The sequence below is a fragment of the Cryptomeria japonica genome, chromosome 7 (genome assembly GCF_030272615.1).
Source record: "Cryptomeria japonica chromosome 7, Sugi_1.0, whole genome shotgun sequence".
Lineage (NCBI taxonomy): Eukaryota > Viridiplantae > Streptophyta > Pinopsida > Cupressales > Cupressaceae > Cryptomeria > Cryptomeria japonica.
In genome coordinates, this window is record NC_081411.1 from 639,381,422 (window position 1) to 639,525,600 (window position 144,179).

Consider the following 144,179-nt stretch of genomic DNA (forward strand, 5'->3'; position numbering starts at 1 on the left):
TGAATTAGTTTTCACCAGATTAAACAATTTAAGCACAATCTTAGATCTGATCAATTGCAGCAAAAATAAAGATAAAAATAATAACAGTAACACACATAACACCATGATTTTGACATGGAAAATCCGGTTAAGGGAAAAACCATGAGGGGAATCTACCCATAATAAGATGATACTCTACAATAGTATGTGTAAATATTACAACGGGGAATGCACAAAATTTTAGGCACATTGCCTAGATATCACTGCTCAAAATATGATAACTTGGAAGGCTACAACCCTCAGGGAAGGTTCACCACCTTACAATAGGATTTAGACTACAATCCAGTTAATATGAACTTAAATAATAGCATCTCCTCATGCTTGATGAAAGTTTTTGTTAAGCTCATTTGTCTTCCTTGCAACACTCTCTACTTAATAAACCACACCAAAAGATGAATTCACTTATTCACACATATACCACTCTCTGATGTTGTAGGCACAACCATGATACCTAGATTACATGATTATAACACTTATTAATACAAATCATCAACCTTGACTACAAGGTCAGCTCAACCCTCAAGACCTAATCACAAAATTAATTCAAACGATACATAAATAAAGCACCAGACCAATACAATGCCATAGATGACATGGCATGGACCCAAATAAAATCCTCAAACATGCAAAACCACCAGAAATCTCGCTAAGATCAACCAAAACATGTTACACCATCGAAAATACCACATAACATGAAGAACATCAGTAGACCCATACGATCTTCAATAACATGCACAATGATCAATGTGAACCACCAAAACAAATAGGACACAATTACGAAACACCAACAAGCATCAGAACCATCCACAATAGCTTCACCAACACCACTTAATCAAATCTTCATCTATCAACATGCTAACACTTGAGAACACTCAACAACAATAACTCAGACAAGAAAGATAACTTGTGGAGAACCAAATCACAAACCATCTGAATTGAAGATACACAAGAACATTCAAAACACTCTCCCAAATCCACAACCAAATATATGATCATACCGAAGCTTAACACATCAAATACCAAAACACTGCAACACAACCATTTCAAATCTTTGCAATCATCGGAGAACCAAAACACATGAATATGTTGACATAAATGACAACAACATATCCTTGCAAGAACAATATCCAACAATCTCCCCCTTTGGCATTAATGACAACATATAAATGTGAAAAACAATCAATGCAAAGAAATAAATCAACACCAGCAATATGCCCCTAGGATAATGCGCACAAAGCTAAAAAGATAAGGCAATTTTTCACATGCTTCTCTCCCCCTTTGACAGTAATGCCAAAGACAAAATATAGATCATTATTCTCTCCCTCTAAGAAGGACAATCTCTCCCCCTTAAGATAAACTTCAGAAATCTAAACAATTGACTCACTCACTAACTACTTCGACTGAGTAGCAACACCAACTCATCAATCCAGATAAGAAGATAAGACTCTAAAGTCCACCAGATTGATGCATCTAGTTTTCATCATGAGGGGGTCTTCTATCAAATATACAAATGTATCTGTAGGCAAAGCCTTAGTAAAAATATCTGCAATCTGATCCTTTGTAGATACATACTCCAATTTGACTTATTCATCACTGACTTTCTCTCTCAATAAGTGATACTTGATTCATATATATGCTTTATTTTAGAATGCAATACCAGATTCTTGGAAATGTCAATAGCACTTGAATAATCATAATATATCAGTAGGCTCATCATACACAACTCTAATTTCCTTCAGTATCTGCTTCATCCATACTACTAGAGTACAATTTATAGCAACAAGAATGTATTCAGCTTTTGCAGTAGATAGAGATATAGCATCTTGTTTCTTACTGGACTATGAAACTGACTTCTTCCCTAAAAAGAAATTTCCATGGGTAGTTCTCTTCCAGTCATCAACATCACCAACCCAATGAAAATTAGTATAAGCACATAACATGAAATCATCATTCTTTGGATATCATAAACCATAATCAACTATCCCCTTCAAGAATCTGAAAATTCTCATCATAATAGTAGCATGACTCTCTTAAGGATCAACTTGAAATCTAGCACAAAGACAAGCATCCTGCATAATATTATGTCTATTCTGAGTCAGATATAGCAATCCACCAACCATAGATTTGTACAAAGTCTGATTAGATTTCTAAGATTAATCTTGCGAAGACAACTTTCATCTAGTCACAATAGGAGTTCCAAAAGGTTTAGAATCATCTAACCCAAACTTTTTCAACAATTCCTTCACATATTTAGATTGAGAAATGAAAATTCCTTTGTTAGTATGTGTAATCTACAACTGTAAGAAGAATTTCATCTCACCTATCATAGACATCTCAAACTCTTTTTGTATATCATCAGCAAACTTCATACTCAAACCATCATCTTCTCCAAAAATAATATCATCAACAAACACTTCAAAAATCAAAATGTTATCATTATCAACCTTCAAGTATAAATTACTATCATCAGTACTTTACAGAATCCCAACTTCATCAAACATTGTCTAATCTAGCATACTAGGCTCTAGGGGCTTTCTTCAATCCATACATTGATTTCTTCAATTTTCATACCATATCTCTTTCATCTAATAATGCAAACCCTTTTGGTTTCTCAATGTAGACTTCCTCTTCCAAATCACCATTCAAAAAGACTAAATTAACATCCATCTGATATACCTTGAAATTCTTGTAAGCAGCATATGCAAGAAGTAATCTAACAACTTCAATTCTAGCTACTGGAGAAAAAGTCTCTTCATAATGAATTCCTTCCATCTAAGATCATCCTTTACATACCAATCTTTCTTTGTTTGTTACCACTTCATATGCTTCTTTAAATTTATTCTGAAATATCCATTTAAGGTCAATCACATTCTTGTCTTTAGGTCTCAAAACAAGCTCTTATGTGTTATTCTTCTCAATCTGATTCAACTCTTCTTCTATTGCTCTTATCCAATTCTCATTTTTACATGCTTCAACAACATATTTAGGTTCAATCTTGGAAATCAAAAATATCTCTTCAGCAGCAATCCTTCTCCTAGTCATCACACCTTTATTTTTGTCACCAATAATATGATTTTCTAAATAATTCAATTTCAAATACCTCGGAGTGTTCTAATTGTTTTAATTCTCAAGTTCTTGAACTTACTCACTGGCAACAGTAATATATGGATTAAATACCTCTACCGAAGAATTCTTCTTTAAGATCCCAGTCTGTACAGGCTTTGAAATAACATCTTGATCATCAAATTCATATCCACATTCTCTAATTTGCTTTCCATGACATTCATCAACCTTCACATTTGCACTTTCCACTATCTTCTTCAACCTCTTATTGTAACACTAGTAAACCTTGCTCTTAGTAGAATAAACCAAGAATATTCCTTCATCACATCTTGCATTAAACTTCCTCCAAACCATAGCTCATAAGAAGTCTTACCAGAATCACCTTTTATATGCACCCTGTTGAATGTGTAAACAACAGTGCTAACAACATCTCTCCAAAAGGTTTGTGCAATAATTCCTTCAGTCAGCATAGTCCTAGCCACATCCAAAATAGTTTTGATCTTCCTTTCACCAAATCCATTCCGCTGAGGGGTTCTAGGAGCAGATAACTATATTCTAATTCCATTCCTCCCAAAATGAATCAAACTCGCCAGATGTGAATTCTCCTCCTCTATCAGATCTTAGACACTTCAGCTTCAACCCTGTCTTTGTCTCCACCTTAGCTTTGAATATCTTTTATTTTTTTAGTTCTTCTAATTTCTCCCTTAGAAATGTAACCCACATCATTATAAAGTAATCATCAATCAACAACATGATATATATATATCACCCTGCATGCTTCTCACTCTTGTAGGACCACACAAATCAATATGCACAAGATCCAATAATCCATTAGATGTATACAACTTACTTTTAAAAGAGATTCTTGTTTGTTTTCCCAACTGACATTATTTACATACCGGATTAGAAGGTTTCAAAATTTTAGGCAAATCTCTAACATCTTGAGTATAACTTATCCTTATCATGTAGTCAAAATTAACATGACACATTCTTTTATGCCACAACCAAATTTCATCTATCTGAGAAATCAAGCAACTTTTCTCACTGGCAATCAAGTGAAGGATATTACCTTTAGTGTTTGTTCCTGATGCAATCTCTATATCAGAGGCATTCAGGATCTTTCATTTACCATTCTTGAATTTAAAATCATATCCCTTGTCAACCATCTATCCAACACTCAAAAGATTATGCTTCAGACCTTCAACATATAAGATATCATTAGTATTATGCTTACCATTAAAAGAAATAGAACCTCTACCATGAGTCACACAAGCTTTACCATCTCCAAATCTTACTATACCACCATCATACCTCTCCATATTTATAAATTTTCTTTTATAAATTGTCATATGATGTGAACAACCACTATCAATTACCCATTGATATTTTTCTTCAATCTTAGCAGCTAAAGCTTTCTCCTCAACAATGCAGCTTGTAGAATTCACTGATACCGGATCATCTTCCTAGATAGCAATAAACACAAATTCATCTTATGAATTCCCATTCTTTGGCTCTTCATCTATCACACCTTCATCAGCAACATAATAACATCTCTTATGATATATGTACTTTTAGTTAGGCTTGTAGGGCTTATCATACTTATCATGTCTCTCATATCTATCATTCTTATCAAATTTATCATGCTTATCATATCTTGACATTCTTTCAGGACACCTAGAAGCAAAATGTCCTATCTTATTACAAGAGAAACATTTCAAAAGTAACTTTCCATCATACTTACTAGCTCCCTTAAGAAATCTCTAAGAACTAAGTGCTTCAAGCTCATCCAAATCCCTTTTATGTTCTTCCATCTCTCTCATTTCTCTTTCATATCTAGAAACCCTAGATGAACTCTCTCCTGAATCATACTTCTGCTTCCCGTATTGATCATGGAGTATCCCCAGTTCACAACAATCTTGCATCAACCAAAAACATTTTCTTTTCTGTTTTATTTTTTGTTTGTAGTTTCGGTATTCCTTTTTGTGTCCCGGTTTTGGCTCACCGGATCCTATGGAGTTGGATTCTACTTCAAGACTTGATCATCTTTCTTTCTTTCAAACCACATCTCATTTGGATCACTTTTTGATAAGATATCACTACTAGTTTCCATGACAATTTCTTGTTACCTATTGTTCCTTTGTTATCGGTTGCTTGAGACCTATTCTGGTGATCTACTGGAACCCATTACCAAGCTTACAAAGCCTTGGATTTTGATCTTGATATTTCTTGGTGTGTGACCAACCTTCTGCATTTCACCCTTTGGATTTTCTAGAAGAATCTCTTGCCGGAGGACAACCTTGTTCATTTTTTATGTTAGGTCTTGTTATTAGGGTTTTGATCCCTTTTGGGATGACTAGATCCTTTGGATTGATATATATTTATAATCATGCTTTAGAATGTAATCAATTAGAATGAATTGAAGATCAGTTAGAATCAATCAGAGATAGACTATGCCTAGAAGATAGATCTTTCTATTCAAGGTCTCAGTGTGACTTATTATACCAGGCTTGTGTGCAGGTATGTTGTAACCCGGTTGTTACCGATTGGATGTAATCAAACTTCATGCAATAAAACTACCTGTTTTGCATTGCGTCCATCATGTTTGTGTGTTTTTGTTGTGTTTACTCTTATTGACTAGTTTGGACTGACCTCCATGAGTTCCCTCCTCACTGGTGACTGCTTCAAGTGGTATCAGAGAAAAGTTTCATTCTGAAGGTTGCGTGTCCTGAAATTTGTTGTGGGGTGGTGGATTGCGGATCTAACCTACAATTGCAGAGGACTAGCATGAATCAATGGCATGAAGAGGAACTAGGAATGGTGGAGCATGTGGGAATGCAGACCCTGCTATGATGGAGATATTGTGAGGAAGAGAAGCCTGGTTAGAAGCCATGGAGATATCCTAGAGAAGAGGACGACATATTGAGGATGTGAGAGAAGATGGAGGAGAAGAAGCCTCAGTAGAAAAAGTGAACCTACCAGTAGTTGATCCAGATGAAGAAAGGTTTTTAAGGGTTTTGAGTAGGGTGAACACTAAACCTCATTTTACCCAACCGAAATATGATGGGAAGTTAGATTTGGATGAATTGATGGATTGGATCTCAGAGATGGAGAAGTATTTTGATTTTGGAAACACTGCAGAAGAGAAGAAGGTGAAATATGCCTATACCTAGTTGAAAGGTCATGCATCTCTTTGGTGGGAGCACTTGCAAGTTGATAGGCAAAGAAGAGGTAAAGAAAAGATAAAGACATGGGATAGGATGATTGCTAAGTTAAAATCAAAGTTTGTCCCAATGAATTATCAAGTGGATTTGTTCCAGAAGTTGTAGAATTTGAGATAGAAGGAATCTAGTTTGAAGGAGTACACTGAAGCATTTTACATGTTGAACATCAGCTCCAGACATGTTGATTATGAAGTTGAACAAATTGCAAGATATTTTAACTAATTATGGATGTCTATACAAGATGAAATTAGTATGATCAAACTAGAGAGTGTTAAAGAGGCTTACCAGTATGTACTAAAGGATGAAGAGAAATTGAATAAAAGACATGAGCAGAGACAAAGAGGTAGAGGTGGAAGGTTTACCGGAGGAAGATCTCAAGGAGGAAGAGGATATGCAGGAGGAACAGGAACTAGTACAGATCAGAATAAGGACAAGGAAGTGATAAAGGAAGGTAATTCACACCAGAAGGATAATAGAAATTTCTACCAGAGGAGAGAACTATATGGTTACCGGAATGAGAACTTTGGATGACAAGACAAGAGGGTATTTAGAGGAACCTTCTTTAAGTGTGGAGGACAAGGACCTTGTGCATTTGAATGTAAGAAGATAGAGGCTACCAAAAGAGCAGCAGTGGTGGAAGAAAACCCCACTGGGTCATATAATAAACCAGAAGATGGAGAACTATTGATGATGAGGAGAGCTTTCTAGCATACCAGAGGAGATGAAGAACCCTTGCAGAGGAAGAACCTATTCAAGACCAGATGTAAGGTATCCAGTAAGTGTTATAAAGTTGTTTTTGATAGTGGTAGTTCAGATAATCTTGTTTTAGAAGAGATGGTGAATAAGTTGAGATTGAAAATATTGAAACACCCTAAGCCTTATCAGATAGCATGGATTCAAGATGAACATAAGTTGTTACTAAGTGGACAATTTTTGGTAAAATTGAAAATTAGGAATTATCATGATGAAGTTTTGTGTGATATTATGCCTATGGATATTTGTCATCTTTTGTTGGGAAGACCTTGGCAGTTTGATAGACAGGCAATACATGATGAGAGGAAGAATACATACACTATTGTGGCCAATGGGATGAAGCAAACCTTGTTACCTTTGGAGGAACCTTTGAAGAGTGAAGTCTGTATGAATGCCTGAATCTATTTAGTAGATGGAAGGAAATTCATAGATGGACTAAGACATGAGAATGTGTATTTTTCTTAATTCCTAAGAATATTGAGAGACTGGAACCAAAAGGAGAACACCCGGTAGAGATAAGAGATATGTTGGTAGAATATGAGGATATCATTTCAGATAATGTACCTGATGGATTGCTACCTGTTAGAAGTATTAGTCATTGCATGGACTTGGTTCTTGGAGCTAGTTTGTCTAACAAAGCTACACACAGGTTAACACCGACAGAGAATAAAGAACTAAATAGACAAGTGTAGGAGTTGTTGGAGAAAGGTTTGATCAAGGAAAGTTTGAGCCCTTGTGCAGTGCCAGAAGTATTAGCACATAAGAAGAATGGGGAATGGAGGATGTGTATTGATTCAAGAGAAATAAACAAGATCACAGTGAAATACCAGTTTCCTTTGCCTAGGATGGATGACATAATGGACTATTTGAGTGGAGAAAAATACTTTACAAAAATATATTTGAAGAGTGGATATCATCAGATCAGGATCAGAGAAAGTGATGAGTGGAAGACAACATTGAAGACAAATGAAGAACTATATGAATGGCTGGTGATGCCTTTTGGATTGACTAATGCACCGAGTACTCTCATGAGGCTGATGAATGAGGTATTAAAGAAATTCTTGGGTAAGTTTGTTATTGTGTATTTGGATGACAGTTTGATTTTCAGTAAGACAAAAGAGGAGCATTTTTTGTAGTTAAGACAAGTTTTATAGAGGTTGAGAGAAGAAAATTTGTTGATCAATATCAAGAATTACACTTTCATGAAGGATGAGTTAGTCTATTTGGGCTTTGTGATATCTAAGGATGATTTGAAGATGGACCCTAAGAAAGTGAAAGCCATTGTTGAGTGTCCTACACTGGAAAGCATTGGAGAGGTAATATAATTTCATGGATTGGCTAGCTTTTACTAGAAGTTTATCAAAAAATTTAGTTCAGTTTGTAACCCAATGACTGAGACCATGAGGGGAGATAGAAAGGAATTAAAGTGAACCACTAGAGCAAACAAAAGTTCTGAATTATTGAAACAGAAACTGACTGAGCAGCCTGTGTTGGCTTTACCGAATTTTAATAAAGTATTTCAAGTACATTGTGATGCAAGTGGAACAACAATAGGAGCAATTTTGAGTCAAGAAGGGAGATCAGTAGCATATTTTAGTGAGAAACTGAATGATGCCCGAAAGAGATATTCAATGTATATTCTGGAATTTTATGCCATAGTTCAAGCCCTAAAGAAATGGAGAGATTACTTGTTGCCTAAGGAGTTTGTGTTGTATACAGATCATCAAGCTTTGTAGTATTTGAATAGTCAGAGTAAGTTGAATCAGAGACATATGAGATGGGTAGAATTCTTGCAGAGTTACACCTTTGTGTTGAAGCATAGAAGTGGGAAATCTAACAAAGTTGTTGATGCATTGAGTAGGAGAAGGAATTTGTTGATAGAGATGAGAGTGACAGTATTAGGTTTTGAAGATTTGAAGACCTTGTATGATGAAGACCCGGATTTTGCATTACCTTGGAAAGCATGCAGAGAATCATTTATGGTTGATAGGAGAAAATGGTTGGATTATTTCATTCAGGATGGGATGTTATTCAAGGGAGTTCAGTTATGCATACCTAAGAGTTCCATGAGGGAGAACCTAATCAAAGAAAAACATAGTGGAGGTTTAGTTGGACATTTTGGCATTGATAAAACAATTGCATTGGTGAGTGAGCAATACTTTTGGCCCTAGATTCATAAGGATGTTAAGAGATGTGTGCAAATTTGTAGAGTTTTTCAAGTTGCAAAAGGTAGTAGTCCGAATGTGGGATTGTATTAACATTTGATAGTACCAGTAAGACCTTGGGAGGATATAAGCATGGATTTTGTACTTGGATTGCCTAAGACACCGAGAGGGAATGATTCTATATTTGTGGTAGTGGATAGATTTTCAAAGATGGCTCATTTCATACCTTGTAAGAAAAAATCAAATGCATTGCATGTAGAAGACCTATTTTTCAAGGAAATGGTGAGATTGCATGGATTACCTAAGAGCATAGTTTTAGACAAAGACACTAAGTTTGTGGAGAACACTTTGGAAGAATATGAAGACAAGTTTGAAGTTTAGTTCTACTTTTCATCCACAAACTAATGGATAGGCAAAAGTAGTTAACCAGAGTTTGGGAAACTTGTTGAGATGTTTAGTGGGAGATAAAACTGGAAGTTGGGATTTGATCCTTGCACAAGCAGAGTTTGCCTATAACAATTTAGTGAATAGAAGTACAAGAAAAACACCTTTTAAGATTGCTACTAGAGTGCATCCTAGAGGAATAGCAGAATTGAGAGACATTAGCAATGAAGACTGGAAGAGTTCAGAAGTAGAAGAACTTGCATATCACATGACAACATTGCATATTCAGGTTAAACAACATTTAGAAGACATGAATAGAAAATATAAGAAGAAGACATATGAGAAGAAGAGATAATGAATTTGAAGTTGGTGATGAGGTGATGGTATACTTGAGAAAAGAGAGATTCTTGGTTGGAACTTATAATAAGTTGTAGATGAAGAATTTGGGACCCTATAAGATTTTGAGGAAGTTCAGTTCTGGAAAGGCATATGAAGTGGAGCTACCAAATAATCTAAGTATTTCATCTATATTCAACATTGTAGATCTTCATAAGTACCATGAAATATAATTCATGAGGACATTGTTGTAGACTTCAAGAAACAATTGCCCTAGAAGGAACCAAATTAGATTGAAGAAATTTTGGATAGTAGGATTGGGCATAGTACCCAGAACAGTCAGCAGAAAGAATATCTTGTGAAGTGTAAGAGTAGACTAGTTGAAGATTCATCTTGGATTTCTCAGGTAGAGGTAGACCACCTTGGTTTTCCTCTAACCCCAGAAAAGTGAGAGGCACACCTTTTCATTAACCTTAGATGTCTGATGCAGGAGTATCCCCAGTTCAAAGCAATCTTGCATCAACCAAAAACATTTGGTTTTTTGTTCACAGTTTCAACATTCCTTTCCATGTCCCGATTTTAGCTCACCGGATCATGTGGAGTTGGATTCTACTTGAAGACTTGATCATCTATCCTTCTTTCAAACTGCATCTTATTTGGATCACTTTCTAGCAAGATATCGCTACCGTTTTCCATGACAGTTTCTTGTTAGCGGTTGTTCCTTTGTTACAAGTTGCCTGAGACCTATTCTGGTGATCTACTGGAACCCATTCCAAATCTTGTGGAGCCTTGGATGTTGATATCTATGTTTCTTGGCATGTGGTTGAACTTCTACGTTTCACCCTTTGGATTTTCCAGAGGAATCTCTTGGCGGAGGCCGACCTTGTTCATTTTGCATGTTAGGTCTTGTTCTTTGGGTTTTGATCCCTTTTGGGCCGACTGGATCCTTTGGATTAATATATATATATATATATATATATTTTTAATCATGATTTAGAATGTAATCAATTAAAATGAATTGAAGATTAGTTAGAATCAATCAGAGATAGATTGTGCCTAGAAGATAGATCTTTCGATTCAAGGTCCCGTTGTGACCTATTCTACCAGGCCTGTGTGTCGGTATGTTGTAACCTAGTTGTTAGCGATTGGATGTAATTAAAATTCATGCAGTAAAACTGTCTTTTGCACATTGCCTCCATCATGTCTGTGTGTTTCTGTTGTATTTATTCTTACTGACCGGTTTGTACTAATCTCCTTGAGGTCCCTCCTCACCGGTGACTGCTTCACATATACAAAGGATTTAAATGCAATATCATATTTACCATTTGATTCTTCAAATTTAGTCAAGTCAAATGCAACAATCTTACCAACCAACATGTCTCTCGTTACAGTAGTCACAGTCTGAATTTCATCAATAGTAGCAACTTTAGGTTTATAAGAAGGAGGAAAATATCTCAACACCTTAGCAACAATCTCATCTTCTTCAAGGGTTCCATCGGCACATCTAATTCATAACAAGTTCATTCACTTTAGCAATAATAGATGTTATCTTCTCATCTTCTCCCATCTTCAATGTCTCATACTTTCCTTTCAAGTTCTGCAGCTTAGCAACTTTAACATATTTATCTCCTTCATAAAAGGTCTCTAACTTTTCCTAGATCTCATGTGCAGTCTGCAAACCCATCACATTAGTCAATTTTGAATCAGTGAAGGAACTCAACAATGATTCCTTAGCTCTTATGCTATGTTCAGTATCCTTGATCTTAGGAATGGTAACCAGACCATTCTAGGGAACATTATAGGTATTCTTTATAATCTTCCAATAATCATCTCCAAGGCACTTCAAATGACACTCCATCCGATTCTTCCATATAGTGTAATTGTTTTCATCAAATCTCCAACTCTCTTTCTTGAAAATATAGGTTGCCATCCTAGATCTACTCAAGTGGTGAAGCTTCTTTCAGAGGATCTAGCTCTGATACCAATTATTGGCAACAGCAATGAAGGAAAACTGAGAGGGGGGGTGAATCAGTTTTCACCAAATTAAACAATTTAATTAGCACAATCTTAGATCTAATTAACTAGAGAAAAGTAAAGAGAAACATAATAAGAACAACACACATAACACCAATATTTTGACATGGAAAACCTGGTTAAGGGAAAAACCAGAATGGGAACTTACCCACAATAAGATGATACTCTAGAATAGTATGTGTAAATATTACAATGAGGAATGCACATGCATTCAGGCACACTACCTAGAGCTCACTGCTCAAAATATGATAACCTAGAAGGGTACAACCCTCAGGGAAGGTTCACTACCTTGCAATAAGATTCAGAGTACAATCTCATTAAGATGAACTGAAAGAATAACATTTCCTAATGCCTAATGATAGTTCTGGTTAAGCTCATTTGTCTACCCTGCAACACTCCCCACTTAATACACCAAACCAAAAGGTGAATTCACTTATTCACACATACACAACTCACTGATAATGTAGACACCACCATGATACCCAAATTACATGAATATAACACATATTTATACGAATCATCAACCTTGACTACAAGGTTGACTCAACCCTCAAGACCTAATTATAAAACTATATCACATGATACATAAATCAACCATTAGACCTATACAATATCATAGATGACATAGCATGGACCCGAATCAAATCCTCGAACATGCAACACAACTCAAAATCTTGCCAAGATCAACCACAACATGTTACACCACCAAAAATACTGCATAACATGAAGAATGTCACTGGATCCATAAGATATTCAATAACGCTCATAATGATCAATGTAGACCACCAAAACAAATAGGACACAATTATGAAACACCAAAAATCATGTTAGAACCATCTGCAATAGTTGCAAAAACACCACTTAATCAAATTTTCATTTATCAACATGCTAGCACTCGAGAACACTCGACATCAACAACTTGGACAAGAAAGATAACTTGTGGAGCACCAAATCATGAACCATCTGAATTGAAGATACACAAGAACATCCCAAACACTCTCCCAAATCCACAACCAAAGATATGATCATATTGGAGCTCAATAGATCAAATACCAGAACACTGCAACATAGTTAGCTCAACTCTCTACAATCATCGACGTACCAAAACATGGGAATATGTTGACATCAATGACAACATATCCTAGCAACATCAATATCGAACAAGGCTAAGAGTAAATACTCTTCTTATGAACTTGAAATGTATGCTATGTTTCAATCTTTGAATAAATGGAGACACTATCTTCTAGCTAAATGGTTTGTGGTATACACTAATAACCATGCCCTCCAATTTCTCAATAGCTAAGAAAAACTCAGTCATAGGAATGTCAAGTGGGTGGAGTAATGAAAAAGTTTCACCTTCCTAATGAAACATAAGAAGGTGTAGTCAAATAAAGTGGATAATGCATTAAATAGGAGGTTAGTAATGATCCAAGAAGTTCATTCCAAATTATAGGTATTGAAGCACTAAAAGGTATGTTTGTTGATGATGATGATTTCAAGGAGATTTATGCCTCTTGCAATCAATTTAATGGTGTTTCTCATGATCTTAGTCTTGATTTTTTGATTTAAGAAGATTTATTGTATAAAGAGGGCCAGCTTAGTGTGCCTAAATGTTCAATGACAGATAATTTAATAATGGAGAAGCATAGTGGTAGTCTTGTAGGTCATTTTTGTCTTGATAAGATGTTAGAGTAGTTAAGGAGGCACTATTTTTGGCCTAAAAGGAAAAGTGATGTAAGGAAATTTGTTGAAAGATGCACTATTTGTCAAAAGGCTAAAGGATTTAGAACTAATGCATGATTGTACCAGTCTCTTTCAATTCCAAATAGGCTTCAGAAGTCTATTAGTATGTATTTTGTATTGGGTTTGCCTAAAACACAAAGGGTTTTTGATTCAATGTATGTTATAGAGGACAGGTTCTCAAAGATGCCTTACTTCATCCCATGAAAGAGCACCAAAGTGGCATCCCATATTGTAGTTTTTTTCTTAAAATAGATGGTAAGAATTCATGGCTTTCCTTTAAATATTGCAACAGATAGAGATGGCAAGTTCATTGGTCATTTTTGGAGAACATTGTGGAAGAACCTTGGTACTAACTTGAGTTTTAGTTGTACTTATCATCTTCAAACAAATGGATAGACTAAAGTGGTTAATAAGAGCCTTGGAAAACTCATAATATGCCTAACCAACAAGCATTCTACTCAGTGGGATTTGATCTTTAGTCAAGAAGAGTTTGCCTACACTGATTTGGTGAACAAGAATGTGGGTAAGAGTCCCTTTGAAGTTGTTTATGGTTTTCATCCCAAATGAGTATTTTAATTAAGGTATATTAGTGGAATGGAGAGGATGAGTGCTAAGGGTGAACAATTTGTTGTGGCTATGAAGGAGATTCATCAACATGTCAAGGATCACCTACAAAGGAGTGTTGATACATATAAAACAAAGGGTTGATGCAAAAAGGAGAGAGGTTCATTTCAAGGTTGGAGGCTTGGTCTTAGAACATATCAAGAAGAAGAGATTTCCTAAGGGAAAGCACTCCAAGTTACACATGAAGAAGATAGGATCTTGCAGGGTTGGTCACAAGTTTGGTGCCAATGCATATGAAATTGAATTGCCAAGTGAGATTGGTATCTCATGACCTATATTTAATGTTTTTGACTTGTACCCTTATAAAGTAGATGTTTTTATAGGTAATGATGTAGGTTCAAAATAATTTTAAGATGAGCAATGGATCCAAGACCTACCACCTAGTAGACCTATGGAGTTGGAGTGCATTATTGACAGGAAGAGCTCAAGAAGATAAGAAACAAGAGCTATTTCCAATAATTGGTCAAGTGATAGGGTCTCCCCATGGAAGATGCTTCTTGGATAATTGAAGATGATATTTAAATCATGGATACATAGTTACAAAATTATACTCAAGTGGGACTAATGATCATTTGGACTCATTTGTGAAATTTTGCGATTATTTGGATAAAAGATGTAAAAGTTGCTCAATTATTGTCAAAGTTCTCATGACAACTTTTTGTCTTATAATGTCAACTTTTCAAAAAGTTGTTGAAAGTTAGTTTAGGATTGGTTGGAGGGTGCAACCCACTTGGATGGGCATAAATAGGCCTTTTCAACATGACCCAAGGGTTGAAAACATTGTATTGAAATTTTGGTGCAATTAAATATAAAATTTTGCTGCAAACTCTAAATGTACAGGCCTGCAAAACCTTTTGTTATGGACTATACCTACCATTTGAAGATTTCAAACAAATTGGGCATGAAATTAATATGAAGATAATCCATTTCAGTTCTTTTCCTATTTTATTCATCAAGTATTAAGAAAATCATTGTATTTTTATTCTAGACTGGTATAACCCTAGTTAGAGTAACCAGTGGGCCAAATAAATACCTAGTTAAGTCCTCCATTGGTGGAAACCCCTAGAAATGATTGGAGAGACTTATTATCATACTATGTATAATATGTCAAACTTGCAGGGACTAATCAAAAGGTTTGGACATAAGAAATATCACTAGTAGGTTTGATATTTTTTATGTATCAGACCTAGTCAATAGTAAGGAGGGTTTGAATGATAAGTTTGGGCATGGTTGAAGTGATCCAAAGAATTGTTTCTCTTACTTCTAGCCACACTGAGCTATACATTGAAAATGTCAAACTGAAGAAATAATCAATAGCATGAGAATCTACCAAGATGACAAAGCAATAGTTAGAGGAGATGCAAAAAATGAAGGAAGATTTGCAAAAGGTGAAGGAGGAAGAATAAAATCAGTACTAAGAAATAAGGAAGGCCACAATTTTGCAAATCACTAACAAAATATTGACCAAGTTAGTGTTGGGATCCAAGAACACTGAGAGGGGGGGGTGAATTAGTGTTCTACCAGAATGGATAAATTTAACCTTATTAATACAACAACTCAACAACCAATAAACATAAAAGCATATAACAATAAGCAACAATGCAACCAAAAAGATCAACACCATAACACCACAAATTTATACATGGACAACCTCAAAGAGGAAAAATCACAATGGGATTGGTGACCCACAATATCTTTCCATTGATCAGATGAATAAATATTATAATAAGGGGCCTCCACATGTAGGAAGGCCAATAGCCTAGAGCACAATGTTCATCACAAAAGGACTCGCACTGACTACAGAAAACATCAGACAACAATCCAGAATGAATATTGAACTGCAAGTATAGCATCTCCCATGCCTGAGTATATTTCTAGTTAAGATCAATTCCCAAGGCCTAAAACCTCTTCTACAAACCCAATTCAATCACCTATGATCGACCAAGTCCTTTGCATGAATGATTACAACATTGTTCACATAAAGATAATCCGATAACCCATACCATACATGATCTCATGATATACAAAGAGATCATACATATATATATACAAACCCTAGACCTTAAACAATTACATCGATCACCCAGATAATAAAATCTATTACATAATTACAAAACATGTTAGCTTGAGGATAGACAAATATCATCCAACCCATAAGTCATCTCGGAAACACATTAAGAAGTCCCAACAACATGTTATTTTAAGCCAGTCCATAACCTAGATAGTACCAGACCCAATTTAGGTCCACAAACGTTAAAGCAATGATCCCAATCAGTCAAGGCTTGAACATGATCACCATAAGCATCCTGAATCCCTTCTAGAAGTCATGCCAACACCACTTATGCATAATATCAAAAGATATTCAACAAAAATCTGTCAGTGAACCCCTCACCAGTAACCAAAAGGCTTACTAGAACAAGTGATACCTTTCAGATCATCAAATCCCAAACCAACTAAATGTGATACACATCAGAAACACATGAATAACCAATCCAAACCAATTCCACAAACCAAAGCATACCAGAGCATACCGGATCAACATGATCTTACCAAACAGAAACCAATCATCCTCCCAAAACCAACTAGATACCAGTAAACAACCAAAGCAGCTAGTGTTGACATCAATGACAAACATCATTACAACACATAATCAATTCCCTCAAATTGCCAGCAATCTCACCCTTTGGTATTGATGGCAAGACTAGATGTGAAAAACATCCAAGTGCCAAGAAATGCCAAACAAGTCTCCCCTAGTGGAAGACAACCAACAATGTTCCACAAAATGATATGACAATGAGGTTCTAAACCAAATATCTCTATACCAATTAACCATCCATAGACCTGAACCAAACTCCCCCAATGGGATACAACCAATATGAAATTATGTTTCTACTCCTTGTGCCAATAATCTCCCCCTTAGACTGATATCTTTGTTAAGCTTTGTTTTACACATAAGTATCTCTCCCCCTAATATATATAACTCCTTAAGTTTTTCACATGAATATCTCTCCCCCTTTGACATCAATGCCAGAAATTTGACATAAACATCAAAGAAAAATCATAAATCTTCTGAACCATAAGACTAACTACTCCCCTAGAGTAGTAGCATCACCACATCAATCCAAAATGAATAATAGCTCTGATAATGCATACTAGACTAATGTCGATCAGCATCCCTTAGGTCTCTATTGGAGGGGTAGAAAACCTCAACCTATCTCTCAAATGCTCAAATGATTCCTCAAACCAATCTGACTTCATTTTCTTCCACCTACTCCTTCAGAAAATTATACTTGATAGAAATATTGGATTCTTTGATATGTTAATAGAAGAAGTTATTATAATGAATAACTACCGATACATTACAATCCATCTTTATATCCTTCAACATATTCTTCATCCATAGAACTTGTGTACAGTTAGTAGCAACAACAACATACTCAACTTCAATAGTAGATAAAGAAGTACATGACTTCTCCTTGCTGATCCATGAAACAAGTTTCTTTCCAAGAAAGAAATCTTCACTAGACACTAATACATTTGAACTAGATTTTCGACTAAGGTTTTTGACGAAGAAGGTATATTGTGACCAAATTTGATTTTATTTTGAAAAATGCCCGAATTTGTCATAATTCTGATGGCAATTTGCCATTTGGTTTCGACGAAGAAGGCATTAGCAATGAAAATTTTCTTTTTTTCAAAAAAGTGCTCGAGTTCATTGTAATTTCGATGTCAACAACCATTACTTTAAAAAAAAAAAGAGGGCAATTCATTTGTGCATTGCAATCCCGCATAGGCATCTGTGGTGACTTCAACCCCCAACAACATCAAACCCACGTCGAAGGCATTTGTGCATTGCTTGAAATCCCATGCAGGAGGTAGATTCTTCACCTTAATTTCATGTTGCAAAAAATATACCATTCAAGAGATTCTACAACTTTTTCTTTCTTTTATACATGCTATCTATGCCTGCATTCCTGTGGGATATTGACCGATTGTGGAAGCAACTCTTGGAGTATGAGAGATTCCATTTTTATGCAAAAGATGTTAGGAAATGAGACATGTGGTGGTTAATTGCCCTATTTTTTAATGCAAATTGGTCAATCTCGTATTCATATTGGTTATCCAATCTCTAGCCAGATGGCTCCTAGTCAAAGGTGTGGTTTCCTGAATGCATAATACCCTATAGGAATCCACTCCTTATAAAACCATAGAACTATGATTAAGGAGTGAGCATTCAATTTTGTCACAACAATCCCTTCCTCCTATATACATGTTGATTGATCACTATTGTGCGAGCTAATATATAGGGTGGTGTCTACCTCTGGCTATTGAATCGATGGAGATCAAACCAACACACAAGAAAACAATGGGAATGAATATTATTCAAGTGATTTGCAACCTTCATTCAATTTTGTTTGGGCAAGCCTTTCTTTCTCTTGCCAGCCAGCCTAACACACCCGACCCAGAAGCCCTAGGGAGATACAATTGTGTTCAGTTCAACACAATCCTAACCTAGAAGGGGTGGACTGAAAATCTCCAACCACACAACTTATCACTTTGTAATTAACATACAGTATAAAGCTAGTCTATATGACCCCCGAACCATTTTCTTATTGTCTCCGATTACCCTAGTTTAGGGTATTGACAATTTTTACTAAATCTTCTCTATTTTAGGGTATTGGCAACTATCTCTCCTTTTGCATAGTTTTAGGTGGCATACAAAGTCATTGCCCTCTTTGTCTTCCTTGCGGCCTCAACCTAAATGATCATCTTTTGCAAACTTACTTTCTTCAATACTCTCTTCTTTATCCTTTAAAGTTGAATTGTAGCCAATTAGGAACATCTAGATTCTCATCACTTTTTATGGATGGGTTCATGGTAGTTACAACCTACTTTGGCCTTTGTTCTTCATCATGTTGCTTATGCACCTAAGTTTAAAATTTTGGAGGAGTCATCTTTGGGGTGGGGGCCTAGATAGATCCTCTTTTTCTTGTTCTCCATACTTCTTTGACTCCATATTCTAAGTTCCTTCTGACTTATATTTCTTTTTCATGAGTCAACTTATAGTTCTTAATTCATTTATAGGCTAGTATCTTGTGTGTTGATTGTACCTCTTAGTTTGATAAGGTTTTGGGTGGAATTTAATCTCTAATTTTGAGGAAAACGTTTCCCTATAAATGTAATTTTAAATTTCATTTTGAGGGTCTAATAATTGATTATTTAAGGTCCAAGTTTAGTAACACTCATTAGTGTGTTTTCTTTCAAAAGACATTTAGCAATAGGTTGTAGATTGAATACTTGTTCTTTGCTAGTATATTTTGAAGAATCAATGGAAATGAAGTTCATAGTTTGCAACGGTATTGGCAGTCTTTTTTGATTGCTTGGTATTCTTTTATTTCTTTCATTTTTCTTAGTCCTAAATTAATATTTACATTTATAAAACATATTCTTTGTTATAAACAATTTGTGCATCTTTCATGGTGATTGAGGTTAATAAGGGACATGTGAATGAATAATAGTAGTTGTTCTAGAGCTTTCCTTGGTCTCATTTTCATGTTAGAATTGGCAATTTTGGCATGATAAATTATTTACATACAAGGTTATTTCTAGATTTTGTTGATAATGTGTATTTAGGTAATACTGATGATTCATTTTCTCATAGCCTTGTTCTATCTTTTGCAATTTATTTTAACCTTTTACCTTAGGCAGATTGAGAAATTGACATTTCAACTTGATTAGTGACATTTTCCCCTTGAACAACTTGATTAGGAAATGATAAATTCTAAAGGTAAGATAACTGAATACAAGGGACTGAGATGGTATCCTACCATGAAAGATGATAGTTCTAAGCAAAAGACTACCTAGTGATATGAAAGTTGATGCAAGATAGTAAGGACAACAAGGAAATTTATTTTGAACTTTGACAAGATTGAATCTTTGGGTGGAAGTTTGAATGGATTGATAGTGAAAAGGCATGCTGATGCAAAGAATCCAATAAACTCAACCAACAAGGGAGATATTTCTCCCAACTCACCTATTCAATTAGGTGTCAACCCTTCACTTACTCACATGACCGATCACAACGCCACAAGTTACTTAAAAGGATTCAATACCCCAAAACACACCCATACTCACCAAACCTCACCCAACCATTGAATCACACTCAAATAGGACAAATAAACATGTCTAAGTCACAATCCAACTCTCCAACATTCAATCACCACCAGCACCCTCAACCCTTATTCGCACAAATCCTCCTTCAACTGGGTCTTCTAATTTCCCATGGTACTCAACTCACAAAATGTACTAGATATCCAGAAACCAATGTACTTTTGGATACTCTTACAAGAACCACTAAACATATACCACCATGGTTCTTTACCCTCCCAACCACCCAAAGGTCAAGGGAAGATTCATTGCTGCAAAACTCAGTTTTTGTGACAGTATCAAGCACTTAGGATAGTCACTCCTTTAATGACAGTATCAAGATCAGATCGATACTGGACTGGGTAATAACGGAACCACCAATAATGTATTTCTCATCTCAAATAATAAAGAGAATATAGGGCTGCATCTATGAAGAAAAAAAATGTTGGAAAATACTATTTCCACCTACTTGGCCATCGAAGTGGTTTTTGAGGTGTATTCAAAGCTTTTACTCCTTTTGTTGCATTTTCACTTGAAATATGGTTGAATTGGCTTTGTAAGCTCCTAGATACTTGGTACATTTTCTAATCGAGTTAAAAGAGTCTCAAGACTACCCTATAGTCATGCTCTACCTTATCTAGCTACTCAATTAGCTTCCCAAACTTATAGGACATATGGTTTTATTCCTTACTTTGAGTTGAAATTGTCTTGGGTTAGATATAACTAAAATAAGCCATTCCTTCAACTACTTCAAAAATCGTCAAAAAGACTTCATACTACTATCTGTATGTGTTTCTATCCTTAAGAAGTCTAATTTATGCAAGTGAAAAAACACCTAAGAGGTCATAGCTACTCATTTTGACTTGGTAATACTCATGGTTTTTCTTTGTCTATTTAACTTCATTCCTTTCATCTTACCCACTATCTTGTAGCATACTTTGTTTTTTTTTTAGTGAATTGCATTTAGTGGATTGTTGTGCATCTTTAATATCATTTGACAACTTCAGGAAATGGTTTTCCTTCTTTATTACTTGACTATATCATTTAATATACATGGATGGTATTATCATTTAATTTTCAAGATGGACCTTATATGGATGGTCCTTGCATCTTTTCAAATTGAAATTTTGCAAAAGTCCAAATTTGGAGAGGAAATTCCTACTATATACGAATCCACCATTCATCTTTCAAATTTTAGTTCCAATTTCCATGAATAAGGGTTCCCAAGACCCTATTCCTATAAAAATGAGCCATGAGGAAAATCATGAATAAGGGAATGAACCAAATTTATGGAAACATTGTCAAACCTAAGTACAATTAGGCATAAATAAGGCACAACCACTTAAATTGAGTCCAAATTTAGTGTATATTTTTAAAGAGATACAACTTATGATACAATATTTAGCCCCCTCTTAGCAAGAGTATGAAATTATGCTCATTTACTCTTTGGAAAATATGGAGAAACCAAATATTCTTTCACCAAGATATTGAAGAGTCAAGATGTCTACAAGTTTAGAAAGGTGGTAGCACCCAAGACTTATGATATTGTCAATCTACAATATTGAGATAAAAGGGAAGTACAAAGTGAGTAATATAAGTAACGTTGGTAACACACATGGAGCATGCAAAACACAAAGTTATGACATTTAGAACTAGTAAGATTCATATATTCTCACTCAGAACCATATCAAAAAGATAAGGCATAGATCTAGGACTAGTAAGATCCTGATATAGTTACTAGGAGTCATGTGAGAGACACATAAAAGCATGATACCCAAGTTAGTAAGATCCTCTAATACTTAGTCATAGATCATATTCTAACAACAAATAGAGACCTAATTGTGAAAGTTTGAGGTCCATTGGGAAAAAAGTTGTCATATTGCCATGATAACTTTTGCATTTCTTGTAGAAACTTCTTTAAAATATGGTTGGAAAGTTAGCTTATGGTGGTTTGAGGTTGTAACACACTTGGATGGGAATAAATAGGCCTTTGGCATGCCATCCAAGAGTTTTTCTTAATGAAATCGGGGTTTTATGTGCATTTTTTCATGCTATGTATCATATCATGTTTGATGATAGACCTTTTTTCATGCTATGTATCATATCAGGGAAGAATTTGGTTGATGATAGAGAGAGGGGTGAGGGGACCCTATGCAACCTTTGGAAGGGTTTGTCGATCAAAACCAAATGAAATAGATTAAATTTCTATGACTGTCCTAAGGGTATTGATTGTCACAGTCATAGTTTTACTACTGATATTGTTTTTGTTTTGACAGAGTTGTGTTTGCAAACCCAAGTATGGACATGTAATGGAGTTATGAGACATCTTAAGACTACATCAATAATTAACAACAACATAGTGTGTATGCACCTAAAATATGAAAGGACTACATATTGGAGGGCACATGTGATGATGCCATGAAAGGTCTGATATCCCTATGTATCGGACTGAGAAAACCAGTGAAAGACAAAAAAAATGCATTGAGAAGGAAAAAGGTTGAATTGCCTAATGTTTGTTTTTTAAGTGATGTGTGGGGACCCTGCCAAGTCAAATACCTTATTGTAGTTTCAAAGGGTGGAAAAAGAATAAGCATTTTATTTACCGTCCTAATAGACCATCCATCATAACAATTGTTACCAATATTGATGCGTGCATTGCAAACAAAGTTCTAGAGGAAGGCTCTTTCTATTGTAATACTAAGTGAGTATTCATAGACCTTCTATAGGGTCCTCCTTGCCTAGAGTTAGGAGTTCGAAGCCTACATACATTGATTTGGCCTTGTGGCCATCAATGAGTGCTCACCCAATAAGACAAGTCTTGAGACTGACAATTTTGGAAGTGTGGTATTGTTGAGAGCCAAACCTTATGTGTGAACCCCGTCTTCATGTATTATGATTAGTTGCCATGATAATTGACCCTATCCTCATGGTGTTGGCTCAATTCATATTAGTTTGTTTTGTTGAAGAAACATGATGTGAGAAGTTTGATGCAGAGGCAAGGGTAGAACTCAATATTTCATATTAGGACAACAACCACATTGATTAGGCAAGTCAGATAAGGTCTCTGCAATGTTTAGGATACTGAATTCACATTAGACACTCATGGATTACCCCAATTAGACATCAGTCAACATAATATCTTATACAAGGATTGCATACCACAAAGCCATTAGATATGTTTTAAGATGAAAAAGAAGAGTTAAATGGTTTTGGTTCAATGATGATAATTTCTATTTTCAAGTAATTTAATTCAGTATATTATACTAAAACATGATTTCATAACTAACATTTCAAATTCTATATAACTAGTTCTATAGCCCGATTTTCTTGCCTATGAAGAAAGACCATGTCAGACAATATCAACGAACAACAAAATAAGGAGACAATTGCTGGATTGTGGTCTAACTTGAAAAGAAAAGGTGATGGAAAATGTTATTGTCCCTGCAAAATTTGTAAGGGGTTAAAGACTAGAAGACTTCCAATCAAAACAATGAAGAAACATTGTAGGCTACATGGTCACATTGAAGGTGGACATGATTATCATCCATTGGTAAGTTTTTCATTATATCGTTTTAACAATTTATATACATAATAAATCACGTGATGATGAGATCATGATCATGGTTTATTTATGTTTATCAATTTTATATAGGTCGAGTACCCCGGAGCACATGGTATGGATCAACACAATCAAGAGAATATGGTTTTCAAAGTGGACGAACATGGAGGTGTGAATATCAAAGCTGAAGATAATGATCCCATGGAAGATGACGATCATGAGCCAGAAAACACAATTGAAGATGATGGTACAAATACATTGATCCATGACACATTTAGTACTCGCGCAACTGATCATGATGATGAAGATGACCTTGATGTTGTTCATGATGTCCCTCTACTTGATAAGGCATTTGAGGCCCTTTACGAAGGCTCGCAGACAACTCTTCTCTCTATTGTATTGTTGTTGGTGAACTTGAAGGTTATGAATGGTTTATCCAACATAACAATGTCATGTATGTTAAGGTATGTCATATATGTCATAATAAACTGTGAATCATGTTGTACCATTAATATTCTTTATATTAACAAATTATATTTTTTTTCTATAGATTGATAGGTGAGTTTTTGTTACCACCATCAAATATTCTACCTTGCTCATATCGAGAATTATCTGCCGTTATGAAAGACATTGGAATGGAGTATCAAGCAATAGATGCTTGTCCCAATGATCATATTATATATCACAAACAACATGAATTTCAAACTAAATGCCCTGAATGTCATATCAGTAGATATCGAACATATCAAATAACAAAAAGGGTTCCTCACAAGGTTCTTCGCTATATTCTCATTATTCTACATATGCAACGATTATTCAAGTGCACTAGCTTGGCACAATTTATGGATTACCATGCATGCAATAGAAGTTGAGATGACATTATTCGAATGCCTGAGGATGGTTTAGCATTTATGGACATAGAGGAAAAGTGGCCACATTTTAAAGAAGAACCTCGTAATCTCAGGCTTTCATTGGCAGCAGATGGTGTCAATCCATTTGGAGAGATGAGATATGTTTACTCAATGTGGCTTGTTTCTGTTATCAACAATAACATTCCTCCATGGATGTCAATAAAGAGGGAGCACATAATGTTGGCAATGATTGTTCTGGGTATTTTATCATTTAAATATAGTCATCTAAATTTAATTATAAATATTGCAGTCAAATGGTCATAATAATTATGTAATGTTTTTGTTCATTCAATTAGGTAAGTACCAAGTTAAAGATATGAATGTATATATCAAGCCTCTTATCGATGAGTTGCTAGAGTTATGGAATGGTGTCACTATGTATGATGTCTCTAGACCAATAGGACAAAGACAATTTCAATTCCATGCGATGCTTCTATGGACAATACATGATGCCTCGGGGCTAACACATTTTTGTGGTATGTTATAGTGTTTAAGTTGTGCATGAACATTATAATTCAAAAACTTATCATATTTAATCCAATTATACATTATCTTGTAGGTCTTCAAACAAAGGGAAAATTTGCATGTCCTGTTTGTAGTCCAAAGATGAAATCTTGTCATTCAAAAAGTTTAGGAAAGCAGGTGTTTGATGAGTATAGGCACTTTCTCCACAAAAATAATAAGTATCGAAATAATGAAAAACATCTTTTCAATGGGAAAGAAGAGAATACATCAAAGCCACGAAGAATGACACCTCACCTATGGAAGTTGGAATATAATAGAATTAATTGTCAAGGTAATGCCATTCCATCTATTGGTTTGTCATAAAACATCTTTTCTATTTTGTTTTGTTTACTGATGATGTGATTGATGATCATGAAGCTTGTGAAGGCATAAATGACCACCTTCCTAAGGGACTAAAAATTTATCCCTGACAATTTAGTAGCTTGCCCTACTACGAGCAGTTACAAATTGTTCATTTGTTTGATAGTATGCATATTGGAAAGAATATAACAAAGACAGTATGGAAAATATTTGATGGAAGGCGTGACAAAGAAAAAAATGTCAAAATATGTAGTGACATTCAGAATTCCAATCATGCAATGATAAATGTCATTCAATCAAATAGCCATGGAGACCAAATTAATATAAGTGAGCTTCCTTGGTTATTAACAGACCAGCAAAGCAATGCTATAAAAGAAGTCATACAAAAAATTCGATTTCCCACAGGATTTGCTGCGAACATAAACAATCTCATATCAAAGAAAAGTGAATTTGGGCCAAGGATGAAAATGCATGATTGGTATACCTTCATTAAGGTAATTCATGTTCTTGTGTTTTTAGTATGTATTTAAGTACTGCGTGTACATTTACTTTTCATTGTATTATGTTACAAAAAAATGAAAAGATAATTTTATAATTGTTGCAGTATGTTCTACCTCTATCTCTCCTTGACAATTTCAACAATAATGTCAAGCAAGTCATATATGATCTTGGAAAATACATGAGGTAAGTAGTGATATTTATTTAGTTCATTGTATAGATATTATATTTTCTATTTGTTTTACTTGTTATGTAATATATTTTTTTGCGTCTTGAATATCTTGTAGGTGGTTGTCATGTAAAGAAATCCATAAAGATGATATAAAATATTGGAAGAGAAAAATTCCTCATTTAATGTGTGAAATGCAAAAGTGTCTACCTCCAGCTTTTTTCAATGCACAAGAACACTACCTCATACACCAAGTTGAGGAGATTGAATTATGTGGACCTGTACACACTAGGTCAATGTGGATGGTTGAGAGGCACTTGAAATTTTTGAAGGCTTTGGTTTGAAAAAGAGCACATCCTAAGGGTTCTATGGTGGAGGGATATATGGTATACCAAACTATGGTATACATTTCTAAATATCTTCCTAAGTTTGCAGCAAAGATCCACATAGATCACATTTGGGATCCCAACACCATTAACAAATTCGAAGGGGAGTACTTGATAGGGAAAGGTAGATTGAGGAAAGTGAGAGGTAATTATAAGATGTTATTGTAGTTAATTAATTCTTAATCTTCAAAATAAATCAATTGTAAGACGTCTATTTATTTTTTGTACAATTGGTCGAGAGTGGGATGCACTACATTTGTATATTGCAAACAATATTGATTGGATGATGGTATGGATTGAACGTTGTCAACATTCCGGATGCACGTTAACATGGGAAGGTGTGGCTTCATTGGTTAAAGAAGCTCATCGTAATGGAGATTCCAATGTTATGCAAAGGGAAATTGATTTAGCATATGGTTTAAGAGATAAACAGGTACGTATAAATTTATTAATCACCCATATGTTTATCAACTCACAATGCAATAAATGTTACATGTTTGACATATCACAGGTCAAACACCACAACGCTATGTGCTGCAATGGTCATAAATTTTGCATAAAAAAGTTGGATGACATGAAGAAAACTTGTGATTCTGGCATCACTGCAGTCTTTGAGGTGACAAATGTTTCATTGAGAAATGACATACATCCTCAACAATCTCAAAATCGATACTATGGCATTTTGGATGATATACTTGAGTGTGACTTTAATTCCTTCAAATTAGTTTTTTTCGTCATCAAATGGTACAGGTTATGATTGAATAAAAATGATCCTGATAGAACTATTATTGAACATGATAATGGTTTTATAATGTTAAATACAAGGTCATTTGAACCAGTTGGGGATGAGCCCTATGTTCTTCCAAGCTAATGTGTGCAAGTATTTTACTTAGAGGTTCCACATAAACCAAGTTGGCCATTTGTTGTTTGACATGATCCAAGAGGAAGGCCGATAAAGTATAATGTAATGGAAGAAGAAGATACCGAAGAAGTAGAAGATGAAGTGGATGATGATCATGATTGACAGTTTCTCAATGATGGTGGAGAAGAAGAAGAAGAAGAAGAAGATGAAGAAGGAGAAGGAGAAGGAGAAGGAGAAGGAGACGGAGAAGGAGAAGGAGAAAGAGAAGGAGGAGGAGGAGGAGGAGGAGGAGGAGGAGGAGGAGGAGGAGGAGGAGGAGGAGAAGGAGAAGGAGAAGGAGAAGGAGAAGGAGAAGTGGATCATGATAAATGTATGAGGTATGCGATTAGTATATTATCTATTTAATATTGACTTCTTGATAGAATTTTTTTTTACATAATTAATTCATTATGTTTTGAATTCTAATGCCATAATTAATTCATGATGCACCTTTTAATATGGAGATGGAGATAGGGAGAGTGACTATTTATGTGACATTTTTTAAATTGTGTTTATTTATGGAAATTGGATTGTTTATTAGCTATGTGATGGATGTTGATTTAAAATACATATGTGATGGATCACATGTTTATGATGATGCATGTGACATTTTTTGAACTTTGTGTTTATTTATAGAATGTGGATTGTTTATTACCTATGTGATGGATGGTGATTTATGATACATATGTGATGGATCACATGTTTATGTTGACACATATGTGATGCTAATTGTGATGATCAATTACATATATGATGACACATCATGTGATGCTTATGATGCTTATGATACGTATGTATTTATTGTTTATCAACTTACAAATGTAGTAATGCTTATGATGCTCAATTGATGGTGTTGATTTCAGGTATAGTCCCTGTGTGATTCTATCACCCTTGGTGGGAACAGTTTGTTGACTACAGACATCGTCAACCATTTAGTTGAGGATCTTGCATAGTCTACATAAAGTAAAGGTAAGAAATTAAAAAATTTACAATGATTTTGATGACAACATCCTTTTATTATTTAATACTTTTTTGGTCTACAAAGTTCATGTTGTTCATGTTGTGTACTATGTAATTTTTAGCTAACATAAGATAATTGAATTACATTGTACAGGACCCTGAACCCCTTTGACAAGGATCCTGCACAGTCAATGCACCCTATAAAAATAGTTTATTTTTTTTAAATTACTTGGAAAACAAACTTCCTTAGTTTTTCAAACCTCGACATTAGAAGCAAATCTAATATAGTTATCAACACTTGAGGCCCCAGTTGGAATTATTCCAATTTTAATCTCGAAATCAACTTTAGGGCTGACTTCTTCATCAACATTACCCTCATTTGCAAAATTTCTCTCTCATTACCGTGATCTCTTCGTGACCATTACTTGGCTTAAATGAAGGAAAGGTTGACAAATTTACGGTCATCTCTTCGTGACCACACCACAATTAGGATAATGATCTCAAACACACTTTTTACCCTTCTCTTGGTGATTGTGCCCAATTGTGTATGTCTTCCTTATGTATGAAAATAGAATTTTGCAGCTTTCCACCGACGATGTATTTGAGATGTCTTTCATTTAGATATGGCATGAGATTAGTCCTAGAGTGAGACTAGGGAGTTGGACCATCTCAACCATGGTGCACCTGATCATATTAGATTAAAACCATGCACCTCATATTAGCCTCAAACCTATGCCCCCTACTAGTAGGTGGTGGGGATAGAATATCATTCATTGTACATATCAATGACTGGATAATAATATTTTTTTTTTTAATAGAAATATTATCATCGTCAAAATTACAATGAATACCAAGCTTTCCACCGATGATGAAATCGGTGGACATACAACGTTCTCGTCGGTGAAATGTTCAGGAGTCTTCACAATTTTGACTCAAACCACACAAAAATCCAACGAGGATATTGTACATGTGATGACACTTCGTAGTCGGGCAGTCGTCGATGCCTCTGAATGGACCGATGACACAAGCGTTAGACAAACAACATCACCATTGGTGCGAAGTTCCAAATTGCCATCGGTTTTGTGATGAAATCTACTAAAGCATCAGACAGGGATGCTGCATGTCTGATGACTTTTTTGACCGGAAGAGTGATCATGCCCACCGTCGATAGAGTCAATGGGATTGTCTTATTTCCGATAGTCAGAGCATCATCGAAAAATCTGATGACAATTTTTTGACGGCTACTTTTGTCGGCACTCCGACGAAAATTAGTCGCAATTCTGACAATTGGTCATCGGAAATTAGCTCTTAATGTACTAGTGAGATGAGCCTATCTGGTTACCTATATCTCTAGACTAATCCACATCTGAACATGCTCATATTGTAAAGTCAACATACCAAAAAATCCTTTAAAATATCTGAAAATCCTAGCTACCAAAGCAAGGATTCAACATAATCAATTCCTTCCTTCTAAGAATCCATTGTAAACTAATCAAGCCTAGTTCAAATAACATCCAATTCCATGTGTTGTCCTTTTCTAAATAGATCCATTTTCTCTGCCATAGATTTCATCCAACATTCATCCTTACAAGCTTTGATAACTGATGCTGGTACAAATAAAGAAATTAAGCATACCTCATCAACTGCCAACCTTCATTTTGTCCAATTATATGATCTTCTAAATGATTCAGCCTTACATACCTAGGAATATCTAACTTTATGTTCCTCTTCCTTGATCTTCAGTAACTGTTGAATTTTTTGATACTGCCGGAGTAATTGGTTCTGTATTTTGTTCTGGTGTAGGTGTTACTGGTTCAGTTAAGACCATTTCTATTGCTGATTCTTTCTCATAAATTCTGACTTGACTTCTATTCTTCTCATCCACCTTGACATTAGTGTTCTCCACAATTCTCTGCAATCTCTTATTATAACATCTATATGCTTTGCATTTATTAGAATAACCAAGAAATATCCCTTTATTACATCTAGGATCAATCTTCCAATTACCTTCTGATCTTCATTTGCAATACCAGAGCTTTGACCTTTCCAATAGTTCATTAAGCTATGTTGAACTAACCTTGAATTTAACCTTGTACTCATTTGCAATAGTCAAATCATCTCTTAGGATTATCATCTATCTTTCAAGTTCTTGTTCATTTCTTTGGGATTGTACTAATTCTATTCTCAACACATTATTTTCATGCGCCAACCTAATGCATTCCTCAGATCTGTCTTTCAGAGATATAGCAATATTTTCTTCACTCTTCTTCTGGTCTTCAATCTCCTTGGACATCCTCATAGTTAGGGCTTGCATTTGATTCTTCATGACAATATTATCCTGACTCAGCTTCTGACATTTTTCCTTAAGGGCATCCTTCTCTTCATCATCCTGATTTTATAAAAGTTCCTTCCTTTTATCTTGGATAGATGACAACCTATCTTGTAGATTAAAAATGAATTCCTTCATAGATCTCAAATCATCTTGCATCTTCATGTTCCTCAATCTTTCAACATCATAGTCTTCAAGTGCTACTTGAAGTTCTTTCCTTAAACTTATCTCCATATATTTTGGATACAGGATCTTCCTCAAGCTCTTAGACTTACTCTGAGGCACCAAGCTTTGATACTAATTGTTGGGATCCAAGAACACTGAGAGGGGGGTTTATAAGTGTTCTTCAAGAATGGATAAATTTAACCTTATTAATACAACAACTCAACAAGTCGTAAACATAAAAGCATATAACAATCAAAAACAATGCAACCACAAATATGAACACCATAACACCATAGATCTATACGTGGAAAACCTCAAAGAGGAAAAACCATAGTGGGATTGGTGACCCACAATATCTATCCACTGATCATATAAATATTTATTATAATAAGGGGCTTACACATGCAGGAAGACCAATAATCTAGAGCACACTTCTTATCACAAAAGGAGTCTCACTGACTACAAAAAACATAGAACAACAATCCGAAATGAAGATTGAACTGCAAGTATAGCATCTCCCATGCCTGAGTACAATTTTGTTTAAGATCAATGTCGGAGGCCTAAAACCTCTACCACAAACCCAATTTGATCACCTATGATCAACCAAGTCCTCTACATAAATGATTACAACATTGTTTGCATAGAGATAATCCCATAACCCATACCATAGATGATCTCATGATCTACAAAGAGATCATATACATATATATACAAACCCTAGACCTTAAACAATTAGGTCAACTACCCAGATGATAAAACCTATTACATAATTACAAAACATGTCACCCTGAGGCTAGACAAATATTATCCAACCCATAATTCATCCCGAAAACACATTGAGAAGCTCCAACAACACGTTACATTAAGTCGGTCCACAACCTAGATAGTACCAGACCCAATTTAGGTCCACACACACTAAAGAAATTATCCAAATTAGTCAAGGCTTGAACACGATCACCATCAACATCCTGAATACCTTCTAGAAGCCGCACCAACACCACTTATACATAATATCAACATATCTTCAATAAAGCTCTGCTGGTGAAATCCTCACTGGTAACCAAAAGGCTTACTAGAACAAGTCATAGCTTCTAGATCACCAAATCCCAAACCAACTGAATGTGATACACATCAGGAACACATGAATAACCAATCCAAACCAATTCCATAGACCAAAGCATACCAGAGCATACTGGATCAACATGATCTTACCAACCAAAAACCAATCATCCTACCAGGACCAACCAGATACCAGTAAACAACCAAAGTAGCTAGTGTTGACATCAATGACAAACATCATTGCAACACATAATCATATCCTCCAAATTGCCAGCAATTAGGTGATGTACATGCTTCCTATACTTTTGTGTTCCAGGAACCCTCCCAATTGGGTGACATTCTTGTATTTTTCCAACCATTGAGGACTATGTGGCTCCCTAAGGCTACTTTGTTAAAGGAGATTCTTTTAGCAGTAAAAAATGTACCTGATGCAGCCCAAATTGTGAGGATGACATGGAAAAATTATAACCTCATGATAAAGGAACTCCTACATGTGGAGGAGGAGGACAAGCTATTGAAGGAAAAGTTAGAATCATTTAAAGGTCTTCAGAAGTGGGATACTCCTACAATTTTGAGTGAGGATGGACTGATAAATAAATTGGACAGGTGGAGGCTAGATTTCAGACAATTAATTGGTGCAATTTTGAATTTGTTAGCTAGCAATCCCAATTAGCAAGATACATACCATCTAATTATTGAAAGAATTTTTTATATTTATTTGTATGAAAATTTCATTCTAGAGGCTTTTGTACCGATTAATAAGACAAAGGAGGCCATGAGAAAATTACAAAATTTGAGAACATTTGCTTGGCCCACAAATGAAATTGATAGCTAGCATAAGAACTATTGCTCGCTTGATGAGGAGAAGCTAGAGGAGGAAGACTAGTGAATGCTATGCCTTTTTTGTGTTCCACTTATTCTTTTTGGCAAGTTCCATTTTTAGAAGAAGGCTTAGATCACGTAATCAACATGTACTTTGTCTAACCCAATGCAACCTCTGATGCTAGAGTTTTGACAGTGACAGATGCGCCATCAAGAAGATTCCCCAACATCATTCCTTTCAGTCCTGCTAAACCATTTCCCAAGATTAGTTATTGCAGTTGCCTTCCAGCCCCTCTTCCTAGGGGGATTTTTTGAATTTACCTATGAAAGATGCCTTTTGACATATTCTTTTGTAATAAGCAACCATTTTTTGACATGTGTCTTACTTGTCCTGAAGATTGTTTTGCTCCCCTGGCTTATAAAAGGGAAATCAAAGTCAGTAAGAGGGATTTTGAATTTTGTTTTTTGAAGTAGAATGTATTAGGAGCTTAAAGTAATAGAGAAATTTTATCTCTCTGCAAGTTTGTGTGAACAATTTTTATGTTGTATCCCATCTTTTGGAAAATCAATAGAAGAAATCAATTTTAGATTGCTCCTACCATCTTGTATATGTGTTGTACGAATCTCTATTAATGACATTGTGATTTGTCTTCTCTAAGGGAGAATGTGTGTTCTTAGAAATAGGTCTCTTTCAAGCAAAAGAGTTAAATTCTATTATGGGAATACTACAATACATGTATGGATGAATGTGATGCAATTTGTATTAATTTCATTTTAAACATGGTATGCAAGTCATTAAATGTTTAATGGATGATTGTAATGCTAAGGTGCAACATGGTCATTTATGCTTGATTTGCAGTTGGATTGTGTTCTCCATAAGATAAGTGCCGGTCTTTCTCTTCAAAAATATTTCAAGGTCATTTATTCTCAAATATCATTTCATTTATATTTTAGGAGTAGGTTTAGTGTAGAGAGACCAGTTCCAATGGTTCTATTAATTTTTATAAGTTGAGGTTTTAGCCAAAACCAAGAGTTTATTCATTTTCCTTGGTAAATTTTTATTGGGATAATCTTCTTTAGTTTGAAATGTCTGAGCATAAAGTGTAATAGGTAAATTAGGCATTGCATAGGTACACCTGCCTTGGTCTTGCAGAGCCAAAAGTGTAGGAGATTTCAGTCTTGTGTTAGAATCTCATTTGTTGGCCAAATCTAGCCTTGAACCTATAGATAAGTAAGTGGATAATCCTTTAGGGTTTAGGATTTGTTGATTTGGGAACCAACACATAGATGGCCAATAGAGCTTATGAAACAAATGATAGTTAAGGTCCCAATTGATTATAGATCACTCAGGGAACATGGAGATTTCATGAATGTGTGAGAACATAATGATATGGAAGACACATGCATGTATGTACATGTTTTTGCAAGGGATGCACACTCATGTACAGATGCAACATGCAAAGAAGCACCAATTGCATAAATAGTTATTAATATGAATGATTAACATAAATCATAATGAGAGTAGTAACTCTTGAGTATATCTTTGCATGTATTATGAGTATATTTAAATTAAAACCAAAATTTGACCTGAATACATCTAATTGAGTCTAGAGTAAATTTGTCTAAGAAATTGACATAATGCAATATTATCATGTCAAAGAAGTTACATCCACCTATTCAAGTCAACCCGAACTTGAATGATGATGTAAAAAATCAAGTAGGGTGGTGAACAATGAAAACATGTTTAATGTGCTATGTAACTATACAAAACCTTTGGCCGAAGTGACATAGTATTTGGAATGTATCATCAATTCATTGTAAGGAAGTTAAGTAGTGGAACAACTTCCTACACTAACCTTGAGAGGAGGATAATGCAAAAAGTTTACAAATCATTACAACAGTTGCAAAATTTTAACTGAAATAATCATAAATAACATTCATACCACAACACAGTGATTTGCACGGGGAAAACCCTTTTAGGAGAAAAACCCCTCTCCAAAACCAACTCAATATATTATTCAACAATTAACAGATTACAATATACTTTCAAAGCAAGCACTTCACAAGAGCACCACTAATCAGACATTCAAAGGTAACTCAATAGCCATAAGACTCTTACACACAACCTCTATCTCACACACCTCATATATAGGAGATACACTAAAAGAAACCATCAAATGGTATTACATAACCATGGGCTAAAAACACCCAATAAAGTAGAGTTGACCCTATCTCCATTCTAGATTCCCTATGATGTGTCAAAACATACATCAACACATGTTCACTTTATAGCTCATTTATGTATCTGATACATTTTATATTTCCCATTTCAGGAGTTCAAAATTTTGGAGGCCATAACTGATGAATAATGATGAACAACAGATACCCTAACTGGTACTGAGAGGGGGGGTGTATCACTACAGACAAAAACTTTCTCAACAATTTATCAAGTTAAAACAATACCAACCAGTTGTCTTCATCACTGAACTTAACCATGGCAATATCGGTTAAACACAGTAAGACTTCGAACAACATAAACTGATAAGTTTGATCACTTCAAATACATTCAATACTTGATAACAACTTCACCCATAAACATATGCATGGGGTATACCAGCAATACCATAACCTAATAGCTCTACATGCATAATTACTAAAATACAGAATACTTAATCATCACATAGAAAATGCACAACTCATGACACACAAATTTTTCACGTGGAAACCCAAATGTGAAAAACCATGGTGGGAATGAATACCCACAAGCTTGTTTTGAACTCATTTGAAGCTCACTCTATTAGGACCCTAGTCCGGTTAAAGACTTTACAATAAGGTTCTTCTAGGAACCGATCCTATTAGAGATCACCCGGTTAAGGGATGGCTATATACCCTGTTAAAGGTTGAAACCCTGTTAATGGTTACCTCGCTAGAGGATTTGAAGATCTCAATGATCTTGAGTCACCTGGTTAAAGGATTTACAATAAGCCTGTTAAAGCTACCTAGTAAAGGGATTTTCCAACTATTGAAATGGTTAGAAGACAATAGGTAAAACTCTGATCTGATAACAACACTACATGATAAGACATATCTTTTTCATTTCCTCTCTTCTACAATCAAACTCTGTAGGTTTCCTCTTACTGGTCTGGCAAGTATCTCATCACTTGGATACACACACAACATTTGCCAATGACTTACAACAACAAACATCATTGACCTTATAGACAACTATTAGGTCGATGGCATAAACCCTAAACCCTAAGAATTTAGGTTTACAATACAAGTAGTCCAATCCTGACCATCCAAACACTTTGCATAGAGAAATACAATCTTAAACAAAACACAAGACAATTTGCATTGTCCATTCTTCGCTGCACATGGGAATCAGTAACCCATCACACCTTCTTCTCATGCCACTAAGAAGAATGTTCATTCTCGAGGTAGTCATTTAATGCAATCGATATTTACATGTAAGATCCTCAAGGAAATCCTTCACGTGCACAAAAATTACATGGCACCTTGATCTCATTCTCATCTCTTAGCTAACTCATCATAGAATGTCTTCGGTTGCATTGCACAAGCTGGATTGCCAAACTAGAAACCCTAGAGTTGAGACTACCAACTGGTAGTCACGCTTAGTGAAACCCGACACTGGTTCACTTACAAATCTTCATACCTCTTCATACCGGTTCACCAACTTATTCCAATCTACATACCAATTCACTTGTACTTATTGACATCAATGACAACATACATTATCATCATATCAACATGTCGGTTCATCATATGCCAACAATATCCAACAATAACTTGTGAATCAAGTGTCTGATTGATGACCGTTTGATGCACTAGAAATCTTGCGAAGTGCTCTATCACCTTGTAACCTGCTATGTTGGTTATGCTAACTTTTTAAGGAATTTCAAAGGGTCTAAAGTCCTCAAAATTAAATTTAAACCTTTCATTTCACTCTTCAAAAATGGAAACTTTAATATCTTCAAAACAACTTATGATCTTGTGACAAAAATTTATCGTCATGTTATCTATCCAATCCGAAGCTTTGGGGACAATTTTTCACCATTTCATGCTCAAACAAAAACTTACTATAAATAGTAACCTCATGTAAATACAAGGTTGAGACACCATTTTCCCAACATTCTCCCACTTGTCAAAAACCTTGCAAGAGAAAAGGGAGTATCAACACAATAAAGTAATTGCTAGGGGCCATGGGGCCCATAGGCTCTTAACACCATCTGAACTTCTCTGTGCTCACAACCTTAGTTAAATAATCTACGACATTCATCAAAGTTTCTACCTTAACCAACTTCACCTTTCCATCTTCAACCATATCTCTGACAAAATGATACTAAACATCAATTTGCTTGGTCCAGGCATGAAATGTTAGGCTCATAGATAGGTAGATCACACTCTGATTGTCATAATAAACTATCAATACACCTTATTTTATTCCAATATCTTAACACAGTCTCTTAAGCCAAATGGATTCTTTACAAGCATGAGTAGCTACCATGTACTCTACTTCCATAGTGGAAAAAGAAACCACAACCTATTTCTTACTCATCTAACTAATTGTACCATCAAATAAAGTAAACACATAAGCATTGGTGGATCTTTTTCTATCAATATTACTTGCCCAGTTTGAATCCACATAACAATGAATATCAAGGGAAATCATTTCTCTAACCAAATCACCATGATAAGAAAATGAATACTCTGAGGTACCCTTCAAATATCTTAAGACTCTTTTAACTACATAACAATGAACTTTACCCAGATTAGACATATATGTAGAATGAACTCCCACAACTTGGGCAGTGTCTGGTCAAGTATAGACAATAGCATACATCAAAATTCCAACTACACTTTGGTAAGGAACTCTTCTCATGTCTTTCATTTCTAATGGAGATGTAGCACAATCTAAAATAGATAATTTTGTCCCAACTATAAAGAGAACACACAATGATCTACAATCCTGCATGTTGAACCTTCGTAAAATTGAATTCACATAGTTACTATGGCCTAGCCATAACTTTATGCTCACTCTATCTCTTCTAATTTTCATCCCAAGAATGTGTTTTGTTGCACCAAGATATTTTATTTCAAATTTAGCAGCAAGCCGAGACTTTAGTTTTGAAATCATACCTTTCCCTTTACCAATTAATAACGTACCATCAACATATAATGCAATGTATAGGAAATGAGCACCATCAGATTTATTAGAAACACAGTGATCTGATTTATAAAATTAAAATCCCAAACTCAACACATATATATCAAATTTATTTTACCACATCCTAGGACTCTATTTGAGGCCATTCAAATATTTCTTCAACCAAATTTCTCTTACCTTTTACCACATAGTGCTCTAACTGTGTCATATAAATATCCTCCTCCAAATCACCATGAAGGGAAGTAGTTTTCACATCAATTTTCTCAACCTCTAAATCATTAGAAATAGCGGTAGAAAGCAAAAATCTAATGGATGCCATTTTTGTAACAGGAGAGAATATCTGACCATATTCAATACCCTAAAATTGAGAGTAACCTCTTGCAACCAACCTTGATTTATACTTCTCAATGCCTCCATTTGAGCCAATATTTACACCCATTTACAACCAATGGGTTTTTGTCCTTTAGGCAATAGTACAAGATCCCATGTGTCATTCTTTTTCAAAGCTATCATTTTTTATTCCATACAAATCTTCTAGGATTCTGCATCATTCATACCTAATGTCTCTTCTATAGATCTAGGCTCATCCAAATTAGTATTCAAAGAAAAAATACATCTCCAATAATTAGGTGAATACCTTTTAGGTGGTTGTCTATATCTTGTAGACTTTCAAACAAGATGAGTTCGAGGTTCTTCCTCCTCTTTTAAAGATTTAGAGTTAGATGAGTTGTCCTCAATTTCTTTCCTATCAAGTAGTCTCGATTCGACTCTTTTAGATGTATAGGCGAATTGAATCGTATCATCTTGTTTAGTCTATTTTAGCTGCAATGTAATAGAAAGAGACTTGATTTTTTTAAAAATAACACTTCTACTATGAATTACCTTTTGTGTAAAAGGGTCCCAAATCTTGTATCCTTTCACACCATAATTGTAGCTAATGAAGATACATTTCACAACCTTGCTCTCCAACTTTGTTCACTTCTCCTTTGTCACATGTGCATATGATTCACAACCAAAAACTCTAAGATCTCTTAATGCGGGATTGTGACCTGACCATGCTTTCATAGGTGCTTTATCAAAATGAGCTGATATAGGAGACCTATTAATCAGGTAGCAAGCAGTGGCAATAACATCAACCCAACATTTTTGTTCTAGTAGACCAACACCATCAGCATACTCCTAGCCTTCTCCATCAGTCACCTGTTCATTCTTTTTGCAACTCCATTCTATTGTGGAGAATACAGAGTTATCTTATGTCTATTAATGTCATAGTCTTTACAGAATCTATCAAAATCATTAGAGAAAAATTCACTGCCATTATCAATCCTCAAACATTTAATTTATTTCTGGTATACAACTCAACCATTGTTTTAAATTCTTTAAAATGACTAGAAACTTTAGATTTACTCTTTAGAAAGTATACCCATGTCCTACTAAAATAATCAATAAATGAAACATAATATGCGTATTTTTCCAATGGAATGAACATCTATAAAACCAAACACATCAGAATGAATAAGATCCAAAATACCACAATATTTATGAGAACTCAAGTAAAATTGAATGTGGTTTTATTTTCCATAAATGTGATTCTCACAAAATTCAAAGTCAAGATTACAATCATTCAAACCTTCAAGAAAGTTTTAAATTTTCAACTTCCTTAGACCCTTTTATCTAATGTGGCCAAGTCTATGGTGCCATAACATAGTCTTCTCTATAGGTAACTTTTCTTCAAAAGAAAGAGCACCCTTAGGAACCCAAAAGCCATGTCCATCATTTGAAGGTGAAACCCTCAAATCTTTTGATGAAGTATCCATAGATTTACTTTTTACAAAAGTGCTATTACACTCAACAGTGTATGCCTCTATAAAATACAAAGTGCCAAACCTAAGACCTCTATGAATCACCATAGAACCCTTAATCATCTTACATCCTACATCAGAAAAGACTACCTGCACACCCACATTTATTAGTTTTCTCATAGATAACATATTTCATTTTAATCCAAGGATATGCAACACATTGCTAATCCTTTTTATTCTACCATTAGGAAACTTGATTCTAAATTTACCATGACCAATAATATCTAAATGTGAATCATCACCCAAGTACACCTTACCTCCATTAAATTCTTCATATTAAGAAAATCACTCTAATTGAAGCCATATGAAAAGATGCACCTGAGTCAATTAACCATGCATCATTACTTGCATGAGGAGCCAAAGCTACAATGAATACATCACCTTCTTCCTTCTCAAACTTAGAATCAGAATCAAACTTCTTCTCTTTCTTTTCTTTTCTTCTTTGGAGTCCTTATGAATGTGACTGAATTACCATAATTCTAGCATATGACTTTGGACTTTCCAGGATATTTTGATCTCCCTCTAGATTTGGACTTAATGCACTTCTCCTTCTTCTTACCTTTTTCCTTAGGTCTTCCATGAATAGTTAGGGCTTCCTTCGAACTAATGGATACTTTCTTCCGCATCTCTTCACTAAGTAGGGCACCCATCACATCTTCAAACTTCAAAACAACAGAAGTACTACCAATAGCCATAACAAGAGAATACCATGAATTAGGGAAAGAAAAAAGAAATATCTAGAATTTCTTCTCTTTGTCCATCTTAACACCAATAGATACAAATTGAGATACCAACATATTAAATGTTTCTAATTGGTCTATAACTCAACCACTCTCTTCCATTCTCAAGGAATAAAATTTCTTCCTCAAGAAAATTTGATTTAATATAGATTTCGCTTGATACATTTCACCAAGCTTAGTCCATAGCTTCTTTACAAAGTTCTCTTCATGGACATCAATTACATCTGACTCTGCCAGGAAAAATATAATAAGGCCCCTATCTTTTTGTTCCATAATATCACACTGAGTAGCCACAATAAGATCTGCAAGTCTTTAGATAGTCGTATCAACAACATCCCATAGAGATCAATCTATTAATAGATCTTCCATCTTCAAGTTCCACATGTCAAAATTGCTTCGATTAAATTTCTTCATCTATTCCTTGAGGAACTTGCCATCTAAAAAATCTAGCTATTCACCCTCATCTAAGACTAAAAATATAACAAAATCCATATTACAACTTCAAAGAGAAAGGTGCAAATGACTAGCTTTAATTAAGAAAACAAATAAAACTTCCACCAATCCTAAACTAAACTAGAAACTTGAAATATCTTATGGAACTTACTTTGGAAAAAGAATTATAATGGAAAGACAAAAATACCATTAAGTCCCAACCCTAAGATATCATCTTATCCCTTTTAATTTTCATGGACAAAAGGATCCCATAAAAATTGAAGATGACAACTCTTAGACAAAGTTCTTCTAATTGTAATAGCAATCATTGATGTATGTAAAAAAATTTGGTATGAGCAATAAAAGATCGTTTTTTTTTGTGTATATCTACTTTTTAGTTGTAAATATAATGTAACAAGAATCTAAACTACAACATTATTAAACATTCCCAAGGAAGAGAAATATAAACATGGACAACTCTAGAAATGATATTAGGAGATTTTAACTTGTTTGATATTGCTATTGCTAGGATATGTTGTTTTCATTGATGTCAACATATTCTTGTGTTCCTATATTGTAGAGAGTTGGTTTGGTTCTTTTAGTTGGTATGTTGTAGATGCACTAGTGCAGATTTGTGATTACAGTAATGAAGTATCTCTCGTTGATTTAGTGTTGGTTTTATGATGGTATGTGGTGATTTATGTTGGAATCCAAGAACGCTAAGAGGGGGGGTGAATCAGTGTTCTATCGGTAATGTTAGTTTTAAACTTATTACTTATCAACTGGTTAACAATAAATAAAATTAAAGTGCATATACCAAATAACACATAGAAAGGCAACATTATAACACCAGTATTTGTACATGGAAAATCCTGCAAAGGGAAAAACCACGGTGGGGCTCATACCCACAATATCTATATACTTGATCAAGGTATACAAATATTGTTGGAAATATGGATGAATTGATTATATGTTGCATTTATGTATTGTCATTGATGTCAACACTATCTGTTATGGTTGGTTACCGACAGACAACTTTTGGTTACTGGTAGAAGATCTTGTGTTAGCGGTATGGATTTAAGGTTTAACCGGCAAAGCTTTCACTGAAAAGCCTTGATAGAATGCTAAGTGTTGTTGGTGTAGCTTCTACATGGAATTCATGATGCAGAAGGTGATCCTTGATCATGCCTCAACTGATTGAAGACATTGCTTTGGTGTGGTGGACCCAGACTAGGTTTGGTACCTATCTAGGTTATGGACTGGTATCAGGTTAACATGTTCTCTACACATTACTAGGATGATTTATGGATTAGTTATTGTTGTTTTGGTATAAAGACAACATGGCATATTACTGTAATATGGATGTATGTAATGATCTTATTGTAATATCTTTTAGGTGGTCGACTTAATTGGTTTAGGCCTTAGGGCTTGTATAAATTGATGTGAGATCTCATTGTAGATCATGGTATGGAATGAGAATAAAATGTATGTCATGGTCATGGAATGCAATATCACATTCAAAGAATATTTGGTCAATCATAGGTGATAAAATTGGGTTTAAGAAAGAGGTCAAAGGCCTCTGATATTGAGCTTAATAGGGACTGTAATCAGGCATGGTAGTTATTATCTCTGGTAGTTCATTCTTCTGGATTATTGTCCAATTATCTTGAGGTGGTTATAACCTCTTTGTAGTTAGTGAGACTCTTTTGTAATGAGAAGTACACTCTAGGCAGTGTGCCTTCCTGCATGTGTAGGCCCCTCACTGTATCACATACTTTCTGCAGAAGTATCATCTGACTGTGGGTAGGATTCCCATCGTGTTTTTTCCCTTTACTGGGTTTTCCATGTACAAATCATGGTGTTATGTGGTATGGTTGAATTGTGTTAATTCTCTATTTCATTCTTAAGTTTTATTACTTATTGGTATGTGTTTCTACTATTCTAGTATTCAATGTTTATGTGCTCCGATTAAAGGTTATAATTAAGTGGTTTGATTGATATAATTTTTTAACAACTGATTCACCCCCCCCTTCATAGTTGTTTACCGATTATCCTAAAAATTGGTATTAGAGATTTGGTCCTCTTTTGTAGAAGCTTAACTGCTTGAGGTAGATCCTATTGTAGCTAATGCTTCAAATCCATCGGCAACTATTTTTAGAAGATAAATCCCTAAGCTTGATGGAACAAATTATGGGATATGGAAAATCTGAATGGAGACTCATCTTAGATGTATTTGGAAGGACATTTGAGAGATCACTGAGAAAGGATATACACCTTATGATCCGACATCTAGCAATCCTGCTCCTGCAGACTTGGAAAAGAATATTGAAAATGATTGCAAAGCTATAGAAGCCCTCTTGTGTGCACTTATTGATCAGAAAATCATGGGATTGACTGATAAATCATCGGCAAAGGTTATGTGGGACAAATTACAAAGTTTGAATGAAGGTGATCCTAGTATCAAAATTGCTAAACTTGATGGTTACTAGGTAAGGTATAAAAACTTGAAGATGGAAGATAATGAAAGAATTGCTACATTTATGGAAAGGGTAAATGAGTGTGTCATGGGAATTCAATATTGTGGAGGATCTCTGAGTGAAGATGAAATAGTTTCCAAAGTCTTGAGAGCCCTTCCACCGGCTTAAGATTCAAGAAAAGTAAACAATGCTACATAGCGGATGAGGAAGGAGTAAGTGATGACTTTGAGGATGAACAAATAACAGACTTTGCTAGTGGATCTGGCAATGGAAAGGAATGGGTGTTCTATGCTTTAAAGGAAGATGAACTGGAACCAGCTATCAAGAATGAATAAAAAGCCCCGATAGAAAAAGTTGAAGATAAGGATGAATGCATAATTGATAGTGGATTCTCACATCATATGATTGGAGATAAAAGAAAAATTTTGTCCCTATAAGAATACAATGGCGGTCAAGTCAGATTTGGAGATGAAAAAGCATGTATGATCAAAGGTAGAGGTATTATTTCTCTAGATGGAAAGCATAATACCAAAGATGTCTATTATGTAGAAGGTTTCAAGCATAATCTTTTGAGTGTTGATCAATTGGTGGACAAGGGTTTCCAACTTCAGTTTAAAGATAGAAAATGCAAAATCATTAACAAAACTGGTTTGCAAATTGCAATCGGTACTTAGACTGGAGGTAATATCTTTCACTTGAACACTGGTAATAAGACATGTTTGATTTCTCATATTGATGAGAGTTGGTTATGACATAAAAGGTTGTGTCGTGTTAATTTTGATTGTATTGTTAAGATCAACTCAACAAAGGCAGTTAGAGATATACCTAAGATTATGAAGCCTTATAATCTGGTATGTAAGGAATGTCAATTCGGAAAGCAATTTAGAATTTCTTTTAAGAGAATACATGATAAATGTAATGATGTACTTGATTTGATTCACATTGACTTATGTGGTCCAACAAGGACTAGAAGCTTTCAAGGTGATAGGTATTTCATGCTAATAATTGATGACTATTCTAGAATGATGTGGGTGACTTTTCTTAGGGAGAAGTCTAAAGCCTTTGAAAAATTCAAGATCTTTAAGGCAAAGCTAGAAATAGAAATTGGATTAAAAATCAAATGTCTAAGATCAGATCAAGGTGGTGAGTTCACTTCTCATGAATTTAACAGTTATTGTGAGACAAATGGAATTAGGATACATTTATCTGCACCTCGGACTCCTTAGTAGAATGGAGTAGTGGAAAGGAAGAATATAACCATTTTGGATGCAGCAATAACTATGATGATGGAAGCCAAATTGCCTCACATCTACAAGAGAGAAGTAGTGAGTACAATAGTCTACACATTCAACAGAGTTCAGATCAAAGGTGAGACCTGTAAGACCCCTTATGAATTATGGTTTGGATATACACCAACTGTTAAATATTTTAGAATTTTTGGAAGTAAATGTTATATCAAAAGAGATGATTCAATTGGGAAGTTTGAAACTAGATATGATGAAGGGATATTTCTTGGATATTTAATTCAAAGAAAAGCGTATAGATGTTATAACAAAAGATTGCATAAAATTGTGAAGAGTGCAAATGTGAAAGTGGATGAGCAATACATAAATCAATCCATATCATATGATAGGGAACCAGTAGTGGAAATGATCATAACCAAACCGGAAATGCCTCAACCGGTACAAAAAACTGAGACAATTATACTAGTACAATCAGAAAATTCAACTGCGACTAATGATCAGAACAATGAACCTAAAGTTTAGAAGACATCAAGGTATGTAAGGTTAAATCATTCTAAAGATCAAATCATTGAAGATAGGAACAAGGGAGTTATGACAAGAAGAAGATTGGCAAATGAAGAGGTATATCTTATTTCTCAAATCGAATCGGCATCTGTTATTGAAGCTTGTAAAGATAAACATTGGTTAAAGGCTATGGAAGAGGAATTAGATCAGATAGAGAAGAATGAGACTTGGACTTTAGTTCCTCGACCTAAAAATAAGAATGTCATTGGAACTAAATGAGGTTTTTAGGAATAAACTAAATGAGGATGGTCAAGTTGTAAGAAATAAGGCTAGATTGGTTTGTAAAGGATATTCTCAAATGGAAGGAATTGATTATGGTGAGACATTTGCACCTGTAGCTAGAATTGAAGTTGTTAGACCATTTCTTGCCTATGCAGCTTACAAGAACTATAAGGTCTATCAAATGGATGTTAAATGTGCATTATTAAATGGTGAACTTGAGGAAGAGATATACATTGAGAAACCTAATGGATTTTCACTAATAGATGATAAAGATATGGTTTGAAGATTAAGAAAAGATTTACATGGTTTGAAACAAGCTCCTACAGCTTGGTATGCAAGGTTGGATAAATATCTTTTGAAGCTTGGTTTTATTAAAGGCAATGCTGATAGTAATTTATATTATAAGATCATTGATGATGAGATTCTTATTATTGAAGTATTTATTGAGGATATCATTTTTGGAGGAGAAGATAAATTGTGCATGGAATACTCTAATAATATGAAGAATTAATTTTAAATGTCCATGATTGGTGAGATGAGATTTTTCTTAGGTTTGCAGATTACTCAAACTGAAAAAGGCATCTTTATCTGTCAAACTAAGTATCTGAGGGAATTGTTGAAGTAGTTTGGTATGGATAATTCCAAACCAATAAGTACTCCTATGGTGACAAGTGAGAAATTATCTATCAAAGATACATCTACGCCGGTAAATCTGACAAGGTATAAGTCTGTGATTGGTGGTTTGTTATATCTAACTCGGACTAGACCGAATATTAGAAATGCAATAAGTATTGTTTCAAGATATCAAAGTAATCCTAAATAAAATCATGAATGTGTAGTAAAGAGGATATTCTGGTATTTGCAAGGAACAACAAAATATGGCTTATGGTATTCTATAGATGATAACTTCACTTTATGTGCATATACAGATTCAAATTGGGCAAGAGATACTGATGACAGGAAGAGCACTTATGGTGGAGCTTTCTTTCTTGGTAAGAAATTGGTTTCATGGATTAGAAAAAAATAGTCATGCATTTCTTTATCTACTACAAAAGTTGAATATGTTCCAACAACAACTAATTGCACTCAAGTCTTGTGGATGAAGCAAATGTTGAAGGATATCAGGGTAAATTGCAGTGAATCGGTAGTTATCTATTGTGATAACTTTGCAGGTATTGACATGTCTAAGAATCTGGTATTTCACTCTAGAACTAAATACATGTCAATAAAATATAACTTTCTGAAGGACAAGGTGGAAGAAAAGGAAGTCAAATTGGTTTATGTGAACACTAAAGAGAAGATTGCAAATATATTCACTAAACCACTGTCTAAGGAATTATTTGAGTATTTAAGAGACATGTTAGGGGTTTCTTCCCCTCTGGTAGAGACTTGATTGATGTGGTTTGGCATCAGTCTAACATGCATTATCGGAGATACTATTCATTCCGGCACTAATGAATGGTGCTATTACTCATGGGGAGTAGTCAGCTTTGAGATTCAAAGGCTTATATTATTACTTTGATATTTTTTGTCAGATTTTCGACATTGATGTCAAAGGGAGAGAGATAGTGATATGAAAAATAATTTCATAACTTTAAAGAGATATCATTCACAAGGGGAGAGTTATTGATATTCAGGAAATCATTAGTTGGCCTCCATAGGGGGAGACTTGTTTGGCATTTCTTGGTACTTAGATGTTTTTCACATCTAGTGTTGCCATCAATGCCAAAGGGGGAGATTGTTGGAAATATGGATGAATTGATTATATGTTGCATTGATGTTTTGTCATTGATGTCAACACTATCTATTATGGTTGGTTACCAGCAAACAGGTTTTGGTTACCGGTAGAAGATCTTGTGTTACCGGTATGGGTTTAAGGTTTAACCGACAGAGATTTCATCGAGAAACCTTGACAAAATGCTAAGTGGTGCTGGTGAGGCTTCTAGATGGTCAAGATGTAGAAGGTGATCCTTGATCATGCCTCAACTAATTGAAGACATTTCTTTGGCATGGTGGACCCAAATTAGGTCTGGTACCTCTCTAGGTTATGGACCGGTATCATGTTAATGTGTTCTCTACACATTACCAGGATGATTTATGGATTGGTTATTATTGTTTTGGTCTAAAGATGACATGGCATATCATTGTACTATGGATGTATGTAATGATATTATTGTAATATCTTTTACATGGTCAACCTAATTGGTTTAGGCCTCAGGGCTTGTATAAATTGATGTAAGATCTCATTGTAGATCATGGTATGGAATGGGAATAAAATGTGTGTCATGGTCATGGAATGAAATATCATATGCGAAGGAGATTTGGTCAATCATAGGTGATCAAATTGGGTTAAAGGAAGAGGTCAAAGGCCTCCAGTATCGAGCTTAATCAGGACTATAATCAGGCATGGTAGATGCTATCTTTGGTAATTCATTCTTCTGGATTGTTGTCCAATTATCTTGAGGTGGTTATAAACTATCTGTAGTCAGTGAGACTCTTTTGTAATGAGCAATACGCTCTAGATAGTGTGCCTTCCTGCATGTGCATGTGCAGGCCCCTCATTGTATCACATACTTTCTACAAAAGTATCATCTGACTGTGGGTAGGCTTCCCACCGTGTTTTTTCCCTTTACCAGGTTTTCCACATACAAATCATGGTGTTATGTGGTATGGTTGCATTGTGTTAGTTCTTTGTTTCATTCTTAAGTTTTATTGCTTATCGATATCTATTTTTTCTATTCTGGTATTCAATGTTTATGTGCTTCGGTTAAAGGTCATTAAGTGGTTTGATTGATATAATATGTTAACAACTGACTCACCCCCCCTCTCAGTTGTTCATCGGTTATCCTAAAAAATATTACATGAGAGGGTCTACACATGTAGAAAGGCTAACTACCTAGAGGTCACTGCTCAAACACAAAATAAGATGTCTGGCTAACTTACAAAATATTACAAAGTGTTTACAACTGAAAATAAACTTATAAATTGCATCTGACCATGCTGGATAAGCTCTAGTGAATACTCTGATAACCTTCTCTATATACTAGTTTGTTGATGCTCTGTTATGCTACCAGTTATGATGTGCACGTGAAACTGCACACACATGCTTCTAATCGCTGACCAAAATACTCACTGAAAATATTTGCAACCAATAATTTGCATTGCATCATCCATATGATCTATCGTTGAAAAGATCTTCTTAAATATCCTTCCAACTCTACCATGTTGACTTCAATGAGAAATATAAACATGTCGGTTGTCGGAACATAATGAAATCCAAACATAATTGAATGACCATGTTGTCCATCACATGTTACCACACAATCCATGAAAGAGATAATCGGGACCAAAACATTTCCTAACAGGGTCCTATCCATTACCGGGTTCCATATGCATGTTACTAGGATCAGGACTTAGCTAGGTATGAAGTGAATGCCAGTGTTGGTGTTGATGCTAGTGCCAATGTAAAGTAATGTGAATACCAATATCGATTAAGTGAAATGAATGTTGGTTAACCAAACAATGAAACCATTGACCCTGAGAGAGTGAGTTGCCATCAATGACAACCCAAAATGCCATTAACTTTACCAAATGAGTGTCAACTACCAACAATCTCCCCCTTTGGCATTGATGGCAACACTCATGTGAAAAATGATACCATCCATGAAATTACCACTGAATCTCCATGACCTTCTGACCTATACATGAATCTGCTATATACATCTAATTTTCCCCCTTAGAAATATATACATTTTTTATCTAATCCTCCCCCTTTGGCATCAATGACAAAGTGGGGTGCCCACAAAGAATTTTGTATAATTGTAAACATGAGCCGGTTCTATACAAAATTGAAAATATCTACATATATATTATTCAAAAATGAAAAGTAGTTATCCCAACCATGCTTAAGAGATTCAAGAATGGAGATGAATCCATTCAAGATACTAGCATAATACTCTATTTCTTTTGAGGTAGTGGGATCCCCCTTCTACAAGTTAGAAGTACACTCTGTTTTATGAAACAACAAATTATCAAGTCGGGGACCAATTAGGTTCCAGTGCTCATTTTCTCTCCTTATTATTGTGTCCCTATCCTTCTCCAATTCCAAAACTTGATCCATAATCACAAAATTTGTGTTGGCATTATGGATGAATTGATTATGTGTTGCATTGATGTTTTGTCATTGATGTCAACACTAGCTGTTATGGTTGGTTACTGACAGATAAGTTTTGGTTATCGGTAGAAGAGACTATCTGTTGGACACTTCCGGCATGTTTGGATTAGTAAAGTATGTTTGATTTCATGTGTTATATGCTCCATGAGCATGTTTTGGTTAGTTGGTGTTGGCTTGGTAATCGGATGCTATCATACACTCTAATAAAATCTTAACGACACTATTTTAAGGCTTTATCGATAGAGCTTTCATTAAATAATCATGACATGATACATAGTTGGTGTTGGTGCAACTTCCTCATGGATTTCAGGACACTGAATATGTTCTTTGATCATGCTTCAACTGTTTGAAGACATTGCTTTGGCGTGGTGGACCCAGAATAGGTCTGTTACCTATCTAGGTTATGGATCGGTATCATGCTAACATGTAATCTACACGTTACCGGCATGCCTCGAGATGATTTATGGATTTAAGCTGACATGGCATATGATTGTAATATAGAATTATGTAATGATCTTATTGTAATATATTTTAGGTGGCCGACCTAATTGGTTTAGGCCTTAGGGTTTGTATAAATAAGAGGTAGAAAATCTTTGTAAAGTATCATGGTTATCAAAAAGGCCATGGTCACGGAATGTAATGTGTGAATATTGTAATATCATTTAGGTAGAGGAGTTGGTCGATCATTGGTGATCCAATTGGAATCAAAAGAGGATTTAGTCCTCCGGCACAGAGATTAACTGTGACTGTAATCAGACATGGTAGATGTTATTTATAGCAGTTCACTCTATTGGATTGTTATCCATTTATCTTGAGATGGTTGTAGCCTCTCTGTAGTCAGTGAGACTCTTTTAAAATGAGAAGTATGCTCTAGGCAGTGTGCCTTCTTGCAAGTGCAGGCCTCTCATTGCAACACATACTTTCTATAGAAGTATCATCTGACTATGGGTAGGCTTCCCATCATGGTTTTTCCCTTTATGGGTTTTCCATGTACAAATCATGGTGCTATGTCGTATGGTTACCTTGCATTGATTATCTGGTTAATTGTTAAGTTGTATTGTTTACCAGTATTTGTTCCTACCAGGATCTGTATGTGCTTTATCAGTACTTGATTTGTTTAAGGTTGTATTGTGGATTAAAACTTATAATCTGTTAACAACTAATTCACCCCCTTCCCCCTCTCAGTTGTTCACCAGTTATCCTAACAATTGGTATTAGATATTTGGTCCTCTTTTACAGAAGCTTAACCACTTGAGGTAGATCCTATGGCAAATAACACTTCTAATCTACCAGCAACTATTTTTAGAATAGAAATCACTAAGCTTGATGGAACAAATTATGGGATATGGAAAATTCGAATGGAGACTCATCTTAGATGTCTTGGCAAGGACATTTGGGAGATCACTGAGATATGTTACACACCTTATGATCCAACATCTGGCAATCCTGCTCCTACAGACCTAGATAAGAATATTGAAAATGATTGCAGAGCTAGAGAAGCCCTCTTGTGTGCACTTATTGATCAATAGAATATGGGATTGACTAACAAATCATCGGCTAAGGTTATGTGGGATAAATTGAAGACTCTAAATGAAGGTGACCCTATAGTCAAAATTGCTAAACTTGATGGTTACCGGATAAGATATAAAGACTTGAAAATGGAAGATAATGAAAGAATTAATGTGTTTATGGAAAGAGTAAATGAGATTGTTATGGGAATTCAATGTTGTGGAGTATCTCTAAGTGAAGATGAAATTGTTTCCAAAGTCTTGAGATCCATTCCACCAGCTTACAAGATGAAGGCAACTGCAATTAATGAGTTAAGAACAATGGAAAATTTTTTAGTTAACAGAGACATTCCGATTGGAGAATAATATGCTTTTGAGCTTGAAGAATTTGGATCTTCTGGAGCTGTAAAGTCTGAACCTGCTTTTCATGCATCATCATCAACATTTACCTACAAAAGTGATTGGAAATCCCTATATGAAAAAGAATTGGAAGACATGAGGAAAGAAGATGAAGAACTTGAGCAACTTGAAGCCTTATTTGCTAGAAGAGTACCTAAAGGACCAACTGTAAGTAAGTATGAAGGAAAAGCACCTTTTAAATTTTTTTCATGTAATAAGATTGGTCATTTTGCATCTAGATGTCCTGAAAGGAATGCAAGGTTTGAGGAAAGAGTTAAGAAATCTTTTAAGCCTAACCCGAACAAATATAGATTCAAGAAGAATAAACAATGATACATAGCATATGAGGAAGGAGTAACTAATGACTCTAGAGATGAGCTGATAGAAGACTCTGCTAGTGGATTTGGAAATGGAAAGGAATGGGTGTTCTATGCTTTGAAGGAAGATGAACTAGAACTGGCTATCAAGAATGAAGAAAAAGCCTTGGCAGCAAAAGTTGAAGGTAAGTATGAATGGATAATTGATAGTGGATGCTCACATCATATGATTGAAGATAAAGGGGAATTTATGTCCCTACAAGAATACAATGGTGATCAAGTCAAATTTGGAGATGAAAAGGCATGTGTGATCAAAGGTAGAGGTATTATTTCTTTGGATGGAAAGCATTACACTAATAATGTCTATTATGTAGAAGGTTTAAAGCATAATCTTTTGAGTATTGGTAAATTGGTTGATAAGGGTTTTCAACTTTAGTTTAAAGGTAGAAAATGGAAAATGATTAACAAGACTAGTTTGGAGATTTCAATCGGTATTTATATAGGAAGTAAAATCTTTCACTTGAACACTGGTAATAAGACATGTTTGATTGCTCATATTGATGAGAGTTGGCTATGGCATAAGAGGTTGTGTCATGTTAATTTTGATTGTATTGTTAAGATCAGTTCAACTAAGGAAGATAGAGATATACCTAATATTATGAAGCCTTATAATCCGGTATGTAGGGAATGTCAATTGGGTAAGCAAGTCAGAAGTTCTTTTAAAAGAATCCATGATAAATATAATGATATACTTGATTTGAGTCACACTGACTTATGTGGTCCAACAAGGACTAGAAGCTTTCAAGGTGATAAGTATTTCATGTTGCTTATTGATGACTATTATAGAATGATGTGGGTGAATTTTCTAAGGGAGATGTCTGAATATTTTGAGAAATTCAAGATGTTTAAAGTGAAGGTTGAAATAGAAAATAGATTTAAAATCGAATGTCTAAGATCAAATCATGGCAGTGAGTTCCCTTCTCATGAATTTAATAGTTATTGTGAGACAAATGGAATTAGGAGACAACTATCTGCACCCAGGACTCCTCAGCAAAATGGAGTAGTTGAAAGAAAGAACAAAACTATTTTGGATGCAGCTAGATCTATGATGATGGAAGCCAAAGTGCCTCATATGTACTAGAGAGAAGCAGTGAGTACTATAGTCTACACATTCAACAGAGTTCACATCAAAGGTGAAACGGGTAAGACCCCTTATGAACTATGGTTTGGACATACACCTACTATTAAGTATTTCAGAATATTTGGGAGTAAATGCTATATCAAAAGGGATGATTCAATAGGAAAGTTTGATCCTAGATGTGATGAAGGGATATTTCTTGGTTATTCAATTCAAAGCAAATCATGTAGACGTTATAACAAAAGATCGCAATAAATTGTGGGTAGTGCTAATGTGAAAGTGGATGAACACTACATAAATCATTCTATATCATATGATAGGGAACTGGCAGTGGAAATGATCATAACTTAACCGACAATGCCTTAACCAGTACAGGAAGCTGAGACAGTTACACTGACACAATCAGAAAATTCAACTGTGACTGATGATCAAAGAAGTGAACCTGAAGTTCAAAAGACACCAAGGTATGTAAGATTAAATCATTCTGAAGATCAAGTTATTGGAGATATAAACAAGGGAGTTATGACAAGAAGAAAATTGGCAAATGAAGAGGTATGTCTTATTTCTCAAGTTGAACTAGCAACTGTTATTGAATCTAGTAAGGATAAAAATTGGTTAAAGGCTATAGAAGATGAATTAGATCAAATAGAGAAGAATGAAACTTGATCTTTAGTACCCCGGCCTAAAAATAAGAATGTTATTGGAACTAAATGGGTTTTTAGGAACAAGGATAGATTGGTTTGTAAAGGATATTCTCAAATAGAAGGAATTGATTATGGTGAGACATTTGCACCTATAGCTAGAATTGAAGATGTTAGACTATTTCTTGCCTATGTAGCTTATAAAAACTATAGTTTATCAAATGGATGTTAAATGTGCATTTTTGAATGGTGATCTTGAGAAAGAAGTTTAAATTGAGAAACCTGTTATTCTCAAATTTTGATCCCCTTCTTATCCCCTTTGATGAGAAAGAATAACTCTGTATGTGAATGGAGAATTCAAGGAACAAGAACCTTAGAGAAACATATGACAAGGTTTTAATAACCTTCTACACTTTGAACTTATCCAAATTTCAGGCGAGTATACCTTATGTGAATACTTTCACACTTTTAAACAAAATCCACAGTAACCATTGTCCAAAAACCAGTGGAGCTTATTGCCTTAAACAAGAAACTTAAAAAATATAGGAAAACTTAGGCTCATTTTAGTGTTGATCCTCAAGAGATTTAGAAAAGAAAACATTAATAGATACTAGTGCCTTATCTGGGCTACAGAGTCATCTATTTTAAACAAGAACTCTAGAATTAAACATATCCATGCATCTCAATCACTTTGGCTTTTATCAACTCCATACATTCCTGACATGTATGATAATCCTCCCATGTTATACTAAACAATGTTCATCAAATTCAAAATTCCCAACAAATAACCTACTGATAAAGATATTTCTCGCATATTTAATTCCCCTCCTGAAGAAGAAAGCTAAGAAACATATCTATAAATATTGCATTACAATCCCTGTTCAATTGAAATAACCCTAAGTTACCCAAATGAAACCGGTAAAATATTTGAAAGCATACCAGAAGACAACACAAATTCTAGGCTCAAAGTGAATGGTTTGTATATTTATATTCAATATAGAAAATCTTACAAGACTGAGATAATTTTTTGTGAAACACTTAGAAAAAACACAGATAAATTTCTGCAGAGTTTCTTTACAAATTCTTGTAATTCCTTTTTCATTGTCCTGGTATCCATTTATAAAAGCATGGATGCATACAAGCTTCAGACCCTTTTGAGAAAGTTTGTTACAAACCGAATTACTCTCCAAGAAATGGTTACATGTTCTTTCAACATCTATAGCTTCTTGCACCTTTTGTTCTGTCGCAACCTCTTCTAACTACTTCAGAGCATCTTCTTTTTGTCCCACATAATTGTCCTTCCATTCCTGAAAAACATCATCACTTGGCTAAGCAAAACTAGAAACCTTCTGTTTCATGTCTTCTAGCCTTTTCCAAGTGACTCTTAAATGTCCAATTTCTGTTTCTATGAAACCGTAATGAGATTTCACCTTTTCAATTTCTTCAATTGTTTGGACAAATAGGGAGGTGTCATCAGTTTTGATAATTTGATTGATCCTTAGGGACAAATTGTGGTCCACCTCTTTCAACTAGGTCTTCTCTTCTTTTAAATTAATTGGACCAATAAAACCTCTTGGAAACAATTCAAATTTATGATCTGAATATTCTTTTCTATAAAGCTAGGCTTTTCTTTTCACACCTACCCTTTCCTCTGAGAGAATATTCATCTCTTTTATAAACTCACTGGTAGACCTTAGAGTGTTATTCTCCTTTGCATCTGGATGAGATGAACACATGAATTCCAACTCCTTACCTCTAGGCATCCACTTATTTAGGATTGGTTCCAAAGTGGCTTCATCTTCTTTGAATTTGATCATAACCTCCAGAATCTTTTTCATATTTAAGTATACAATGGAGGTTTTGACTGAGTCAACAAACTTCAAGATTGTAGCTTTCACCTTCTCCTCATATTTGTTTGCATACAAGGCTTGAGCTTGTTTCAACCTTTCCAACTCATGTTGGACACTTTTAGGTGATTGGGAACTAGAAGGCATAGGAGAAGGGGGGTATTCTACAATGGGACTTGTAGGAGGGGGTCTCATTGGAGAGGAGGCTATCATGAGTATAGAGGATTCACCTGGATGGTGCTGACCTTCCAACTAACTCTAGAGTCTAGTAATGATGTTATCCCTATTGGCTATTCCTTCTTTAGCCTCATTGTAGGCCTTTAAGATAGTCTCCAACTTCAATTGGAGATTAGCTCTTTCTTGTGCCTCTTTCTCTACTACTGCCACATTGAACTTTGTAGTTTCCAAAACTATGCTTGCAGCTTCCACTACCCCAGTATCTTGGACTCTCTTAACAATCATGCCTCCTAAAAGGCTAGAATCTGATGCATTTTTCCTCCTTTTGTTCTCATCCTTCTTAATGACCACATGACAAGAGCAACATTATCCTTGTTGAATGTCACTCCTTCCATAGGATTTTTTTCCTTCCTTACTGCATCAAGCACTAGAGCATCAGCTATATCCCATTCAGGGAGAATTAACACACTAGCCTTTGCTACCATTTCTTTTCCTTTCTCAGGGGTGATAGTTTTAAATTCTTCCATCATTTCTTGCTTTATCTCTTCCTCCACCTGAGTTGTATCTCTGAGAGGTTATTCACTCTTCCTCTATTCGCATTTGATTTTGAATTTCTCCATGTTTTACTTCCAGACATGGGGTACAAATACATCTCTCCCCAATTGTGAACAATCTTAATATCCTCTACAAACTTCTTAGGTCTGAGGAATTCCGAAAGAGCCTTAGGAATTCTAGGGTTTTCTCTGCATAAAAGAATTCTAATTTTAGATGCAAAGCATCTATCAAACTTCAAAAAACTAACATATTCTCTATCTTAGGATAAGATAGTGCTCCAAAGTTGAACAGGCATCTCTTCCTTATCCTTTATCTTGATCAAGTCCATTTCCTTTGCAAAGTAATCAGCACCTTTGAACAAGAACATGTGCATTAACATGGAGTGCCATCCAAACGGACTATTCACCTTACCATTTTTTATCCGTACTAGCCCTTTATGAATTGCATCAGCAAGGTATGAGGCATAATCAAATGTTATTGCTAGGGAGGGGTTTAGAATTTATGCAATCATTAACATGTAATGGGTTGGCATATTTTTTTCAGCATCCTCTCCAAAGATCTGACATGATGCCCAATACATACCCTTAGCTCTCAGAGTGAATAAATTGAGGGATAATAGTTCCATTGTGCTAGGGCCTACAACTATTAACCCCGCTATCTTAACAAAGAATTCTTTCAATGGGCCATTCCTAAGATGATCCCTCTGTGCATTGTAAACCTGGGCTAATGACTCAAAGTCAATAGGCTATAACAAATTGGAGGCCTTACTAAGTTTAAACACTTTCCTGAATTCATCTTCATTTATTTCAATCAAGACTGATCCCTTTATATTCCTGATGCATCTTGCCACAGGGTCATAATTCTGTGCAATTAGGGTCAACAAATCTACATCCATGAATACACTAGGTACCACAAGTTTTCCTACATCCAGTTCCCATATACTATTTAAGGGAGTTGGGGAGTGTCTCTACCCAAAACCGACTTTGAATAGTCCTAAACCTGATATCCCTATCTCAGGGTCCCTTAACCAATTGCCTTTATCATATAGGCCATCCCCAATTTTCAGACGAGGGTTCTTTGGTACTAGCTCTTTGGCCTTAGCCTCAGCATTGGTAGACATGGTTAATTGCTCTAAAAAATCATCACAAATGTTCCTATCTTGATAATTGACTTTTCCTATCAACTCTCTTCTTGGTGCCATTCTGAACAAAGAACTATACCACTAGAAACTAGCACAGACCTCTAATGAAATAATTCACACAACAATATTTGGAAACAGACCAGAATTATCAAGAAAAGCACAAAGAACCTGATTATTCGCCTGAAGAGAATCACTCCGCACCAATTTGCTCTACAACAAACTTTGATGAAACAATACTAATAATCAAGTTGATGCAGACTCAAAAGGACAAGGTGGCATTGAATTTTTAGAAATTAACTCCACATGCTTTGACTTTCTTTTCAGAATTGAATTCACCAAATCAAATTCAAAACTGGCTCCAATGGGTCATAACTTCTCTGAGTCTTTCCTCTGTTTCACTCTTTTGCTATTTCATAGAACATAAAACCTGTGCTCTTTTCTTTCATGAAGCAACACTGGTCGTTGGATTATGAGAACTTACATTGTCTTTATCTCCGTTTGATCTCTTTGCGTTAGTGTTGGGCCCCACCTCCTTTTCGCAACTTCGCAAGCTTTAACACTCATGTACTTTTCCCTCACAAAACCATGCCAACCATTAGATCAAGCTCAAAACACCTGGTCTTTACCTCTAACTAGGACCATCAATCTCACTAACTAACCGCGCCTCATCTTGATGGCTAACGGTTTTCGCCATTTCGCAAAGGTTAAGCTGCAGACATCTTTGAGCCACGAAACAACAAGAACCATTGGATCGACCATGAGATGAATACTTTTTAACAAGCTTCAAACCTTTTAAGTGGGCCCTTTATTCAGAAATCACTTACTCTATTTATTCGTTGGTTAACAAATGTCACATGGTAGTTGGCCATTAGTTCTAGAAACTCCTATGGGTTCCACCCTGGATCCGCCACGTGTTCTCTTTAATATTCCTACATAACTATCGGTTACACCTAGGTAGGCCCTCAACTACCCTTCACAGACACATGGCATTCGACACATCACTATCAAGCTCTACGAAATGCAGTAGCTGTCATGCGACGGCATGCCTTCGTGTGATTTCCACCTGTCTTTTGCCATTTTGTGAACATTAATTTTGTTTGGCTTATAGCCACGAAACCATGAGGATCGTTGGATCAAAATAGACTTGATCATTTTTTAACTTTGTGCCCTGCCTATCCTTTGGGCCCCACCGGCCTTTTTGTGACTTCGCGATGACTAACTTACTAGCATCTTACCTTCGCGAATCCACGTGAGCCGTCAGATCTCAGGAACTTGCTCGTTGTTTACTCTTTCTATGGAAAACTTGCCCGGGCCCACTGCAAACCACCAACTGAGTGCCCCATCATTGCTCTATCATCACCAGGTAGATCTACCACCTTTAATGCCACCTCTAGAGGGACTCGCCACCTTTTCATGACTTTGCGAAACATAAAACACGTGCATCTCCCGGTCATGAATCAACGTGAGCCATTGATCCTTTTCCAACCCGATCACTCTTTAACCAAGGAAGATCATTTGTCTTTGGGACCCACCACGTGTTTTGGCTGCCTCATAGAGCACAAACCATGTGCATCTTAGGCTAGCAAATCAACGCGAGTCGTTGGATCACAATTAAGATGCAACTCTTTTACCCGACAGTCAGTCCATTTGGTCGGGCCTGCCTATGCCTTTCACTACTTTGCGATCAGTAACTCATGGGCATATTAGCCTAATGAAACCATGTGCACCTTTAGATCAAAAGGAACCTACTCACCTTTTAGGAGCCCAATTAAGAAATTAAAACTTTAGGAAAGACATAGAAGGATAATGCGATGATAAACCCGCCTAGGAAAATATTAAAGAAGGGGGGGGGCACTTTTCACGACCAACACACCCTCCTTTAAGTGAATAAAGTAACATGGAAATAGGATTATAAGGGTTTTTCTCAAACACAGGAGCGATTTAAGACTTAAACCCTAAACCCTTATTTGGACCCAAAGCAATTAGAAGTAACAAGGCCATACTAAACTCAAAATTTTCATAAACTTAGCCAATTATGGGAAAAGAATACCCATTTTTTAAATAGTGATAACAAAACCTAATGTATTTTCATTAACAGATGATAAAGATATGGTTTGCGGATTGAAGAAAGCTTTTTATGGACTGAAACAGGCTCCTAGAGTTGTGTAGGAGCACCTAGTGAAGCTAATGGAGTACTCCATCAAATTTTGCTTTGAAATGGCCTATGTTGGTCACAATTGAATAATGGACTTTTTGTATGTCCAAAGGGTGTTTTTAGTGTGTTTAAGTATCCTTTTTGTCTTCATTTTGTTGTTTGTTGATTTTTTGGTCTGTTTTTTACCTTCTTATGCTTTGTAAGCCTAGAATGGGCAAAATGTGGAAATGGGGTCAAAACTCCTTTTAAATCCTTGTTAGGCATTGAAATATGTTTGTGTGGTTCTAGGAAACCATTTAACATGGTGGAGTTAAGTCTATTTGGCTCACAAGTCAAAAATGCTCATTGTACCAAAAAGTGTCAATGTTGTCAAGCAACATTTTGACAATATTTGGACAAATTTGTAAAAAAATGCAAAAATGTGGTTATTGGTCCATACCTGGGCATGATTTAGGTGGTGATTGAATATTTAAAGCCTCCCACAATATTGTATCTGGTTGGAATTCAAAGAAAAGAAAAACTCAATACAAAAACTCAGAATTTTTGTCCTTTTTCTTGCACTTTTTGCTCCATATGGTGTAGCAGTTTGTACTTCATGTGCATTTCGCCATACTATTTTCATTTGGGAAGTTGTGCCATGTTGTATTCCAGCTCTTTCACTAGGGTTTGAGTGTTGGTGTGGAAATTTAGCATTGTAACAAAATTATTTTGTTTTAACCCTATTCTCAGTCGAGTAAGGGTTTGGCTTCAACAATGGAAGCAACTTGATTTTCTTTGGCTCTTTCTCCATGGCCTCTAAAATTCAAGTTGTTGTATATATCCTTCTTATACATACAAGTTTTTTTTTGTTGGTAATGACAAAGAAAGTGGTTTTTGTTGCTAACTAGGTGAGCTCCTATAGCTCAGCTAGTGAACCTTCATGGTGAAAAACAAAGTTTCTCTACAAACCCTCACCAAGTGAACCTTATTTTGGTTTCCCAAGGTGGATTGAAGTTTGGATGAGCTTTTAAACCAGATGGAAGGGTGTTTCAATGAATAATTATCTAGGAAATGTATTTTGAGCAGTCAAAGTATAGTAAGACAATGGTTTTTGAACATTTTTCCTTTTGAAACTTGGTGGCACATCAAATGTTTGACTTTATGCTTGCACGATAGGAAGTTGAAAAGCTTCATAATGATGTTATCGACTTTCTCAATAGATTTGGTGGTTTGAAGAAGTGTTTGGAATGGTGTTAAGGTTTTAGAAGACTTAAAACCTTTGAAAACCCTAGTTTTAAGGCACCTACATAGGACAGTGGTTGTACAACCCTGTCACACCTCCTCATAGAAAAAAATATGAAATATCTCCATAAAGGGTGCCCAGAAGTGCAAAGGTTTTATGGGGTGTTTTGTCAGTTTGTGGAGTTATAAGCACATTTGTAGTTTTAGAGGGCTAATTAGGGCTCTCTTCTTGTAGCCCTATTTTGAGATTTTCTTCAAATCGAGTAAGAAGACAACTGGACAGACCACCAAACCAAGTTGAAATAAGCCTAAGAGGATGTTATTTAATGTCCTAGACCTCCTGCAACTCTTGGTGAGTGATCTTGGTGGTTGGAGCTAAAGTAGCAAAGTCTCACCTTTGTGAGACTTGAGAGCAAGTTTGAATAAGAACAAGAAGTAACATGGTAGGAAGATCTCAAGGTTGGTATGAAGCACAGAGTAGGAAAGAAACAAAATAAATAGTACCTAAACAAGTGACAAAACTTTCAACAATTACCCTTGAAGGAACTTGCAAACTAAATTGATTACAAACCCACAATTTCAGCCAATTTTTTAGTATCTCCCTATCATAGAAGTGAGCAGTTTCAAGATGGTGACCAATACTGAGTTAGCCAAGAAGGTAGAAGACCAAGAAGAGGAAAATAGAGCACTAAAGGAAAGATTGGAGCAACTAGAGATAAAACTAGTTTCAGTAGAGGTCAAGAGTAGAGAAGTGAGTGATAAGGTAGAAGATAAGGGCAAATTGGTAGTAATAAAAGATGATATTCCTATACCTGACCCTGTTCTAGAACAAGAACCTTTCTCGAAGGCTTTGAAGGCTTTGAGTGGAAAAACCTTATAAGGTGTAGCTCTTTTAAGTGGCAATATGGACCTAGATTTAGTCATGGAGTGGTTTGAAGGTCTCGAGAATCACTTTGAATGTGATGGGGTGATAGAGTATCAGAAGGTGAAGGTAGCTAAGTCTAGGTTGAGAGGGGATGCCTTAATAGGGTGGAAGTTCATTCAAACTAAGAGAGAAAAAGAAGGGAAACAACCCATAGCAACCTGGAAGGGAATGGTGTCTAAGGTCAAGGAAACCTACATACCAGATGATTATGAAATCCAACTACATAAGAAGAGGTAGAATTTGAGGCAAATGGAGTTAGATGTGAGAAGTTATACAGAGGAGTTTCAAAGACTATGTTTGAGGTCAAAGGTTGTAGAAGATGAGAGCATAAAAGTTGCAAGATATCTCAATGGCTTGAGATGGAATATACAAGAAGAGTTGAGTTTGTTGTGCCCTAATATAGTGCATAATTGCTACCAAAAGGCACTCAAGGTGGAAGAGAAAAGTAGGAAGAAGAAAGAACAAAGCAACAGAGGCAGAGGTAGGGGAAGAGATGGTAGAGGCCATAGAGGCAATTTTGGTGGAAGAGGAGAAGATCAAAGGTCCCAAGGATAGTCTAACTTATAGACAAAAGTGGGGATTCTAATAGCAAGAGCAACTATAGAGGGAGGGGATCTAGCAACCGAGGTAGAGGTAGATCTAGTGGACCAGGAAGAGGGTCCTACTTATCTGCCATGAAGTGTTACAATTTCCAAAAGTTGGTGCATCTCACCTATAGATGCCCTGAGAAATCTTCTTCATCTCAAGGAGGTGAAAGAAGGGTGACATATGTGCAAGAAGATGTAGCAAGTGGTAAGACACAAGAAGTGAGCTTAGCTTCAAGAAGATGGGGAAAGTTTAATGATGAGAAGAGTCTTGATTCAGGAGCTAATCAAAGAGGAACCAACTCAAAGAAGATCTTTATTTAGAATCAAGTGCAAGATCATGGGTAAGGTTTGCAGAGTGGTGATAGATTCAGGGTCTACAGACAATATTGTGTCAGAGGAAGCAACAAATAAACTTAAATTGGAGAGAATTCCACATAGTAGTCCATATAAGGTCACTTGGCTCAATAAGGAGCAGCATGTGGTGGTGAATGAACAAGCTTGGGTTCAGTTCACAATAGAGGGTTATAAGGATAAAATCTTGTGTGACATACTCCCGATGGATGCTTACCACCTACTTTTGGGTAGGCTATCAATTTGATATAAAATCCATTCATAATGGTGAGAAGAACTATTACTTTTCAAAAAGATGGAGTTACATACAAAATTCATCCTTAAATGATGAAGGAGAAGGCAGAAAGTCCAAAAACTCGAATGCCTTGTTAGTGAGTGAAAAAGAGTTCATAAACACTCTTGAAGAGGGTGAAGGAGTGGGGTTTTCTCTCATAGTGAAACCAAAGGAAGAAAAGAAAGAAAAGAAGGTTCAAATACCTCATGAAGTGCAGCAAATACTAGACAACTTTAAAGAAATCATAAGTGATGGAACACCAACAACCCTACCACCTACTAGAGCCATAAGCCATCAAATTGAATTCATTTTTGGATCCTCATTACCCAACAAAGCAGCCTACAAGATGACCCTAGAGAAGAAAAAAGAAGTGGCTAGACAAGTACAAGAGTTGTTAGATCAAGGTTTGATAAAGAAGAGCATAATTCCTTGTGTCATACCTACAGTGTTAGCACCAAAAAAAGGAGGAACATGGAGGCTATGCATAGATTCAAGAGCCATTAACAAATCACTATCAGATACAGATTCCCTATCCCAAGGATTGAAGATTTGATAGATTGCATGGGAGATGCAAAGTATTTCACAAAGATTAATCTCAAGACTGGTTACCACCAGATCAGGATAAAGGAAGGCGGTGAGTGGAAAACAACCTTCAAAACTAATGAAGGACTTTATGAGTGGCTTGTTATGCCATTCGGTCTCACAAATTCTCCTAGTACATTCATGAGGCTCATGAATGAAGTGCTTAAAGATTTTATTGGTAAATTTGTTGTTGTATACTTAGAGTCAAGATAATAGACCAATAGACCAGTAGCTTTTGGTGCTATTTTGAGTCAAGATAATAGACCAGTAGCTTTCTATAATGAAAATCTCAATGATGCAAAAAGAAGTATTCATCCTATGATCTTGAATTGTATGCTCTTGTCCAAGCTCTTCAAAATTGGAGGCACTATTTTCTGCCCAAAGAGTTTGTTGTTTACACGGATAATCAAGCTCTTAATTTTTTGAATTCACAGGATAAGTTGAGTCATAGACTTGTTAAATGGGTTGAGTACTTTCAATCGTATACATTTTCCATTAAGCATAAAAAGGGACAATGTAATAAAGTAGCAGATGCTTTGAGTAGAAGGCTACTAGCAATGCAATATGTTCAGATTCAAAGTATTGGAGTTGATTACTTCAAGGATTTGTATCTGAATGATGAAGATTTTGTAGCCATTTACAAGGTTTGTCAAGAATTTAAAAACCATTTTCATAGTGAATATGCTGACTTTACCTTGCAAAATGGTTTGTTGTTTAGAGGTGGACAGTTGTTGTTCCCAAAGGCTCTATGAGGGAAAATTTGATCCAAGAGAAGAACAATGGGTGTTTGAGTGGTCATTTTGGTCTAAATAAGACATTGAAACTTGTGCAACATTTCTACTATTGGCCAAGAATGCAAAGGGATATCAGGAGGTATGTTGAGTAGTGTATGGTTTGTCAAAAGGCAAAAGGTACATCTACTAATGCTGGTCTTTATCGACCATTACCCATTCCTACAAGGCCATGGGAATGTGTGAGTATGGATTTTGTGGTTGGTTTACCCAAAAAAAGGATTGGTTTTGATAGCATTTTTGTTGTTGTTGATAGATTCAGTAAAATGGCACATTTTTTTCCTTGTCAAACTACTCATGATGCTAGTCACATTGCATACTTGTTTTTCAAAGAGGTTATTCGAATCCATGGTTTTCCTATTAGTATTTTTTCAGATAGAGATGTCAAATTCCTTGGACATTTTTGGAAAACTCTTTGGAAAAGATTGGGTACTAACTTGTCTTTTGGTTTAGCCTATCATCCTCAAACCAATGGCCAAATAGAGGTGGTCAATAGGACACTTGGTAACCTCTTAAGGTGTTTGACAAAAGAAAATGGATAGAGTTGGGATCAGATTCTTCACCAAGCAGAGTTTTCCTACAATGACAGTGTCAACAGGTGTACTGGTAAGAGTCCTTTTGAGATAGTGTATGGTATGCACCCAAGGGGTGTTATAGAGTTACAAAACCTTGGCAATGTGCAAAAAAGAAGTGGTCAAGCTGATGATGTAGCTCAGTCTATGAAGGAGGTTCATGACCAAGTAAAGAAAGCTCTCCAAGATGCCTCATAGAAGGTCGAAGCTAGATTTGATGCAACAAGGAAAGATGTGCAATTTTCAATTGGTGACTTTGTGATGGTGCACTTGAATAAGTCCAAACTTCACAAAGGAATTCCCAACAAACTCCAAATGAGGAGGATAGGTCCTTGTAAGGTTTTGGCTAAGTATGGCTCTAATGCTTATAAGATTGATTTTTCTAATAAAGTCACATTGTCTCCTATCTTTAATATTACAGATTTGGTTGCATAGCTTCCCAAGGAGGATGAGAGAGTTTCAGATGTTCACCAATCACTTTTAGAACTACCTCTTCCTTCTCCACCCATACCACAAGATAAAAAGGTTTTCGATTCTAGGATTCTCAAAAAGACTCTACACCATGTCTACATGGAGCGTTTGATCAAGTGGAGGAACAAACCAGACTCTGAGACTACTTGGATACCTAAGTCAGACTTTCTTCAGTCTCGAATTGATCCATCATTTGTGCCAAACAGAGTCACTTGACTTCTTTGTCTTTGGGGGAGTATGGTGCATGAGCACCTAGTGAAGCTAATGGAGCACTTCATAAAATTTTGGTTTGAAATGGACTATGTTGGTCACAATTGAATAATGGACTTATTTTATGTCCAAAGGGTGTGTTTAGAGTTTTTAAGTGTCCTTTTTGTCTTTGTTTTGTTGTTTGTCAAGTTTTTGGTCTATTTTATACCTTCTTATGCTTTGTAAGCCTAGAATGGACAAAATGTGGAAATGTGGTCAAAACTCCTTATAAAGCCTTGTTAGATTTGAAATATGTTTGTGTGGTTCTAGGAAACCATTTCACATAGTGGAGTTAAGTCTATTTGGCTCACAAGTCAAAAATGCTCATTGTACCAAAAAGTGTCAATGTTGTCAAGCAACATTTTGACAATATTTGGACAAATTTGTAAAATAATGCAAAAAGGTGGTTATTGGTTGGGCATGATTTAGGTGGTGAGTGACTATTTAAATCTTGCCACAACATTATTTCTAGTTGGCATTTGAAGAAAATAAAAACTCAATACAAAAACTCAAAATTTTTGTCCTTTTTCTTGCAATTTTTGCTCCATATGGTGTAGCAATCCGTACTTCCTGTGCATTTGGCCATGCTATTTTCATTTGGGAATTTGTGCCATGTTGTATTGAAGCTCCTTCACTAAGGTTTGAGTGTTGGTGTGCAGTTTTAGCATTGTAACAAAATTGTTTTGTTTTAACCTTGTTCTCGGTTGAGTCAAGGTTTGGCTTCAATAATGGAAGCAACTTGATTTTCTTTGGCTCTTTCTCCATGGCCTTTGAAAGTGAAATTATTATATATAGCCTTATTGTACATACAATTTTTTGTTTTTTGGTAATGATAAAGAAAGTGGTTTTTGTTTCTAACTAGGTGAGCTCCTATAGCTCGGCTAGTGAACCTTCATGGTGAAAACAAAGTTTCTCAACAAACCCTCACCAAGTGAACCCTATTTTGGTTTCCCAAGGTGGATTGAAGTTTGGAAAGAGATTTTAAACCAGATGCAAGGGTGTTTCGGTGAATAATTATTTGGGAAATGTATTTTGAGCAGTCAAAGTAGAGTAAGACAATGGTTTTTGAGCATTTTTGCTTTTGAAACTTGGTGGCACATCAAGTGTTTGACTTTATGCTTGTAGGACATGAAGTTGAAAAGATTCATAATGATGTTATAGACCTTCTCAAGAGATTTGGTGGTTTGAAGAAGTGTTTGGAATTGTGTTAAGGTTTTAGAAGACTTAAAACCTTTAAAAACCCTAGTTTTTAGGCACCTACATAGGACACTGGTTGTACGGCTCTGTCAGACCTCCTCATAGAAAAAATATGAAAGATCTCCATAAAGGGTGTCCAAAATTGAAAAGGTTTTATGGGGTGTTTTGTCAGTTTGTGGAGTTATAAGCACATTTGCAGTTTTAGAGGGCTAATTGGGGCTATCTTCTTGTAGCCCTGTTTTGAGCTTTTCTTCAAATTGGGTAAGAAGACAATTGGACAGACCACCAAACCAAGTTGAAATAAGCCTAGGAGGATGTTAGTTAATGTCCTAGACCTCCTGCAACTCTTTGTGAGTGATCTTGGTGATTGGAGCTAAAGTAGCAAAGTCTCACCTTTGTGAGACTTGAGAACAAGTTTGAATAAGAACAAGAACTAATATGGTAGGAAGATCTCAGGGTTGGTATGGAGCATAGAGAAAGAAAAACACCAAAGAAACAGTACCTAAACAAGTGACAAAACCTTCAACAATTACCCTTGAAGGAACTTGAAAACTAAATTGATTACAAACCCACAATTTGAGCCAATTTTTTAGTATTACCCTCATTGGTGCCAAACAGAGTCACTTGACTTCTTTGTCTTTGGGGGAGTATGGCACAGGAGCACCTAGTGAAGCTAATGAAGAACTTCAACGAATTTTGGTTTGAAATGGCCTATGTTGGTCACAATTTAATAATGGACTTGTTCTATGTCCAAAGGGTGTTTTTAGTGTGTTTAAGTGTCATTTTTGTCTTCGTTTTGTTGTTTGTTGAGTTTTTGGTCTATTTTTGACCACCTTATGCTTTGTAAGCCTAGAGTGGCCAAATTGTGGAAATGTGGTCAAAACTCCTTATAAAGCCTTCTTAGGAATTGAAATATGTTTGTGTGGTTCTAGGAAACCATTTGACATGGTGGAGTTAAGTCTATTTGGCTCACAAGTAAAAAATGCTCATTGTACCAAAAAGTGTCAATGTTGTCAAGCAACATTTTGACAATATTTGGACAAATTTGTAAAAAAATTCAAAAAGGTGATTATTGGTCCATACTTGGGAATGATTTAGGTAGTGAGTGAATATTTAAATACTCTCACAACATCTTATTTGGTTGGCATTCAAAGAAAAGAAAAACTCAATACAAAAACCACCTTATGCTTTGTAAGCCTAGAATGGCCAAAGTGTGGAAATGTGGTCAAAACTCCTTATAAAGCCTTCTTAGGAATTGAAATATGTTTGTGTGGTTCTAGGAAACCATTTTACATGGTGGAGTTAAGTCTATTTGGCTCACAAGTAAAAAATGCTCATTGTACCAAAAAGTGTCAATGTTGTCAAGCAACATTTTGACAATATTTGGACAAATTTGTAAAACAATTCAAAAAGGTGATTATTGGTCCATACTTGGGAATGATTTAGGTAGTGAGTGAATATTTAAATACTCTCACAACATCTTATTTGGTTGGCATTCAAAGAAAAGAAAAACTCAATACAAAAACTTAGAATTTTTGTCCTTTTTCTTGCACTTTTGGCTCCATATGGTGTAGAAGTCCATACTTCCTATGAATTTGGCCATATAATTTTCATTTGGGAAGTTGTTCCATGTTGTATTTAAGCTCTTTCACTAGGCTTTGGGTGTTGGTGTGGAGTTTTAGCACTATAACAAAATTATTTTGTTTTAACCCTGTTCTCGGTTGAGTAACAGTTTGGCTTCAATAATGGAAGCAACTTGATTTTATTCGGCTCTTTCTCCATGGCCTTTGAAATTAAATTTGTTGTATATATCCTTTTTGTACATACAAGTTTTTATTTGTTGGTAATTACAAATAAAGTGGTTTTTGTTGCTAACTAGGCGATCTCCTATAGCTCGGCTAGTGAACCTTCATGGTGAAAAACAAAGTTTCTCTACAAACCCTCACCAAGTGAACCATATTTTAGTTTCCAAAGGTAGATTGAAGTTTAAAAAGAGCTTTCAAACCAAATGAAATGGTGTTTTAGTGAATAATTAGCTGGCAAATGTATTTTGAGCAGTCAAAGTATAGTAAGACAATGGTTTTTGAACATTTTTCCTTTTGAAACTTGGTGGCACATCCAGTGTTTAACTTTATGCTCACGGGATGGGAAGTTGAAAATATTCATAATGATGTTATAGAACTTCTCAAGAGATTTGGTGGTTTGAAGAAGTGTTTGGAATGGTGTTAAGGTTTTAGAAGACTTACAAGCTTTCAAAACTCTAGTTTTTAGGCACCTACATATGAAAATGGTTGTACGGCCCTGTCAGACATCCTCATAGAAAAAATATGAAAGATCTCCATAAAGGGTGTCCAGAAGTGAAAAAATTTTATGGGGTGTTTTGTCAGTTTGTGGAGTTATAAGCACATTTGTAGTTCAGAGGGCTAAATGGGGCTCTCTTCTTATAGCCCTATTTTGAGCTTTTCTTCAAATCAGGTAAGAAGACAATTGGACAGACCACCAACCCAAGTTGAAATAAGCCTAAGAGGATGTTAGTTAATGTCCTAGACCTCTTGAAACTCTTGGTGAGTGATCTTGATGGTTGGAGCTAAAGTAGCAAAGTCCCACCTTTGTGAGACTTGAGAGCATGTTTATATAAGAACAAGAATTAACATGGTAGGAAGATCTCAGGGTTGGTATGAAGCATAGAGCATGAAAAAAACCAAAGAAACAGTACCTAAACAAGTGACAAGACCTTCAAAAATTACCCTTGAAGGAACTTGCAAACTAAATTGATTACAAATTCACAATTTGAGCCAATTTTTGAGTATCTCCCTATCATAGAGCTTGGTATGCAAGGTTGGATAAATATCTTTTGAAGCTTGGTTTTACTAAAGGTGGTGCTGATAGTAATCTATATTATAAGATCACTAATTATTGAAGTTTTTTTTGATGATATCATTTTTGGAGGAGAAGATAAACTATTCATGGAATTAGCAAACAACATGAAGAATGAATTTGAAATATCCATGATTGGTGAGATTAATTTTTTCTTAGGTTTACAGATTACTCAAACTGACAAAGGCATTTTTATCTGTCAAACTAAGTATCTAAGGGAATTGTTGAAGAAGTTTGTGATGAATAAATGATGAACAATTAGTACCAAACTGGTACTAAGAGTGGGGTGGTCAATCAGTACAGCCAAAACCACTTTCCCTGAACCGGTTTGACTACAAACACTAAACTTGGACTAGCAAGAAATAACACTTGTCTAAATCAGGTTACTACTAATAAAACATAGTAAGAATGTGAAAGACATAAACCGGTAACCCTTAGTTTTCCATACAATCTAATACCTCATTTACACTTCACCCTTATGCATAAACAAGTAATCTATCATCAAAAATATAATGATTGCTAGTTCAACATATTTTACCAGTTTGATATAGAACACTAAACCATCATAGGAAAGGCATCACACATGACACACTAATTTTTTTCACGTGGAAACCCAACAAGGAAAAACCACGGTGGGGATGAATACCCACAAGCTGCTCTTTGAACTCTTTTAAAGTCCACTCTGTTAGGAGCCTAGTCCGGTTAAACACTATTACAATAGGTTATGTTAGGAACCGATCCTGCTAGGGATCACTCGGTTAAAGGTTAGAACCCTGTTAAAGGTTACCTCACAAGAGGATTTGAAGAACACATTGAATTGAGTCACCCTGCTAAAGGATTTATAAAAGTGCCTATTAAAGCTACCCGGTTAAGGGATTTTCCAACTGCTGAAATGGTTAGAAGTCAAAAGTAATACATTGATCTGATAATAGCACTCAATGCCAAGGCAGATCCACTTTAGCTCCTTTTCTTCTACAATCGCACTTTGTAGGTATCAACACACTTCTCCGGTCTAGGAAGAATCAAGTATCACTCACTGGGATACACACATAACATTTTCCAACAACCTCAAAATGAAAAACATCATCGAACTTATAGGAAACAGATAGGCTAGTAGCATAAACCCTAAACCCTAAACATTTAGGTTTTACAATTTAATCGGTTCAATCCTGACCATTAATCATACTGCATTGAATACAACAGTCTTGAATAGATCTCAAGACATTCTCCAACATTCATTCTTTGCCTCTTCAGGAAGCTGATAACCCATCACGCATTCTCCATCATTTACAGAGACCTCATGCATTCCCGAGGTAGATAAGATCAATCTCCATGCAAGATCTTCAAGGAAATCCTTCACGTGCACAAGGCTGATATGGCAACACTCTCTAATCTTCATTATAATGCTAACTCATCACAAGATGTCATTGGCTGAGTCACACATTCTTGGAATACATTAACCGAAAACCCTAAACCCCGATACAAAACTTTTATATACTAGTTCTCATACCAACATACCGGTTCACCTTGAGCACATATACTGCTTCTCTTTTTCACATATAGTGGTTCACATCATCATACAAGTTTTCTTTCTTCAATATATCGATTCATACTTTAGCATATTGACATCAATGACAACATACAATATCATCATGTCATCATGCTCAACACATATGCCAACAATCTCCCCCTTTGGCATTGATGGCAATATACAAAGATATCTATCTGCTTCACATCTTCTACCCAGTACTGTAGATATCTTGTCCGCTTCACATCTTCACCCCCTTTGACAACAATGCCAAATGGGAGGCATACACATCTATGTTCCACTATGTTGCTCCCCCTAAGGAGTAGCATCATTCAACACACCAATCCTGAAAAATATATATCAATGTAAGACTTGACTGATGTGGAGCACACACCTTTAGTTCACCTCTTGAAGGGGCAACACCCCTAATTCACCTCTCAAATAGGTAATGGTAGCCTTCGGTAGAGGCTTGGTGAATATGTTTTCTAACTGCTCCTTACTAGAAACATGTTCCAATACAACCTCTTTGTTCTAAACCTTCTCCCTCAAGAAATGATACTTGAGCTCGAAGTGCTTGGTTCTAGCATGTAAAACCAGATTCTTGGAGATGTTAATTGCACTTGTGTTGTCACAAAATATACTTATCGATTCAGATACAAGAACTTTGAAGCCATTTAATACATGCTTCATCCAAATTGTCTAGGTGTAGTTCATAAATGCTGCAACATATTCCGCCTTTGCTATAGACTGAGAGATACAACTTTGCTTCTTACTCATCCATGAGACTAGTCTACCACCAAGAAAGAATGCACCACCGGTTGTGCTCTTCTGGTCGTCCACATTACTAGCCCAATCTACATCTGTAAACACTTTAAGGTTGAAATCATTAGTATATGGATACCATAATCCATAGTCAATAGTTCCCTTCAAATATCTAAGAATCCACTTGACTGCTACCAAGTGGGATTATCTTGGGCTTTTCTGGAACCGTGTAGTAATGCCCACTACATGTGCAATGTTTGGTCTGCTATGTACTACATAGTGCAACTTACCAATCATTGATCGGTATTCCTTCTCATTTACCAATGCTGAGTCATCCTCTTTTGATAATTTACAATCGGTCACCATTGGTGTACCAACCGGTTTGTTGTCTTTCATGCCAAAGGTCTTCAACACCTCTTTGATATACTTGGATTGAGTGATAAAGATTCCATCTTTCATTTGTTGAATCTGTAGTCCAAAGAAGAACTTAATCTCCCCTATAAGTGACATCTCAAATTCCTTCTTCATCTCATCTGCAAAGTCATGACTCATCTTGTCATCTCCACCAAAAATTATGTCATCAACATATACTTCACAGATCAGAATCTGATCTCCTTCTGATTTCAAGTAGATATTGCTATCTTCACTTGTTCTTTCAAATCCAATCTTCACAAGATAGGAGTGCAAGCGTTCATACCATGCTCTAGGTGCCCGCTTTAGTCCATACAAGGCTTTATGTAGCCTACACACCATGTCACTGTCTTCTGATAGGGAAAACCCATCTAGTTTATCTATATACACCTCCTCTTCTAGTATTCCATTCAGGAATACAAATTTTACATCCATTTGATATACTTTGAATCCCTTGAAAGCTGCATATGCAAGAAACATGCAAACTCCTTCCAATCTGGCTACTGGAGCAAAGGTTTGTCCATAGTCTTTTCCTCCTTCTTGAGCATATTCTTTACACACCAGTCTGGCTTTGCTTCTAACCATTGTGCCATCTTCATTCAGCTTATTTATGAAAACCCATTTGGTACCAATGACATTTTAATGCTCAAGTCTGGGTACCAAAGACCATGTACCATTGTTTTCTATCTAGTCAAGTTCCTCTTCCATTGCCTTGATCTAGTCTTCATCTTTATGTGCCTCTTTGAATGTTTTAGGCTCAAATTTAGAGATCATGCAAGACTTTTCTCTGACCTTTCTTCTTGTAAGAATTACTACATCCTTATCTCCTATGATTTGCTTTGGATCATGATTCAGCTTTACATACCTAGGAATGATCTTGGTTGTTTCCTCTTGCTTTTCTTCTTCATCCTCATCTTCATTAGCATCAGTATCTACCGATGTAGGAGAACTATTACTGGTACTAGGTTGTTTTGCAACCAGTTCCCAGAAGGTTACTACCAGTTCATCTACCATTTGCTCGCTACTAGTTTCCTTAGGTTTCTCAGAGGTTTCATCAACTCTAACATTGATGCTTTCAACAATTCTCTGAGTCCTATTGTTGAAACATTTGTGAGCTTTTCTCTTTGTGGAATACCCTAGGAATATTCACTCATCACATTTTTCATCAAACTTGCTTTGATGTTCACTCCTCTTGATATAACATTTGCTACCAAACACCCTAAAGTAGCTTACTACAGGATTCTTACCAGTCCAATACTCATAAGTTGTTTTATCCTTACCCTTTTTGATGAGTACCTGGATCATTGTGTAGACTGCAATGCTCACCACTTCTCTCCAAAAGGTGTGAGCATTTTTTCCTTGGATCAACATTGTTCTAGCTACTTCAACTATAGTTCGGTTGTTTCTCTCTACTAGGCCATTCTGTTGTGGAGTCTTGGGGGTAGATAATTGCCTCTTGATGCCATTCTCTTCACAGTACTTGTTGAGTTCACCGAAAGTGAATTCTCCTCCTTGATAAGTTCTTAGGCACTTAATCCTCTTATCGCTTTCTTTTTCAACCAGTTCTCTAAAGGCTTTAAACTTTCCAAAGGCTTTAGACTTGTCCTTCAAGAATGTGACCCACATCATTCTTGAGCAATCATTAGTAAGAATCATAAAATACCTATCTCCCTACACACTCCTAGTTTTCATAGGACCACACAAGATAGTATGCACAAGATCAAGTAAATTGTTTGCAGTGAAAGATTTACCTTTGAAGGTTGAGGAAGACATTTTCCCTAGTTGACACTCTCTGCACAAAGGATTTTCTAGTTTGCTCAGCACAGGCAATCGTCTAACTGCCTTGATCTTACTGGCCTTTACAATATTGTCAAAGTTTACATGGCAGAGTCTTCTATGCCATATCTAGCTATCATCAAACTTAGCCATTAGACATGTACTTATATTTGCATTCAGCTAAAATAAGTTACCTTTGGTCTGCATACCGGTGGCCATCAGTTCACCATTCTTTCCTTTGATTTTACACACTCCATCTTTGAATTCTAGAGTGAGTCCATTATCATTTAGCTGGGAAACACTCAAAAGGTTGTGTCTGAGACCTTCTACCCAATACACATTATCAGCACTGCATTTTCCATTCAGAGAGATGGGCCCTCTACCTTTTACCATACATGGTGCATCATTACCAAAATGAACCACACCACCATCATACTCTTGCAGAGATAGAAACTTACTCTAGTCACCAGTCATATGGTGAGAACAACCATTGTCAATAATCCACTCATTGGAATTATCAAAGTGGGAGACAAGAGCCTTCTTGTCTTACACATTTTCCTTGACTGCTACAAATGAAATATCTTCACTTTCTTCATCTTCTGATTCCTCATCAGTGACACCTTCATCAATTGCTACAAAACAATTTCTCCTGTTTCCTCCTTTGAACTTCTTGAACTTCTCTGGTTTGTCCTTATTATCACCATTAGGATAGTTTATAGCAATGTGTCCTATCCTATTGCAAGAGAAGAATTTCAAAGGGAGCTTACCTCTGTATTTACCAGTTCCCTTATGAAGTCTCTTGGCAAGAAGAGCTTCAAATTCCATCAAGATCTCCTCATCATCCATTTCTCTGCTTTATCTTGGTTCACAACTGGTACTTGCTTCTTTTCCCTCTCTAGATGGTGTAGCAGATGCTCTAAAGGCTGATTCAGTCTTCTGAATACTACCATCATCATTATTTAGCACATATGTGGTTAACTTTGCAATAATGGAGTCTAGGGATACCTTTGTCTTGTCTATAGACCTCAACTCGTGAACAACAGTAACCCTTATTGCATAGACTAGTAATACGGATCTCAAGACTTTGCTAACAACAGTGGAATCATCTATTTTACCTCCTGCACTCTTGATGTCTCCAACAATAGTTCTGATTCTTATTCCATATTGTTGAATGGTCTCTCCTTCAACCATCTGCATGTCTTCAAACTTTCCCCAAAGGCTCTCTTTCTTAGCTTGTTTCACATGCTCATCACCACCATAGATATTCTCAAGAGCATCCCATACTTCTTTGGGATTGTCTTTATCCTGAACATCAATAAACTCAATGTCAGATAAGTTGTTGATTAGGGCTTCCATGACTTTCCCATTCTCCTGAATCTCTCTCTTTTGATCATTGATGAGAGTACCGATAGGGATAATGTAAGAATTCTCAACATAGCTCTAGTGTTGAGCATCCATGCTTCTGATGTATATTTTTTTATTTTGTCCTTCCATATTTTGAAGTTATCTCTATTGAACTTTGGACCTTCTCTCTTCATCATTAGCGTACGATCTTTTCCTCAAGCGGTTAAGCTTACAACACAGAGGACCTAGAGGATGCTCTGATACCAATTGATGAATAAATGATGAACAGTTAGTACCAAACTAGTACTGAGAGGGGGGTAGTGAATCAGTACAGGCAAAAACACTTTCCCTGAACTGGTTTGACTACAAACACTAAACTTTGATTGACAAGCAATAACACTGGTCTAAATCAGATTACTACTGGTAAAACATAGTGAGAATGTGAAAGACATAAACCGATAACCCTTAGTTTTCCATACAATCTAATACCTCATTTCGACTTCAACCTTATAAATAAACAAGTAATCTATCATCAGAAATATAATGATTGCTAGTTCAACATATTTTACCAGTTATAAAACACTAAACCATCACAGGAAAGGCATCACACATGACACACTAATTTTTTTAACATGGAAACTCAACTGAGAAAAACCACAGTGGGGATGAATACCCACAAGATTCTCTTTGAACTCTTTTGAAGTCTACTTTGTTAGGAGCCTAGTCCGATTAAAGACTATTACAATAGGTTCTACTAGGAACCGATCCTGCTAGGGATCACTCGGTTAAGGGATGGCTAAATACTCGGTTAAAGGTTAGAACCCTCTTAAAGGTTACCTCGCAAGAGGATTTGAAGAACTCATTGAATTGAGTCACCTTTTTAAAGGATTTACACAAAAGCCTATTAAAGCTACACGATTAAGGGATTTTCCAACTGCTGAAATGGTTAGAATTCAATAGGCAATACACTGATCTGATAACAACACTCAATGCTAAAGCAGATCCACTTTAGTTCCTTTTCTTCTGCAATCACACTCTACAGGTATCAACACACTTCTTCGGTCTAGCAAGAATCAAGTATCACTCACTGGGATACACACATAACATTTTCCAATAACCTCAAAATGAAAAACATCATCGACCTTATAGGAAACAGATAGGTCGGTAGCATTAACCCTAAACCCTAAACATTTAGGTTTTACAATTTAATCGGTTCAATCCTGACCATTAATCATACTACATTGAATACAACAGTCTTGAACAGACCTCAAGATGTTCTCCAATGTTCATTCTTTGCCGCTTCACGAAGCTGATAGCCAATCAGGCGTTATCCACCGTTTACAGAGACCTCGTGCATTCTCGACATAGATAAGATCAATCTCCATTCAAGATATTCAAGGAAATCCTTCACGCACACAAGGCTGATGTGGCAACACTGTCTGATCTTCATTATAATGCTAACTCATCACAAGATGTCATCGGTTGAGTCACACAAGCTTGGAATGCATCAACCAAAAACCCTGAAGTTGAGACTACCAACTGGTAGTCATGCCAAATGAAACCCCGATACAAAAAATCCATATACTGGTTCTCATACCAACATACCAGTTCACCTTGAACACATATACCACTTCACCTTTTCACATATACCGGTTCACATTAGCATATCGATTCTCTTGCCAGTTTTCTTTCTTCAATATACTGGTTCATACTTCAGCATACTGACATCAATGACAACATACAATATCATTATGTCATCACGTTCAGCACATATGCCAACAGTTTTGTATGGAGAATTCCAAACCGATACGTACTCCTATGGCTACAAGTTAGAAGTTATCTATCAAGGATACTTCTACACCGGTAAATACAACAAGGTAAGTCTATGATTAGTGGTTTGTTATATCTAACTCAAACTAGACCTAATATTATGAATGTAGTAAGTATTGTTTCAAGATATCAAATTAGTCCTAAAGAAAATCATGAATGTGCAATAAAAAGGATATTTCAATATTTGCAAGAAAAAACAGAATATGGTTTATGGTATTCCAAAAATGATGATTTCACTTTATGTGCATATACTGACTCAAATTGGGTAGGAGATACTGATGACAAGAAGAGAACTTCTGGTGGAGCTTTCTTTCTTTGAAAGAAACTGGTTTCATGGATAAGCAAAAAATAGTCATGCATTTCTTTATTTACTGCAGAAGCTGAGTATGTTAAAGCAGCAACTAATTGCACTCAAGTTTTGTGGATGAAGCAAATGCTGAAGGATATCAAGGTAAATTATAGTGAGCCGGTAGTTATCTACTGTGATAACTTTGTAGCTATTGACATGTCCAAGAATCCAGTATTTCACTCTAAGACTAAGCATATTTCAATAAAGTATAACTTTCTGAAGGACAAGGTTGAAGCAAAGGAAGTCAAATTGGTTTATGTGAACACTAAAAAATAGATTGTAGACATATTCATTAAACCGCTATCTAAGGAATCATTTGAGTATTTGAGAGACAAGTTAGGGGTTTCTACCCCTCTGGTAGAGACTTGATTGATGAAGTTTGTCATCGGTCCAACATGCATTACTAGAGACATTATTCATTCCAACATTGATGAGTGGTGCTACTACTCAAGGGGAGTAGTCAGCTTTGAGATTCAGAGGTTTATATCATTGCTTTGATATTTTTGTTAGATTTCTAGCATTGATGTCAAAGTGGGGGTGATAGTAATGTGAAAAATCATTCAGAACCTTACAGAGATATCATTCACAGGGGGAGAGTTATTGATTGTTGGTTGTCTTCCATTGGAGAAGACTTGTTTGGCATTTCTTGGTACTTAGATGTTTTTTTTCACATCTAGTGTTGCCATCAATTCCAATGGGCGAGATTGTTGGCATTATGGATGAATTAATTATATGTTGCATTGATATTTTGTCAATGATGTCAACACTAGCTATTATGGTTGGTTACCGACAGATAAGTTTTGGTTACCAGTACAAGATCTAGTGTTACCGGTAGAAGAGACTATTTGTTGGACACTTCCAGCATGTTTGGATCAGTAAAGTGTCATGCCCAAGCTTTTGGGCACGAATGGAATAAGTTTTTTTTTTAAAACATAACCTAATGAAGCTAAGTTTATTAAAATAACGTAGTATCAAGTCTTGTCTTAACTACGTTTGAATTCTTCTTCAACTAAAGTTAATTTAAACCACTATGTTAAGTAAGCAGGATAATCTAATTTACATGCGGAAAATTAACTCTCCAAAGAAATTATTATTATCTCATCAATTAATAAATAATAAAGCAAAAATCCCTAATTTAATTGACAAGAGATATTATTACTCTCAATTAATCTTTTTAATTATAGTAGGAATTAATTAAATTAACTCTAGCAATTGGATTTTTAAATCCCATGAATTATTTTAACAATAATTATAAAGTGTCTAAAATTTGACTAAAGGGCTAAATAAATCCATAATAAAATTTGCCCTATAGAGTTTAATCTCAGCAAGCCTAAAATTTAGGTGAACTAAAAAACAATCCCCTATGGCCAAAATAACTTACAAAGTCATTATAAATTTCCTAAAAGATTAAACTCCAAAATAATTTAAAATTTAAAACATCATATTTAAATGTTTATTCAACATATATATAAAATATGAATGTTTAATTAAAATAATTAAACTCAAGTTAATTTTATATATACACATATATGTATATCTATATATATATATATATATTCATTAAACCCATATATATTTATATATGAGGATATTTATTTTCTAAACAAACATTATTATAAAAATATCCATGTAACCTAACTAAAAATATTATAAAAACAATGATAACCTAATTTTCTTGTTATAACTTAACCCTTCCCTTTTTTTTATTTCTTTCTTTTACAAAAACCCAAAACTACCCTAACCCGAACCAGGTTAGGGTTTTATTGTTTTTTAGGGAAGAGGAGGTGGCCAAATTGCATGGCGGAGGAGGGGGGGCGCATGATTTTTTTTGTTCTTTGTGTAGGAAGCGACGTGGTGGAGGCCATGGGGGCTCCCGCAGGGGCGGCCGTAGCTGAGCCTGCGGGTCGCAGCCCACAGAGGCAGCCTTAGCCGTCGCTGTGGGATGCGACCCGCAACCTAGCTTCCACTGCCACTGTGGGGCGCCACCCACAGGGGGCACTGAAGCCACTTTGTCTATGGGTTGCAGCGCATAGTGTGGTTGTCGCCGTCATAAGGGGTCACTGCCCACAGTGTGGGGGGGCCAAGGCTCCCCTTTTCTTTTTCTTTTTTTTAATTAGAAAAATAAAATTTAAATCCATGTATATATATATATATATATACACACTTAAGAAATCTATTATTTTTTTTTAACCTTTTTAAATCATACAAAAATTAATAAAATATTGACAACATGATAATAGGTGCAAAATTTCTTTTATTTACTTTAAACAATCTGTTTATATTTCTTTTTTTTCCTAAAATCACTTAAAGCAGATTTTCAAAACTAATAGATTTAAATAAGGCATTTCTTTTTTTCTATTGACAATCCAGATGCTAACTTTAGAGATAGACTACTAATTTTAGATTTATTTTCTGCAATAAATAAAAGGGAAAATGATAGAATTTAATAAACTATATTCAACAACTACATTAATCTAGAATTATTTAAATTAACCTTAGAGATATGCATGTTAAATTTATTAAACCATGATATGTATTTGGGAATAAATGATTAGGACTAAATGCTTAATTTTCTCTTACTAACATGCAAGCTTACTACTTTACTCATTTCCATTATTTCAATATGCATAAGGAAATAAACTAAACTTTTATTTTCAGAAATAACATGCATACAACAAATATTATTTCATTAACTATAGGAACTTAATCCAAAGATAAACATTTCATTTTTGCAGTAATAACTTAATAAAAAAAATTATTTCTTTAAAGCATATTTAAAATACAATATAGTCAACATTAGAAATGGGTGAGATAGCCATCTAGTCTCTCATTTCTATTAAATGAGGACTTTAAACAAAATGAATACATTTCTTTTTCAAATAAATACAACATATAGCTTTCCTTTTTCATTGCTGCAACTAAAATATAAAATATCCCATTCCCTAATCTTTTTCTGCAAATCAAGTAAATCCAGCAACTCCTAGCTTGTCTTTTTCTTTTCTTTCCAAGCAATCCTGCAAATAAATCATAAGGCTTTGACCATGGAGTGCTCACCTCCCAGCCTAGGCTTACTAGAAGCCACCCCCGAGCTTGGAGAACCAAGCCCCAGATAGGTTACACACATGCAAACACAACAACCAAGGAAAAAACACACAACACTTTCCCAACCAAGGCTACACTTCATCACAAAATGTGATGTTTTTACATGGGTGGTAGTGGACCAAATACCTTGAGGAGACTGCAAGAATGGTAGATCACAAAGCCACCTCATGGCAAACAAAGATATATCATAAGTCCATTAACCCCACATCCTTATGCCCCCCCAAGGCATTCATGCCATACTTTCTCTCCTTATGACCCCCAAATTCATAATCTAGGCCATGCAGCAAGGGTCACATATACACCCCTTGAGATCACTCTCATAATGAGAGCCTCTCACTCGAGGGCTATCAAACTCGTACCACTCACAAGACCATCCTACTCTCCCAAGAGTAGAAGGCCTTGGTTACTCCCAAATCATAGGAAATGCATAAAAGAATAAAAGATAGGTCACATAATAATTTTCACAAAAGAAAATACAAGAAAACAACTTTTACATACAAAGAATCTTTCCAACATAAACATGCAACATAAAAAGAAACAAAAGGAGAAGATGAACCAACCTTCAATCTACCCAAAGGTTTGCTAGAACTAGTCTGAGGATGAGCAACCCAATTCCACAAATCCTTTCTTCTACACTTAGCCAAAATTCTATCCTTGCCTAAAAAGACCTCAGTGAGAGTTCTCATAGGTTTCTAAAATTGAAAAAGAAAAAAGTAAGAGAAAGTGGGAAAAGAATCTCATATCAAAAAGGAAGGTTATCTAACCTAGATGACACCTTCTAATTTGAATTTTCGCTCACCTTAGGAAACCCACTTTTTAAGGTGACTAAATAGTCACATGGGAGTAGTCACATGCCTAAAAATACTCCTTTAAACTACCCCTAGGAGTCCATTTGACCCCTTAGAAACCCATCTGAAGTTAACTTTCGAGTCAAACCTGAGTTGACCACTCCAAAGACTCTCTAACCAAGGAAAATTTAGAACCACATTCAAATGTTTGAAAAGGCTATGGTTGAAACAACTCCCTCCAAAAGACAAGTCAAAATCAAGACATAAATCAACACATCTGTCAAGTGACATATTAAAATACATTACAAAATTACACATGAAATTTGTCTCTTGTTGGATTTAAATAAATCAATAAATAAAATTTAGCACATGCATCATTTACTATTACAAATAAAATACGATACATACGGGGTGTTGTCTCTCCAAATAGACAACCCCTAGTTTTATGAATGTACATAGGTCTAGGTTTGGTTCTCCATAATGTTTCCATGGTCACATGGATAATTTTCCTGTGCATCTCAATTACACGTTAGTAATTCCAAATAACCTCATATAGAATTAAACACATGAATAAGAATACACATCAAACAGTCTGCATACAAATGATATTAAACAAATCAATATATCTTATATCCAAATAAATCCACATAAGTAATTATCATAATCCTCATAATTTTGCTCCATACATAAAACATGCATCCTATTTCTATCATCATAGTAAAGTCCTACAAATCCAATAATGACATACATCATCCCAAATTTATCCTATTCTACAATCATATAGAGTTTTGTATCTATAATGCATAGAAATGAAGCATCAATATATATCAATGTTATCCAAATCATGGAATCATATAAGTTCTAAATCCATAATGCATAAAAATAAAGCATCCATAATAGTCTCAACATGAAAATCACTGAAATGCTAGGATGAGTTGGGGTAGGGTCTCACACCCTCCCCCTCTAGGCATGAACTTCCTCCTAGAGTTCATCAAAAAGATGGGGGTACTCTGATCTCATACATGTTGCGTCCTCCCATGAAGTTGTAACCTCATCATAGAAATCCCACTGGACCCTAACCTGGTCTAGCTCTCGACCTCGAACGGACGAGCTGTCCATCCGACTCCACCTGCAAGGCATCCCAATCTAGAATATGAGACTCATCATAGATATACTTCCTCAAAACTGATACATGAAACACATCGTGGATGCATGACTGGCTACATGGCAATACTAAATGATAGGCAACTGGTCGTATCCTCTCAAGGATCTCAAATGGTCCTACAAAGTGAGGTGTGAGCTTATAACCCTTTTCGTAATAGATTGGACTCTTATGCGGTCGTACTCTCAAGAAGACTTTGTCTCCAACCAAGTAGCTACGATCTATCCTCTTCGCATTTGCATACTTCTTCTGTCTATCATGTACCTCTCTAAGATGCTGCCTAATCAAATCCACATGTTGCTCCATATCCCGAACAATCTCAGAAACAATAGAAACTCTATCCTCTATGCGGTCCCAACTCAACGGTGTCCTAAAAGGCCTGTCGTATAATGCCTGATAGGGTGGCATCCCCAATGAAGTGTGATGCCCATTGTTATAGGCAAACTCCACTAAGGGAAGGTACTCTTCCCATCTGGTATGATGATCCATGACGTACATGCAAAGCATATCCTCTAACATTTGGTTAACCCTCTATGTCTGACCATCCATTTTTGGATGATAGGCTGTACTGAACTTGAGCTTGGTGTATACCTCATGACGTCTCCTACTCAAAGCATCTGCAACTATGTTTTCTTTCCCTTTAATATAGTGAATGTCAAAATCATACTCGCATAAGAACTCCATCCATCTCCTCTGGCATGCATTAAGGTTCAGCTGAGTGAATATGTACTAAAGGCTCTGATGGTCTGAATGAAGCTCAAAATGGTGACCCAAAAGGAAGTGTCTCCACCTCACAAGTGCATGCACTACTGCTGCAAGCTCAAGGTCATGAGTAGGATAGTTAAGCTCATGAGTCTTAAGTTTCCTAGACTCAAAGGCTATAGCCCTACCATCCTGCATAAGGTTTGCTCCTAAACCCTCTAGGGAAGCATCTGTGCAAACCATGAAGTCAGCTGAGGGATCTGGTACTACAAGGATAGGTGCACTAGTAAGTGCCTTTTTGAGTTCCTAAAAGGCCCTCTTGCACTTCTCTGTCCACTCAAATTTCTTTCCTTTACACTAAAGAGAAGTAATAGGATGTGTGACTCTAGAGAATCCCTCAACAAAGCATCGGTAATAACCTACTAAGCCCATGAAGCTCCTGAAATCTGTCACATTGGTTGGTGCTAGCCAATCCATAATAGCTCTAATCTTTGATGGGTCAACTGAGATCCCATCACTGGAGATAATGTGCCCAAGGTGCTTGACCTCTGAATGAAAGAAGGCACACTTTGACAAACTGCCAAACAATTTATTGTCCCTCAAACACTGCAAAACCTACCTCAGGTGCTCCTCATGCTCCTTCTCATTCTGAGAATATATCAATATGTCATCGAGGAACATAATCTGTATGTGCTTTATCGGTACTTGATTTGTTTAAGGTTGTATTGTGAATTAAAAGTTATAATCTATTAACAACTGATTCACCCCCCTCCCCCTCTTAGTTGTTCACCGGTTATCCTAACAAACTGGACCATCCAAAGAGTTTTTTAGATTGACTGCTAGGTTGTAGGAGTTAGAAATTTGAATTAACTTTTTCCTACAGTCAGACAGTTTCTTGTCTATGGAGCCAATGATCTTATCAAAATTTAGACAAGTCTTATATACACTACCTCCTTCAGCCAAAGCTGCATCAATGGACCGCATGTAGGTCTGGAGTTTCTCCTTATCAAGCTCAATCATTTGCAAAAGTGTTAACTTTCGGGCCATCACAAATTCTTTAGCTTCTGTTAGTGAAATTTTGAATAAAGAATCATAGTGCTTAGGGATAAAATCAATAATTTCTTCTAGTTTACCTGAAGAACTTGCACCTTCTTGAGCTTGAAATTTCGAGGCTAACTGGTTCTAAACCTCAAAACTTCATTCAATCAATTTTCTATCCTTTGACTCTGCTTGAGCCAATTTCTGAGTAGCATGTGCTTAAAGAGTTGCTGCTGCAAAAATCTTCTCTATCGGTGACATTTGGTGGTAGGGTTTGTCAAAAGTGATGGAAAGTTGTGGTAAATTTCCTTTAGCTATGGCAAAAGTGTCAATTTCCAAGTCAGAGGAGAGATCCACCACAGTCTCCTTACCCTTATCTGCCGGTGAGATAACTTTTGTATCTTTTAGCTCTTGTGTACCAATGGCTTCGCCATTTGGTGCCCCATCCAAAATATCAGAATCCCTTACACCTTTATCCTTATTTACATCTACCTCAATATCCTCTGCTATCTATATATTTTCTGTTGGGATGTAATTTGACACAAAATGTGACTCAGTAACTAGTACAGTGGTATCCGGTGGAGTGCTTGCCGGTTTCACAGTATCTTTACTTTGTTGATATGCTAGTTGCTTATCCTTAGGCAACTGAATATTCTAGGATTGTACAAAACTAGAACTCAACTCATAGCCTAAACCCAAAACAATTCTTATCTAGATCTCATTGGTTTCCTTTCTAATTACTTTAAATCTTTCTAACATAAGGTTTTTTATCCCATATTTGGAGTTAAGTTCTGATGATCTAGTTTTATTAATCAAGTCATCCATTTCTGAAGGAGTTATTGAAGGACAAAGATTGACCAATTCAATCTCCTTAATTTGTCTGTCCAGAGATTGAGCATGTAGTTTTCTGATCTCTAACTTATCATATAACTCCTTAGAAAAAAAATTCTCTAGTTCTATCAATTCCCTACTAAAAGAATCAAGATACAAGAGAATAACCTCTTCTATTTGATTCTTGTCCTTTTCCTCAAAATAATCAAAGAATGAATAAATATTATCTAAATTATCATCATTTATTATCTATTCAATCAGATCTTGAGCATTCATCTTCTTCGTACGAGTTCTTTTTGGTTCAAGTTTGGACTGCTCATGTATCTTAGGTTTCCTCTTATGTATAATTGTAATCTTTGACTTCTAAAGAGTCTCCTTGACTGGTTCTTGCTTTTGTTCCCCTTTCTTCTCTCTCATAACTCTAGCAAAAATACCTTTCTTCTTGGGAACCTCCTTTATTTTGGTATCAAATTCTATTTCTTTAGAAGAAACGGTCATATATTGTCAGGTCACCTTAGGCTTCTTCTTAGGTGGCTCTACCGATGTCTGACTAGTAGGCTCAGCTGAAGATTCTTTTGGTTGTTATGAAGTCTCTATTGTAACAAATACCACATTGGGTGTGGCCTGAGCTGCTTTCTAGGCTTGCCTTTCCTCTACTTCCTCATTTCTTCCTTCCCTTGTTCTTCCAAAATTTTAACTTCCTACTCAACTTTACCCTTGTCATGACCTTCACTTATCAATGTCCTGCTGCTACCTTGGTCATCTTCTTCGAGATTGTCAGAGCTACCTATTCCTTGTGAACTTTAAGTCCCTTCTCGTAAGAAGTACCAAATTGTTTTTCCTTCTCATCTTTTGGTGCCTGCAATGTTGACATTTTTGTTGTTTATGTTGTGATTGTCATTGATGGACACACACTTGTATTGAGATCCCCTTTATATGTATGAGCTTGTGCTCAACCGGTATTTTTTCCAACTGGTATGTTGTATGCTAGTCTTTAGACTAGTGGTGATTTTGCAGAATGTGTTTCCCGGTCTGAAGCGGCATGTCAACCCCAAGCGGTTTGTAGATCACAAGCGGTACGAGGGAGAAAAGCGGCACAACACATTCTTACCAGTCTTCATTTTTTGTCAAACCGGCAACCGATATTTTGTGTGAACCTGTAATACTCTGTGATGAGTTACTAAGCGACATTTTGTGATGAGTTACCAATCCACCGATTGTTTGACGATGCTAACACATTGACAGTGCTTCTTGTGTCATGTTACTGAGTATGTCTAGATTCATTGAACCTAGGAAATTGTAATGTAATCCTATTGGACTGACATGAAATCAGATTCCTTTAAAAGGACATCATGTCTAGTGTTTTAAGTTGTTGCTGAAAGGGTTAATGTCATGCTAGGATTTAAGGTGGAAGTTGAGAATGATCTTATCTAAGAAGATCAAGTTGTAACTGTGAGAGAGAGAGAGAAGACTGAAGTAATGCTGGAATGCATTAGCTGAGAGCAATACTGGATCTAACCAAGCAATCTGTGCTATTAGATAGATCAAACACTTGTTGATTACTCACATCTTTGACAAGTCTGTAGCCCTTAACTAGGTAGGCCTCAAAGCCTTTGTAAAATCCTCTACCAAGGTGGTTCACACATGTGAATCTAAAATCCTCTAACAATGTAGTCTTTAATCGGACTTATCTCCTAACAGAGATTGAGATTCCTAATAGGATCTGTTTTGGTGAAGAACATTGTAAGACCTTAACCGGTCTGGTTTCTATTCTGCAGATAGTGACTTGTGAGTTCCATCTCACCGTGGTTTTTTCCCAGTTGGGTTTCCACATCAAATATCTTGTGTTATGGTTGTATTGCTTTTGTGGGTGAATGCTTTATTCGCATTTTGGTTTGCATGTGTCAAAACCGTTTTGATTGTTAGACTGCTTTACCGATTTATCTTTAGACTATGTAAGTGTTTTAGCACAGAGATTTTTGGCATACTAATTCACCCCCCCCTCTTAGTATTCATCAATTGGTATCAGAGCCTACCTTTCTATAAGTTTAACCACTTGGAAAGAGATATGGGGGAATGCACCATGAGGGAACTTACTAAATAGCTCACTAAGTCTGAGCAAGCCTATGATGATCTTATGGTTAAATACAAGGCATCTCAAGCAAAAAGGAGAGAACATGTAGAAAAGCTTATGGAACTATCTGAAAGTAGTTCTGAAGATGAAGCTAACATGGAAGCCATGATTGCTGAAGTAAATAAGCTGAATGATTCAAACTCCAATCTGAGAAAGGAGTTGGAAGGACTAACTATTAGGTTTAGTCAAGAGCTTGAGAACCGAAGAAAAGCTAAAGATCGGATAAAGGAAAGAGATCATGAGATCTCTAAGTTGAAACAAGAGATTAGTGCACTGACTGCTCACCTTCATGAGAGCAGAATGGAAAAAAAAGACATGCAAGGAGAACTGAACATAGCCATCTCAGAAAATGCAAGTCTAATGGAGACAAACACTGCTATTTCCAAAGAACTCTTTGAGTCAAATGAAATACTTGCTAAGTTTGGCAAAAGTACTGTCAAGCTAGAGCAAAAGCTTGAGTCATCTAGACTGGCAAAGAATACCAATGGTCTTGGTTTTTCTGGACATGAGGAAGGAGAATCCTCAAGAACAAATGCTGAAGCATCAAAGAAGCAACCGACACTCAAAGGAAAAGGTAAGAAAAAATTCAAGCCCATTTGCTTTAACTATCTTAAAGAAGGACACACTGCCAATGTATATAGGAGCAAAGCCTACAATAATTTTCCTTATTTTATCAACAATGTACCTAGATGCAATAAGTTCAATGGTCATTGTTATGCATGCGACAAGTTTGGGCATAGAGAATTTGAATGCAGGTCTGTAATGGATAACACTGGAAGATATCCTCAGAGGACCCAAGGAACTGGTCTTGAACCTTTTATGAACCAGAACCACAACCAGTTTAATGTCTTCAATCATTAGTCAAGAAGCGGTGGTCATCAAGTGGCAACTAGATGGAGAGAAAGTTGTATGCTCTATCATGGTCATGGTCACACTGCTACAACATGTAGAAGGAAGAATGGAAATATGTACAATGGACCTTGGAGAGCACCTGGACTTGTTTGCTATCACTGCAACAAACTGGGTCACATTGCAAGATTCTGCAGAAGCAGAAAAAGTATATCTGATGATATACCGGTTACTCAGGAAGGAGAAATAGATGTTGAAAAAGTTCAAGGGGACATGAAAAAACATGGAAGAAGAAACCAATAATGTCGAAAGAGGAACCAGTTTCTGCACCTAGTGTGGAAATATCGGAACCGGAAAACTAAGCCTTAAAGGCTTAGGGGGAGCAAATGGCGAAATGTTTTCAAACCCCTGGTTGACACTGGTAAAAGAACTTAATCGGTATGCGATACCTGTCACTTGGTAGAAGACCAAAAATGGTAAAAAGGCAAATTAGGGTTTACGCCCTAATAGAGGAGAATTAATGATGGTAGGTGAGAGACATGTATAAATGCATTTTTCAAATCATTTCTCACTATTTGTTTTCGAGCAAAGAAAAGTTTTCAAGTGCAGAGCGAAGAAAAGGAGATTTGAGCTTAAATTTCAAGAAATTGGATAACCTTGAAAGAGATTCAAATCTAGTTTGCAAGCGGTAGTGGAGAACACAAAGCGGTGATTTGGCATCCGACGAAGAGTGAAGTGAAGTAGAATTCGATTGAGTCAGAAAGTTTTATTCAGAGGAAGTCTAAATATAATGCTTTGTCACAAGTTCCGGCTGGAGTCATAGTCAAACAAGGAATTTCTAATTATATTGATTGCAAAATAGAAGACCTAGGGTCTTTAGCCATTCACACTTAGTTAGGTCTATTTTGCGCCAAGGACAAAAAGATCAAATCGGAATTTAGTATCATAAAGAAGAAGAAATTCCACAACGCAATATATTTTCTAGAAGATTTCACGGAGGATCATATCAAAATTATTTTTTGCAAAGTCCATGGTGACAAGATGTACCTGGAGAGGATGCATGATATCACACCTCAGGCAATTCGTGCATTCACCGGTTTCTGCAACATAGGGGAAGTGCCAGCTCTGAGAAAAGTGAGCAAAACGGAAATGACCAAGCTCGCTAGTTCAACAAGTAATTCATGGGGTATGACAGTCAATCCTATCAAGGATGATCTGGTGAAATACACCTGCATGGTGATAGGATACAGAATGTTTTCAGCTAGTAGGATTAATTTTGTATCTGTTGCAGTGGTAAATGCCGCTTACCGAATGATAAAAGAGGATTCATCTTTTGACTTATGCACGGGTATGCAGAGGCAACTCTTGTTAAATCTTAAGGTAATCAAATAGGACAACTCACTGAGGTTTAAGTTTGGACAACTACTAGTAGGGTTGTTCTTTTATTTTCAAGGCTACTTTTTGGGTGTAGGAGATGCCTAGTGGTCCCCTGACCAACCGGTAACCAAGCAGATAAAGGAAAGTGTACAAGCCATTGGAACTAGCTACCCTGAGGTAGTGAACAAATATTTTGATGAGTTCAGAAGAAAGATGAGTCAGAGGGTAAGAATCTCAGGTGACATAGTGAAGAAATACGAAGATGACATCTGTTTCACTATTCAGGTGGACAAATGTTTAATGGAGGCTGTTGAGCCTAGAATGGAGGAAGTGGAGCCTATGGGATATGAAGTTATGTTTGACATGCTGGAAGGATATGCCTCAACCCTTATTGCCTCGCCTCTTGATCCAAAGGCTAAGAGGACCGAAATCTACTTGGAGAGGATTGCACCAGTTGAAGAACCATCAGTGAAGAAGGGAAAAGAACTGGCAACTAAGAAAGCTAAGGCAGTGCCTACAGCATCAGCACCGGCTACCACTGCAACTCCAAGAGTGACCAAGTGATCACCAACAAAGAAGAAACTGAAGGTAACACTGGCAAAAGTCTTCGAAAGAAAGAGGAAGACTAAGGTAAATGAACCGGACTCCGAAGAAACCAAGTCTGATGAACAGCCAAAGAAGGAAAGACAGACAAAGAAGATGAAGAAGAATGAACTGGTAGCATCCACACAGGTAAATATAGACATCTCCTCATACAAACCTTTGACACATTGTCAAAGAATAGTAAAAAAAATTAGGAGAAAGTTACTTCATGATTTAATAGACTATTACGATGAATTTAATTGTGAGGAAAAAGATGAAGTGCTACAAGAAATCATTCTTTATTTATGTAAAAATGACTGGTCACCATCAGAGATTAAATCTCAGACACCAGATTCATTATTTAAAGCATTAGATAATAAATGGTGCATTGCCATTAAAAAGGAACAGGAGATTAGGGAGAAAGTCTTTGCACAGTACTTCCTTGAACTCTCAAATTCAGAATTATTTGATGCCCTGGATCAAAATAAAGGTCTCTTCTTCACAAGGAGAAGAAGACTCTGGTTGTTGGAGGGGAGAGTTGATGATGTTCAAAAAGATACACATCAGCATATGGCTCATGCTATCAGCTCTCACAAAGTACGAATGGCCAACCTCCAAGCGGAAAAGGAACTAGTTATTTCCAAACCGGATGAGGTTTTTGATGAGGAAGGAAACCTAGTGGAAGAACCAATCGACACTATCGATGTCGATGCCCTGGATATAGAAGATGTCACTCAGGACATACCTTCTGAGGGAACTGAATAGGGGCAACAAGCCGATTAGGGTGGTGAACAAGCTGAGGACACACAACAAGCAGCAAAGGAATAGGAAGAGAAAAAGAAGAGGGATGAAGATGAGAAACAGAAGAAAGAGGAAGAGAAGAGAAAGGAGGAAGAGGAGAAACAAAAAGATGAAGAAAAGAAGAAGCAAGAAGATGGTAGGAAAAAGAAAGAAGAAGAGGATAAGGAAAAAAAGAGAAAGAAGGAAGAAGAAGAGAAGAAGAAGAAGGAAGAAGAAGAGAAGAAAAAGAAGGAAGAGGAAGAACAGAAGAAGAAGGAAGTTGAAGAGAAGAAGAAGAAGGAAGAGGAAGAACAAAAGAAGAAGGAAGAAGAAGCATAGAAGAAGAAGGAAGAGGAAGAAAAGAAGAAGACAAAAGCAGAGAAGAAGTAGAAAGAAGAAGAAGATAAGAAGAAGATGGAAGAGGAAGAGAAGAAAAAGAGAGAAGAGAAAGAGAAAGAAGAAAAGGAGAGGAAAAAGAAGGAAGAAGCAGAAAAGACAATTGAAGCGATGAAGAGCACACAGATGGAAACTCCTAAGGCAACCGGTAGCCAAGCCAAACCGGCGGCTATCTTGAGCCCCATTGATCTCCAATCTGCAAGTGAGTCTGAGCTTATGCAGAGCGTCAAGGTTTCCCAAGAGTTCCTTCAAGGCATTCGCAGGAAAAGGGAACAAGATATTATTCAGGTGGCTATAGACACACTTATCAGTTTAATCCTCGGTACCAATCTTCCTGACACTGAATCATCACTAGCACAACTCAAACTTCTGTGTACTATAGTGAATGATCAGGTGCAGAGTTTGGAAGAAGAAGCAGAGGCCAATGTAAAGAAAGAGCACCAAAAGGCTCTTAATGTTTCTCTAGTGAAGAAGTTGAATGAGCTTAGGACTGAACTGCTGAAAGATCAAAAGGACATAAGGAATGCCTTGGATGAGGGACACTTGCTACTTAGCAAAATCTGTCAACCTCATCTATTCTGTGATGATGTGCTAGCCAAGAAGCAATAGCTTCAAATGGACTTACAGTCCTACTTGAGAATATTCAAGACTCCTTATGATTCCTTTGCAGCATATGGGCAAATTGTTCACCGGTTCCAGGTCCAGTCAGCCAAGATGGAGCAAGAGATCAGCACACGGTGTAGGGATTTTCTAGAGCTTCAACTTGTATTACTTCCACGACTTCAAATTCTTTAGAAGTCTTATCTAAACCTGGATGCCCTGACAGTCACACAGGAACTGAGCATAGTAGATGCCATGGAGGAACAGGTATCCTAGATGCAGACAGAGAAGGAAGTGGCAACCTCCCTACTTGAGTCCTGGTCCATATCCATGAAACAATTTTTGCAGGACTATAAATCAGTTTTTGCAACCTCCCTACTTGAGGACTATATATAAAAAGTTTATGTTGTGACTGTCATTGATGGACACACACTTGTATTGAGATCCCCTTTATATGTATGAGCTTGTGCTCAACTGGTATTTGTTCCAACCGGTAGGTTGTATACTAGTCTTTAGACTAGTGGTGATTTTGCAGAATGTGTTTCCCTATCTGAAGTGGCATGTCGACCCCAAGTGGTTCACAGATCACAAGCAGTATGAGGGAGCAAAGCAGCACAACACATTCTTACCAATCTTCATTTTTTGTCAAACTGGCAATTGGTATTTTATATGAACCGGTAATACTCTATGATGAGTTACCAACCGACATTTTGTGATGAGTTACCAATTCACCGATTGTTTGACGGTGCCGACACATTGACGGTGCTTCTTGTGTCATGTTACCGAGTATGTCTAGATTCATTGAACCTAGGAAATTGTATTGTAATCCTATTGGACCGACATGAAATCAGATTCCTTTAAAAGGACATCATGTCTAGGGTTTTAAGTTGCTGCTGAAAGGGTTAAAGTCATGCTAGGGTTTAAGGTGGAAGTTGAGAACGATCTTATCTGAGAAGATCAAGTTGTAACTATGAGAGAGAGAGAGAGAAGACTGAAAGTAATGCTGGAATGCATTAGCTGAGAACAATACTAGATCTAACCAAGCAATTTGTGCTATTAGATAGATCAAACACTTGTTGATTACTCACATCTTTGATAAGTCTGTAGCCCTTAACTGGGTAGGCCTCAAAGCCTTTGTAAAATCCTCTAACAAGGTGGTTCACACATGTGAATCTAAAATCCTCTAACAAGGTAGCCTTTAATCGAACTTATCTCCTAACAGAGATTGAGATTCCTAATAGGATCTATTCTGGTGAAGAACATTGTAAGACCTTAATTGGTCTGACCTTAACCAGTTTGGTTTCTATTCTGCAGATAGTGACTTGTGAGTTCCATCTCACCGTGGTTTTTTCCCAGTTGGGTTTCCATGTCAAATATCTTGTGTTATGGTTGTATTGCTTTTGTGGGTGAATGCTTTATTCGCATTTTGGTTTGCATGTGTGGTAACCAGTTTGACTATTAGGCTACTTTACCGGTTTATCTTTAGACTGTGTAAGTGTTTTAGTGCAGATATTTTTGGCATACTAATTCACCCCCCCCTCTTAGTATTCATCATGCAATAGGTGTTGTGCATAGGAATCTAGTGTGGCCTCATCAACCTCATAGCCTATTATCATTATATAGATTGTCCTACATTGTACAACCTGCATCATACATTCATCTTTATCAACCATAAAACAAATTGTATCCTTATATTTCTCTACTATAGATTTGGCGATCTAAGACCTATTTTTCATTTCTTCCTGAAATGTCTTGAAAAATGCCCATAAATTGTCTTTTCTTGTCTTTTCCCCTTGCTTATCCAAAATTTATGCAATTTGTGTGGCTACGGGGTGATCAAAATCCCACTGAATCTTGCCAAAACCAAGAACAGTTCCCAAAAAGTAAATTACCAAATAGATAATGAAGGAACCATACCAGAAGGTATTCTTCTTGTCTTGCTTGATATTTTGCAAGTTAATCATGAGTTCTTTTAACATTACACTGCATAGATCATAATGGGAATCCTCCTCAATCATCTGATGTTCTATCAAAATTGTGTTACTGGAGACAGAGTTTAACTAGTTTGACTGGTAAACCTTATATCCGATAATCATCGCTACAAAATTTACATCTATATCTCTGATATCATCTACTCTTAGAGAACGTCCATCAAATTTTGTGCTAGTAAGTTTATTGAGCTTAGTGTTAGATAACTTACACCTTGTGTTGAGAACGCCTCCAATTTTATGCAAACAAGTGACATTTTTTATGACTTCCTTCGTAATTTTGTACGGTCGGTCCAACCAGATGAATTCTCTGTGAATGCGGCTCAAAACGTAACATACACATTCAGCCTCATCAAAAGTTAGAAAATCCATGAACTAAGTAAAACCCTTTCTCTACAAGTGTGCAAATTCTAGTTCGAGTTGGTTGTCGGAAATTAGGTTTTGGGTGAAAATGCAGAAAAACTCATAACCTCCAAGTTCTTCGATATCCCAGTGGATATAAGCCCTAATGTCCTCAGTATGAAGAACTCTGTGATAAACTTTTGAAAATTCACCCCATGGCTCATCCAAAAGATATTTGTATGGATGCTTCTTGAAAATGGGAGAAGGGCAGTTCTTAATCTCAACCACCAAAGGAGTATCAATGTTGGATGAAGATGAAGCCATTATGACCAAACACAGAAACTAGGTTTTTTGCAAACATGAAAATACTTTGAAAAGTTGTCGGGAGATCAAATTTCCTTGAAATAAAGTTCTCGCTCAAATTGCCTTTGAAATCTGAAATGCGCTATAAATTCACTCATCTGAATGCTCAATCATTGTGTGAAGAAATAACTTAACCTTTTCCCTTTTATCATCGCTAACCCTAATTTTTCATTGTAATAAATGTTGTCAGTTAGGCTTGATAGGTTCACATAGTCTATGATTCGGTTCTAGTGAACATCTGAAATCTTGTGAGTAACCATTTGTTAGGATAACTGGTGAACAACTAAGAGGGGGGGTGAATCAGTTGTTAATAGATTATAACTTTTAATCCACAATACAACCTTACACAAATCAAATACTGGTAAACCACATACAGATGTCGGTAGGGAAAGATACTGATAAACAATACAACTTAAAAATTAACCAGATAATTAATGCAAAGAAACCATACCCCATAGCACCATGATCTGTATGTGGAAAACCCGGAAAGGGAAAAACCATGGTGGGAAGCCTACCCATAGTCAGATGATACTTCTGCAGAAAGTATGTGTTACAATGAGGGGCCTCTACTTGCAGGAAGGAACACTTCCTAGACCGTACTACTCATTACAAAAGAGTCTCACTGACTACAAAGAGACTACAACCATCTCAAGATAAATGGACAACAATCCAATAGAGTGAACTACTAGAAATAGCATGTACCAATCCTGATTATAGTCCTAGTTAAGCTCAACGTCGGAAGACTAAATCCTCTTCTAAATACAATTCGATCACCAATGATCGACCAACACCTATGCCTGAATGGTATTACAATATTCACACATTACTTTCCTTGACCATGACCTTTCAAATAGCCATGATACTTTACAAAGAGTTTCTACCTCTTATTTATACAACACCTAAGGTCTAAACCAATTAGGTCGGCCACCTAAAGATATTACAATAAGATCATTACATAATTACATATTACAATGATATTCCATGTTGTCTTAAGACCAAAACAACAATAACAAATTCATAAATCATCTCAAAACATCCCAGTAACGTGTAGAGTACATGTTAGCATGATACTGATCTGTAACCTAGATAGGTACCAAGCCTATTCTGGGTCCACCACGCCAAAGAAATTTCTTCAAGCAGTTGAAGCATGATCAAAGAATATCTTCAGCATCCTAAAATCTATGAAGAAGCTACACCAATACTAAATATGCATCATGTCATGATTCCTCAATGAAAGCTCTGCTGGTAAAGCCTTAAACTAGTGTTGGTAAGGGTTTACCAGAGTGTATGATAGAATCTGATTACCAAGCCAATATCAACTGACCAAAAAATTCTCATGGAGCATATAGCACAAGAAATCAAATATACTTCACTAATCTAAACATGCCGGAAGTGTCCAACAAATAGTCCCTTCTGCCAGTAACACTAGATCTTCTACCAGTAACCAAAACTTGTCTGTCGGTAACCAACCATAATAGCTAGTATTGACATCAATGAAAAAACATCAATGCAACACATAATCAATTCATCCATTATGCCAACAATTGCCCCCTTTGGCATTGATGGTAACACTAGATGTGAAAAAAATCTAAGTACCAAGAAATGCCAAACAAGTCTCCCCTTGTGGAAGACAACCAACAATCAATAACTCTCCCCTTGTGAATGGTAACTCTTTAAGATTCTGAATTATTTTTCACATTACTATCACCCCCCCTTTGACATCAATGGCAGAAATCTGATAAAAATATCAAAGATGACTACTCTCCTTGAGTAGTAGCACCACTCATCAGTGCCGAAATGAATAATGTCTCTAGTAATGCATGTCTGACTGATGACAAACTTCATCAATCAAGTCTCTGTCGGAGGGACAAAAACCCCTAACCTATCTCTAAAATACTCAAATGATTCCTTAGACAGCAGTTTAATGAATATGTCTGCAATCTGTTCTTTAGTGTTCAAATAAACCAATTTGACTTCCTTTGCTTCAACCTTGTCCTTTAGAAAGTTATACTTTATTGAAATATGCTTAGTCTTACAATGAAATGCCAAATTCTTAGACATGTCAATAGCTACAATGTTATCATAGTAGATAACTACCGATTCACTACAATTTACCCTAATATACTTCAACATTTTCTTCATCCACAAGACTTGAGTGCAATTAGTTGTTGCTGCAACATACTCAGCTTTTGCAGTAGATAAAGAAATGCATGATTGTTTTTTGCTGATCCATGAAGCCAATTTCTTTCCAAGAAAGAAAGCTCCACCAGAAGTTTATCTTCCTATCATCAGTATCACCTACCCAATCTGAGTCAGTATATGCACATAAAGTAAAATCATCATTTCTAGAATACCATAAACCATATTCTGTTGTTCCTTGCAAATACTGGAATATCCTTTTTACTGCACATTCATGATTTTCTTTAGGATTACTTTGATATCTTGAAACAATACTTACTGCATTCATAATATCACATCTAGTCTGAGTTTGATATAACAAATCACCAATCATATACTTATACCTTGTCGGATTTACCAATGTAGAAGTGTCCTTGAAAGATAATTTCTCACTAGTAGCCATTGGAGTACTTACCAGTTTGGAATTCTCCATACCCAATTTTTTCAACAATTCCCTCAAATAATTAGTTTGACAGATAAAGATACCTTTGTCACTTTGAGTAATCTACAAACCTAAGAAAAATTTCATCTCACCAATCATGGACATTTCAAATTCAATCTTCATGTTGTTAGAAAATTCCATGCACAGTTTATCTTCTCCTCCAAAAATGATATCATCAACAAAAATTCAATAATTAGAATATCATTAACAGTGATCTTATAATATAGATTACTATGAACACTGCCTTTAGTAAAACCAATCTTCAAAAGATATTTATCCAACCTTGCATACCGAGCTCTAGGAGCCTGTTTCAATCCATATAAATCTTTCTTCAATCTGCAAACCATATCTGTATCATCTATCAGTGAAAATCCATCAGGTTGCTCAATGCAAACTTCTTCCTCAAGCTCACCATTAAAAAATGCACATTCAACATCCATTTGATAAACCTTATAGTTCTTATAAGCTGCATAGGCAAGAAATAGTCTAACAGCTTCAATTCTAGCTACTAGTGCAAATGTCTCACCATAATCAATTCCTTCTATTTGAGAATATCCTTTACAAACCAATCTAGCCTTGTTCCTTATAACTTGACCATCCTCATTCAGTTTATTCCTAAAAACCCATTTAGTCCCAATAACATTCTTATTTTCTAGGCTAGGAAACTAAAGACCAAGTTTCATTCTTCTCTATTTGAACGAATTCATCTTCCATAGCCTTTAACCAATGTTATCCTTACAGGCTTCAATAATAGTTGTCGGTTCAGCTTGAGAAATAAGACATACCTCTTCATTTGCCAATTTTCTTCTTGTGATAACTCCCTTGTTTCTATGTCCAATAATTTGATCTTTAGAATGATTTAATCTTACATACCTAGGTGTCTTTTGAACTTTAGGTTCACTGCTCTGATCATCAGTCACAGTTAAATTTTTTGATTGTGCCGATGTAACTGTCTCAGCTTCATGTACCGGTTGATGCATTGTTGGTTCCCTATCATATGATATAGAATGATTTTTGTACTGTTCATCCACTTTCACATTAGCACTCTCCACAATTTTCTGCAATCTTTTGTTATAACATCTATATGCTTTTCTTTGAATTGAATAACCAAGAAATGTCCCTTCATCACATCTAGGATCAAAATTTCCTATTGAATCATCCCTTTTGATATGGCACTTACTTCCCAAAATTTTGAAATACTTACCAGTAGGTGTATGTCCAAGCCATAGTTCATAAGGGGTCTTACCAGTTTCACCTTTGATGTTAACTCTGTTGAATGTGTAGACTGTTGTACTCATTGCTTCTCTCTAGTAGATATGAGGGAATTTGGCTTCCATTATCATAGATCTAGTTGCATCCAAAAAGGTTTTGTTCTTTCTTTCAACTTATCAATTTTGCTGAGGAGTCCTAGGTGTAGATAATTATCTCCTGATTCCATTTGTCTCACAATAACTATTAAATTTATGAGAAGTGAACTCACCACCATGATCTGATCTTAGAAATTTGATTTTCAATCTAGTTTCAGTTTCAACCTTCTCTTTAAATATCTTGAATTTCTCAAAAGCTTCATACTTCTCCCTTAGAAAAGTCACCCACATCATTCTAGAATAGTCATCAATAATCAACATGAAAAACCTATCACCTTGAAAGCTTCTAGTCCTTGCTCGACCACATAAGTCAGTGTGAATTAAATCAAGTACATCATTAGATTTATCATGTATGCTGTTAAAAGAACTTCTAACTTACTTACCCAATTGACATTCCTTACATACTGCATTATGAGGATTCATAATCTTAGGTATATCTCTAACTACCTTAGTTGAACTAATCTTAACAATACAATCAAAATTAACATGACACAACCTCTTATGCCATAGACAACTCTCATCAATATGAGCAATAAAACATGTCTTATTACTAGTGTTCAAGTGAAAGATATTACTTCCTTTCTGAATACTGGTTGCAATCTCAAAACCAGTCTTGTTAATGATTTTGCATTCTCTATCTTTAAATTAAAGTTGAAAACCCTTATCAACCAATTGACTAACACTCAAAAGATTATGCTTCAAACCTTCTACATAATAGATATTATCAATTTTATGCTTGACATTTGAAGAAATAATACCTCTAGCTTTGATCATACATGCCTTGTCATCTCCAAATATGACTTGACCACCATTGTATTCTTCTAGGGACAAAAATTCCCCTTTATCTTCAGTCATATAATGTGAGCATCCACTATCAATTATCCATTCATCCTTATCTTCAACTTTTTTTGCCAAGGCTTTTTCTTCATTCTTGATAGCCAGTTCTAGTTCACCTTCCTTGAAAGCATAGAACACCCATTCCTTTCCATTTCCAGATCCACTAGCAGAGTTTTTTTCTGGTTCATCTCCAGAGTCATCAATTACTCCTTCCTCATATTATATGTAGCATTGTTTACTCTTCTTGAATCTATATCTGTTTGGGTTAGGCTTAAAAGGTTTCTTAACTCTTTCCTAAAACCTTGCATTCCTTTTAGGACATCTAGATGCAAAATGACCAATCTTATTACATGCAAAATATTTAAAAGGTTCTTTTCCTTCATACTTACTTCTAGTTGGTCCTTTAAGTATTCTTCTAGAAAATAAGGCTTCAAGTTAATCAAGATCTCCATCTTCTTTCCTCATGTCTTCTAATTATTTTGCATATAGGGCTTTCCAATCACTTTTACCGATAGATGTTGATGATGATGCATGGAAAGAAGGTTCATACTTTACAACTCCAGAAGATCCAAATTCTTCAAGCTCAAAAGCAGGTAATTTCCCAATCAAAATGTCTTTGTTAACTAAGGTGTTTTCCATTGTTCTTAACTCATTATTTATAGTTTCCTTTATCTTGGAAGCTAGTGGAAGGTCTCTCAAGACTTTGGAAACTATTTCATATTCACTTAGAAATCCTCCACAACATTGAATTCCCATAACAATCTTATTTACTCTTTCCATAAACACAACAATTCTTTCATTATCTTCCATTTTCAAGTTTTCATATCTTACCCGATAACAATCAAGTTTAGCAATTTTGACAATAGGATCACCTTCATTCAAAGTTTCCAATTTGTCCCACATAACCTTAGCCAATGATTTGTCAGTCAATCCCATAATTTGTTGATCAGTAAGTGCACATAAGAGGGCTTCTCTAGCTCTACAATCATTTTCAATATTCTTATCCAGGTCTGCAGGAGCAAGATTCCCAGATGTTAGATCATAAGGTGTGTAATATTTCTTAGTGATCTCTTAGATATCCTTGCCAAGACATCTAATATGAGTCTCCATTCGGATTTTTCATATCCCATAATTTGTTCCATCAAGCTTAGGGATTTCTCTTTTGAAAATTATTGTCGTTGGAATAGAAGTGTTAGTTGCCATAGGATCTACCTCAAGCGGTTAAGATTCTACAAAAGAGGACTAAGGCTCTAATACCAATTGTTAGGATAACCGGTGAACAACTGAGAGTGGGGGGTGAATCGGTTGTTAATAGATTATAACTTTTAATCCACAATACAATCTTAAACAAAGAAAATACTGGTAAAGAACATACAAATGTCGGTAGGGAAAGATACTGGTAAACAATACAACTTAACAATTAACCAGATAATGAATGCAAAGAAACCATACCACAAAACACCATGATTTCTATGTGGAAAATCTGGAAAGGGAAAAACCACGGTGGGAAGCCTACCCATAGTCAGATGATACTTCTACAAAAAGTATGTGTTACAATGAGGGGCCTGCACTGGCAGGAAGGCACACCGCCTAGAGCATATTGCTCATTACAAAAGAGTCTCACTGACTACAGAGAGGATACAACCATCTCAAGATAAATGGACATCAATCCAATAGAGTAAACTGCTATAAATAGCATCTACCATGCCTGATTATAGTCTCAGTTAAGCTTAGTATTGGAGGACTAAATCCTTTTCTGAATCCAATTCGATCACCAATGATCAACCAACACCTATGCCTGAATGATATTACAATATTTTCACATTACTTTCCTTGACCATGACCTTTCAAATAACCATGATACTTTACAAAGAGTTTCTACCTCTTATTTATACAAACCCTAAGGCCTAAGCCGATTAGGTCGGCCACCTAAAGATATTACAATAAGATCATACATAATTCCATATTACAATGATATGCCATGTCATCTTAAGACCAAAACAACAATAACAAATCCTTAAATCATGTCGAAACATCCCAGTAATGTGTAGAGTACACGTTAGCATGATACTGGTCCATAACCTAGATAGGTACCAGACCTATTCTGGGTCCACCATGCCAAAGCAATGTCTTCAAGAAGTTGAAGCACAATCAAAGAACATCTTCAACATCTTGAAATCTATGAAGAAGCTACACTAGCACCAACTATGCATCCTGTCATGATTTCTAAATGAAATCTCAATCGTTAAAGCCTTAAACTAGCAGTAAGGGTTTACCAGAGTGTATGATAGCATCATATTACCAAGCCAATACCAACTGATCAAAACATGCTCATGGAGCATATAACACATGAAATCAAATATACCTCACTGATCCAATCATGTTAGAAGTGTCCAACAAATAGTTTGTTCTACTAGTAACACTAGATCTTCTACCGGTAACCAAAACTTGTCTGTCGGTAACCAACCATAACAGCTAGTGTTTACATCAATGACAAAACATCAATGCAACACATAATCAATTAATCCATAATGCCAACACCATCCAGAAACAAATTTTTTTGACTACAGACCTAATCTAGGGTGTTTTCATGATCTTCAATGATTTGCCTACCCCTAAGGCCGAGTACCTTAGTTACTGGGTGTATCTGCTACTAGTGTAGGACCTAATGACTCTATCAGTTGTTTTGTCGATGGTGTATTATATATTCTTACCCATCTCATCTCATGCTACTTCTTGATGTCTTCCACTTTTGCCTTCCCCTTCTCATCTACACTTCCATTAGTTGTCGATGGGTTCTTACTTCTGCAATATTGAGCAATATGCCCAATCTTGTTGCATGCATAACAGACAATATTGTTTTTCTGAATTGCCTTGTTAACCCCTTGATTTCCTTGATTTCCTTTTGATCTACGTTGGTTAGCCATATGTTCAAATCTACTACATGCATGGCATCTTACATTTCCAAGACCAATGAATGATGCATTATTTTTTATTATTCCTATTTTTGCACTGACTAGCCATATGACCATATTTATTACAAACAAAGCATGTACCATTGAATTTGTTAGCATTAGGTTGTCTTAGCGATGATTTATGGTTCTGGTTGTCATGTTTCTACTTCTGTCCAGATGATTGATCTTGTTGTGTAGTACCAGAGCTTTCTCCTTCTTCATAACCAAGACCTCTTTTGTCATTAGCATCTCTCTGATTCTTCAGTAGTTCATCAAGTTTAGCAGAGCTAGCTTGAAATTTGTCCTTGTACTCATTTTCTATAACCAAGTCATCACTCATGATTATAATCTATCTCTCAAGTTCCTATTCATTGTTCCGGGACTGAACCAATTCAATTTTCAACAAATCATTCTCATGAGTAAATCTATTGCATTCTCCAGATCTATCCTTCAATGCATGAGCCAAGTTTTCTTCATTTTTCTTTATGTCCTCAATCTCCTTGCACATTCTCATGGTTAGGGCTTGCATCTCATTCTTCAAGATAGTGTTCTCCTGAGCAGTTTTTGTTATTGTTAGGATCTAGTTGTTACTAACAGGGAGGGGGGTGAATTAGTAATAACTGACGCTCTGCAAAATGAGAGATTGTAAGACAAAAACCTATGGTCGTATAACACATAAGAAGCACATGAAACAAAGAGAAATGTTAGTGTTAATCAACCAAAGACTAATCTAAGTAGGCATACCAAGAGAGACACTAAAAACATAATGAAGCATTTAACTATGAAAATAAATGCAAGAAGACATCTCCAAATGCCTTCCACCATGCTTGTAGCTCCTCCTCCCTTGTTCCTCTCCTCTCCAAGTTCCAAATTAGTGTAGCTCTCAATAGCTTTTTGCACTATGGATGCCTTATGGAGATTCAAGATTGAAATGCTTTAACTATGCTATGCAAGTGTAAAACAAACTAGTTATGATATGCTATGAAATGAACTAATATTTATTTTAATCCAAAATGACAATATATTAGTGATTTATGCTAAATGGTCTTCTCTGAAATTGGCTATAAGTTAAATGCATACAAGTTTTTTAGGATATGGATTATGAAAAAATGGGCTCTATTTATAGGAAAAATGGAGTAATGGATGGTTGAGATTGAGTAATCTCAACAAGGGTCAAGATTGAATGGTTTAAGATCCATGTGAGGACTTTCAATCCAATCCCAGGATGCCAAGTGTCAACATGAGCTGGGTTGAGAGGAGAGGGAAGAAGCATTAAATGCTTGACATGACCTGAGGGTTAACTTGGGAGGTAAGGTTAATGTTGAGTGGAATGAATATATTCATTATTCAAAGAATAATGCTTTTATCCAATGGATAAACTCTTGTGCAAGAGTTAGTGAGGATAAACATGGTCAAAGAAATAAATGCTTGAGAAGACACATGGGTCACATGAGATTTGAGTTAGGGGTCAAAGTCTCTAACCATGGGTACAAGTGGATTTAACCATAAATGATCATGCAAGAGCCATTAATGGTCATGTAAGAGCCATTAGTGGTTTGGAAGACTTTAGAGGTTAGCTTGTTGGACACATAAAGCATTAAATGTTTTTCAAAGACTTTGGAGTCTTTGAGAAGTGACTCCAAGTTTCATAGGAATGTGATAATAATTAGGGGATGGATTAGGCTAATTAGGAAGGGGTTAGAAGAATCTAGAAGGGGATTAGGATTGCAAGTGGGTTTGGTGGGTGAGGGAAAACATGATTTTTATTAAAATAAAATTCATTTATTTCAACAAATAGGTGCAAGTTGCATTTTTAGGAGAATGCAAGTGGGCGGGGATTTAATGATTTAAATAAATGTTTTATTTAATTTATTTTAAAGAAGAAAGGGGATTAAATGAAATAAATAGGATTTATTCATTTAATTGATTGTGAATTTAGTTTAATGAATTAATTAAAATAAATTGATTAATTTATTTAATTAATAGGAGAATGTTTGAAGATGAATTAATTAAATGTTAATTTAATTAACTATTGGCTAGTGGATTTCTAATCAAATAAATAGCAAATATTCATTTAATTAAATTGGATAGATTTATGTGACTACATTTGCCCCTCTTTTAGATAGTGTGGTTTATCGTGCCATTTCAAAGAAAGAAAAATAGGTGTGAAGAAATATGTCTCATAAAATGTTAATTTAATGGGTGGTATGCCCCCTCAAGAGATGGGCCAAAAGTTTTGAAAAATCAAGAGATCTCTCAAAAAAGAATGAAAATTGGTGGGGTGGTAGAAGAGAAGAATTTAGCAATAGTGGTGAAATAATAGAAAAAATTAGAGATAAAATGGAGAAATGGGAGACTCGCGAAGTTCATAGGGACCAGGGCGGTGAGCGGGGTAAAATTAGGGTTACGGTGGAGGGTATATATGGGGGTGAAGGGGTGAAATCAGGGTCATTTGCATTCATCTCCATAGTGATTTTTGAGCTCTGAGAGTGACCTTTTGAAAGAGAAAGTAGCAGTCAGGGTACCAGTACTGATAGCAGATCATAGGCTAGAGCGATTTCATCGATTCCAGTGGCCAGATGACTATGAACCAGTGGTATGTGAATTTGAATTTTTAATTTGTATGCATTTTTTATAGGCTTTTTAGCTTGTCCAAGTTGAGTCAAAACAATAGCGCTAAAATTGTGTTTTGGTGTTGTTTTCAATTTAATTGGCACTATTGTGCCGCTATATCGCTATTGCATAGTGGTTTTAGCGCATTTGCAAAGTGTAGCGCTATTGCATAGTTGATTTAGTGCTTTTGTATGTTTAGAGCTATTGAGCATGGCTTGTAGTGCTTTTGTTTTTATGTGGCGCTATTGTATAGTTGTTAAAGCGCTATTGTGTAGTTGGTTTAGCGCGGTTGTCAGCATATTAGTGCTATTGTTTGCAGAGTAGCACTATTTTGAGGAAAATAGATGCCCTAGTGTGTTGAAAGAGAATCTCCCGATGCCAATGATGGATGAATGGAGATGCGAGTTGTTTTCAACCATAGCAGCCCTGTTGAGACTTAGGTCATTAGGATAAATGCTTGTTCTAATATAGGTGTGCCATGATTGCTTACCTGTTGAGACCTGAAGATACTTGATCAGAGTATCTATTGATAGTCTAGGTTTAAGCTTAAGAAAGTTTGAAACAAAATAACTGATGATGATGATTGATGCACATGTGTAGAAGGAGCTTTGCATCTTACAAATGTGGGAGAGGCATCTAGCCACACAAGTGCTGCGGGAATGATTGACAGAGGTTGAGGTTGATTGCATTGCAGTGACAGGCCTGTACGATGTTATGTATATGCCCATGATTTGAATGAATCATGGTTTGATCACAGCATTGGCAGAGTGGTGGCATAGCGAGACATGTACGTTTCACTTAGCGCAGGGAGAGATGACGGTTACACTGGAGGATGTATGGCATGTCCTACACATTCCCATTCGAGGAGAGCTGGTGATGTATGATTGAGCTTGGGGGACAACAACAATGTAGAGATTTTTGGATGAGGATGTATGTATTGATGAAAGCTCAGTAGCATGGGAGGATATAGCTACTTTGTATGAGCCACTACCATCTGTGTTATCAGGGATTGTTGGGGGACTGCTATACCTAGATCAATTATTGCATGAACTGGCCATTGGTTGGGGCCAGGTTATAAAGTAGATGATGACTGAGGGGACCCGCTTTGCATGGGGACCATGCATTTTATTGCACTTATATCGGGAGGTGCATGAGGTAGTATACTGATAGGTGAGATCATTGGGAGTGGGGATCACTCTTCTTCATATTTGGGCATGGGAGCACCTTCCTGTGACTCAACAGGTGAGTCTGAGATTTAGGGAAGTAGACTAGCCCTACGTATATATGTATGGTTGTATGATGAGTTAGCCCCACCTGGGAAAGTTAGAGTGGTGGTGGCAGGCACTGGACAATTTAGATGAAGTGATCTAGAGGTCGTATATTCAGTGTGAGCTCTAGAAGGATGATTCAAAGGCCTTGCCATATGTGTTTATGATATGATACCTCATTGGTAGGAAAACCTATAATGTGGAGAGATAGGTACCTGGGAGAGTGTTGAGATAGTTTGGATAGAGGCAAGGATTGTTGGGTGGATCTGGAGAGTATGCACAGGTGGTCCGAGAGAGGTTCTAGTGGGGGCTAGTTTTACCTTATGATCAGGCCTTGGCAGAGTTCCACACACTATAGGTGAGACCATGGAAGATGAGGTCGGGGATGGTAGATGCAGGGGTGTCAGATGAGTACACTTATTATATTGCGGCACATCTGATTCCTTAGATATCAGATCCAGCAGAGCCTATTCCATCCTTCGAGGAGGAGAGGAGGTCACGTAGGTGGACGGGGGAGAGGGGATGGAGGTTGTGGGGATGGAGGAGGAGGAGGAGGAGGATTTGGAGGAGGTGGTGGATTAAGAGGTGGAGGTGGGGGTGGTGGATAGTTACAGCAGAGAGGGAGAGGTGGGCAGCCATTGTGGCTATCACAGGGACCTTTGATGCAGGGAGGTATGAGATTAGGTGGCAGGGATGTAGGGGAGGGACAGGAACCTATGGATACAAGGGAGGGAGCTACTAGAGAGGGAGCCACTAGAGAGGCACCTATGGATATAGGGGAGGGAGCTATAGGAGGAGATCTGCGGGACCATATGATATTAGTTTTGTAGATGCGACTAGAGGATATAGAGGTGGAGGTGGTAGCTAGAGATGTGTAGCTATTTGCACGAGAGACAGAGCTAAATGTAGTGCTGTGGGAGAGAGATCAGGCTATGGATAGGGTGATCCTGTTACAGGAGAGAGTACGGGCCTTGGAGGGAGTACAGGGACATGGGTCATTGATTGATTCCCTGGCGAGAGAGTTATGGAGAGCAGGTGCAAAGGTTGATTACTGGCAAGGCTTGTATGAGCAGAAGGTGCCATCTAGTCGGTGGGCACTAAGTTATTCATAGATGCATCAGGATAGATCAAAAAGGTCTTAGAGGATGCAGAGAAATGGTGGTGTGATGGGTCCTCCATGGCAAGGTAGTGCAGGTGGTGTAGGGGGTAGTGGGGGAGAAGATAGTGATGGTGGTGCAACATCTAGTCAGAGTGGCATTTGAGAGAGCATTTATGTATGTTATCATATTGTCATTTTGGACTATGTCTTGGATGGCTCTTGGAAGCTGATATGTTTGGACTTCATTGTACTCTGTTACATGTATGTTTTTGTGATGATATGATATATGAGGAGATCCAAATTTTTTGATGATATGCATGTTGATGATATGTATGGATTTATGCAGGATGATGTTCTATGATTTATTCTTAGATGGATATTTGTACTTGCTATATGTATGTGTTTTATGAGATGATGTACTTATATGATGTCTATATGTAGGTTTATGAATATGGTACTAACATGTGGATGCAGGTGTTATATGTATGCATGATGTGTTGGTGAAATGCTTTATGTATGTATGAAATACCATGATGATGATGTATGCATAATGAAATGATACTAATGATGTTAATGATGGTATTTTGTATTTTATGTTGATGAGATAATGAGACGATGATATGTAGTGATGATTGATGTAATGTATAAATGATTGATGTAAATGCATCTAGATGGTTAAAATGAATGCAATATGGATAAAAAAATGTAAAGTACAAATGTTTATATGATGATATCTAAATGAATGTATATGAAAAATGTATAAACCAATGTTGATACAAATGGTTTTGTTTATGATTTTATAAAATATGACTAAGCAAAATTATAATGTTATGATAATGCAACTCATGGGTAATGAATAACTACACCTTAATGCAATTAAACAAATAATGAATGTTTTCTAATGAATCCTAAATGAAATTTTGTTTGTAAGATGTAATGAATGAGTATAAGAATATACTAGATGGATAAATGAATGCACTTAACTAATAGATAGATAAATAAATGTATGCAACTATGGAAATCTAAACAAATGTATGTTAAATAAGTTTAAATGATAATAAATGATGAGGTGTGAATAATACTAAATGAATGCATAGTAATGGCTAAAAATGGCGGTTAATGCAAAGGATGACAAATTTATGATACAAATGAATCTAAATGTTTGTGATTGTGCAACGATGGAATGATAATGAACTTTAGGTATGTAAATGCAACTAAATGATATTAAATGCACTGGAATGAATATCAAAGAATGAGGTTAATAAAACCTATATGTAAGTATATGATAATGAACTATATGCATTTAAATGCAACTAAATGTAATGAAATGATGATGTGCTCATGATAGATGAATGCAAGGTTGTTTAGACTTTGCATGATGCACTGATGATGTATCAGAGATGTCTATCATGATTGTATCCAAGACCAAGTATTTTTTTTTCAAATAACTTCTCATATTAATCTTGTCCACACTTACATACAAAACCATGCATATGAATAATGAATGATTAAATGGATGGGTGATATGCAATAGAATGCAATATAAACAGATGAGATGGAATGATGATCCATAGTGTTTTATTTTCATCATTGAGCATGGTAATATCAATCTTGGACGAGGCAGTAGGAACCAAGGATGGAGCATTGTACCTGCAAACAAACAACATAAATAAAGAATAAAGAATATGGACCCTCCATAATGGTTCATGCTCATATGGTCAAGGTATATGTTGTAGTCAGCAAGCCGTAGTGATCCATGACTGTATTTTGCATAAGATCATGTAGCTTAGTGAACTTCCCATGTAGACAGCATTAGTACATGCCCCAAAACTTCATTGGAATAATTCGCAGAAGATACACAAACAAAATAATACTTAGGAACCATCCCGACTACTCTAATCACTTGTGGATATCCTGGAGTAGCATAGGAACCTGATATAAATGAATAAATAACCTACAAATCAATCAAGTATTTGATAGCTTTAAACAAAATTTTCTTGTCAAAGAAAATGTGAACTTGTCTTCGTTTTGGTAAGGAAGGATGCATCCTTGTTAAGATAGTTGTGTATGTCGATTGTTGATTGTTTGGTCAATGTGATAAGTGATCGTTGTTTAGAGTATCTTAAAATTTTTGTTCGGTATTTGCATTGATGCATATATACAAAGAGTTGCCATGTTTTTTATTTATTTTTGATGTTTTATCATGTTTTTTTTTTTGGATTTTGTGTGTTTTTTGGTATTTTGTGAGATAGTTTTTCGAATGTTTTTGGTTTTTTTGTGAGACTGTTTTCCAAATGAAGAACCCAATGAATCATAAGTAATACAGAATCCACTTCCATCAATAGGTTAAGGGCATTGCCCCCATTTTAGACATGACTATGAAAAAGCAGGACACGAGATGCATGAAGTACTATCCTTGATTGCAGATCAATAACAAGCCATGGTTTGGACAAATGTATGAGTGGAGGCAATGAATGTGATCACAAAAAGTCTAAAAGACACTGGAGCCATAGCCTTTATGAGTGGCACCTATTTGCCAGGTTTTTACCATTGCATTTACCCAAGGTGCCATTGGAGTGGTTGTTCACCGTTTAGATGTATGATTTTTTCTTTACTATTTTGATTTTTTTGTATTTTCTTGAAGACATTTATCTGAATGTTTTTGGTGTTTTTCTAGTATCTATGGGAGCCTGATGCTCTATAAAGCTTATGCATAATACCATTTGAGGTGCATGTTGTCGATTGGATCTATGAGCGGTTCTCCTTCTGAAGTGGCCAATAGATATGCTCCGGACCCAAATATTGCAGTGATAACATATGGACCCACCCAGTTTGATTCAAAATTTCCTTGATGTTCTCTATTGGGTTGGTTATGAGGATTCTCTAGAAGAACAAGATCACCTACCTCAAATGTATGAGGTCTAACTCAGTGATTTTAGCTTTTGCTCATTCGTTGTTGATAGGCTTTGAGGTGATTCTATGTAGCTTGTTGTTTCTCATCAAGTAGCTCTAAGTCTTGAAGATGTGAGACTCTGTATGCTTCATCATCTATGAGATTATGGAAGGAAACCCATAGAGATGATATCTCAACCTCAATAGGAAGGATGGCTTTTGTGCCATAGACTAGTGAGTAGGGAGTTGCGCATATAGGGGTTCAAATGCTAGTTCGATACACCCATAGTGCTGGATTTAATTGAACATGCCAATCATGACCGACATCATTGACTATCTTCTTGAGGATTCTTAATATGTTTTTGTTTGATGCTTTAGCCAGACCATTTCCTTGTGGGTAATAGGGAGTGAAAAAGCAGTCTTGGATGTGAAATTTCTCATAGAGTTCACGAACATCCTGATTCTTGAATGGGAGTTTGTTATCTATGATGATGGACATGGGTAAACCATACTGACAGATGATGTAATTAAGGATGAATGAGGCGATCTTCTTGCTAGTCACTTGGGTAAGTGGAACAGCTTTGATCCACTTTGTGAAGTATTCAATAGCGGTAATGATGAACTTATGGCTGTTGGATGAAGATGGATGGATTTTACCCACAAGGTCCAGTCCCCATTGACAAAAGGGCCATGGTGTTGTGATTCATTGCAATTCCTATGCTGGTGCATGTATCAGGTCTCAATGAACTTGGCATTTCTTGTATTTTTTGATAAAGTAGTATGAGTCCTTTTCCATGGACGACCAATAGTATCCAACACGTATGATCTTCTTAGCTAGTGAAGGACCACTTACATGAGTTCCACAAATTCCCTCATGTACCTCTTCCAAGGCCTTTGTTATCTCATCATATTCCAGACATCGAAGGAGAGTACCATCAAGATTGTGTCGGTATAGGGTTTCAGCAATAATAGTATACCGAGCGGTTTGGCGAATGAAGGTTTTACATTGGTTATTTGATTGGTTAGGAGGAAGTGTTTGATCATGGAGGTAGGTGTAGAAATCACTATACCATGGGGATTCATAACCAACAAGGTGACATGTCATCTTGGATTTGGGGATATCATAAGTGGGAATCCAAAGTTGTTCTACCAAGAACTCATAGCATGTTGAATTCTGTGAAAGATCGAGGAGAGATGAGATAGTATCCATAGCGTTAGCAACTCAATTTTGATATCTGGGTATCTGCTCAAAGGTGATAGTAGTAAATGATGCCTTTAGATTGTCCATCATTTTCTTGTATGGCATGAGTTTGTCATCCTTGGTTTGATATTCATCTATTACTTGTCAGATGACTAGTTGGGAGTCGCCATATATTTGTAGCTCTTTTAACTTTCATTGGACGGTTAGTCGGAGTCTTGTGATCAAGGCCTCATACTCAGATATGTTATTCATTCATGGAAATGTGAGCCTGTAAGACTTCGGGACGCTTTCACCTTAAGGTGTGATAAATAGAATGCTTGCCCCCAAGCCATGTCTAGTGTATGAACCATCAAAGTATAGTTTCCACGATTGTGTTGCCGTGACCATGAATATCTCTTCATCTAGAAAATTAGAAATGAGATGATGATTGGCTATGAGTGGTGCATCGGCCAACTGATCTACAATAATTTGGCCCTTGATAGCCTTACGGTCCACATACTTGATGTCAAATTCACTTAGAATAATCACCCATTTGGCCAAGCGGCCTGTCAATGCTACTTTGCTAAGTAAGTACTTTAGTGGATCAATCTTGGCAATGAGTTGTACTTTATGTGTTAATAGATAGTGCCTCAATTTAGTGGCTACCAAGATTACTGCTAGGCAAGCTTTCTCAATAGGTGTGTAATTGAGTTCATAGCTGACCAGTGTGTGAGAGATGTAATAAACAACACACTCTTTCCCTTTTGCATTGTGTTGTGCCAGTAGTACACCCAATGTTGTATTTGTTGCTGAAATATAGAGCAATAAAGGTTTACTCGGATCCGGTGGAATTAACAATTATGTACTCATGAGATAGTCTTTAAGCATCTAGAATGCTTGCTGGCATCTGGTATCCCATTGAAAGCGGATGTTTTTGTGTAACAGGTGTGTAAAGGGGTGACACTTATCTGGCAGTTGTGCAATGAATCTTTAAATGGATTGAAGTCGCCCTTATAATGTCCTTAGCTAACTGATGTTCCTTGGAGGTGGCATGTCCATGATTGCTTTGACCTTTGTAGGATCGACCTCAATGCCTTTGCTTGAGACAATGTATCCTAGAAGCTTTCCTGAGGTTACTCTAAAGACACATTTCTTTGGGTTGAGGTGAACATGATATTGTTCCATTGTATCAAAGATTTTATCTAATATTTCCAGATGACCTTCTCTTGTGAGTGATTTTACCAGTAAGTCATCAACATATTCTTCCATCATGGTATGCATCATATCATGAAAGATGGTTGTTATTTCTCTTTGATAGGTCACTCTTGCATTCTTTAGACCGAAAGGCATTACATTCCAATAGTATGTCCCCCATGGACATGTGAAGGTTGTCTTATGTTGATCCTCTAGTATGATCTTTATCTAGTTGTACCTTGAAAAGCCATCCATGAGAGAAAGCATGGCAAGTCCTGTTGTTAGGTCTATGATCATGTCAATGTTTGGTAGGGGGAAGTCATCTTTAGGACATTCCTTGTTTAGATCTCTAAATTCAGTACAAATACGAATGCCCACATTTGGCTTGCCAATAGGCACAATGTTAGATATCCAATCTGCATAATCAATTGGTCTAATAAAACCATCTAAGAGTTTATTAAGTTCTGCATTGATGAGTACCACAATTTGAGGGTGCATCTTGTGAAGTTTCTGCTTGACAAGCTTGGCTCCTTCTACGATGGTGAAGTGATGCATGATTAAATCTGGATCAAGACCAGGCATGTCTGCATATGACCATGCAAAGAATCTAGCGCTTCTAGAAGAATTCGACAAACTTAGGCTATTCCGTTGGAGTTAAAAGAGATGTCAGATGTATGTGGTGAGGAGTTTTAGGAGTCCCCACGTATTCTTTTGTCTCTTCAATAAGGATTGTTGATCATTCCTACTGTGTACTAGAAGGGAGGATGTCAAACCTTTCATCCTTAGGCACCTCAGAGAGGTTTTCACCATTGGATACGCTCTTTCTTTTTACTTTTGTGGGATCAAATAGTACCACATTGTGGTTTTCACTATAAGATCCATGTTTTATTGTTATATTTTTGCAGCTGAAAGGTTTGGCATTCACCCCAAAGTATGCTGCACTATTAAGTTCAATGGTGAATCCAGCTTTGTGATCCCCACTTGGTATGTTATCCCTTAGTTCCAAAAAGTCAATGATGATATTACCTTTAATCAAAAATGATGTCCTCTATGTCTCGCAATATTGTCATGGGTTCCATTCGATGAGTTCGGGATGTTTAATAAGCATTACCTCATCGATTAGGTTAAATTCATAAGAGGTATCAGTAAGGGTTAAGATGTTGTGGTGAAATTCATTGATAGTACTCTCCCTATAAAAATAGAGCGTAGGATGTGATGTAGGGTCTATGGAAGATGTTTCCAGTTCAGGAACCCAAGAGGTTTTAATCTGCACTTCTTCGTAAATAGGGATGTCTTTGCGAGGTGGAGGTAGTGATGCATTTTCCTCATCTGAAGTATTAAGCTGGACTAAATCAAATTCCCACTCATGTCAGTCAGTCTCTCAATCACTTTCTAGTATGCGATTACTATACCATACTGGGATGTCCTTTGAGTTAAACACTACAGGTGTGATCAGTTGATGTACCATTGTAGATGAAATGATCGGTGCAATAGGAAGGATTATGGCGATCAAAGAATCTGATACGGGGAGTATCGATGTTGTTGAATCTACTACTTCTTCTTGAATTGCCAGTGTTGTTGATACTATTGGGGGTTTTGATATTGCTAATAGTGTTGTTGATGTGGTTGTTGTTGTTGATGGAGTTGTTGGTTTGATTAGTGGGATGTTTGGTGTTGTGGATGTTATTGCTAGGATCTTTAGCCTTAGTGGGGCAATTGGTATGGTGCTTGGTGTTGCTGATTTAATCAAAGGTGACCTCTTTAGAGTTTTAGGCTGATATAGAGGTTTGTTGGGTTTTCCTTTGAATCTGAGTTTAGGAAGGATCTCCTTTTGAAAGCCTAAGCCAGTGTTATCTTTGGGCTTTAATTCTGGCTGTAGCGGCTCATGTTGTCCTTTCTTGTAGGGTCCCAAAGCACTTTGACCATCATAACCCTTTCTTTTCATAATGAGAATGCCTTTTCCATACTAATCTATGGGAAGCTTAGCTTGCGGGATGTCCGTGGTGATTGAGTCTTTATAAATCCATTTTGCTAAGTCTTCATCTCTGGTTTTTTCTTCTTGACTCTTTTAAAGGATGAAAGGCATCAAAGTGCATGTTTTCTTGACCAGTGGTGTTTGAAGTAACCTTTGAGGTTTACCATGAGTTCTAGGAGAAGTGGGTAGTTGCCCAACACAAAAGAGTTGGCTGAGATTGTACTCCCTCAGACCTTCCTCTATCATTTTCATCTTGAGCTTCTCTTGCTTGGGTATAGTGGTGTTCGAACTGGAAAGAGAGGCTAGACTAACGTATGAGGTGGATGAGGTGGCTTCTTTGTTGTTAGGAATGATAATCTCTGGCTGATGGTTGATATTGTTACAATATGCAAATTGATTTGCATCACCCAGGATTGTAATTTCTACACAATTATGAGGAAACTTGATACACTGGTGGTAGGTGTATGGAACAGCTTGCATGGCGTGTATCCAAGGTCTTCCTAATAATAAATTATATGGTAGAGGAAGGTCCAAAACTTGACATATGATGTGCTTCACCACTGAGCCCACTCGGATCCGTAGCACAACTTCTCCTTTGGATGAATGCTCTGCATCATCATAAGCTTTTATGGTTATCTTTTTGCAGGGATCCATTGATTCAACTGCATAGCCCAATGATGTGACCAATTGTAGTGTACAAATATTTAGACCTACTCCATTGTCGATCAAGACTCGCTTGATCCGATGTTGGTTGATAAATCCATATGGAGTGAGGCATTATGAGGTTGCTGGAAGGATGTATTGTCACTTTCAGAGAAAGTGAGACATGGTGATGACCTCAGATTTCCAACCATAGCTTGGAATTGATCTGTATTTAGATTCACGAGGATTGATGCCTCTTGGAGAGCTTGATCCAGGATTGTTTTATGAGATGGGGATAGGCGCAAAATCTCTAAGATGGAGATAAGTGCAGGCATCTTATCTAACTATTCCACAAGGTTATACTGCTTTGAGATGGAAGGCATGCCTTGTGGAGCTACTTTGATGGTGATTTTGCTGCGATTTGTAACAACATTGCAGGTAGAGTTTGGATTTTTTATGGTAATGGTTGCAATTTGTTCATTGGCATCATATAGGTGGTTTACAATGTAATTATAAGCAGCTCGTGTATAACCAGTGGTATCTTTACTTTGCCCTGAAGTGGAAGGACCCCTTTGATCTTGTGATGGAAGTGGATTTTTAAACATAAGATGATCATTGTTTGTGGTTTTTGGGTTGTGGACTTCAATTTCAATCTCGCCTCGAACAATGAGATCCTAAATAAGATCTTTCAATTTGTGACAATTGCTTATTTTATGCCCTTTCCCTTGATGGAATTCGCAATGTTCATTGTCCCTCCACCATGAAGGCTTAACTTGAGGTTCGTAGTAGGATGTTTTTGGTAAAGTCACCAAATTTGTAGAGACCAACTAACGTAACACTATTTCAATAGGTTCCCTTAAGGGAGTGTACGTTCATTTTTATTTATAATTTTTCTGATGTTGTCTTGGTTCTTCTTGTGGTACATTGTGTCCTTGATTTGGGGGAGGAACCGTGTTGGTATTAGGAGGGGGGTTTTGCCCTGCAAAGAGGACCATAGGCTGTGCACTTTTAATAGTTCTCGCATCTACAACCCCATCATTGACGATGTTCTTTTTTTTATTCCATAAGTTAGGTTTATCACTGTTGAATTGCAGGCGAGGTGCATCTTTGGGTTCATTGTATATTTTGATAAGCCCCTTTTTGATGAGGGCCCTTTCACATTTTAAACCCTGTATGATCATGTCATTGAAAGACTCTGTACCTTTCATATCTAAATGAAATTCCATTTCTTCATTCAAGTTGGAAATAAAGATTTCCACTAGTTCTCTTTCAAGTAGCTAAAGGGAATGTCTACTACACATTTGTTGCCATCGTTGCAGGAAAGCTGAAAATAACTCCCCTAGTTTTTGCTTAGTGTTACATAGATCGGCCATGGTGATATCACATTCAATGTTATGTGAGTAATGTGTAATGAATTTTTGGACCAGTTCTTCGAATGTCCTAATGCCGCCTGTTAGTTAGGAAAACCATTGCATGGTTGTCCCTACCAAACTTTGGGGAAAGAGTCGCATTAGGTATGTGTCCTCATATGCCACTTCTAGGCATGCTGAATTAAATTCTCTAACATGATCGCGAGGGTCTCCTTTTCCTTGATACTTTTTGAACTTAGGTGTTTCAAACCCTCATGGAAAAGGTGGAATATGTAGATTGCTATCAAAGGATAGGGACAAATGTCATTAAGTGAAAACTGGTTTGTTTTCACACCACTGTGGAGTTGTTGGGCCAAATTCTTGACTTGTTGCCGTAACATGTCTATGTCATTTGGAGGAGGAGGAGGTGGGGGATTTCCTTGATGAAGGTTGCATCTAATGTGATCTTGACCTCTTTCTTCCTCATTATGAATTTGGCATTCTGATGCTTGCCTTAGTTGTGGAATATCAAAATCAGAGGGTAGTTTGGCTCCCTCTTGGGCAAGTCTTAAAAAGTGAGCATCAGCGTTGCTCCTAAGTATTTCATCAAAAAGTTGATTGAAGATAGGGTCATGTTGCACCCTTTCTATTGCTACAGGAGTAGGAGTACTTGGATTTTCATCATTTGCATGAAAATGATGATGAGTTGGTGATGGAATGAAAGATTAATGTTTGGTGGAGTGTTTTGCATACGGATCTCTAACACTAAAGGTAGATGTTACCAAAGTCCTTCCTTGAATTGCTTGTTGTGTTTTGTTTGACAATCTTTGATGTGATAAGGTTTAGAGAGATCTGAGATGTGTTATAGACCCAACTACCTAGTAATGAGAGGATTCACTCATAGACTAGTTTTAACTTGCGTACAAATGCCTCTTAGGATGAGTTTATCCTAGATGTAGAGACACTCTAAAAGTGATGTGTTGTTTTTGATTCAAGCAATATCGAAATAGAAGTTAGGACAAAAGCCTCTTGATGTTTTGAGAGTTGGAATGGATTTGATGAGATGTGATAATGATAATGGATGAAATGTGAACTTCAATAGAAACTTTGTGTTACAAAAGGAACAAACTCTTCCTCTTCTCTTTTAGGGGTTGGTGGTTCTTCCCTAGCTAAGTTATATGTGATGCAAATGTCTGGAAAGAAGGCAGGATTGATTTTTCCTCCCTTGTTTTTATGATATCTCAAAGCTTGATATTAAGTAAAAGCTCTACGGTTTAATGACTCTTGATAAAACTCATTTGATTTTCCTTGAAGATATAGACGCATGTGACGTAAGAAGGTTCTATGTGAGACAAAGATTTGTCTATTAAGATAGAAGAATTTTCTTCTTTTGATGAAAGACTTTGAGCTCAATGGTCTTTTCTTCAAATTGATGTGTTGATGAAGATTCTTCTTTCTCAAGATGTGAAGAATGGTCATATAGTTTGATACTTTGTTTTTTATTTTTGTTGGTATTTGAAAATGTTTGTGTTGGATGAATACTTGTTTTTGGAATTGATTTTTTATTTTTCTTTGATAAGAAAAAAAAGCAAGCATAGAAAAACAAGAATGTTGCCTCAAAAGGAACAAATAAGTGTGGGTCTACTGTTGGCATTTTTGATGTTTATGTTGTGATTGTCATTGATGGACACACACTTGCATTGAGATCCCCTTTATATGTATGAGTTTGAGCACAACCGGTATTTGTTCCAACCGATATGTTGTATTATAGTCTTTAGACTATTGGTGTTTTGCAGAATGTGTTTCCTTGTCTAAAGCGACATGTTGACCCCAAGCGGTTCATGGATACCAAGAAATACGAGGAACTAAAGTAGCATAACACATTTTTACCAGTCTTCATTTTTGTCAAACCGGCAACCGACATTTTGTATGAACCGGTAATACTCTGTGATGAGTTACCAACCGGCATTTTGTGATGAGTTACTAATCCACCGATTGTTTGATGGTGCCAACACTTTAACGGTGATTTTTGTGTCATGATTATCAAGTATGTCCAGGTTCATTGAACCTAGGAAATTGTAATGTAATCCTATTGGACCGACATGAAATCAGATTCCTTTATAAGGACATCATGTCTAGGGTTTTAGGTTGTTGATGTGCATATAGCGAAAGTTTATGTTGTTGCTAGGGTTTAAGGTGATTGAGGAGTTGGAGAGAATATGAATGTGTAGAAGACTGAAGTAATGCTGGAGTGCATTAGGAATGAGATACCAAGGATCTAACCAAGCAGTCTGTGCTACTAGCTAGATCAGACACTTGTTGATTACTCACATCTTTGACAAGTCTGTAGCCCTTAACCGGGTAGGCCCAAAAGCCTTTTGTAAATTATAACAATGTGGTTCACATTTGTGGATCTAAAATCCTCTAGCAAGGTAGTCTTTAATTGGACTTATCTCCTAACAGAGATTGAGATTCCTAACAAGATCTATTCTGGTAAAGAACATTGTAAGACCTTAACCGGTCTGGTTCCTATTCTATAGATAGTTACTTGTGAGTTCCAACTCACCATTGTTTTTCCCATTTGGGTTTCCATGTCAAAATCTCATGTTTTATGGTGTTTGTGCTTCTATGTGTGAATGCATTATTTGCTATTTGGTTTGCATGTGTGCTAACCGGTTTGTCTACTAAACTATTTTATTGGTTTACTGTTAGTCTTGTAAAGTGTTTAAGTGCAAAGATTTTTTGCATACTAATTCACCCCCCCTTCTTATTATTCATCATCTAGATCAACCTAGTCTTTGGACTTTTATGACCCTTTCTTTCCAAATGTTTTTGAGTATGTTTTTCCAGAAAAGTCTTAAGTCGGCTCAGTTTATCACTGGTCTTGACACAAAATGAAGACACTTCAAACACACTCTATCCCTAAGGTCAAATGGCTAGCTGCAATAAATTCAGCCCACATCTTGATATTTCTTCAACTTTGGTACTACATACCTTATTAATCCCATCGTGGTAAGTAAGGATGTGATATACTAAGTGGTGGAGCACTTATGAAGACCTATGGAGGCAAGGTGCACTAGGGTCATTGATAGGCCCTCGTGAAGAATAAATGAGTAATGAAGTCTAAAAGGCCTTTAAAGTTTTAAAACAATGTAATCATGGCCATTTGAGCCAATAAATGCAATGAAATGTAATGAAAAGGGTCAAAAAGTGTAAAATTGTCAAAATTGGCAATTAGGCCTAGAAAGGGCTAAAATTGGGTTTTGAAGGGTAGAATGGGTTTGTGAGGAATAAAACATGTTTTAAATGTTTATAAGGTCATATTAAGACCATTTTTATGTGTTGGTAGAGTTAGGGGTGAAGTTGTTTCATATTGACAACTTTGTTTGTCAAATGACAACTTTTTGATCAACTTTTATTGTCAAAATTGCAAAAAATGACAAAAATAGGTGGTTAGAGGTAGTTGGGTGGTTATGGTCCGGTCTTGAAGGCCAAAAGTGCTATAAAAGGATGTAAAACAATGATATTGAGAGATATGGTGAGTGTATGGTTGAAGACAATCATTTGGAGCAATAAAAACCATATTTTCATGTGCATTTTCTGAGTTTTCAACATGGACAGTTAGATCTTTTGTTAATTTTGATGCATTTCATGTTTTTATTTTGAAATATTCTTGTTTATGGATGATAAAGGAATGATATAAATTTGTTTTGGAGGTAGTGGCATTTTATTTGGTGTTCATTTGATAAAGATTTCAAAGTTTTACTAAATTATGCTAAAACCTTGAACTAGGGTAACCAATGGCTTCATAAATGTGATATCTTTTATTTTTATGCTTAACCAATCCTCATTTTGGGTAGGGATGAGGAAAGGGATGTATTATACCTATCCAAGGTGTGTGCAAGGTTCCATGAAGGAGTTGGCACATGCATGCAAGAGGTTTTTATGACTATTTCTGTCACAAGGGCAGATTGACTGTTACAGTCAAATGGTGGAGGCTTTGTTTGTTATGACAGAGCATGTTAAGGCAAGGAGGGATTAGAGGAGTGTTTTTTGGTGTTTCTAATACCTTTTTAGGGTTTTTTATCAAGTGGAGTGCCCAACGAAGGGCTTAAACAAGTGGGTTTCCAAAGATAGTAGCAGATTGTCATAGTGTGATAGAATGACAGTCACAGAAAATGCAGCCTGATGCAGGGGCCATATCTCGGAGTTTAACAATTGGATGTGTCTAAATTTTGGATATATTGTTCCAAATCAAGTTCTTCAAAATCTACCCAGAGAGATTGAGGAATTTGGAGCCGATGCAAAAGTTATATACCTCTGTGTATAGGTATATCTAAGAGGACAGCAAGAAGGTAACTTTGGTTTTATTTAATCAAAGTGTTGACCATTTTTGTCTTGAGAACCTTGTTTGGAGTTTAGTGGATTTTAATGCTTTCAAATTAAATGTGGGAAGAATCTACCTTGTGTTAGGGTATGGAGAGGCTTAAGTGTCAAGTATTGATCCTTGAGTAGGGTCCAAAGGTGTGAGTAGGTTACCAAGACCTTAGTAGTGCAGTCTTAAGCAACTGATGAGATGATCAATCATGATCAATGGGAGTTGGAATGGGGGAGTTTAGTTTCACCTAGCATGTAGAAGGATCCTCTGGTGTGTCTCCTTGAGTGACTGAACCCTTGAGAGGTATAGAGTAGGGGATCCCTTTGCATCACTAAGTTTTGCACAAGCATAACAAATAGATTATCCCTATGATGGGGGACTCACCACTTTTATTAGGCTACAAGTAACCTTTCAAAAAGATATGTTTCTACTCAAGGAAATATGTATGGTGAGTATCTTGGGAGGAAAAACTTCTATGCTCTTGCACTGAATTTATCACAAATATCCTCAATCAATAGAATGGGTGGGCTACTACATAAAGGTGTTTAGTAATTTTTCGATGTCTTTGGACATAAGTTCATTTTACAGTGACTCACTTAATAGCTTTGTTAGTTGTGGTGGGGCTCATTTGTCCTTTCGACAAGTTACACTGTAGGAACAACTATACCCAAGGCTACACCTAATTTCTATAGCGGCTCGAAGGATTTACCGCGTGAGGTCATTCCCAAGAGTGATACATCTCTTGGCAGGCCTCTCTTAAAAGGATAAACTTTGAGTGTTACTAACACTTTTCTCTTGCACCTAGGACCACGAAAGCCAAGGGAGAGGTTAGTGTGTATTAGAAGTAGGACCACTCGACAAAACTATTTACACAAGTGTGCCAATCACAAAAATCACTTTTTCTTTTCAACTTATCATTGCAATATGATCTAACTATTTGGAAATGTTGCTCCAATAGTCATGATGTTTTTTTTATCCTTCAAAGGCAATATGTTGAATAAACTAGGAAAAATGAAATCCTGGTCAACTTAATGAAAAGCACGTTTTGCTTTGAAAGGAAATCGCTTTGAAAAACAAACAAGTTGATTGTTCTTTTGACTTGCCCAAAACAAAGTGTGGATTGTGAATTTTAACTTGAGTTGATGCAAGGAAATCAAAATTTTGTCTTGTTGAGTTTTAAGCACCAAAAATGAAGTGTTTGAAGTTGATTTTTAAGCACCAAAAAGGAAGTGTTCAAATTGTCTATCTTGCATGAAAAACAAAGTTTGTTTTGTTGAGTTTTAAAGCACCAAAAATGAAGTTTGAAGTTGATTTTTAATCACCAAAAATGAAGTGTTCAATGTTGATTTTAACTTGCAATAATAAAATGAATTTCTAAAAATCCTAAGAAATAAGTTGGGTTAGTTCAAAACCTGCACAAGAAACAAACAATCAGTAAAATCCACATACATGGTGGGCCTCTACAAGCCTAAAAAGTTTTGATTTTTTGGTTACAAGGCATTGTTTACAATGCTCTGTTACAATAACGCTAATTTGTGTGAGAACAAAAGTGCTACTTAACATAAAAGTGTGATAGTAAGGACAAAAGCGCTAAAAGAATTTATTACACAGAGAGCCAACAATGCTAAAAATGGGAACAAACACACTACTTAAGGGTTAATAGCCCTACACTATAGATAAAAGCGCTAATTTTGGGACAATAGCGCTATTGGGGAAACAATAGAGCTAAAAGACCAAATTGTGATAGCGCTAAAGAACGAACAAAAACGTCGAAGTGTGACTTCTATGTCAAGTAAAATAGTCAAAAAGAGTTAGTAGTTTTAGAAGGTTGCTCTTCGATCCCCATCGGGACCACCAAATGACGCTCTACAAAATGGGAGATTGTTAGACAAAAACCTGTGGTCGTATAACACATAAGAAGCACGAGAAACAAAGAGAAATGTTAGTGTTAATCAACCAAAGACTAATCTAAGCAAGCATACCAAGAGAGACACTAAAAATATAATGAAGCATTTAACTATGAAAATAAATGCAAGAAGACATCTCCAAATGCCTTCCACCATGCTTGTAGCTCCTCCTCCCTTGTTCCTCTCCTCTCCAAGTTCCACATTAGTGTAGATCTCAGCAACTTTTTGCACTATGGATGCCTTATGGAGATTCAAGATTCAAATGCTTTAACTATGCTATGCAAGTGTAAAACAAACTAGTTAAGAAATGCTATAAAATGAACTAATATTTATTTTAATTCAAAATGACAATATATTAGTGATTTATGCTAAATGCTCATCTCTATAATTGGCTATAAGTTAAATGCATAAAAGTTTTCAGGATTTGGATTATGAAGAAATGGACTCTATTTATAGGAAAAATGGAGCAATGGATGGTTGAGATTGAGTAATCTCAACAAGGGTCAGGATTGAATAGTTTAATATCCATGTGAGGACTTTCAATCCAATCCTAGGATGACAAGTTTCAACATGAGATGGGTTGAGAGGAGAGGGAAGAAGCATTAAATGCTTGACATGACCTGAGGGTTAACTTGGGAGGTAAGGTTAATGTTGAGTTGAATGAATACATTTATAATTCAAAGAATAATTCTTTTATCCAATGGATAAACTCTTGTACAAGAGTTAGTGAGGATAACCATGGTCAAAGCAATAAATGCTTGAGAAGAAACATGGGTCACATGAGGGTTGAGTTAGGGGTCAAAGTCTCTAACCATGGGTGCAAGTGGATTTAACCATAAATGGTCATGTAAGAGCCATTAGTAGTTTGGGAGACTTTAGAGGTTAGCTTGTTGGACACATAAAGCATTAAATTATTTTCAAATACTTTGGAGTCTTTGAGAAGTGACTCCAAGATGCTTAGGAATGTGACAATAATTAGGGGATGGATTAGGCTAATTAGGAAGGGGTTAGAAGAATCTAGAAGGGGATTAGGATTGCAAGTGGGTTTGGTGGGTGAGGGAAAATAGGATTTTTATTAAAATAAAATTCATTTATTTCAACAAATAGGTGCAAGTTGCATTTTTAGGAGAATGCAAGTGGTGGGGGATTTAAGGATTTAAATAAAATGTTTTATTTAATTTATTTAAAAGAAGAAAGGGGATTAAATGAAATAAATAGGATTTATTCATTTAGTTGATTGTGAATTTAGTTTAATGAATTAATTAAAATAAATTAAATAATTTATTTAATTAATAGGAGAATTTTTGAATATGAATTAATTAAATGTTAATTTAATTAACTATTGGCTAGTGGATTTTTAATCAAATAAATAGAAAATATTCATTTAATTAAATTGGATAGATTTATGTGACTACAATAACGATAAACAACAATCTTTCACCAATCTAATCACTAAAATAGTTCATAACCAGTGTCAGTAGAGTAAAGACATCAAATGAATAATTCAACAATCCATCCACAACATGAACACAAAGATTTTTCATGTGGAAACCCAAACGGGAGAAACCATGGTGGGAATCAATACCCACAAAATATTTGCACTCTTTTAGAATGTGCCCTGTTAAAGGCCTAGCCTAGTTAGGAGCTTTATAAAAATTTCTGGTTAAGAGCACACCCTGTTAAGACTCACCTGTTGAAGGGATTTTAACCTCAACTCTATTAGGATCTCTAACCTATTAGGAGTAACCTTCTTAGAGGATTTAGACCCAAACTAATGAGCCACCTGGTGAAGGGATTTACAAGAACAGGCCTGTTAGGACCTACCCAGTTAAGGGATTTTAATATTGCTGCAACTATTAGGAAACAATAGGTAAATGATCTGGACTCAACACTTCATATCTTTCTATTACAAATCCTTGTCAGCTCCAATATACTTCTCATGTAGACATCTTAATTTGGTTCAACACACACACTTCTCCGATCACCGACACAATAAACCGTCTAAAACTTGACCCAAATAGACTTTATAATTAGGTCGGCTACAAAACCCTAACTTACAATGAATCTACATCATAAACCATACCAAATCATTATAAATTATTATAAATCATTACAAATTATCATGCAAATCAGTACAAAAAATTTCAAGACAATTACAATCGTTGAATGATCATAACTCATCACCGCACATTGATTTGATAAGTTGTCAAACCCTTAACACATCTGCTAAGCACTTCACTGCTTCCCAAGAAATTGGATCCTTGTACGTGCTTAAATGAAATCTTATCATCACACATGATTTCTGACACGTCACCACTAAGTAATGAACATGATAAGATTCATCACCAAACCATAAAACATCACTGGTCAAAGATCTTGTTATTGGTTCTCAAACCCTAGCTGAATAAACAACAGTAACTAATAAACATGATGCGGTTCCAGTCATAGACTCATTATAATGTCATGGGCATATATTGCAAACCACAACACTCAACTCAATACGAATCTCTACTGCAACCATCTCCTTCACAGTTCTTGCTTACCGGTTTACTGACAATTTAGAAAACATTCCATTATTGGTTAGGCTTAGATAAATTAGATAACTTAGATGATATACCAAACATTAACAAACATGGTTGTCATCAATGACAACACAAATAACTGATCATAAAGCATCATATCACAGTTACATCATCACCAACAATCCTTTATTAGTACATCATCATCTCTATCAGTTATGCCAATATGCCAACAAGTTTCTGACAATGATCCTTCATATCATCTTCCTCATCATTGTTCTGATTTTGCAATTGATCACAAAGTTCCCATCTCTTAGCCTTGACAAAATAAAGATCTCCTTGCAATGAAATGATGTATTCTCTGGCTTGCTTCAATTCATTCTTCAGGTTACTGTTCTTTATCTTCTCATTATCAAGATCCTCAAGAGCAAGTCAAAGTTGTTGCTGCAGACCGATTTCCATTGATTCCAAATTCCAGATCTTCCTCAAGTGGTTAAACTTCTTCCAAGGAACCAAGCTCTGATATCAATTGTTGGAATCCAAGAACATTGAGCGGGTGGGGTGAATCAGTGTTCTACCAATAATGTTAGTTATGAACTTATTACTTATCAACTAGTTTACAGTAAATAAAATTAAAGTGCATATACCAAATAACATATAGAAAGGCAACACCATCACACCAGTATTTGTATGTGGAAAACCTTACAAAGGGAAAAACTATGGTGGGGCTGATACCCAAAATATCTATATACTTGATCAAGGTATACAAATATCATATGAGAGGGTCTGCACATGCATAAAGGCCAAGTGCCTAGACCTCACTGATCAAACACAAAATAAGAAGTCTCACTAACTTACAAAATATTACAAAGTGTTTACAACTGAAAATGAACTGGTACATATGACAATGTTGGATAAGTTCTGGTGAATTCTCTAATAACCTTGTCTGTATATTGATTCGTTGATGCTTTGTTCTGCTACCGATTATGTTGTGCATGTGAAACTACACACAAATGCTTCTAAACGTTGACCAACATACTCACTAAAAATATTCGCAACCATTAATTTGCATTGCATCACCCATATGATCTATCGCTGAAAAGATCTTAAATATCCTTCTAGCTTTATCATGTCGTCTTTAATGAGAAATATAAACATGTCGGTTGCTGAAACATAATTAAATTGAAACATAATCTAATGACCATGTCGGCCATCACACGTTACCACAAAATCCATGAAAGAGATAATCGGGACCAAAATATTTCCTAACTGGGTTTTATCCATTAACGGGTTCCATATACACATTACCAAGATTAGAACAAGTTACCAGGATCAGGACTTAGCCAGGTACGAAGTGAATACTAGTACTAGTGTCAGTGCTAGTGCTAAGCATTGTGAATACCAATATCGGTTAAGTGCAATGAATGTCGGTTAATCAAACAATGAAACCATTGACCCTGATATAGTGAGTCGCCATCAATGACAACCCAAAATGTCATTAACTCTTATCGGATGAGTGTCAATTGCCAACAATTTGATCAAGTTATGGATTCTGGTATGAGGATTGGTTTTTTAGTGTTCAGTGTTGTAGTGTTCTGTTATTTGATGCATTGTGCTCTGGAATGATTATATCTTCAATTATAGTTTTTCAAAGAGTGTTTGGGATGTTCATGTGTATCTTAAATTCAGATGGTTCATGATTTGGTGCTCCATAAGTTATCTTTCTTGTCCCAGTTGCTGACGTTGAGTGTTCTTGAGTATCATTGTGTTGATCGATGAAGATTTGATTAAGTGGTGTTGGTGAAACTATTGTGGATGGTTCTAACATGCTTCTTGGTGTTTTGTAATCATGTCCTATTTTTTTTTTGGTCCAAAGTGATCATTGTGCGTTTTATTGAGGATCTTATGGGTCTAGTGATGTAATGTGTTGCAAATGATCTTGGCAATATTTTTGGTGGTGTTTGCATGTTTATGGATTAGATTTGGGTCCATGCTATGTCATCATGACATTGTATTGGTTTAGTGGTTGATCTATGTATCATGTGATGTAACTTTATAATTAGGTCTTAAGGGTTGAATCGACCTTATAGTCAAGGTTGATGATTTGTATAAATAGGTGTCATATTCATGTAAATTGGATATCAGTGTTATGTCTATATTATCAGAGAGTGGTGTACGTGCGAACAAGTGAATTCATCTTTCGGTGAGAAGTGTACAGTAGAGAGTGTTGTAGAGTAGACCAATGTGCTTAACCAAAACTACCATCAAGCATTTGGAGATGTTATTCTTTTAGTTCATGTAATCTGGATTGTTGTCTCATCTTTGTAAGGAAGTGGGCCTTCCTTGGGTTATTTCCCTTTTTTGTATTGAGCAGTGAGCTCTAGGCAGTGTACCTAAATGCATGTGCATTCCCCATTGTAAAATTTTCACATACTATTGCAGAGTATCATTTTATTGTGGGTAGGTTCCCACCATGGTTTTGACCTTAATTGGGTTTTCCACATCAAAATCTTGGTGTTATGTGTGTTGTTGTTATTGTTCTTATCTTTTTTCTTGCTGCATTTTATTAGATATGAAGTTGTTCTTAAATTGTAAGATCTGGTGCAAACTGATTCACCCCCCCTCTCAGTTTTCTTTCATGTTGTTGCCAATAATTGGTATCAGAGCTAGATCCTTCGGAAGAAGCTTGACCACTTGAGGAGATCTAGGATGGCAACCTTGTTGGCAACAACAATGAAGGAAAACTGAGAGGGGGGTTGAATCAGTTTTCCCTAGATCAAACAATTTAAGCATAAAATTAGATCTGATCAACTACAGCAAGAACAAAGATAAACAAAATAACAACAACATACATAACACCAAGATTTTGATGTGGAAAACCTGGTTGTAGACACCTAAAAGTGTCTTGTCTAATTATATATATATATATATATATATATATATATATATATATTTATTTAATTATTTTAGCCTAATTCTTCTATTAATTAAATAAATCTTTATTTATTTAATTAATTCATTTATCCTCTTCTAGCCTTTTTTCTCATTTAAATAAATACTTTTATTTATTTAAATTATCCTTTTGTAAATTAAATAAATATTTTTATTTAGTTAATTGATCCCACTTCCTCTATTAATTAAATAAATCGTTATTTATTTAATTAATTCATTAGCCTTTTTCTATGTATGACACATGCCATTCATCTCTTAATTCCTACACTACCTACCCTCTCATTATTTTCTTATTTCCTCTACCTACCCTCTAATCCTAGCCCTCCATTTCTTATAGTGTCTTCTATATAAGAGGATACTCTCTTTCATTATCAACGCTAATCATTCTATTCAACTACTATTCTAATTCAACTATTCAACTCTCGAACAACACTTTTGAACTTTCATATGTGATCAAGCCTACTTGCAACCACATTTCCCTTCTTTGTTGAGCTCTTGTGCACATATAATTTTTGAGAGAAAATATATCAAGAAAGATCAATGGAGATAGGAAGAATGGAGATCCAAACCCTATTGGACATGTGATGGTATAATCTTTATAATTTTGTTGATTTACATTGTCTTAGGTAATCTTCATATGTTATGGTGGATCTTTGTTGTTGTTAGGCTAGGGTTTTGTGGTTGAATCTATTCAGTCTTTCAATATTGTTGTTTCCATTTTTACCATAAACATTTTGGCATGTCTGGTGGGACATGGAATTTTGTTAAATCTATGTTTTTTGAAGATTTTTCTAACCCTATATTGCAGTTTTGTAAAACAATTTGGAGAATAACCTTGTGCAACTAGGGTTTTGGACACAAAATTAAGCTCTTGAAGAGATCTCATCTGATTTCATAAACTGATTGAAATTTTTGCACCAAATTTTATTGGCAGGTTGAAGAGAGTATCAAGAGCTCTCAATCCAAAATTTAGAATTTTTGGAGGACATTTTCATTTTTTATGAATGTTTTATGAATTTTCATAAAAAAATAATTTTGAGAGCAAATGAGCGAATTTTTCCGATTTTCTTACATTTTTGGAAATATCTCAGAATTATACATAGGATCTTTTCTTTGTGATTTTAATTTTGATGCAAAATATTTCCTTAAAAATCAGATCTTTAAAAATTAGGGTTTTTCATTATTTTGATCAGATCTCACAAACAAATTTGAATGTTGGCATCAAATTTTCTTTGCAGGTTAAGAACATTATGAGAGGTGCTTGGTAAAAAAATCAGAGTTTTTGGAGCATATTTGAATTTTCTATGTACTGTTTATGCATTTTCTTAAAAAAATAATTTTGAGAGAAAATGAGCAAATTTGTTTGATTTTTATACAGATTTGGAAATTTCTCATAATTATACACTGGATCTATTCTTTGTGATTTTAATTTTGATGCAAAATAATTCCTAAAAAATTAGCTCTTTAAAAGTTAGGGTTTTGCATTGTTTTGATCATATCGCACAAACTACTTGGAATTTTTGCAAGAAATGTTTTATGCAGGTTTGGAATGCTATCAAGAGTTTCCAATAAAAATTTCAGATTTTGTGGATCAAATTTTCATTTTATGTGAATTTTTTATGATTTTTCATACAAAATTAATTTTTGGAGCAAATTAGCAATTTTTTCGGATTTTCTTACATTTCTGGAAATGTCTTGAAATTTTACAAATGGTGTTTTTTTATGATGCAAAATAACTCATGGAATAATCAGAACTTTGAATCTATCAAAAAAATGTCTTGTCGAAGACGCCTATTTCACAAAGTCTTTTGGATCTAAAATTTACCTAACTTGTGTGCTTGCAAGAGGGGTATTATTGCAAAAATACTAACAAATATTTGTTGTAGAATTTTGGCAAGGGTTTTTGATCTTTATTGTGTGCCTTGTTTTCATAGATTACCAAACACTTCAATTGGTGCACTAAAATTGAACCAGTGTCTTTTGTGTCTTGAGCAATAGGCTCTTTTTATTTAATCTCTAGAGGGCCTGTCTCTCCATGTGGTCATTAGGACTACTAGTGAGGAGAGAACGACCCAAGTGGTAGCGAGGAAAACCCACCTCTTCCAAACCACTATAAATAACTATATCCACGGTGAAAGCCATGGGTAACGTGTGCTAATTAGTTCATACCAACACTATGACTCCCCATAAACCCATTTGATCAAATTTAAATGATCAGTTGTAGGGCGTAACCCCTATTGGTTGGGAGCCTTATGTATTTATAGAACTAAAAGTGCTACATGTATGGCCACATGAGCGGATGCCCTTACTAGCACCTTTTGGTTTTAGAAAGCCAAAATCCTTCTAGTTGTTGGGGCAGGAGGTCGGACCTCTAGAGCAGCCCACACACATACGGTTCTTAGTAGAGATACAAAGTTCAGCATGGGGAGTTTTCATAGGGACTGGTGCTTGGCTGTCCTAAAGAAGTGAGTGCCGAGGGTGGAGCTAGTGGGGTCAAGCATCTAAATATCCACTTTGAATAGCCTAGCCTCGGGGGAAACCCCATGTGGGATCAACAACTATTGTCTTGGCCAGCCATAAGAATTGTGCTTGTCTTCTTTTGAACATTGAAACATTCAAGATCAAACATCAAAACATTGTGTCTTTTGTGTCTTAAAGTGTATGCAAAACATTTTTACATCAAACAACACACTTTCTTTTGAGTCATTTTGAGTCTAAACACTTGCAAACATTGAGTCCTCATCAACATTGTGTCATCTTGTCATGAAAAATAGTCAAAAAATTCTGATTTGGTCACAACAAACAACTTCACAAATTGGAAAAATTTACAGTCCAACAAACAAGAGCAATCAATTTCAAAATTCTTGAGCTTCCTAAGTTATTTCTCTATATTTTCATCTAGTATTCAACCTACCTTTGGGTCTCACAAAGTTCATCATTTCTTTACACCTTGCATTACATTCACATTTGTCTAAACTTGAGTCAAAAGGTCACTTGCTTGTCCTCATCTTGCTTTGTCAGCACACTACATACAACAACATTTTTCTAAGTGGTCCCTCATCAAGGTCTATCACCTTTGGGTCTCATTTTGTCTTGCTTAGAGTCAAGGTCAACTTACATCATCAAGAGAAACTCTCATCTCTTTGGAAGCCACACCTACTCTACTACATACATACTTGGTCTTACACTTTGGACATTGCAAGTAAACCTCAGATTCATTTACATTCAATCCATATCTTGGTCTTCCATACTATTTCCATTTTCATCTAGTCTCACACATCTTGGTCAATACCTAGTTCATGGTTGAAACCCTTTCCCAAAAATCTAGGAGAGAAACTAAAGAGGCCGAAGAGTCCACAAACATGAGTGCCTATGAGTATGAAAATGATGTATTTTCAATTCTGATCATACCACATTACTTGACATGGATGCCTATAGAAACATTCCAAATGTTGAGAACATGGACACTACAAACAACAATGATACACACAATGACAATATGGACAACTTTTTCGTATATGGATCCCCGTTTTATGGATCCCCATTTTAATTGATTGGTTGAGGAAATAATGAGGAGAGATAATATTTATTACAAGTGATGGAACAAAGTGGAGCCAAAATCCCTCATGATTTTGACGTGTCTCAAATAATGGAAAATCAACCTTTTCAAGAACCTCAACTCAACATGGATCAAAGGAGGCCTAATAGTGGAGGCAATAGAGGACCACATCTTGTGCCTGAATCACCATCATCTTTGTTTCAAAAACCTAAGGTCCCACATACACATGGTCAAGCATATGATACTCACCTTCGCATACCATTATGGAAGTCTTATGCATAAAAATATACTCAATCACATACCAATGCTAAGGACCAACCATCAAAGCAATTGGATATCTAAAGGCATGCTCAAAATTTGGACACAAGGAAATTCCATGTCAAATTTAGGGGCAACACACTAGAACAAACTCATGACATGCTTGTAGAGTATGGTATACATGGATAAACCGGATATTTCATTCCTCATCATGACTCTATACCAAGTGGTCCATATACACAACATCACTATAGACCTCCTCCATATGAACATGTATATGATCAATATCATCCATATATGTAGTATGCTCCTCCACCCGATGGCTCGGGCATGGGATATGGTCCAAGAAGTCAATCTCCACCTAAGAACAATTTGGAACAGAAAATTAAGGACTTACAAAAGAAAATGAAGGACATAAATACACCAAAGCCAGCTTACACAATGAGAGACATATGTCCCTATCCGTTTCACAAAAGAATTCCAATGCCTCCATTTCCTACACACTTCATAACACCTAAGTTTGATAGGTACATAGGCAAAGGAGACCCTACAGTACATATAAGATAGTTTTTCACAACTTGCATTGAGGTAGCATCAGAAGAGACATACTTGATGAGACTGTTCCCACAAAGCTTAGGTGATCAAGCTATGGAATGGTTCTCTCAACTTCCACTTGGAATCAAGTCATTGGGTGATCTAATAGAAGCTTTTATCCAACATTTCTCATACAACATAGAGACAGATATATCAGTCACCACTTTATGCAACACCAAGAAAAAGGATGGGGATTCATTTTCATCATTCTTACAAATATGGAGGAATTTAGCCAGTAGATGCTCTTGTGAATTTCCACAAAAAAAAATGGTAGAGATGTTCACCTAGAATGTCCACAAAGAAATTGGTTATGGCTTAAGGAAAGCTTGTTTGTCTACTTTCAAGGATGTCATTGAAAAAGGCTTAGCAATAGAGAAGGTCCTAATTGAAAAAGGAGTCATTAAGATATTCAAAGAAAACAAACAGGACTTTAAAAGAAAAGACAAGCCACGATTTTGGAACAAGAACAAGAACACAGTAAATGATGGTGTTGTCGATGCTAACATAGTGAGACCCAAAATCATTCTTTCTAAATCAAGTTCTACAAACAACCAAGTGAATACTCAAGCGACTTCCAATCCACAAAGGAAATACACCCCATTGGGAGAACCACTTGAGTTAGCTTTCAAGAAGATAGTGGCAAACAAGATCATAACAATTCTTGACAATCCTCCATATGAACCAAAGGTCAAACCAAATTGGTGGAATGATGATGAGTATTGTGAATTTCACAAGATCAAAGGACATAAAATAGGAAATTGTCATCGATTGAAGAACGTTATACAAGATCTTATTTATAGAGGTGAGATTCAGATCGAAGGAAATTCATCCAATCAAGAACATGAGATGTTTAAGGAGACATTCCCTAAACATGACAAGGGAAAAGCTAAAGTCATAGATGACCAGACCAACTATACCAGAGAATCCTATAACTATGATTCAACTGTCAATCACATTTCGATGGATAATTATGTTTCTACCATTATCATAAAGGACAAAATGCTTGAAAATTCTGCCCAAAGACCTAAAATTGTCCTAAAAGGAATTGGATCTTCTTTTGAACCTACCTTTGAATGTAATGTCACAACTTGTCAAGGTAAGGTCACTTTGCAAGGTGCTCTAGCTAAAACCACTACTTCCTCATCAACCAAACCTGAGTATGACCTAGTAGAAATGTTAGGGAAGACACTCGTGCTTATCTCCATCCTTGAGATTTTACGCATATCCCCCGCACATAAATCCATCCTTGATTAAACTTTGAGAGAATATTCTGTCCCCATTGATTTGAATGTGGACTAGTTTCAAGCCATGGTGGGACAATTTTCTACTCCACATTCTCTTACATTCACTGAAGCTGACGATGCATCCATAACCTAGCCTCATAATGCACCTCTACATATTGAAGCCTTTCTCAAATAAAAACTGAATAAAACAAGTCCTGATAGATGGAGGAGTTGGTCTGAACATTTGTACATTGAACACTATTAAACAATTGGGATATTCTGAAAAGGCTGTGAATTCTACAAACAAAATTACCATCAAGGCATATGATGACGAAGAGCTCTCATCCAAGGGCACAATCACCTTACCTCTCAGAGTTGGGCCAGTTACAAAAGATGCGGTTTGTCAAGTCCTTGATCTAGAGCTCACATACAACACATTGCTAGGATGTCCATGGATTCATGAGATGAGCGTAGTACAATCTACATATCATTGATGTATCAAGTTTCCACACAATGGAGTTGAAGTGATTGTCAAAGCTGATCCGAACCCATTCATATATTGCAATAATCTGTGAACTAGATCAGAAATAACAATTCCAGTTAATAGAGAAGCAATTCCATCCTTGACATATGTGGATCCAGAATCCTTAAAAGCTTCTACATCAAAGCAAGCAGAGCTAAACAAAAAATTCAAGGTTAAAGACATGGGATATGGTGAGTGTATCTTTCATGTTGATCAACTCCCACTATCTCCTAAGACATTTAGTCGATGGGAACAACCTACAAACAAGTTTCAATATCAATGAATTGGGTGTGAACCACATAGTGTTGTGGCTACTAAGTCTGAATGCAAATCTCCTCTAGTGGTGCAAGCAGCTCTTGATATCAATAGTCCTAAGAGTGGTTCCAAAATAGAAACTATTGAGTGTATCACTAGCCCTCTTGAGAACTCACATAACTTTACCATATCATCCACTCATTACATTTCCACTCCTCTCATAGACTTGGATCAACAAGAATCACAAAAACCCTTACTCATTGGGGATAAAAAATCAAGCTTTGAAAACAAAAATCTAAAAGTAAAAAATAAAGAGAAGTCCTTTAGTCCAAATCAAAACCAAAAGTTGTTGGACTCTACAAAAATCAAGGTCAAGGATAAAAATCCTATGAAAGAAAAATAACAAGAGTTGATCTCCCCTAATATCAAAATAACTGGGGGCAAAAGTTCTACAATTTTAAGTCAAAAAAAATACTTGTTGATCCTAAGTCTCCATCATGCTATTCTACTTTCACTTCTTTTCGCAATCATAAGCCTTCATCACTCATCCACTTGTTCCACACATCCTTTCCCTTTTGGCAATACATCATGGACCTTTAATGGAACTCCCTCGAAGGAATTTGTTGTTAGGGATGCCCAAACTTCTTTAGGTGACACGCATATGGGCCTACGTAGTCCACACACTAGTAATTCTATCTCAGTTCCTTCATCAAGGAAGATAGTTAGTCGAGCTACACATCATTTAGTCAAGGAACCATGCAGCTAGCATCATAAGGTAAAGCCTCATACATTTGAGGTAGGCGACTTAGTTCTCAAGGAAAATCCAAAAAATCAGCAAGACCGAGAGAAGAAGGGCAAGTTTGAACCAAATTGGCTTGGTCCTTACATCATCACAACAACCTATGGATCCAGTGCATATCACCTCTCAACCACAGAGGGTGAACCTTTGGAGGATCCTATCAACAACATGCACCTTCGCAGGTCTTACACATAGCTCTTCAAAATATCCTAATACAAAAATACAAAAAAAAATAAAAATTCAAAAATACAAAAAAAAATTCAAAAAAAAATCATAAACATAAAAAATCGTTACTTGGTGAAAACCTGGCAAACGCCTAACACAAAAAAAAAAGTAAAGAGAAATAAATTCGTCCAATGGTGAGAACCACTTCGGTGGTGCCCTGGGCAAGTACCATGGTGAAAGCCAGGTCACCAGCGCCATGTGTAGAGACATTGCTCCTCCTTCCTTCAAGATTCAATCTCATCCTTTCACTTTGCACACACTCACAACCTATCCATCCATAATAAAAATACCCATTCCCATCATGGCTTGTTATTGATCTACCTAAGATTGCTTAGCCATTCATAATAAACCTCCCTTTTCACCCCTTTCCATTCATAATAAATCAACTCCTATCTATGGCTAAGGCAAATCCTACGTCTAGTGATGGGTGTGGAACTGAGAGAATCACATGCTCCGAGGAGTACAATTTTTTCTAGTTTTCTTCAGTCTATCCATGAACAATCCACAATAAAGTATCAGTTTCTTGGATTCAGTTAGTTTCAGATGAGACACAACAACAACAATGGGCTTTAGCAAATCAAATCTTTCAATAGACTCAGACAACATTATGGTTTAGTGCTATCTATCCTTTTGTGAAAGTAAACATTGTGACCATAATCAAATAGACTTATACAAGTGATGAGAGACACTAAACTTGAGGACTATAGTGGATGTTGGTGTTGAGTCTTCATTTTCTTTTGATTATATCTTTTGGTGACATGTCTTTTAGCTTTTTTGGGATGTCTCTAACTAGAGATTCTATCTCCGGGATGTCTTTGACTAGAAAGGCGAGGATGGGGTATTGTCACGTATTTTTCTTTACTGTCTATGGATTGTCTATTAGTAATGCTATGACTTGTCCAAGGATATGAGGACACTATGAGTCTAGTGTGAACTAGGGCATTCTTTGTTTGCAACTCTCTGATCTCCATGCAAATGGGTACAATGACTTTCTGGGTCGAACATATATCTGGATTGTCATAACCTATTTGCCATAATAAAGCTCAATGATGATAAGGCACAAGAAGTTCTTTCATTTTCATATATTCTATCTTTCATCTCCATTTCTTGATTGACCTCCATAGTCCTTCTTGAGTCCGTGTAGCCTGCTATCACACGACTGAGTATAATGACACGCGAAAAATATCTGCATTTCATGTAGTTTGCACCTGCATTACCACATATTAGCATTCCATACATACATATAGCTATCAAAATTGCACCATATCCTACACACAACGCATGTTAGCACATTTTGCATTCTCATCATGTAAATAGTTATTTGCATTATCATATTCATCTGCATTTCATACATTCACATTTGCATCACGCATGACATATAAAAACATAAAAGAACAAAAATATTGCATTTCATCATGTACATATTTACATCCATATCATAAGCATCACATATAAACATGCATCACATAGAAAGAAGCATCACATACATACACATGCATATCGCTGCCCCAAAGATGAATAATCTCATATATATCCCAAAATCATAAGTGTCATGATACAATGATGTCAAAATCATGTGGCTACAATCACCCAAAGGTGTCATCATACAAAATGGTACAAAATTGATACATAGGGAGCGCTTTAAGGCTATGATGAACTCCCTCCCTTGAAGTTAGCTGGCCTCAATGGAGTTTGAGCCTTGGAAGGACTTGCCCCAGGATCATCTCTCCTACCCCCTCTATCTGGTGGTGGTGGAGGACCTTTGACCCCACCGCTAGATGCCTGTCTCCTGTCTCTCCCTCCATAGGTCGTCATCATTCACAATGGTCTCCAGAAGCTCCTAGCTCGCTGATCTGGTGACACCACTCCATAGTACAGGTCTCTCTAGTAGGCTATCTCCTCCCCTACCCATAGAACATAAGTGTATCTAGCCCTTGTGTCCTCTGATGCCTACCTCCCTACCCTCAGTGTTGTCTCAGCCTCCATATAGCGCTGAATAGCCTGATCTCTCTACCGCTTAGTGTCCCTCAGCTATCTCCTGAGTCTAACTGTATACCTCTCCAGATCCTAGATCTCATTTTCCTATCCCTGGCAGATCTCCCTCAAGGATAGTAGCTCATCCTCCTCCTCTCTCCCCTCACCCTATCCCTATGGCTACTCCTATCCATGTCCCTGTCCCTATACCTGTCTGGAAAACTATGTTTCTGGCACCTGTAACAGCATCCACCTCTACCCCTCACTACATGAACATGTCTCTCCTCTCCACCCTCTCTCCTCTGATCCACTCTCCTCTCTACCACTGCACCTCACCTCCAAGGTCGACCTCTAACTCTACCATCAACCTCTACCTCTGCCATCTCCACTATCATCTCCATCACCTCCACCATCTCCCTCTATCGGCTCCCCCGGATCCGTTAGCCATGGAAACAGATGCTCTGCCCAATATGTAGTGTACTCTGCATCCATCCCTGCATCCTCCACATCTTTCCAAATATCCCAAGGCATCGAAACCATCTCCAACATCTATGTCATTGCCTAATCATAAGATAATAATGGACCTAAATGCACCTGATCTCTCACTATCTGTGCATACATCCCTGACCCCCGTGGCATCCGTTGTATCCTACTGAACTACCTGCATACCCTGTCTATCAACTGCCTCTCAATAATATATGGTGTCCTACTGATCAGATACCTATTCTTGAACACATATGATAGCTCAACTGCATCATCCCCCCACTCACATTCTCGATAAGGCCTCCATATGACACTGTCTATCTCCTCAATCACCCTGCACCAATACTCTAGCCTCCCAATCTGTGGCTGAGATGTAATCATATCATATAGATGAACATAGTTGCACCCATGTCCCTTGCCTCTAAAATGTATCAGTCATGTAACCGGCAGATGCTCATATGCCCATACCTGCAACAGTGTCACTCTGCATCCCAATCCTGCTGATCCATGATATACAAATTGATGCAACTCATAATACAAGTGTGTCAGTAGACATGACCCCCATGAAAACCTAGTGTGCTCTGTCACCAATGTCTCCAGTTTCCTCCCCCATCCCACAACCAACCCTTGTGTCACCATGTCTGAACAGAGGAACCCACTGATCACTCCTACCAGCACTACCGATAGCGCCAATCCTGTCGCTGTCATGGTGTTCCGGGACACATTTTGAACCCTCATCTCTAGTCCTGGATCTTGAAACACTCGTCTTAGTGCATCCTTGTCTCCCTCTCAGTCGTAAGGAACTAACTCCCCAACTATCTATATCCTAGATATCCTATATACATCCTCCAAGGTGACTATCATCTCACCCATCGACAAATAAAATGTACATGTCTCTGAGTGCCATCTCTCAGCTAATGTAGTCAGCAAACCCATGTTCACCCAAAACTCAGGCACATGCATAATATATCGAAGTCCCATGACCTCAGCTACTTCTCTATCCTCAAATGTCAGCTCTGGTCATAAACTCTGAGTCGACAGGAATCTCTCTCATGACTCCAGCATTGGTAGGTCCTCCTGCAGTCAAGAAAATCAACTGTGTCAATCCTAGTGGCATTCCCTGTTCATCACAAAGTGTTGCTTTTTATCTTAGTGGTACTCCCTATTCATCACAAAGTGCTTCTTTTTATCCTAGTGGTACTCCCTGTTCATCATAGAGTGTTGCTTTGATCCTATCTTATAGGGCACCTACTTGAGTGTATCCTCTTGAGTAGTTGATCCAATTGGCAATGTATGTTCTATCACAGAATTATCAATTTCAGCCTGATCCAATTGGCAACATATGTTCTATCACAGAATTGTCAATTTCTATGGTACTCCCTGTTCATCACAAAGTGCCTCGCTTTATCCTATCCTAGGGCCTCTATTTGAGTGTATCCTCTTGAGTAGTTTTCTAATCGACAATGTATGTTCTATCACAGAATCGTCAATTTTTATGGTACTCTTGTTCATCACAAAGTGCCTCGCTTTATCCTATCATAGGGCCTCTTCTTGAGTGTATCCTGTTGAGTAGTTTCTTGATCGAAAACTTATGTTCTATCACAAAATTGTCAATTTCTTTGGTACTCCCTGTTCATCACAAAGTGCCTCAATCTATCCTATCATAGGGCCTCTTCTTGAGTGTATCTTCTTGAGTAGTTTCCTAATTGGCAACATATGTTCTATCATAGAATTGCCAGTCCTAGCCCTATTTGCTATCATAGTCTTCCCTAGAGGACATGTTTGAGTGTATCCTCTCAGCAACTTATCCAATTGACAATGTATTTTTATCAAAGAATTGTCAATTTGACCTTGAAAACATAAATGTGTTTTTTTTTACACAAACGCGCCTAACCTACCTAGACGCGCCTGACACCAATGCAGATGCGCCTTAGCATTTTTTTACCCAGCTTGACATTTTTTGCAACCTACTTAATGCGCATTGATTGCAATACCTAACATGCATTTATGACAACAATTAATGTTGTATGCATGTAAAATTCATCTTAATAACAAGTATTCAATTAGAAATCAAAAGGGAAATCACAAACCCCTATCTAATCAAAGAATCTAACAAACAAGACAATGAAATAATGCAATATCAAGAAATAAGAATTATAAATCAATTCAATAAAAACTCCCTTTTCCAAGATTGCATATCGCTTCCATTGCTCTTTTCTTCTTTGTGGTATGATGGCTCTCAGATATTGCGCTAGTAACCTGCAAGTGACACAAAGATTCGAAGTTTGTGATTATTGAAAATGGAGATTGGATGCTCAATTTATAGAGTTTTGGATGAGATTGATTGAAAGGTAGAACATATTGATCAAGAGGTGGAACTCAAGTGAGCTCAAATGAAAATTGATAGTTGAACTATTGATTGTAAGAGTGGAGCTCAATAGATGGAATAGATTAATTGACTCAACTGATTGAGAAAAAGCTAATTGAAGGAAGAAGAAAAATGATTGGTTGAAATAAAGAAGATGACACAGAAAGCTTAATTTAGAAAAAGCTAACTGGAAGATGGAAAATAGAAGTTGAAGAGATAAATGATTTAATTAATTAATTTAGCATGTGCTTGCATTTAGATTTAGATTTTCAATTTAATCTTTGCATGAGATTTTAATTCAAATAATTGAATTTATTTAATTCAATTTAGTATTTGAATATATTTAGAACTTGACTTTGACTTTCAATTTGATTTTTGAAATCATGCACATGTATTTGAATTTGGAAGAAATTAGAAGAAATAAGAAATTAAATGAAATTAGAATTTGAGGATTTGGAAATGGAAGAATTAATTAGTTAATTAAATAATTTAAAGAAACTATTTAATTATTTAGGAATAGAATTTAATTAAATAATAAAGATTATTTAATTTAAAGGATTAAATCACAATTAATTAAATAATAAATATTTAATTAATATTTAGAAAAGGGTTAAATGATTAGATGATTAGAGGTAGAAATTGAATAATTAGTTTATTTAAATAATAAAGATTATTTAAATTGGGGAATTAACCACAATTAATTAAATAATAAATATTTAATTAATATTTAGAAAATGGTTTAAATGATTAAATGATGATAAAATAGGAAATATGAAATTAGAAGAATAAGATTAATTAACTTAATTAAATAATTAAAAAACTATTTAATCAATTAGAGGAATAATTAGTACATGATCAATGAGACATTTGTAGGTGTCTACATTTGCCCCTCTTTGAGACAAAGTCGGAATGATATTGTTTCAAAGAAAATGAAAAATTCTACCCCAGTATGCCTTGGTACTATTGTATCGTGTAAATATGCCCCCTCAGAAAAGGTGGTCGGAAAATTCCGAAATTGAGACCATGTTTTCGATACCAGTTTAATGAGCAAGTGTATAAAATTTCATGCGATTTCGAGATCGTTTGAGTAGGCTACGAGGTGTCAAAAAACCCTAATTTTGTGCTATAAATAGAGATTTTTAGCTTTTCATTTGCTCATTTGCAATTTGGTAATTCCTTGGTTTTCTTTGCAATTTGTGTGCTTTTTTCTGAGTATTTGATTGTCATGGCTAGTTATAGAGCTCGATTGCATCTGTTTGACCAAGTACGTTCATATCAGAGACCTCCTAGGACTGGCGGCATGGTATTTTTCCAATTTTTTTCCTGATTTATGCCTGTTTTATGCATGTTTTCCAAAAAAAATTCATGATCAATTTTTTCACTGTGTCACACAATCGCTTGTCGATGTTTACGCATTAGTGTCAACTGTACCGCAAATTCTTTAACTGTTACACATGTGTTTTAAGTGTTATACATTAGCTTTAAACATGCCGCATTCGTGTATAGCTTTACACATAAGTGTTTATTGTTACGCAAGAGCTCATATCATTACGCATTATCATCAAACATCATGCAAGAGCCATAATTGTACCGCATCAGTCATAACTATCACGCATTCATTGTAAATGTAATTTTTTGTCATGTGTTTTGAAATATTTTTATTTTTCGAGATCCGATAACTGATATTTTGGACATTTTCTCATTGCAGGAAAACATTGGAGTGTTATACTGCCGACAGAGCAGACCTAGTGGACTTGATCTTCGAGCTGATTTACTAGATGAGGAGATTCACCATATCCAACAGCTTGGTCTATATCATGTTTTACACTTTCCAGAGGTTACGACCAACAGGGCCATGATTACAACTTTGATAGAGAGGTGGCACTCTGAGACTTGTTCTTTCCATCTACCGACTGGTGAGGCATCCATCACATTAGAGGATGTATGGCGTATACTGTGTATTCCTATTCATGGTGAGAGAGTTGTATATGACCATGATGATGGCATTTCTGGACTATGTGCACTTTTCGAGTGTGAGATTCAGGACTTCCAGATCAGTGGTCGTTATGACATCCCTTGGGCCTGATTAGACTATGATAACATGACTATTGTATTATGTGGTGTTGTCAGTGGTTTACTGATACCTGACAGATAAGGTCATGGATTTCTAGTTGGATGGGGTAGAGTGCTCCATGATATGATCGTTCATCATCGATTATATGTGTGGGGTCCTTGTCTACTTGCCATGTTGTACTATCAGATGCATGGTATTCTGTATCTTGGATACCATTCTATCAATTGTGGTGTTACTTTGCTTCAGACATGGGCATGGGAGCATATTTCTATTTCGAGGTCTATTATTCATGTTGATTTACAACCCGGTGAGCCTTATTCTTATAGGTATACAATAGGTATTAGACACAAGGGTTCAAGGAACACCTTGTACTGGAGACATCAGTTTGACATATTGCAGCATTTTATTTGGAGACCGTACTTAGATGGCCCCGGTTGGGAGGATGATGCAATACACTTGCCTTTCTGCCAACAATAGAGATATCTTATTGGTAGGACCTTTGAGACCTAGCAGATTATTGAGATGTATCTTCCAGGGCGGGTTCTGAGACAATTTGGTGAGGTACAGGTGACACCAGTGGTTACTGCTTATTTTGCTCGAGTATCGCGGGAGGTATCTGATTGGGGTGTTTGCATATAGCCACATGTTGCTTCTATTGAGTTTGATTCTCTACAGCCATTACTCTGGAGTTGGGGTAGAGGTGCAACAGATCTAGGGACAATGGTGGAGTATGATGCATGGTTTGATAGGCATACGCCAGTGCCTTTGACTGATCCTGTTGTTCTAATTACAGCGCAATAGATTCGCCATCCTAGACAACGGTTGAGGATAGACACAAGGGAGAGAGCTGGAGGAGGAGGAGAGGGTGGAGTTGAGAGAGGAGGTGAGGATGATGAGGGAGGAGATGAGGGAAATGAGGGAGATGAGGATGTAGACATTGGTGGAAACACCAAGTCTATTAGTAGTGAGGATAATGATGATTCTTCTGAGTCATCGAGCATTGAGGATGGAGGTGATGATGAGGATATGCCGGAGCTAGAGGATGTTCCTGGTGCTAAGGGTGGGAGAGGACAGGTTGGTGAGGAGGATGAGCTGC